Source organism: Bos indicus x Bos taurus, chromosome 5, assembly GCF_003369695.1.
Source record: "Bos indicus x Bos taurus breed Angus x Brahman F1 hybrid chromosome 5, Bos_hybrid_MaternalHap_v2.0, whole genome shotgun sequence".
NCBI classification, from domain to species: Eukaryota; Metazoa; Chordata; class Mammalia; order Artiodactyla; family Bovidae; genus Bos; species Bos indicus x Bos taurus.
Genome location: NC_040080.1, coordinates 33,109,689 through 33,253,867, shown reverse-complemented (window position 1 = coordinate 33,253,867; position 144,179 = coordinate 33,109,689).

Below are 144,179 nucleotides of genomic sequence, written 5' to 3'. Positions count from 1 at the left end.
ATTTCCAGTCTTTTAAGGAGTCTCCACACTGTTCTCCATAGTGGCTGTACTAGTTTGCATTCCCACCAACAGTGTAAGAGGGTTCCCTTTTCTCCACACCCTCTCCAGCATTTATTGCTTGTAGACTTTTGGATCGCAGCCATTCTGACTGGCGTGAAATGGTACCTCATAGTGGTTTTGATTTGCATTTCTCTGATAATGAGTGATGTTGAGCATCTTTTCATGTGTTTGTTAGCCCTCTGTATGTCTTCTTTGGAGAAATGTCTATTTAGTTCTTTGGCCCATTTTTTGATTGGGTCATTTATTTTTCTGGAGTTGAGCTGTAGGAGTTGCTTGTGTATTTTTGAGATTAGTTGTTTGTCAGTTGCTTCATTTGCTATTATTCTCTCCCATTCTGAAGGCTATAGTGAAAATGAGTATACTACCCAAAGCAATTTATAGATTCAGTGCAATCCCTATCAAGCTACCAACAGTATTCTTCATAGAGCTAGAACAAATAATTTCACAATTTGTATGGAAATACAAAAAACCTCGAATAGCCAAAGCGATCTTGAGAAAGAAGAATGGAACTGGAGGAATCAACCTACCTGACTTCAGGCTGTACTACAAAGCCACAGTTATCAAGACAGTATGGCACTGGCACAAAAACAGAAATATAGATCAATGGAATAAAATAGAAAGCCCAGAGATAAATCCATGCACATATGGACACCTTATCTTTGACAAAGGAGGCAAGAATATACAATGGATTAAAGACGATCTCTTTAACAAGTGGTGCTGGGAAATCTGGTCAACCACTTGTAAAAGAATGAAATTAGAACACTTTCTAACACCATACACAAAAATAAACTCAAAATGGATTAAAGATCTAAATGTAAGACCAGAAACTATAAAACTCCTAGAGGAGAACATAGGCAAAACACTCTCTGACATACATCACAGCAGGATCCTCTATGACCCACCTCCCAGAATATTGGAAATAAAAGCAAAACTAAACAAATGGGACCTAATTAAACTTAAAAGCTTCTGCATATCAAAGGAAACTTTATTGTGGATTAACATGGTTTTGATCTATATGTTGTTACATATCCTATCCTTTTACTTATAAGACTGTAAGTTTCCTGAGACCAAATACCTTTTTATATCATTATTTTGTCTAATGAGCATTGGTATAGTACTTGCCATGTGTTCCAGGTGCTCAGCAAATATTAGCTCATTTATTTCTAGTAAGAGCCCTAAGCGGAGAAGGCAATGGCACCCCACTCCAGTACTCTTGCCTGGGAAATCCCATGGGCGGAGGAGCCTGGTAGGCTGCAGTCCATGGGGTTGCTAAGAGTTGGACACGACTGAGCGACTTCACTTTCACTTTTCACTTTCATACATTGGAGAAAGAAATGGCAACCCACTCCAGTGTTCTTGCCTGGAGGTTCCCAGGGACGGGGGAGCCTGGTGGGCTGCCGTCTATGGGGTTGCACAGAGTCGGACACGACTGAAGCGACTTAGCAGAAGAGCCGTAAGAGGTAAGTACTACTATTAGCTCCACATTATTTTTGAGAAAGCTGAGGTATGAAGACGTTAAATCACTCACTCAAGGCCACACAGTTAGAAAGCAGAGTGATTAGGATTTGATTAAAAGCAATTTGTCTCGAGTCCATCTTATCCTTGGTGTTTTATTCCCTACAGCGAATAATAGAAGAGACCAAAGAGAATTGAATGACTGTGTGTTAGTCTTGGACCTAAGAGCAGGCCATTCTACAGAGACAGCATAACAAATACTTTGATGAAATCAATGGATGAATGACAAAATTTGCAGATTATTTATGCACCAGTCAATTTCAGAGAGCATCTGACTTTGATTTTTTAAATTTAAAAATATTTTAAATAACGAAAGTAATATATTCTAAATTGAGAAAATATTCAAAAGATATAGAAATTTATAGTTTGAGGATTTTCCCCACCATAGCCCACACCCCAGAAGTAATTAGTTTGCCTAGCCAGTCTCTAGCTTTCAGACCTTTTCATGGAATTATGCCACACACACATTACTTTTCCCTTACAATGGAATGGAATCATATTATACATATGATATTGAAAACTGGCTTTTCCACTTGATTACATATGACTTCTGTCTATTTTAACATATGTTCTTTCTAAGGGCAATATAGTATTCCATTCTATGTGATACTTTACATGTGATTTCTCACTTTGTATCATTACTTATAATTTGCAAAGCATCTTGATGTTTATCACCTCAAGTCCAAAAAAGATTTGGTTAAACATATTTGTACTCATTTTAATAAAAAAGAAATCAAGAATCATTTTTCACATTAGCACTCTCCATTAGTATGACCTAAGAACACATAAGGAGGTTACTAGTATGGTCTGAATTTGTTGGTATTTTAAAATATATCCATGAGTGACCAAATGGAAAGAAGGATTTGGTGTGTTTCTACATCTGCTGTGATCTCAGTGAGTTCCTGAGCATTGGTAAGAAGTAGATTGCGTTAGCCAACGTTTGACCAGGGGTCTAAACCTTCCCCGGTAATTTCATCTGAGCTATGACACTTTGCCAGTTTCATAGGAAACTCCTTGAGGGCTGAGAGGGAGCTGAAAAGCCAAATCAGTGTTGGTTGGAAGTAAGTCTACTTTGTAGGGCAGCCATATGGGGAAGGGGGAATGTTATTTTAACACCTCTCCTACTCAGTGCTCCAGTAGAATGCCCAAGATCCCTGCCTCTTTTTGGGCTATTTAACCAGTAATTGTATTCTGCACTAAGAAGACACATCTCCTGTAGAAAAGAGCAGTCCTTGAGTTGCTGCAAAGTACAGGGGTGTCAGCTGAGTACCATTGGACTCTCTTTAAACACCTTGGTGTTCAATTTCAAACCATCCAACATGGCTTGAAGTTTACACTGTTACACCATCAGAACGGGCTGTTAGGCCGTGCTGTGCTCAGTTGTGTCCGACTCTGTGATCCCATGGACTATAGCCTGCCAGGCTCCTCTGTTCATGGAATTTTCCAGCCAAGAATACTGGAGAAGTTTGCCTTTGCCTTCTCTAGGGGATCTTCCCCACCCAGAGATCGAACCCATATCTCTTGCGTCTTCTGAATTGGCGGGCAGGTTCTTTACCACTGTGCCACCTAGGAAGCCCATCTGAATGGGAAAAGGCCCTAAAATGTTTCTGTCATAATTTTAAAACATTGGTCCAATAGAAAGCATTCGTGATATACCACTCTGGCCAAATTATGGGTCAGCCAAGATGTAATTTATTTTATTTTTATTTTTGGCTGTGCTGGGTCTATCTCTAGTTGGGCAAGCATGGGCTACTCTTCCTTGCTGTGTGGGATCTCTCCTTGGGGTGGCTTCTCTAGTTGCAGAGCATGGGCTCTCTAGCTATGCCACTGAGGCAGAGTTGCTCTGAGGCATGTGGAATCTTCCCGGACCAGGAATCTAACCCATGTCCCCTGCATTGGCAGGCAGATTCTTAACCATTGGACCACCAGGGAAGTCCCCAGACATGCTTTTATACCAGTTTTTCGGGATATTTAATTTCCATTAAGAAAAACAGAGAGTTTGAACTAATAGCATAAAATTCAGCATAGATATTTACCGAAGAATTTAAAGGGAAACAGAAAAGTCAATATAGCCAAGGATAGTCACAAGATATTCTAGACTTCACAGCAGGAGGAAGGGCAAGGTCACAGAAGCCGAGGGTCATCAAAAGGCTGGGAGGAAAAGGAGACGAACTATGACAGCAGCTGTGACTATGACCTTACAATCCCCAAGATTGTGTGTGTGTGTGTGCGCACACGTGCGTGCAGATGCATGTCTGTGTTTTATATCTCTGTTGGAAAGAGGAAAATCGTGAGTGAAATTTCGACTTTCACTCTTTCTAGTAACATTGCACATCTCAGGTTGCTAGGACTTGAATTGTTTCACTTTGACTAAATGGGTAGAAGGGAAAGCTGCCTGAAGAATATTGTATTACACACAGCGGTGGGGATGGCCAGGGCAGAAAGGTAAGGAGGGTGATAGATGGTAAAGCGTGGGTGGCACTCTGCCAGCTCACAATAAGCATCAGGCAACCTCTATAGCATCACGGAGTGGTCTCTGATTTAGCAAAAGCAACATAAAGATATTCAGTGTTGTAAAAGTAGCACTTTATTTAACCTTCCTGTACAAACTTTAGAAGCATTAATCTATCACAGTAGGCTCTATCTTGTACATGTAAATGGATGAGATTCTGTAATCAAATCCTAAATGTGTATTTGTAGCAAGATGGCTTTTCAGCACAATGTATCAAGGGATGCAACAGAGGGAGTGGGGAGACAATTAACGGGAGATCACCGTGCCTGGCCAGCCCTTTCGCTCCCTAATGGCATTTCCCAGGACTGCACTGATTTCTGAATTTACAGGTTTATTTACCAGACGGCACAACTTTATTGGGACCCCACAAGGCCTCTCCTATTCTATAACCTGCAATGGAGACTCATTTAAGAGAGAGAACCCTCGCATGGATGTGATTCCAGGAACATTCTAATTTCTTTTCAATACCAGATCCAATTACCTGTTGCAGGTCTGTGTTCAAAATATCTGAAGTCTGAGAACAGTCCGAAAGAGCAGATGCTTTGTGAATCTTAGACTGAAAAGGGCAGACAGCAGCCTCAAGTCTTGGGATTTGGGCTCAGTGCAGGTCCCACACAGATTGTTCTGGAGAAAAAGGAGGCATGTGGACATGCTGCCAGGCCCACCAGATATTCGCCAGCAAGTCTGGAGTTTGGGATTTTTGGAGCCTGAAATTGTAGCCACCAGAAACAAATTCTTCTTGACCCAAAACAAAAATCTGAGATTGTTTTTGAATAAAGTGTTCATTTTCAGGGGTTTCCTTGGTGGCTCAGTAGTAAAAGAATCTGCCTGCCAATGCAGGAGACTTGGGTTTGATCCCTGGAAGATCCCCTGGAGAAGGGAATGACATCCCATTCCAGTGTCTCGCCTGGTAAATTCCATGGACAGAGAAGCCTGGCAGGCTACAGTCCATGGGGTCACAAAAGACTTGGACATGACTTAGCCACTAGACAACAACAGTGTAGTCACGGGTGGAGGCAGAGGAGGACATGATTTGGATTTGACTTCAGATCAGCACAAGGAGGCATTCAATGATATTAAAATGAATAATATCAGCACATTTTTCTCCTTCAAAAATCTTTGCAAGATTTGCATACGTGTTTATTGTGCAAAACATATGCATCTTGCCTGGAATATATTTCATTGTGTAGCATATGGTTCCTTTCAACGAAGGATCTGAAACGACTTTAACAGAAAGAACTCCTCCTATCATTCACTCCCAGAGAGTAAGGTGCTGTTTAAGAGGCAATAACTCTATCCCAAGGGCTCCACTTAGGCCCTTGTAACTGCCTTGTAAGTTGCACGCCCATCAGTTTTTCTCCCGGCACTCTCTCTCGGCAGGCTGGGCTGGGCTTAACTGCCCTGGGCAACCCAGGCCCTGCAATTCCATAATAGAAAGCAGGAGTGTCTCCTCCTCACCGTCTAGATGTGAGATTCCTGGAGGGAAATACAGAGAAATTATAACGTAGGGCAGTGCTGTCCAAAATAACTATCATATGAGCCAAAAATGCAAGCCACATATATAATCTTGAATTTATTCTAGTCACTACATTTAAAAAGTACAAACAGGAGAAATTAATTTTCTATATTTGCTGCAATCTTCTATGTTAAATATATTGTCATTTCCACATGTCATTGATATGAATGTTTTTAATGAGATATTTCACATACTTCTGGGGGTGCTGTATCTTCTAAATCCAGCTTGTATTTTATTCTCATGGCACATCTCCATTGGAATTAACTACATTTCAAGTACTTAGTAGCCATATGTGACTAGTGGCTACCACTCTGCGTAGGACAGTTCTAGAGAGGATGCTAGGGTGAGCCAGAGAACTCTATCCAAGTGAATTTTATTCTCTAGGAGAACAGGCTAGATAACGATGGTGGTTGTGGTGCAGGCATGCCAAGTCAACCCCATGGACTATAGCCCACAAGGCTCCCCTGTCCATGGCATTCTTTAGCTGAGATACTGGAGTCGGGTACCATTTCCTTTTCCAGGGGAGCTTCCTGACCCAGGGATCGAACCCTAATCTCTTATGTCTCCTGCATTGGTGGGCGGGTTCTTTACCACTGGTGCTACCTGTGAAGCCTGATGGTGGTGATAACGCTAATGGCTTGTACTTACTATCACTGTGTTACCTTTTTACTACTACTATTATACTTGTTTATTTAATTTTAAATTTTTATCGGAATATAGTTGCTTTACAATGTTGTATTAGTTTCTACTATACAGCAAAGTGAATCGGCTCTGTGTATACATATATCTCCCCTCTTTTGGGTTTTTTTCCTGTATATGTCACACAGAGCAATGAGTAGTGTTCTCTGTGCTATATAGTAGGTTCTCATTAGTTATGTATATTATATTCAAAAGCAGAGACATTACTTTGTCAACAAAGGTCCGTCTAGTCAAGGCTATGGTTTTTCCTGTGGTCATGTATGGATGTGAAAGTTGGACTGTGAAGAAGGCTGAGCGCTGAAGAATTGATGCTTTTGAACTGTGGTGTTGGAGAATACTCTTGAGAGTCCCTTGGACTGCAAGGAGATCCAACCCATCCATTCTGAAGGAGATCAGCCCTGGGATTTCTTTGGAAGGACTGATGCTAAAGCTGAAACTCCAGTACTTTGGCCACCTCATGCGAAGAGTTGACTCATTGGAAAAGACTCTGATGCTGGGAGGGATTGGGGCAGGAGGAGAAGGGGACGACAGAGGATGAGATGGCTGGATGGCATCACTGACTCAATGGACGTGAGTCTGAGTGAATTCTGGGAGTTGGTGATGGGGTTGCAACTCCATGATGCGGTTCATGGGGTGATGCGGTTCATGGAGTCGCAAAGAGTTGGACACGACTGAGTGACTGAACTGAACTGATGAATCCCAATCTCCCAATTCATCCCATCCCTTCTTTCCTCCTTGGGCATCCATACATTTGTTCTCTACATCTGTGTCTCTATTTCTGCTTTGTAAATAAGATTGTCTATACCAATTTTTTCAGATTCCACATATATGCATTAATATATGATATTTGCTTTTCTCTTTCTGACTTCCTTCACTCTGTATAATAATCTCAAGGTCCATCCACATATCTATTATTTTGTAATTTACTTATTAACTATTATTACTATTAAGGGCTGTTTTCATTGTTTTACCTGTACTTATCAATTCTCAGAAGATCCCTATAAAGTACATAATATTATGATTACCTTTTAGAGATGAAGAGACTGAAAGAGTACAGAAGAACCTAGCGGATGAAGGCCAGGAGCATGGGATGGTGACAGGTTAATGGGGGACCGTCCAAACTAGGTAGATAGCTGTGCATTTTCATGCATGCTTTGTGTTGAATCAAGGAGAAGGTTTGGTCTGTCACATCAGCTCTGCCCTGCTAAATGACCTCTGAGCCACCACAAAAATAATGCAATTCTCTGGGCACCTAATTTACTGTCAGAAAAGGTAAGTTGAGAGAGAAACTGAAGGTGACAAGGGTGGAGAACAAGTTTACACAAATGAAAAGAAAAGTACATTTGGAGAGATTCTTCCAACCTTCATCTCGAATGTAAATATTCTGGGCCAATCTGTGTGTGGGTCACAGGAAGGCAATTTTCTTGCATAGTTCTGGATGTGTTATGTTCCAGGAGTTATGACCCTAGAGACCTTGGCCTGTGTTCACTTCCAGGCTATTCATGTCTAAGAAAATAAAGATTCCCCCAAACAAATAATGCATAAACTCAAAATGGCCCCATGTATTGAAGAAGGTGGAATCATTGCCACCTAACAATTCTAAGACAGTGTAGCAGAACATATTTAAGACCCAGCTGGCACTAGTGGTAAAGAACCTGCCTGCCAATAAAGGAGGCATAAGAGAAATCAGGAAGATCCCCTGGAAGAGGGCATGGCAACGCACTCTGATATTCTTGCCTGGAGAATCCCATGGACAGAGAAGCCTGGCAGGCTATAGTCCATAGCGTCGCAAAGAGTCGGACACAACTGAAGTGACTGAGCATGCAGCACACAAGACCCATAAGGTGGAGAGAAGAGGAAATTGGGGGAAATTTGGGGGGACAGGAGCTATGTCGGGGACCAGGCAAGGCAAGAGTTAACACAGAAAAAATTCAAAGAGGGTTGAGGAGAGGTCCCAGAGGGAAAGTGGGAGAGGCATCTCAGAGATGTAAGTCCTACTTATTCATCTTATAAACTGTGCTGACAGCACACCAGCCCATTTTAACTGAGCCACGGGAACACACATCCAGGCAAAAAACTGAGTCATTTGGCATTAACAACGTGTTCACATGCCAAAACATGCCCTGACCCACATCACTCTTTTGTACACCAAATGTAATATATACTCACTCTAAGAAATGATGAGAAGCAGTAAAAGTTTTTCCTCCTTCTTTCCATGGCAGCACTCTCACTCCACACCCAGCATTCTGTGCAATTTACACTGGGAAAGACTGGAAAGGTCATGTGACATCAGCTCAGCCCACACACTGGAATGGAAATCTGTTGGCAACCACAGCCCCTCAGACCTGAAAAATTAGTTGAGATGGGAACACTGACCTGTGAGAATGTGGGGGTTGGGGGGGCGGTTGCCATGCCATTTAGGAACATGAGATGAGTATCCCAAAGCACACATTTTTGAACGTATATTTGAAATTCAGTAGAGAAGAAGGGAAACAGGTAGAATGGAGGAAAGGGAAAGACCGTCTACCAATTTTCAAGATGTGACTCTTAGCGCCTCTTTTTTCTCCCCAGGAAGCGCGGTATGTTGATAACAATCATGACGACTCGGAGGCCTTCCGGTATTTTGGAGAACATTTCACAGAGCAAACTTTAGTCATGTAAAATGGGTAAACATGATGTGAAATGTATTAACACATTTGGTGAATTCTGCAAATATATTTTTACACAATTAGCTTAATTATTTAGCTACATATTAAACCTTGCTTGCCTCAAGCAATTTAACATGAAATGTAATTTCATATATTATCACAAGAAAAACACATTTATAGAAAATCTGTGTCTCTCCTTTCATAATAACACTTCAACCCATCATTGTTTGGGATATAAATAGATAGTTTATATTTCAAGGATGATGAGCACTGTCCTTCCAGAAAGAGAATCTCGTGATCCAGTGGCCCCCAAATCCTGCTCTGTTCAGTCGTTGTACTGAAATAGATCCTCATAGGACACCATCAGTGATACTGCAACAATATACAAAGCAAGGTGCCCCCACTACATTCTGAACAGGAAAGATTTGTTGCAATTTATTCAGAGGGACTTTAAAAGTAAAGAGCGTGACTAATTCCGAAAGAGTCACAGAGTCAGGACTTCCCTGATGGTCCAGTGGCTAAGATTTCACACTCGCAATGCCGGGGACCAGGGTTCGGTCCCTGGTGAGGGCACTAGATTCCTCCTGCTGCAACCAAGACCCAGTGCAACCAAATGATTTTTTTTTAAGTCACAAAGGATGATGGTAGTTGTGCATATTCTCATGCTTGCAAGGTAAAAGTACTTATGTCAACTTTGAAAATTCTACTTAATAGTCAACAGCTTTGTTGTCCCATTAACATTTTCAATTGCATTACTTCCTGAGAGGGCTAATAATTTTGGAAAATCCCTTATATCAGTCAACTGTGCAACAGGAAAAAGGGAGCATTAATGATCTGAGTACTTTGTATTTATATGGTGATTGAAGTGAAGTGAAGTGAAAGTCGCTCAGTCGTGTCCAACTCTTTGCGACTCCATGGACTGAGTCCATGGAATTCTCCAGGCCAGAATACTGGAGTGGGTATTTCCCTTCCCTTCCTTTTCCCTTCTCCAGGGGATCTTCCCAACCCAGGGGTTGAACCCAAGGCTTCCGAATTGCAGGCAGATTCTTTACCAGCTGAGCCACAAGATTTTTAAAGAGCTTCCACATACATTATTTTCTTATGAAGTTAACTTGGCAATCTACATAATGTTTAGTATTGGCCATTTTACTTTTGAAGAAACTGCATTATATGAAGGGAGAAAGTAAATCTCAGAGAGAAGTTACATGCTAGAGTCACTGGAACTGTGACCACACAGACAGAAGTATTTTTATCAAATATACGTCTTTGGCATTTTACTATGAGCAAGGAATAGCATTTTGAAGTGATAGGGAAAATATGATACATACATATATATGTGTGTGTGTGTGTGTGTGTATATATATATATATATAGGCTTCCCGATGGCTTAGCAGGTAAAGAATCCACCTGCAATGCAGGAGACACAGGAATCACGGGTTCAGTCCCTGGGTCAGGAAGATCCCCTGGAGTAGGGCGTGGGAACCCACTCCAGTCTTCTTGCCTGGAGAGTCCCATGGACTTAGGAGCCTGGCTGGCTACAGTCCATAGGGTTGCTAAGAATCAGACACAACTGAGCAACTATGCAAACACACGTGTGTGTCTATACACACGCATACACACACACACACGTCTTCCAAAAATTGTCTTTTTAATTTCCAGGTATGTAGACTTGATCTCAAGAACAATTGTTTTTACTCTGTTCTGTAAAACAGAGGTAGCAATAGGAGGAAGGAGGTCCTTTGTGGCCTAGTGGTTAGGACTCCAGGCTTTTACTGCTGTGGCTTGAATTCAATCCCCGTTCAGGGAACTGAGATCCTGCAAGCCACGTGGTATGGCAAAAATAAGGAAAGAAAAGGAATGTTTGGAAATTCCCTGCACAAGGGGAGGGATGGGCAGAGAAGAACAGAACAGTAGCATTCCAGGCTGAGAACACTGGGTACCTCAATGGTACCCAGCTCACCTTGAAAGATTTTCTTTAGAGGCAGAAACCAGTCACACAGGAAGAAAGACTTCATTTTGTGTTGGCAAGAATACTGGAGTGGGTTGCCATAGGGGATCTTCCTGATCCAGGAATTGAAACCATATCTCCTGTGTCTACTGCATTACTTTACCTGCTGAACCATCCATCAGGAAAGCCAATATATATGTGTGTGTGTGTGTGTGTGTGTGTGTGTGTGTGTGTGTGTGTGTGTGTGTGTATCATATATTCCTTGTCACTTCCAAATGCTTGGCTCCTTTTGTGTTGCTTTTCACATAGAGCTAAACCAAGGCAGATGAGAAATGCTTCTAGAGCTAGTCTGGGAACATAGCAGGCGACCACTCAAGAAGTCAAAGGCAGGACTCTATTGGGGAGACGCGGAAAGAGACTCTGGTCTGCCAAGACACAGAGATGCACCTCATGGCCTGCTGTGTGCACGGCTCAGGTTGGCGTTAATGTCAGTTTAAATACTTTTCTACTCGACAGCCACGCCTTGAGCAAGGGCTCCAGCTACCAGTCTGACAGATAGCTGACATCTCAGTTAGAAAAGCTTCTGTTCAGGGAGGATACAGAGGTAGAAGAAGGAGGAAGCCATCGACCTCATACACCCAGAAAAGGCCAGCCTGGTGCTCTTGGGAGGACATGAGACAAAGCTGAGCTTTGACCTTTCCCTTTTTAACATGCTCCTTCTCTGCACACCTAAGGGCACCTGACTGAGTTCTCTGTAACAGTGAAGCCCAAGTTTATTTTTTTGTAACTTTCCTCATAACATATTATTTTAAGTATTTTATTATTGGTTGTTTTTTGATTGCTTGCTTTGGTTTCTTTTGTTTTTTTTTTTGTTGTTGTTGTTGCTGTTTAAATTTTTTTTTTATTTTGTATAGCCAATTAATAATGCTGTGATAGTTTCAGGTGGACAGCAAAAGGACTCAGCCACACATATTCATGTATCCATTCTCCCCCCAACTCTGCTCCCATCCAGGCTGCCACATAACATTCAGCGGAATTCCCTGTGCTCTACAGTAGGTCCTTGTTCGTTATCCATTTTAAATATAGTGTATGTGCATGTTGATCCCAAACTCCTTAACTATTCCTTCCCTCCATTCTTCCATCTTGGCGACCATAAGCCAATTTTAAATCATGTTTATCTGAAGGAGAACATTGATAATATTCTCAAGTAGTTAAATTCTCAAGTGAAGATTCATATCAGCCGCCTATAAAAAATGTCTGTGTTTGCCTATTTAAGGTTTTGTCTTTTTCTGTCACAGCTCCTCATGTAAAAAATTTAGTGATAGAGGGACAAGTTGAAATGATATGTTAGGTAGCAGGGCCTTTTGTAAGATTCACAACATCTAAATGATTGCCAAGTTTGCTATTTTACCTACTCAGTCTATCACGCAGTTGCCCATTCTCTCCAATTCTACAGGCATTAAGCTGAGGTCCGTGTTGCCCCTCAGCTAGGCTGTAGCATTCACCCTCCATATGCTGTAAACCACGGGCCTCATTTCAGCTCAAAAGTCCTCTTACTTCCAAGGTGGGAACTTTTCAATAGGTTCTCACTGATTTTAAAATAAATTCTAAAATATTGAATATGGCTCAAAAGGCCCTACATGAGGGATGAAAAGGATGACAGGCATGGAAGGTCATCCTACTTATGTTACCCTGAGGTTTGAAAAGGCTCAAGGCTTCCCTGGTGGCTCAGAGGTTAAAGCATGTGCCAGCAATGCAGGAGGCCTGAGTTCGATCCCTGGGTTGAGAAGATCCCCTGGAGAAGGAAATGGCAACCCATTCCAGTATTCTTGCCTGGAGAATCACATGGACAGAGAAGCCTGGTGGGCTACAGTCCACGGGGTCGCAAGGAGTCGTACACGACTAAGTGACTTAACTTTCATTTTCACTTTTTCTGGACAACTTGTCTGTGGCCTAATCAACCAGTGGAGATTTATCTCTGGTTCAAAACAAAGTGTTTGACAAACAGCTATTTAGTGTTAGCAACACTCATTTCCAAAACTGATGACCTGGAGGGATGGGATGGGGGGGAATAGGAAGAAGCCTCATGTGGGAGGGGATATATGTATACATATAGTTGATTCACTTTGTTGTACAGCAGAAACTAACACAACATTGTAAAGCAAGTATACTCCAATTAAAAAAACATTAAAAATAAAACTGAAGATGGGGAAAGTGGGAGGAGCTAAAGATATGGTTAAAATGAACTGGATTAGCATTTGTCGATGTCACATGCCTCCAAAAAATTTAGCTTTTTGATGAAAGACGTTTTCTAAAAACTCATTTGGATCTGGTGACCTCCTTCTGAAGACCCTCTATTAGTCCTTATGTAACATTCAAGGCCCTACATATTCTGCATGTTCAGACATTTCATTTTGTCCTCAAAATGCACCCTGCCCTTTCACAGCTTTATATCTTTATATGCGCATTTAGGGGACTATGGAAAACCATGTTCCCCATTTCGTTTTCTACCCCCTTCATCACTTTAAGACCGGATTCCAATGTTACCTTCTTGTGAACACTTCTCTGAAGCTCTTTCACAGAGTTGAACTCTCCCAGCAATGAGTTAATAGCTCTGCCCCAGGATCAACGATGCAGTATCATCATTATCATTATTTTATATCATATAATTATCATTATATATCATGTCATTGTGTATATATATCATATCATTATATGTTTCTCCCTAGATTGTAAGCTGCATGAAGACAGGATCATCATATCAGCTAGCTCAGCATCTCTCCCTCAAATCTGTAGGCCAGTTCTAACATCTAATGTGTGTCACAAACTCTCAGGAAATGCTCTTTTATCTGCTTTTCTTTTGGATATTGTTAGAGGAGAAAGTATAAACTACTAGGAGATATACATATATATTTCTTACATTTTAATTGTTATCTTGAATGATTAAAGTATAAAGTCTTAATAATAGATATTACTTATAAATGACTTATTGTTTTTCAAGAAGATGCTATTACTTCACTCAATGTGCTGTTTCTGAGGGTGTCCCAAATCCTTGAATGGCAAGAGGAGGCAAAGGGCAAAGTGCTTCTGGGAACCACTCACAGCTATAAAAATGGTGCATCTGCCATCTAGTGGTGATGATGTGTAAATGCACCTTGGCTTGATTAAAGAAATCTGGAGGGCCAGTCTAGGGTGGAGGCTCAGATGGTAAAGAATCTGCCTGCAACGCAGGAGACCCGGGTTCAGTCCTTGGGTCATGAAGATCCCTTGGAGGAAGATATGTCTACCCACTCCAGTATTCTTGCCTGGAGAATTCCATGGACAGAGGGACCTCGTGGGCTACAGTCCATGAAAGTCATGAAAGTGTTCTTTGCTCAGTCGTGTCTGACTGCGATCCCACCTACTGAAGCCTGCCAGGTTCCTCTGTCCATGGGGATTCTCCAGGCAAGAATACTGGAGTGGATTGCCATTTCCTTCTCCAGGGGATCTTCCCAAACCACGGATCAGGGGTCTTTTTTGAATTATGGTGTTTTAAGGGTAGCTGGGTTCGATCCCTGGGTTGGAAAAATCCCCTGGAGAAGGGAAAGGCTACCCACTCCAGTATTCTGGCCTGGAGAATTCTATGGACTATACAGTCCATGGGGTTGCAAAGAGTTGGACACTACTGAGTGATTTTCACTTTCACTTTTTAATGGATATATGCCCACTACTGGGATTGCTGGGTCACATGCTAGTTCTATTTTTTAGCCTTATAAGGAACCTCCATACTGTTCTCCATAGTGGCTACACCAGTTTACATTCCAACCAAGAGTGCAGGAGAGTTCCCTAGATGGATCGGATAAGGGATAGGTGGGAGGGAGGTCCAAGAGAGGGGATATATGTATACAGATAGCTGTTTCACTTTATTGTGCAGCAGCAACTGACACAACATTCACAAGTGAAGCAACTATACCCCACTTAAAAAAAAAAATATGTGTGAAGATCCTATTCTGTAGTCCCTAACCTCAAGGACCTTGCAAAATGATATGTACAAATTCAATTAATTATACAAATTAAATTAATACAGGAGATAATTTCACTTTGTGCTAAGTGGCAGGGAAGGGAATAAAGAGCTGATGGGTGGAGAGAAACAGTGCTAGGTAGCACCAGTATTGCTGGGCAGTTAAGCTGAAACCCTAATGAGTAAAGGGGCAGAGAAGGGGGAAATTTACCATTAGTAGAAACTTTGGTTGAGCTCCTTTCAGACTTATGTCCATGGACTACTGTCACTGCAATCCTGCCTCTAATCTCCTTCCTACCTTCACATTTTCCCATCTATCCTCATATCTCTTGAAATTTACTACAGTCTATCAGTACTTATCCTTGTCTAGACTTATGCATCCCTGAGCCTGATGTTTGAGCATCATGTAAACAGTTTCCATTTAAACTCTTTAAAGTTATATGTTCAAAATTCTCCCTATTTCTACTGCCTTAGTGTAGTAGAGTGAATAAAAGAGAAGTAGTGGGCAGATTTTTGTAGTGAGAGAAACAAAGTGGAAAAGGGGTAAACATATCTGAAAGAAATGACTGTGGACAGACAATGGGTTTGATTGTAGAAGGTGCAAGGCAGATAAGAGGTTTATGATCACAATGTTGGCAAGTAAAATGCTTCTCAAGAGAAAGAATTTCAAGTGATAACTCGTTGTTCTCTTACCACATGGATGATTTTGAATTACTTACATTTTGTGACATCAGATGAGAATTAAACTCTTAAATATTTTGCTGCCCACAGAAATCATTTCTTTATCACAGAAGTGACAAGTGTGTGGGTTGTTCTTTGGTGAGGTACAGAGAGCGTCAATTACCATCCGTTCATTGAGGATATGTTATGTGAAGGAGAATTCAAAGGGGCTCCATAAAAGCAGAATTTTCTTATTCAATCATTTTGTGTTCTGTATTTTCACATCCTGTCTCCTCACTTTCTTAATCCCTTCCGTGTTACACAAACACACTTAAGAAGAATGACCAAAAAAAAAAAAAAAACCTCATTTTTCTTTATTCCTCTTCTGCTAGCGGAGCCAGAAAATCCTTCACAGAAGAGACAAGCTAGATTGTATTCAACCTCACCCACCACCAACACAGTCGTCAGGCATGGAGCGTGTTCATTACAGAGACGAAGAGGAAGCGAAGTGAACACAGCTGGATTTTGAGATCCCAGGTTGAGTCTGCAAGGCTGTTAGAAATAGCATCGTTTCATTTATACACTGAGAAAATTTGACCTGGAAGTCATCGAGGGGGAAGATGGAAGCCCCATGATGTCACTCTTATTGAGTGACTCTTCTATTTCTGAGTTTTGGTTGAACACAAGCAACGGGCAGTATAAGCAGAGTGAGGATTGATATTTATAGATACACAATTACCTAATGTTTGGAGTTTTGTAACAGATATGTTTCTTTCAGATAATTCATAACCCTGATGTATTTTTCAACATAATTAACTCCATACTTTAAAAATTGAATATTCTTTCCTTGTCATTACCATCACCCAAAGCCACTCTTTTTTTTTTTTTTTCCTAGAAAACCAACATAGCTAAACAAAGCTCGCTAAGAAAGAAATGCAATTCATAGTTATAGTAAGAGCAGTAAAAGAATTCTTTTGTTTGTCTTTTATGGATCTTTGGTAGAGGTCTGAATTTTTATTGTGCTTGTTTTTAAATGTCATATTTAGAATTATTTTGTTTGAGCTCTTCAACACGTGGACCTTTCTGTTCCAGACATTATCGAAATGCAAGCCAAAGTGTTCCATATGCTCCCTTTGTACTTAATCGCTTAATCACACCATTCTCCTGAAGGAAAGAAGATCACTTCCTTCATTCTTTATTGTCCTTTTAATTAATCAGTTTTCTTTTTGGAGGACATGAAATTGATGTTTGAGATTAGTTTCCTGAAGAAAGAATGACTATAATATCTGCATGTCTTTCCATCATGCACACATCCTTTCTCCCTCCCATCACATAATGTCTTACACAGCCAGCATCTATCCATCTGGCAATGTCACAAAACACACATGTTCCCTCCTGGACACTTAGATCAAAGCAGAGTGTCTCTGGATTGTTTCTTAAATGTTTCAAGAATCCATTTGATGATGCAGACTTTTCATCTCATTTAACTTTCAATTTTCTGCAATGGAAACATTCTGGGAGAAATACTCTAAAATATTCATGCTTGGACTTCCCTCTTGTTCTACTGGTTAAGACTGTGCTCCCAATTCAGGAGGCTTGGGTTCAATCTGTGGTAGGGGAACTAAGATCCTACATGCCGCAGGGCACGGTCAAGAACAAACAAACAAATAAAACATCTGTGCTTATTTCTCATACAACAAGCCCATGAGCTGAATCTTGAGCTACTGTATCTAATTCAGTCATTTTTTTTAATCAAAAGTAAAAGTTTATAAATTTTAAAATTTTATTAAAAGCTGTACTCAACATTTTCAATAAGCTATTAGGGAAAAGAATCTGAAAAAGTATATATATATATATGTTTAGTTGCTAAGTTGTGTCCGACTCTTTTGCAGCTTCATGGACCTAGCCCACTGGGCTCCTCTGTCCGTGGGATTTTCCAGGCATGAACACCTGAGTGGGTTGCCATTTCCTTCTTGAAGGCATCTTTCCAACTCAGGGATCGAATCCATGTCTCGCATTGGCAGGTGGATTCTTTACAATTAAGCCACCAGGGAAATATATATATATATATATATCTGAATCACTGCACTTGTATACCTGAAACTAACACAATATTGTAAATTAACTATACATCAATTTTTACAAGAATATTTAACATGTTACCAATCTTCTGACACATTCTATTACTTTTTTTCTCACTGAGCTCTTGTTTTTGTGTGAATTGTTATGAACCTTAATTAAGACATTCAAATTCTCCACAATCATCCTCTTTTGTCCCTGGAATAGAAGAGCGATCTCTTGGCACTTCCCCCACACTGTCCTTTAAAATATTTAAAGGCAAAAAACTCACATGCTCAGCTTATGCAATGCTCTGTATCTTTGCTGAGTCACAAGATAAAGGACCAAATCTTTATATACTGTAAACTAACACAACATCTGGCAGGTCCACATGTGTCAATGGTCTGTTTTAGAAGTTTGAAATGAAGATGCCTTTGTCATTTTAAAATACTCAGCCACACATTGCCAAAATATTAAGGAAATTTAAAAAAGACTCAGAGAAGAAATATACTGTATATATCTGTTCCTTCTGGTTGCAATCAGACCTAGCCAGCTTGTTCTGTCCATGTGGTTTTATTGTCTGGGGCCAATTGGTTTCTTGCCCTGGGAGTGCCTGGCTGGTTTGCTCTTTGTTTCTCTCTCTCTCTCTTTCTCCTGTGTCTCTCAGTCAAGCCCACCAGGGTCCTGCCCCCAAGTATCTGGTTAGCTCACCAGTTCTGAATGAATGGAGTCTGTGTCCCAAGCCACCACCAAATGATGCTGCAACCCAAAAGTTCAGGGGAATGCACTCCTCATGTGAGAACTCTGGGGCTGCCCAGGGGGCGTTAGTGGTAAAAGTGCCTTCCAATGCAGGAGATAAGAGATGCAGGTTCGATCTCTGGGTGGGGAAGATCCCCTGGAGAAGGGCATGGCAACCCACTCCAGTGTTCTTGCCTGAAGAATACCATGGACAGAAGAGCCTGGAGGGCTATAGTTCATAGAGTCACAAAGAGTCAGGCATGACTGAAGTAACTTGGCACGCACACACGTGTGAACTCTGAGCCGTGGGTCGGGAGATGGAGAGCTAGGTAAGTACGGTGTGTCCTTTACTCAGTGCATGAGCTGCTCTGAAGTTTTTTCATAGTCTGTCCAGAGAGGTAGCATGTGTCCTACTGAGCAGAGTTTCTAGGTCTTAGCAGCTCTTCACAAAGCCCACGTTGAGCAGTAAAGTACCACATTGCATTGCTTCCTGTCTTTTTCTGCCTCCTGTCCTCTTTATCACTCTTTTCCTTGGGTTTGCACCTCTAAATAAAGCATCAGCACTTAATTTTTGCTTCGAGTTCTGCTTTCTCAAGAGCTCAGGCAAAGGCAAACACAATAAAAACAAAAGGCTTATTTCTCTTTTTCAGTGTGAGACTCTATGAAAATTACTGCTGAACATTAGCCTCACTGTTAGACTCTCCAATGGCACATTTATCATATATCCATGAATTTCAGAGTCTGACTTAAGACTCTAGCTGATATGAGATAACATCATTTATTTAATTCCTGACTTCATTGAATACTCATATTTGGAATGTTAAAACATCTATGCTTTTGTTCATGGTTTTAACAAATTATTTGTTTGAAATATTTATTTTTAAGCCAATATCACCAGGGAAATGTTAGCTTGATAGTGGAGAATGTTGGCAGACTCACGTGATCAAGCTGAACATCATCAACATTGAATAATCGAAGATCCTGTGCCTCCTAATATAGAGAAGAACAGCTCGAGAAGAACAGCTCATCACTAGTGTATCATGATAGACTACAATATTGGTAGTATTCCTGACCAAAATACGGTATATAAATCTAACCGTGAAAACAACAAACAAGCCCAAATGGAAGCATATGTTCTAAAAACTAACCGAACTCACTTCTTCAAAAATACAAGGTCAGGAAAGGTTAGATGGGCTTCCCTCTAATCTTTCCTGGTCATCTAGTGGTTAAGATTCCATGCTCCCAATGCAGGGGGCCTGGGTTCGATCCCTGGGCAGGGAACTACAATTCGCATACTGTAAACTAAAAGCCTGCGTGCCACAACCAAAGATCTTCCAAGGTGCAACAAAGACCCAGCACAGCCAAATGAAAACAAAACAAAAAATTAAAACTGACAGCTTGAAGCCACGGTAAAATATCATGAGAGGGTGGGATGAGTTGAGAGAGTAGCACTGAAACTTGTATATTACCATATGTAAAGTAGCTAGTGGGAAGTTGCTGCATAACAGGGAGCTCAGCCAGGTGCTCCCTGACAACCTAGAGGGAGGACCGGGGGGTGGGGGAGGGAGGTTCAACAGGGAGGAGATATGCTTATGACTGACTCACATTGTCGTATGGCAGAAGCCAACACAACATTGTAAAGCAATTATCACCCGCCTAAAAATAAATTTTAAGAAAGGATAAGAAAGGCTGAGGAGCTTAACGAAGCTGAAATGACATAACAAATGAATGCAGTTCATCCTCCATGATCGGACTCTGGAGAAGAGGAAATAACTCTAAAGGATGATATTGGAACAACGGATGAAATTTCAGTGTCATCTGTGGGTTCTGTAATATAATTGTATCAACGTTAAATGATACCTAGATAATACCTGAAATGGCAACCCACTCCAGTGTTCTTGCCTGGAGAATCCCAGGGATGGGGGAGCCTGGTGGGCTGCCGTCTATGGGGTCGCACAGAGTCAGACACAACTGAAGTGACTTGGCAGCAGCAGATAATACCTGAGGGGAGAAATTTTTGGTAGAGCAGTTCTCAGCAGAGGCAAAGGGTTGAAAAAGATTATTAGGGTGTATGTGTGCATGCGTGCACATCTTCTTTTTACTTAGTGTAATACCAACTATTCAATAAACAAACCTAAAATTTCTAGCTGATGGGCAGCTTCCCTCCACATGATGATTCAGGCAGCCCCTCCTTTCCATCTTATGGCTGCACTATACTTTAGCATTCCACAGCCCTCTATATTCAGCAGAGGGGAAAAGAGAGGATAAAGCATAATTACTCATCAAGTCTTCAGCCTGCTACCCATCACTCCCATTCACATTGCATCGGGAATAATTAGCATGCGGCCACACCTCGAAACAAGTGGGGCTGAGAAATATGGTGACTGGATGGGCAGCTGCCTCCTCCCATGACCAAACTCTATGGGAAGTGGAGCACAGCTGTGTTTGTCAATGGGGTAGCAGAGGGGAAAGGTTTTCCAGGGCTATGTAATTTGCAATAAACTAATGGCTATTTATTGAACACTTACTAAGTGTCAAACATAACGCTATGGGTTTTACATGTCATTCGCTCAAAATTCATATGAAGTAAGAATTCTTGTCCCCATTCTAAAGATAAAAAGCCAGAAGCTTCCTGAAGTAAAAAGCAACTTGTCCAAGAGCACATAACTGGTTGATAGTATTTTGAGGTTGGCACTGTACTCAATCTCCTGTGGTGATTACACGCATAAAATATTGGATGGAGAGTCTGATTCTAATCTTGGCTCTGACTTTTTTGTTCCATGACCTTTGGCAAGTTACTTCATCCTTTTAAGCTGCAGTTTTCCCATCTATAAATGGGAATAATGCTGATGTCAGAGTTATTTTTTTAGAGTAAGAAATAATGCTTATAAAATTCAGATCTTGTTATTTCATTAAGGACAGAGATTTCTCTGGGCCGACCCTCCCTGAATCCCAGTTTCACTACCTATTAGAGTTGGTCCATCTTTCCCACTGTCAGCTTCCTTACCTGTCAAAATCAAAGGATGGCTCTTAATTGGCTTAATGTATAAAGTGATTTAGCTCAGTTTATGCTACATACTAAGCATTTCATAAATATTTGCTTCCTATTTCTGCAATAACCAAGAATTTAGTAGCTTAAAAGAATACATATATATGTTGTCTTACAATTTAGTGATCAGGGCTCCAAAATCAGTGTCATTTGGCTTAGGCTGAGATGTCATCATTCCTTCTGGAGGTCTCCAGTTTCTGGGGTATGCATGCTCAGTTGTGTTTGACTCTTTGTAACCCCATGGACTGTAGCCCGGCAGTCTCCTCTGTTCATGGGATTCTCCAGGCAAGAATACTGCAGTGAGTTGCCATTCCCTTCTCCAGCAGATCTTCCTGACCCAGGGATCAAACCCAGGTCTCCTGCGTCGCATGCAGATTCTTCACCGTCTGAACCACCTTAGCCTGTGCTCTTTCATTCCATCCTCAAAGCCAGCAGTGTACTTCTTGTTTCTCTGACTACTTCCTCTGTCCTTACATCTACTGTCTCTGTCTCTGCCCCTCCTTCCTCCTTCTTATAAGGACCACTGTGATTCCATTAGGTCCTCCTAGATTATCCAGCCAAGTCTTCTCATCTCAAATTCCTTAACTGAATCACATCTGTGAAGTTCCTTTTGCCATATAAGGTAACATATTCACAGGCTCTGAGGTTTAGGATGTGAATATCTTTGGGGACCATTATTCAACCTGCCACATTGTTGGCAGTAATATTTGTATAGTCAGAAGTTATTCCAAATTAAATGAGATGATGCATATATGTGACCAGTATGATGCCTGGTATTCAGTAAGAACTTGATAAGTCTTAGATCCTCCATCTTTCAAAAGATCCTTCAAACTTCTGGTACTTAAAAGAGAGCATCTTGGTTTCCCAAATAAAATAAGAATCAGTGAAATTACCCAGCCAGTTCAATTCAAGGGAATAAAAGCTAATAAAAAGCATGCAAATAAGCAATTGACATGTCTGAGTTGGTGTAAAAATTCTGGAGAAATTTGCGACTGTTGTTTTGACTTGATTTTTTTTTGGGGGGGGGGGGTCAGAAATCTGAATATTTTAGGCTTCATCTGTTTTGTGATGAAGACCTGAATCAAGTCTCCTTTCTGTCCACGTGGTAAAGAATCCACTTGTCAAGCAGAAGATATGGGTTTGATCCCTGGGTTGGGAAGATGTCTTGGAGAAGGAAATGGCAACCCACTCCAATATTCTTGCCTGGAGAATTCCATGGACAGAGGAGCCTGGTGGGCTACAGTCTATGGGGTTGCAAAGAGTTGGACACAACTTAGAGAATAAGCAACAACAGTGGTCTCCATAAATTTTCTTCTTGTGACACAAGCCTGATGTAAGTTATTGGGAGCCCATGGGCCTTGACAGGCCTTAGGAAGGGCTCATCTTTTGGCTTCCAATGGGAGAAGTCATTAAAGACATAGTGGGACTAGACATTTTTAGAAATTTCCATGTACATGTGAAAATCCTAGCTTAAAAATTTTTTTCTTCCTTTTTTTTAAAAAAAGTCAAATTGCCTGAACCTATAGATGATGTGACTTTCAGTTAGTTTAAGGTTTATCTTATGACATTAGAAACATGAGAACATGTGCTATCTGGCCTGGGGAGGAAAGCGGCACCCCTACATTCTAATCACTTATTTCACCAATCCGAAGGAAATCTCTTAAGGCTTTAAAAGGTTGGGTTAACAACACTGAAAATATTTTTATTTTTCACACTCCTCTGCTTTTCTTGGTTCCATCTGGGACCAGAAGCCAGCACACTGAAATACCAGGAGTAAGGCGGTCCTCAAACATTTCCAGACTGACAAGAGGCAGGAAATAGCAGAAAGCTCAGAAGGGCAGACTTTCTTTTTTGCTTACAAGATTTCCAGGCTAATTTAATATGTTAACAAGTTTGTATGGGTATTACTCGATGTGACTTGGGAATACCCAATACTAGTTAGGGTTTTTGTGTTCCTCCAAATGAATATTCATCTTCACTGTCATTGTGTTATTAATTGTTAATATAAATGATATCATTTTTATTTATGTAACAACTTTCTTGTCAGAATTCCAACATCTTTAAATAACAAGACTCGGGTAATTATTTACTCTCAAAAAGTCTTAGCTGATCAGAGTTGAGATGGAAAGTCATGATTTTTTAAAAGACAAGCATGATGTGGGTTTCAGTTCACTGACAAATGCAGCTACATCTTTCTTTAGTTACATGCATAAATGCAAGAAAAAGTGGGAGGAATACCAATTGTTTAAGAAAACCAAAATGATTTAGCAAAGAATGTATGAAAAATTCTCAATATTTTCTGCACATGAGTAAACTCACCAACTCAAAATTCTCCAAATATGGCTTCAGAGTGTTTTGGAGGAGACAGGGCCAACTCTCATGAGTCAACAAAATAAAAATACCTTGAGGGAATGATTTAATAATTACTTCCCATTCCTGGTTGTAATAGAATAGGATTAATTTGTTGTTCTTTTTTTGTTTAATCTACAAGACATTGTGAAATTGGGCTTTGTTTGATGCTTGAACCTTTTCATATACTTGTATGGAAAAACACAACAGACTCTAGGGAAAGGAATAATTTGCTGCAGCAGATCTTTGTCATAAGGGACTTATTTACAGATTATGCAGATCAATGAGACCAAGCTTTCACATTTTCCCCAAAGCAGTTCAGAAACACAGCACAGATAATTCATACCAAGCATGCATTCATGAGAGATTTGTTCGACCTGGGTCCTTCTAGATCATTAACATGCTGAAGACAGGACTCCTGTCTGTAATGCATCTCATATAACATCTCCAGTAAGTTCTAGTCACCGTTTAACACGTATGGAGCAGTCAGGCCTGGATACCAGAAGCTGGGCTCCATTAAACTAGAATAGAACCATGTCTTCCTCACCGTTTTTGCTGAAATGATTAATGTATTGATATATTGTCATCAAACATTTTTTTTAGCTTTCTACTGGGTACCGTAGATGAGACTAAGCTTTATTCGGGAATCTCTGTCTTTAGGGAGCTTACAAGTGTCACGAGAAAATGCTGACAATGAGTGAGTTAACATACAGGAAATTAGAAATATGGAAAAGTATTGGAAAAAAAAAAAAAGAATATGGGGTGGGAGAGGAGGATTCAGGAAAAACCTATTTCTTTGCATAGCAATTAATATGGAATCAGGATTCATTAAAAGACCAAAGAAGAGCTTTCCAAGGGAACCTATGTTTCTACCCATGTTATAGGATGGTCTGTGATCTGGCTAGATCAGCCATTGGCTTATCCTTTAGAAAAACAGCCAAAGTGTGTCATAGATTTTCTAACCTGAAGCCATTTGGCTTCTCCAAGAACATTTTTGAGCTCAGTCTGTAGCTAACTCTCTTTCCTACCTACCTACCCCTCCCCTGCTAATAACCACAATTCGAGGAAAAGTCCAGGCAAGTGTTCTACCCAGCGTTAAGTGTCTTCCCCATTGTCACAACAGTATGGCCTCCCAAGTCTACACTTCTGTGGTACCATCTTTTCCATCTTTGTCTCCTCACAATTTCAGAAGGTATAGGTGGCTTTTTCCTAAAAATGAAAATCAATCAAAAATGAACAAGTCTGAAAAGTTGAAGGGTCATAAAGTCCTCAAACCCTGTTCCCATCAGTTTACCCTATGCACCATGTTCTCAGTTCTTGGATGGTTTGATTTTCTTTTCCTTGACCTGTCTGGGTAAGCAGGGTCGAAACAGTAGGATAGTGGAAAAGGGGGGCCTCTAGGAAAAATGGGACTGCTCCTCAAAGTCATAAGTAGATGGGGGCCACATGTGGGACAAAGAAAAGCTAAGGATGAACTTGTATTTATATCACGTGAAAGATATACTTTCATTTATATTAGATGAAATTAGATGTTGAACTTCTAGCTATCTTCCTAAGGCATATTTGTTTATAAACTTGTTTCAGCTACTTAGGCTAGGATTTCAACATTGGGAATCACTTCATATAATTCTAGAATTTAATTTTTAATAATGTTAAACCAAGAATTAAACATTAGCAATCCACTTTGAATTTTTTACCTGCCGTTTTACTTATAATACAATCAATTGAATTAGGATTGACATACAATATTAGGGAACCACCTGCCCTGTTTAGACAGGGGAAATACGCAATTTTAACTTAATTATAGTACATCCCTAAAAAGTTGGCATCAAAGAAGGAGAGAGAAACATCTTTAAGAAACTGTGCTTGTCCGGTTTTCTGATTGCAGTCAAGTTCTCTTTTTACTGACCACACCCCAGAACCATGAAAATGTGACTCAAAAGAGAGTAGCCAAGCTAGTTAGTGACCTCACCCTTTCACAAGTGCTGGCTGAATTCTTTCCCTTGTATATAGTTCCTTTGTGAAAAAACATTTATAAGGGTGTCTGTTAAAGGCTTAGAATTAAGCAGCTGTTTCTGCCTTTTTGCAGAACTCATAAATATCTATGCACTTTTGATATATCAGTTTTAGGTCCTGAATTTTTGGTACCAGGACTTTATCAATATGAAAGGTATACATTTGGGGGGTGGTTCTATCATTCTATAAGCTTAGGAAAATGATGCAGAATCTTACCCTTCACAGTCATCATTGCCTGAAAGACAACAGATGTACGTTCTGACCTTAAGTTCCATTCCTCTTCTTGCTATGGAGGTTTGTTATCTTTAGCTTTGTTTTGGGTACAGATAGTTATTAAGTCTGTGTCAATAAAGGTAAAACATTCTTTTTTTATTTGATAAACCTGTGAGCTCAGTATTAGGGATACTGAGATAAATAATGAGTGGGCCTTGCTCATAAGATACCCTTGACTAGTGGGAAGGGGGACAAGGAAACTCAGATGCTATGAGTCAAATGGGGAAATGGAGGATGCCAGACTACATAGTCCTTGGCCAGTGTCCCAGTGGATGACTAGGGGTTCAAAGGGAAGAACATTCCAAGCGGAAGAAACAGTGTTGCAAATGGAGGCATGAAAGAACATGGCGTATTAAAGGAAATGAAAGATGAGGTCTTTATGGGGAAATAGTTAGAGATGAGCAGACAGGTCACAGGATCTGCACTTCAGGGATAAGGAGCTTGGATGTTTCTTGAAGCCACTAGAGAATCATAGAAGGACTTTAGGCAAGAGGGCAGCATATTGTAGTTACATTTCTAATTTAGAAAGCTGTCCCCATTGGCAAGGTTGGGGCAGATCAAGTGGAAACAAAGATTCTTTGGGCACATATTGTCCTAGGGTTGAAGAGAAGTGAACATTTAAGTCAATGTGGGCTGAGGCAAAGGGGATGGAAGGGGGCTGTGGCACTGGAAGGAGCGGGTGGCCGGCTGAAAGCAGAGTGGAAGGAGTCGGAGAATCTAGGGTACCTCCCAGAAGCTTTTGAGTTGCCTTGGATGCAGACAAGCATGGAGCAATTTGTCAGTGGGTACAGTCTGCATTAGGGCCAAAGTGGATAATTAGAGCAATGCCTGAACTGCTCTTTGCCAGCTTACAGTAATAGCTACCAGGCGGTGTGGGCTGGCTATGTGCCAGGCATTGGTCTTAGTATGTTCCCGGTGTACAGCATAAGGATGGAGAGCACTGAATCAGGATCCAGACTGCCTGAATTTGAATCTTACCATTGCCTCTAACTGATTGTGTGACCTTAGGCAAGTGACTTAATTTATACCTGTTTCCTCATCCATAAAGTGGGGATGATAATAATAAAACCGACCTCATAATGTGGTTGTAAGGATTAAATAATTCAAGTAATTCCCTCAGATGAGTGATGGACATGTGGAAAAAAATGTCACTGGATGTTATTGTTATCACATGCATTAATTCAAACCAACTTATAAAATCTATAGAGATATATAATATTATCTCCAATCCCCAGGGGGAAATTGAGACACAGAGATATGGTAAAGCTAGGAATCCAACCAAGCAGTAAGACTCAGAAGTCTTTACGCTCTAACTCCTTCACCATAGGCCTGTGTACCATGTCTTGGGAGCAAAATACAAGGTTATTAATCGTAAGGGACTGTTCAAGTAGCAGAAGGTAGAGGGCACAGTGGTGCAAAGAACACGGCCCCATCCCATCATTCACCATTGTATTCAAAGCAAATTTGAATTTGATACTCTCCTAGAAGCCAAAATAGTGGAATCACCACACTGACTTCATGACAAGCCTTCAATACCCCTTCAGAGGTGGCTTACCTCAACCTGCTTTTAAACTATTCAGTGAGTCCTGCTTTGCCACATGTTGTGCTAAGACTGCTCAGAAAAAGAAATGTCTGTCCCACCACTGGTGAAAATTACCTTGTCTTATGGGTAAACAATAGGATGAGAAAGACTAGAGATCTCTCCAAGAAAATTAGAGATACCAAGGGAACATTTCATGCAAAGATGGGCACAATAAAGGACAGAACTGGTATGGATGAAACAGAAGCAAAAGATATTAAGAAGAGGTGGCAAGAATACACAGAAGAACTATACAAAAAATATCTTCATGACCCAGATAAACACAATGATGTGATCACTAACCTAGAGCCAGACATCCTGGAGTGTGAAGTCAAGTGGACCTTAAGAAGCATCACTACAAACAAACTAGTGGAGGTGATGGAATTCCAGTTGAGCTATTTCAAATCCTAAAAGATGATGCTGTGAAAGTGCTGCACTCAATATGCCAGCAAATTTGGAAAACTCAGCAGTGGCCACAGGCCACTGGAAAAGGTCAGTTTTCATTCCAGTCCCTAAGAAAGGCAATGCCAAAGAATGTTCAAACTGCCGCACGATTGCACTCATCTCACATGCCAGTAAAGTAATGCTCAAAATTCTCCAAGACAGGTTTCAACAGTACCTGAACTATGAACTTTCAGATGTTCAAGCTGGTTTTAGAAAAGGCAGAGGAACCAGAGACCAAATTGCCAACATCTGCTGGATCATCGAAAAAGCAAGAGAGTTCCAGAAAAACATCTGCTTCTGCTTTATTGAGTATGCCAAAGCCTTTGACAGTGTGGATCACAAAAAACTGTGGAAAATTCTGAAATAGATGGGAATACCAGACCAACTGACCTGCCTTCTGAGAAATATGTATGCTGATCAAGAAGAGACAGTTAGATCTAGACATGGAACAACAGACTGGTTCCAAATAGGAAAAGGAGTATGTCAAGGCTGTATACTGTCACCCTGCTTATTTAACTTATATGCAAAGTACATCATGTGAATGCTGGGCTGGGTGAAGCACAAGCTGGACTCAAGAGTGCTGGGAGAAGTATCAATAACGTCAGATATGAGGATGACCCCACCCTTATGGCAGAAAGTGAAGAAGAACTAAAGAGCCTCTAGACCAAAGTGAAAAAGGAGAGTGAAAAAGCTGGCTTAACGCGCAACATTCAGAAAACTAAGATCATGGCATCTGGTCCCATCACTTCATGGCAAATAGATGGGGAAACAATGGAAACAGTGAGAGACTTTATTTTGGGGGGCTCCAAAATCACTGTAGACGGTGACTGCAGCCATGAAATTAAAAGATGCTTGCTTCTTGGAAGAAAAGCTATAATCAACCTAGACAGCACATTAAAAAGCAGAGACATTACTTTTCCCACAAAGGTGCATCTAGTCAAAGCTAGGGTTTTTCCAGTAGTCATGTGTGGATGTGAGAGTTATACTATAAAGAAAGCTGAGCACTGAAGAATTGATGCTTTTGAACTGAGGTATTGGAGAAGACTCTTGAGGGTCCCTTGGACTGCAAGTAGATCCAACCAGTCCATCATAAAGGAAATCAGTCCTGAATATTCACTGGAAAGACTGATGCTGAAGCTGAAACTCCAATACTTTGGCCACCTGAAGTGAAGAACTCACTCATTGGAAAAGACCCTGATGCTGGGAAAGATGAAAGGCAGGAGGAGAAGGGGACGACAGATGGTTGGATAGCAACATCGACTCGATGGACATGAGTTTGGGCAAGCTCTGGGAGTTGGTGATGGTCAGGGAACCCTGGCATGCTGCAGTCCATGTGGTTGCAAAGAGTCGGACATGACTGAGTAACTGAACTGAACTGATTCCACTTTTAGGGCTTCCCAGGTGGCGCTATTGGTAAAGAACCTGCCTGACAATGCAGGAGACAGAAGAGATGCAGGTTCCATCTCTGGGTTGGGGAGATCCCCTGGAGGAGGGCATGGCAACCCACTCTAGTATTCTTGTCTGGAGAATCCCAGGGACAGAGGAACCTGGTGGGCTACAGTCTATGAGGTCACAAAGAGTTGGACACGGCTGAAGTGACATGGCACCCACCCATTCCACTTTCAGTGCTATCCTTTCTGTCTAAATAAGCTATAAACTTTGTAAATTGGAGATTTTAAACTTTATTTTTATGGAAAGAGTCAGTTTAGTTTAGTGGTAAAGAGTTTTAGCTTGGGAATCAGAAAGCTTTGTTTGGGTCTGCCAATGAATTTAGTAAATAAAAATGCTGGATGCTCTGTTAAATGTGAATTTCAGATAAGTAATACATATATATTTTTAGTATATTAGTATGTTTGATCTATTTTCTGGGCTACACTTAGGCTAACGAAATGTATCCATTGTTTATCTGAAGTTCAAATTTAACTGGCCATATTGTAGTTTATCTGGCAACTCTGTGTAGGGCTTACCTTCTCAGTGTCTCCATTCTCTCACCTACAACAAAGGGACATTAATAGATAGTGACCAAGATTGATATTTGCTATAAAAATTAAATGAGATAGTATGTGTTAAGCACAAAGGAAATGCTCCATGTGCATTGACTGTTGTTATTGTTTTCCTGGGTGATGGTAGGCTTGCAATGTATCCGGGAATTTCTCAGTACTCATTCAATAACAGGACTTCCCTGGTCGTCCAGTGATTGAGACTCCACACTTCCACTTCAGGGGGCATGGAGTTGATCCCTGGTCAGTAAACAAAGATCCCACATGCTGTGTTGGGCAGCCAGAAAAATAATAAATACATTAAAATAAAAAGCTTTAGAATTGAGTATGGATGATGGCCCAGACAAGTTACCTTTGTACATCTCAAAAATGTAAATACAAATCCAACTTCATTTTTCTGTGTTTTTTTCCAGAAGAACTGGGTAAGTAGCTCTTATATCCAAATGTAATTTTCATATTTTCTCATAACTCTTCTGACCATAAACTACCTGCTAAGGTAACTTTATAAGGAAGGAGAAGTTCCAGCACTTCTTTATCATTAAAAATAAAGTGGAAGTAAGATGAGGTAGTGCTCATTAATCTTCCCCTATTTCCTTGGGGAAATTTGGTAAAAACAGGTTCTATAAAGTCAGCCAGCCATCTTTGAAGACTATTTGCCCTGGGCCAATTATATAATACACAAGACATATCCCCAATAATTAACTAATGAATTGGCTTCTTTGGAAATTATCAGAAGTGTCAAGAATTGAGGAATATTTAGATTTCCTCCATAAGTCCTGCTGAAGAAACATCTGGTTCTTTTTTCTTCAATCAACGTGCACCCTGAAGGGTCCCCAAATCAAAAATGATTATATTTCATGTCATTTATGTGCCTTACGGTCTGACAAATTTAACTTGTAAGAATAAGTGATTCCGTGTTCAATTTACGTTGATCCCATTTTCATCCAAGCATCCAAAGAGAGAGAACCATCATAGATTGATAAAAGCTGCTGATTGATCTATTGATTTCCAGACCTTAAATCTCCTAGGGAAGTCTTTGTAAAGTTCGTGTTCATAAAATTCTTGTTCTGCCACAAAAGCTCCCAGTGGATTGTGTTTCTCAACTACAAGGAAAATCATCAGGGACAAACCCAGAAAATGTTTCTTTAGTATACACTAGGCAGGAGGGCCTTCCAAATTCTGTCTCAATCTGGTTTCTTCAAAGGTTTATTTTTATTTCATTTTTGAAAACTTTTAATTTGAAGAGGGGGGAAAAAGCCCTTTAAAGCATAACAACCCGCAGTGATGCAAGTGCCTTTCTGTCTCATATATAATCATGTCTGTTTGGACGTGCTGGGTGTCATGTCCAGGGCTATGGTGCCACATTGAGAACAATATTGAACTAAATAGTTTTGACAGAACAGCCAGACCTTTTCTTGGTGTTCCTGCTATATTGCATATCTGCTTCTTTGTACACAACGGGGTGAGCGAGTGATGGAAAGCCGAAAGTTCAATTGTGGTTAGAGTCCGAAAAGAGCCATCAATGGAAACTCTTTACTGATTTGTGCTAACGCCTGGGGGACAGAGTACAGATGACTGTATTTTCCAGGTTACCAGGTATAAGAAAAAGCAAAATCATTTTTCTAAAATGCGTACTCTAGTGCAATAAATGCCGTGGGTTTTATGCATGCAGATTAATGTCAGCCTGTGTGGGCTGGGCTGAAAGGATTTTGTTATTTGTTAATCTCAGTTCCTCCCTCCATTGCTTTATGGAGCTGGTTTATGGGTGTTGGATCGGATGGATGAACTCGAGGTGCATCTCTTTCTAGGCAGAGTATGGTGTGTGTTTATTGACTACGAACTCATCTTTCCAATCATATAATTTACTGAGATGCTTCACTGAGATTTTAAATCAGTAATATTAAGTGTTTATGCTACCCTCCTAGACTCTCACTCCTATCCCTGGGGCGAGCTCAGCTCAGTTCTATGTATACCAGAGAGACATAAGAGACTTTGTTTTCAAAAAGACCTGAATTGACCCAAAGAAAGGAGAGACTCAGAGTGGAGAGACAGAATCTACTGAATCAGTAGATATTTTCCCAGGAGACTCAAAAGGAGAATGAGTTCTGTGGTCTTCATTAGTGATAGGAGACCTGTATTAGACTTCCAAGCAGCACTGAGATAGATGACAAACCTCTCCTGGGACAACGGTGGTGGCTAATGGGACCTCACCTCAGGACAATGTTCTTTCGAGTCTCACTAAAGGATCATCGTGGCCATACTTGCACAAAGGAAAGGACCTGCTTACTTCGTCTTGGCCATGTAGGCTTGTTCAATGACCACATGGCATTACTCAATTACTACAATGCACTGAAAACTGAACCTCATTTAACCAAAAGTAACGATTATTTTCCCTCAAGTGTCATTTTGACCATCATTTTTTTCAGAAGTTTTACCATCCCTACGACATCTGGAAAAACTCTTCATCTTGGATTTGAGGTCTTTGAAGCAAGTAGACTGACTTAAAACTTGTAAATTAAGCATTGCAATTTGGCAACTCATGGCTAAATTCAACTAGTAGATCTATTTTGTTTAATTAGCATGGTGGTGGTGGTTTTGTCATTAAGTCGTGTCCAACTCGTTGCAACCCCCTTGGATTGTTACCCTCCAGACTCCTCTGTCCAGGGGTTTTTCAGGCAAGAATACTGGAGAAGGTTGCCACTTCCTTCTCCAGGGGATCTTCCCGACCCAGGGATCCAATCCATGTCTCCTGCACTGCAGGTGATTCTTTACCAACTGAGCCACCAGGGAAGCCCTTAATTAGCATGGTGTTATTCAAATTTGAGAAGCATTTAAATTTTAATCAGAGTATTTCTTACAAAAATCTGGATCTCTGATTTCTTAAAAAAAAAAAACAAAAAACAGATAACCTGATGTCATTAGGCCCATATCCCCACTGTATCTAACTCTCAGAGTTGGATGCTGAATGAGCTTGAAGTAGTTAGTTCCAACTAACTACAATTTTGTCTGCTCTCTTGTCTCCCTTCCTGGGTTTACTTCCTTTGTTTGCATTTGTTACATGGTCTTTGGAGGCATACTTGTTTTTAATTTCTTTGAACTGAATAAAAATGAATGGGTTAACTGGAATCAAGGGTGAAGTTCAAGGACCCAAGCATGAAAAATCCAACTCAAGCAAGAATCATGATAAGTTCAATTTCATTTACTAATTGGAGCTAGAACCATGGTGATCAGGATCTTAAGTGGAGGAGGTACAGTCTATGAATATTGTATTAATATATTGGTCTATTGCTAGGTAATGAATTACCCCGACATTGAGTGACTTGAATCCACAGCAATCCATTTCCATCTCTCATGGTTTCTATGAGTTGAGAACATAATTGTGGCTTGACTGGTCAGTTCCGGCTTTGGTTTCTCATGAGGTGGTAGTCATATGGCAGCAGTGGGAGGGGTCCTCACAAAGGCTTCTTCACCTATGGGACTGAAGCCTGAGGGCATCCTCACAGCTGGAAAAGCTGGGGCTCCTCAGACGTGGGTTTCTACTATTATGTGATCTCTCTACCCTGTCTCCCCAACATAGCCGTCAGGGGTCCAAGGTCAAGCGTCTCAACCGAGAGAACCAGGTGGTGGTCATGTCCCTTCTATGACAGCCTCAGATATTCCATAATCTCATGTCTGCCTCACTATCAGGGTTGGAGTAGTCACAAGCCCCCAGCCATATGTGAGGGAAGGGAACCACATTGGTGAGGGGCATCATTCACATTTAAATAGAGCAGGTGGGATGGGGGGATGGGTGATATCCACCTTTTGAAAATGCTATTTGCCACAAACTAAAACATAAAATAAGATCAGGAACTCAGAAAATCTGAATGATTAAAGCAAATAAGGTTAGGGTTGACATATATACACTACCATGTGTAAAACAGATAGCCAGTGGGTACCTGCTGTATACCACAGGGAGCTCAGCTCGGTGCTCTGTGATGAGCCAGAGGCGTGGGATGGGAAGTGGGTGGGAGGGAGGGGGTTCAAGAGGGATATATATTTACATATAGCTGATTAACCTCACTGTATAGCAGAAACTAACACAACATTGTAAATCAATTATATTCCATTTTTTTAAGCAAAAAACAAATAAAAAGAAATAGGAAAGGCCTATAAATACTTGCTAGCCTATGCCAGTTTGTTTTTTTTTCCACCAGTGTATATTGCACGCATGCCAAGTCAATTCAGTTGTATCCAACTCTGTGACCCTATGGACCACAGCCCACCAGGCTCCTCTGTCCCTGGGATTCTCCAGGCAAGAATACTTGGATGGGTTGCCATGCCGTCCTCCAGGGGATCTTCCCAATCCAGGGATAGAACCTGGGTCTCCCACATTGCAGGAAGATTCTTTACCATCTGAGCCACCAGGGCCTATAGCCCAAAGATGAATTCAGGCATGCCCAGGCTGCTTGACACCACTGGGCTCTGAAACTGCCTTGCAGCCCCACCCTGGACAGTATCATTTGCTGTGATCCAGTTCTTCACTACAACTAAACACACTATCTCACTGTCTTCTGCACACAACTAGACCCTCAGTCGCTTCCTGGCTCCTCTGATCTAAACTGCTCATTCCTCCTTCATTCATTCTGGGCCCCTTTCTGTCTTTAGAGTTCAGGATCAGACAAGATTGGGATGTTCAGGCTAGTATGGAGGTTGACATCCATAATTCAAAAAGACATATGCAATGTTCATCGCAGCACTATTTGTGATAGCTAGGACATGGAAGTAACCTAAATGTCCATTGACAGAGGAATGGATAAACAAAATGTGGTACAAATACACAGAGGGATATTACTCAGCCATAAAATAGAACAAAATAATGCCATTTGCAGCCAAACGGATGGACTTGGAGTTTGTCATCCTGAGTAAAGTAAGTCAGACAGGGAAAGACAAATACCATAGGATATCTCTGTATGTGGAACCTTAAAAAAGGGTACAAACGAACTTATTTACAAAGCAGAGTTACAAATGTAGGAAACAAACTTTTGCTTACCAGGAAGAAGGGTGGGGGTATAAATTGGGAGACTGGGATTGGCATCTACACATTACTATATACAAAATGTGATAACTAATAAAATCCTATTGTGTAGCATAGGGAACTCTGCTCAGTACTCTAGAATGAGTTATAGGGGAAAAGAATCTAAAAAAGAGTGGATATATGGATATGCATAGCTGATTTTATTTGCTGTACGGAGAAACTAATGCAAGATTGTAAATCAACTTAATTCCAATAAACATTATTCTAAAAAATAAAAAAATCTCATGTTTCATAGGTAATAAGTCCATCTATTAAAAGAAAGCACACAAAACAGACCAATAAAAAGAGAATTCAGGGCCAAATTCTCCTCCAGGTGAGCTTTAAGCTTGTATGCAGTGGTGCACTAGGACACTCCCTTTAAGAACCACAGCCGCCCAGTGTCCAGATTACTCGACATGGTAACCAATCCTTTACCATTTATATATCTTTTTGAAAATATGAGTGGGTTTAAAAATATTATTCCCCTTTGTCTCCATTTGAATAGAATATCTGACATGTAAGAAACCTCCCTTATTTTCATTTTGCAGATGGGGAGATAGATGCTGAGATAGAGGGGAGGATGGCTGAGGAGCCTGCCCAGGCTTACAGAGCTGCAACTTGACAGAAAAAGGCCACAGCCTACACCTTCTGCCTTGTGGTTTGGAGCTCAAAATTTTTGATACTCAGGGGTCAAAATCAATGGACAGTCCATAGGCCTAAACAAGCCTGGCCCATAGACATGTCTTGGTTGGTCAGCTCACACGCCTGGGTTTTATTTTTAGGACTTTAGGTGGGGCACATACTTTACAGTTCTCTGCAGACTCCAATAATCTCTCCCACCAAGTCACTCACATAGCTCATTACCTGCTTGGCTTCGGAAGGTGTTTGATTTTCTACCCCCCTTCTCCACTAAGACTTTGTATGCTTCCTAAAGGGAAGACTTTTAGTCAATAATAATGGGTGACACTCGGGGACCTTTTGTGTGCTTTCAACTATTTGATACTCACAGCCCCCCAGTTGTTATCCCCATTTTATAGATGGGAAAACTGAGACACAGAGAGTTGAAGTAATTTGTCCACCTTCTCAGTTCAGTTCACTTCAGTTCAATCGCTCAGTCATGTCCAACTCTTTGTGACCCCATGAATCGCAGGACACTAGGCCTCCCTGTCCATCACCAACTCCCAGAGTTCACTCAAACTCACATCCATCGAGTCGGTGATGCCATCCAGCCATCTCATCCTCTGGGGTCCCCTTCTCCTCCTGCCCTCAATCCCTCCCAGCATTAGAGTCTTTTTCAATGAGTCAACTCTTCTCATGAGGTGGCCGAAGTATTGGAGTTTCAGCTTCAGCATCAGTCCTTCCAATGAACACCCAGGACTGATTTCCTTTAGAATGGACCAGTTGGATCGCCTTGAAGTCCAAGGGACTCTCAAGAGTCTTCTCCAACACTACAGTTCAAAAGCATCAATTCTTTGGTGCTCAGCCTTCTTCACAGTCCAACTCTCACATACATGCATGACCACTGGAAAAACCATAGCCTTGACTAGATGGACCTTTGTTGGCAAAAACTGTCTCTGCTTTTCAATATGTTATCTAGGTTGGTCATTACTTTCCTTCCAAGGAGTAAGCGTCTTTTAATTTCATGGCTGCAGTCACAATCTGCAGTGATTTTGGAGCCCAAAAAACACACAGTAAAGACTGTCAGCTGAAATTTGAACCCAAGCACCTTGACAGCAGAGCTCATAATCTCAACTATTCTGCTGAAGAGAAGAAAGTCTAAATAGATGATGTGAAAGTAAAAGTGAAAGTCACTTAGTCCTCTCCGACTCTGTGACCCCATGGACTATGTGGTCCATGGAATTCTCCAGGCCAGAATACTGGAGTGGGTAGCCTTTCCCTTCTCCAGGGGATCTTCCCAACCCAGGGATTGAACCCAGGTCTCCCTCATTGCAGGTGGATTCTTTTTCAGCTGAGCCACAAGGGAAGCAAGAATACTGGAGGGGGTAGCCTTTCCCTTCTCCAGCAGATCTTCCCAATCCAGGAATTGAACTGGGGTCTCCTGCATTGCAGGTGGATTCTTTACCAACTGAGCTATCAGGGAAGCCCCAAATAGACAAAGGGCCACCATCATAAATTTAGATGGATCTAATCAACAATAAAAAAAAGTGTTTGCTGTGGACCATTTTTAAAGTCTTTATTGAATTTGTTACAATATTGCTTTGGGTTTCTGGCCCTGAGGCATGTGGGATATTAGCTCCCTGACCAGGGGTCAAACTTATTGGAACACAAAGTCTTAACACTGGACCACCAGGAAAGTCCCAACATTATTTTAAAGTAGTCATTATAGTTTCAGATTTGTAAAATCTATCTGCAGGTAGATATTTGAAAGAATAAGGTGATAGGGCATTAATGTCTTAATGTGGCTTATCTGCTAAGTGAGATAATGTCCACGTCTCATGCAAGGTAAATTTCACTACCTCAAACATGCCTACCATCTGGCTTTGATTTTCCAGGCTAAATATCAAATTCTAAGCATTTTAGCTAAATCACCGGCTAAATCTTTATTTTAGTCTCAAAATACTTTTATGGCTAGTGTAAAGATGAATGGAATTTGAAAGTGGCCATTAAGATTACTACTGCATGATGGAAACTAAAATCTACTATATAAATCTAAATCCCTCCAATAAATTTTAAAAAAAGATTTACTGCTCAAAAATAAAAATATAAATCACTCTCATTTTCTAAATCATTGCTGTTGATGATGATCCCAGCGTGGTGAGAGATCACTATATTATTCTGGATATAGTATGACATCTAAATTTTCCAAGTAGTCTCAACTGCCCAGGGAATTTACTACTTCATGTTCTTGCCAAGATAGAAGGTATTTCTGCATGATTCCTGTAGCTGAATATTATTGATGCTCTAAATGTGTGGGACATTTAATATGTGTGGCTAGTCCAGCAGGATGTTATTGACATGAATTATGATTTTTACACCAAACCATTCAAGAGACCCAATTAGAAAATTGATCACTTTTGAACAACCTGTCTCCTTAATCCCACTGATTGACAGAAAAGTTTTGGCAGCAGGAGCAATTCACAATAGGGTCAGATAGTGATGAGCCTGGAAGACCGAACTAAAGTGCCTAAACCCTTACAGAGAACAGAGGGCCATCCAAAAGTTTTCTTTTTTACTTTGGAAGAAAGCGAATGACCTGATCAAAGAAGTGTTTGGAGAAGGTTAACTCAGCAGCAGTGTGTAGAACATTCTCCATCATGTGATGACAAGAAAATGGGTGTGTGGACAGAAAACAGTGAATTAACTCATGTCAGGCTCTGAGAACAAACCAAGTTCAACAGCTATCAATCCAGACCAACTTCCAGGTCCGTTATCCTGGATGCTTGGATCGCTTTCAAGTCATAGCTTTAAAACTCTGGATCAGAAGGGCTGTACAGACTGTATTTGAAGGTCTGGGGGAAGAGAAAGGAGGAAGGGAACCTGAGAAACCATGATGCAGTGAGAAGAACACCTCGTGTGTCATAGCAATGGACCAGAAGAGGACCAGAGAGCCGCAGTAAGTCTAACTCCATGGAAGACCTTGTCATGGGGCCTGGGATTATTTCTGGCTTCCTGTTATTTCCCTGAGCTGTTTTATTCATTTCCAGATTATTTTTTTCTTGTGCCTTCTATAGCAGATGTTGAGCCATCCAGACAGTTTGGATGCTTTATACACTGATACAGTCTAAGGAGGGCTTCCCTGGTGGCTCAGACGGTAAAGAATCCACCTGCAATGCAGGAGACCCAGTTTAATCCCTGAGTCAGGAAGATCCCCTGGAAAATGGCATGGGAACCCACCAGTATTCTTACCTGGAGAGAGTAGCCTGTCAGACTACACTCCACAGGGTTGCAGAGTCAGATACGACTGAGTGACTAATACACACACACACACACACACAGTCTAAGGAAGTTTCTACTCTACGCAGTGCTGAATGGATAGGCAAGCATTTCTCAAATAATGTGTTATCTGTATCTTAAGATATGAGAGTAGCTATCTACTAATGCCAATGAAAAATAGCTGACAAATCATTCTTATTCAAAATATTTTTCTAGCCAATTTGAATGATATAATGTCTTATTATTGTATTGTTTCAGGAAATCCACCAAAATTGGGAACGGCTCTCACATGACAAGTTCCTGATTTGGGTGCTTATATTCTGGCATGGAGCCAATTTTGTTTTAAATCAGGAATGAAGATAGTCTTGTCATTGAGGCAGCCTAGCTGTAATTTCTACTGTGCCCCAGTTCTGCACAGCCTGTCCAGAGGCATGAATCAATCGGCCAGAAAATAAACAGGATGGGCAGCTGAGAGACTTCTGAGCTAATGCTCATCTTAGAAGGAAATGAGTCTCACTCACTTCATGTTTTTTTTTCTTTGAAATTCCTCTTATTTATTCATTCAGCAAATAGCCATTCAGAATCTATGCTATGCCCACATTGCACTAAATGTTTGGGATGCACAGGCAAAATAAAAATTGCAAGAGAAAAAAAAAGATCGTAAGGTACCTGTCTTGTGGGACTTTCTGTACAGAGAGAAAAGCAGATATTAAACAAATAAACAACCAACTGATATAGAATTAGAAATTATAATCAGTGCTATAAAGGAAAAGAAACAGAATGGATAGGAGAGAGACATCATGGTACACCTACTTGAGATAAATTGATCAGGGGAAAATATCTCTGAAGAAGTGATGCTACACCACAAAGATTAACAGGCACTAGTCATGTAAAGAGGTTTGCAGGAAAGAGCATCTCCAGCCTAGGACACAGGTGGTGCAAAGGCCCTGGGAGGGGAGAGATGCTGGTAAGTGCAAGAAATAAGTGACAGAGCCCTTTTCTTCCTTTCCATTTATCTCTCTCTCTTTCCTCATCTTTCATTATTTCTATTTTTCTTGTATTACCTCACTTTTTTTTGTTGTTGTTACTACTATTTCTCCATACATTATCCCATACACACAAACACAGTTTCAGATAATTAGGGCCAGAATCCCAATGTGTATTTACTACTTACAATTTACTCAACACTTCTGGAAGGTCACCTGTGTGATCTGTGACTTTAAGTATCACTGCAGTAAAGTCCCCTAATTTTACCAGTTCCAGAACCTTAAAGGAAAAGCCATAAACCCATAGACAGGATCTACTGACATATCTGGTGAACAGAAGGCTTTGATAGAAGCCACACTGCAAAGAAAAGTAGAGCTTCTGAAAGAAAACTAGCAAAAGAGAAGAGGGATGAACTGGTCCTCTGAATGTAGAACCTGAATGCTAGGAAGAAATTGTGGTTTAGTGTAAAGTATAAGACGGAATGAGAACTTGCTCTAAACCAGGCATCTTATTCAAAATATTTTTGAACAAAGTGCCTCTTTGTCCTGGGAGGACAGGGCTGGCTTTAGAGACTGCTAGTTATTTTAACAAGTATCAATCGTCTCCTTCTGCCCTAGTGAAACCTCAGTTTTGCTTGGAGTGGTACTGCACCCAGCTAAAAGGCTAAATATCTCAGCCTCTTTAGCAATTAGGTGTGGTCATGTGACTAAATTCTGGCCACGTGATAGTATTGTATGGGCCTACCAGAAAAACTCCTTAAAGAGAGCTGACTCAGCCAGGAGTACTGCCTTTTTGACTCCTTCCCTCATTTTTCTTCCTTCTGGCTAGAAAGTGGCCATGATAACTGGAGCTCCAGCAGCTCTATTAGGTCATGAGGTAACCTTGTAATGAAAACCATGTATTAAGAGAAGAGCAGGAAGAAGCAGCTTTAAGGCCTGATGATAACAGAACTTCTATTACTAACCCTGAACTACTCACCTGGACCTTTATGTTATATGAACAAGAAATACACTTCAATGTTATGAAAGTAGTGTTTTGTCTTGTGATTTCTTCTGTTTTAGGCATAAAGGGTAATTTCTAAAAATGCACAACCAAATCTAATCTTAATTCAGGGTTGCATGTTTGATTCAGTTATCTATTATGGACAACCATAATTTATTATTTCCCATGATTCAGTGGGTCAGGATTTAGGTAGAGCAGGACACACCTGGGCCTTGTCCTGGTTCCATGTGATGCTGGCAAGAGTCACCCATGCAGTTGCATTCATCACTGGGCAAGTCTGGGACATCCAAGATAGCCACTCAGTCTCCAGGGTCTCTTTCCATGTAGCCTCTAGGCATTCAGGAGTTTGGCTTGGACTTCTAGAATGCCAGCACAGTCTTAAGTAGAAGGAAGAGAGAGATAGGGCTCTTATACTTGTTCTTAAAAGTCCCAATATAGGTTCCCTGGTGACTCAGTGGTAAAGAATCCTCCTGCCAAAGCAGGAGATACAGTTTCGATCCCTGGTCTGGGAAGAGGCCACATGCCGTGGAGCAACTAAGCCCCTGTGCCACAACTATTGAGCCTGTGCTCTAGAGCCAGGGAGCTGTAATTATGGGAGCCTGTGTGCCCTAGAGTCCATGCTCTGCAATGAGAAGCCACTGCAATGAAAAGCTTGTGCACCCATGCACCACAACGAGAGAGTAGCCCCGGCTCTCTACAGCAAGAGAAAGACCTGCACAGCAATAAAGACCCAGTACTGTCAAAAATAAATACATACAAATTATTTTTACAAAGTCTCAGAATATCAGTTCTGGCACATTCTATGATCCAAACCATTTGCCCAACCCATACTCAAGAAGAGGGAAACCAAGTCACCAGTTCATGTGAGAAGAAGCATGCATAAATTTGAATGGCAATAGTTGGCCGCCATGTTCAAGGGCCACTTTTCTAGTTAAAATAAAATAACAAGGTTTCTCCAGTCATTTGAGCCCCTCTGCTACAAAACTGCCTACTGAGAATTAGGTGGAGAAACTGAAAACATATCCTGAGGATACTATAAGGCTGGTGATGCAGGATATGGCAGAGCAGTTCTGGGGGAGAGGAAAGGCAGGTCACCACACCAGCAGGGTGGCCCAGGCTGCTGCAAGTGATATCAATATGGATCAAGGTACAGCAGAAGATACTAAGAGCAACAGCTAGAGCAGATCTATTTCAGAGTCACAGGGACTGGTTGAAATTATATATGAGAACTTCTTCTCCCTCTCCCCTAATCTCCTACCTCCCTTTCCTAGCTTGCAGCACAGACCCCTGAAAAATCTTAAGGGTTTATTTCCTCAATTTAGAAGATGGGTCAATGCATTACAGGTACTTTAACTGGTATACTTTTACTGTCACGTTAAAGTGACAGTCCTAGGATACATAAATTGGTGATGTCTGAGGCACATTAAGTTGCTCAAAGGTATGAAAATGAAAGTGTTAGTTGCTCAGTCCTGTCTCACTCTTTGCAACTCCACAGACTGTAGCCTGCCAGGCTTCTGTGTTAGTAGAATTCTCCAAGCAAGAATACTGCAATGGGTTGCCATTCCCTTCTCCAGGAGATCTTTCCAACCCAGGGACTGAACCCATGTCTCCTGCATTGTAGACAGATTCTTTACCATCTGAGCCACCAGGGAAGCCCATGGTATAATATTTGCACATTTTTCTTTTTAATTTAAGTATAAGTTACTTTGCCAACAAAGGTCCATTGAGTCAAGGCTATGGTTTTTCCAGTAGTCATGTATAGATGTGAGAGTTGGACTATAAAGAAAGCTGAGCGCTGAAGATTTGATGTTTTTGAACTATGGTGTTGGAGAAGACTCTTGAGAGTCCCTTAAACTGCAAGGAGATACAACCAGTCAATCTTAAAGGAAATCAGTCCTGAATATTCATTGGAAGGACTGATGTTGAAGTGGAAACTCCAATACTTTGGCCACCTGGTGCGAAGAGCTGACTCATTTGAAAAGACCCTGATGCTGGGAAAGATTGAAGGTGGGAGGAGAAGGGGAAGACAGAGGATGAGATGGTTGGATGGCATCACTGACTCAATGGAGATGAATCTGAGTAAACTCCAGGAGTTGGTAATGGACAGGGAGGCCTGGCATGCTGCAGTTCATGGGGTTGCAAAGAGTCAAACATGACTGAGTGACTGAACTGATAAGTTCATTTATATATTTTTTCCTATATATACATACACATAGGAAAAAGTCTGAAAAGGTATATACAAAATTTTAATACTTACTAGGTTATAAAATTATGAGGAAAGCTATTCTTTTCTTGATCTTATGTATTTTTTTACTTTTCTAAAATAACATGTATTATTTGCCTAACTTTAAGTGTATTTTTAGTAAAGATATGAAATTATTTTGTGTTTCCCTGAGGGAAAAAAATGAGGTGACTTCTCACTTATAAGTGGCCTTTAACTGACCATTTTTACAGCAAGCTGGCCATAATCATTGCTAGGGAAAGTCTCCACACTTGCCTTAGATTGGCTCAGTATAATAGTTACACTCAGCACAAGGATTCACAATCTTGTGGTATACATCTGAGGTGTTTCAATGCCAAAGATTAAAGAAATTTCAAAGTAACCACCAGAAGGTTGAATTATTGAAATGCTAATGAAGACATGCCCTCAGAGAAAATTGCAGGGAGTCTTCACAGTTTTTAAGGCTTCACGTGAAAGACCTTTGCAGAATAAACATGGTATTCAATTTCTGTTTCTCCAAAAGAGTGTTGGAATTTGAAGTGGTGCTCCCAGAGAGCATTTAAAGCACTAGTTAGATCACTAATTAGGATAATCTCCATTTGAAAATCCACCTGATCCAGGTGTCCAAAATGAAAAGCTTTGTTTAATTTCAAAACAATTGAATCTGAACCATTAGTCTATAAATTTATAAAATGCAAAATGTTGACTGAAATGTTGAACGGCCTGAATAGGTGGAGTAACATACTGCTAGGAAGTGTTCCACTGTATTTACATAAAAACTGGCATTTCTACAAATTTCAAATGATAGCACTTTTTAAAGTGGCACCGAAGAATTGATGCTTTTGAACTGTGGTGTTGGAGAAGACTCTTGAGAGTCCCTTGGACTGCCAGGAGTTCCAACCAGTCCATTCTGAAGGAGATCAGCCCTGGGATTTCTTTGGAAGGAATGATGCTAAAGCTGAAACTCCAGTACTTTGGCCACCTCATGCGAAGAGTTGACTCATTGGAAAAGACTCTGATGCTGGGAGGGATTGAGGGCAGGAGGAGAAGGGGACGACAGAGGATGAGATGGCTGGATGGCATCACTGACTCGATGGACGAGTCTGAGTGAACTCTGGGAGTTGGTGATGGACAGGGAGGCCTGGCGTGCTGCGATACATGGGGTCGAAAAGAGTCAGACGTGACTGAGTGACTGATCTGATCTGATCTGATACATCTCTAAAATGTCCTTGTGATACAGAAAATTATATGTTTCCCTCTTTAAAAGAAAAAAAAGCCAGTAGAGAATAACCAGACATTAATGCCTATATGACTGTAAAGCTATCTTTAGAAATATTTTGAATATGATATATATGAATATGAATGTGTGTGAAATAGATGAGAGACTAACATGAATAGATAAATAGGTAAATACCAAGACAGATAAATAGATGATCAGTTCAGTTCAGTCGCTCAGTTGTGTCCGACTCTTTGCGACCCCTTGAATTGCAGCACTCCAGGCCTCCCTGTCCATCACCAACTCCCGGAGTTCACTCAAACTCATGTCCCTCGAGTCAGTGATGCCATCCAGCCATCTCATCCTTTGTCGTCCCCTTTTTGTCTTGCCTCCAATCCCTCTCAGCATCAGAGTCTCTTCCAATGAGTCAACTCTTCGCATTAGGTGGCCAAAGTATTGGAGTTTCAGCTTTAGCATCAGTCCTTCCAATGAACACCCAGGGCTGATCTCCTTCAGAATGGACTGGTTGGATCTCCTTGCAGTCCAAGGAACTCTCAAGAGTCTTCTCCAACATGATAGTTCAAAAGCATCAATTCTTAGGCGCTCAGCTTTCTTCACAGTCCAACACTCACATCCATATATGACCACTGGAAAAGCCGTAGCCTTGACTAAACAGACCTTTGTTGGCAAAGTAATGTCTCTGCTTTTTAATATGCTATCTAGGTTGGTCATAAGTTTCTTTCCAAGGATAAAGCATCTTTTAATTTCATGGCTGCAATCACCATCTGCAGTGATTTTGGAGCCCAAAAAAATAAAGTCTGGCAAGGCTTCCACTGTTTTCCTCTCTATTTCCCATGAAGTGATGGGACCAGATGCCATGATCTTAGCTTTGTGAATGTTGAGCTTTAAGCCAACCTTTTTACTCTCCTCTTTCACTTTCATCAAGAGGCTCTTTAGTTCTTCTTCACTTTCTGCCATAAGGGTGGTGTCATCTGCATATCTGAGGTTATTGATATTTCCCCTGGCAATCTTGATTCCAGCCCAATGTTTCTCATGATGTACTCTGCATATAAGTTAAATAAGCAGGGTGACAGTATATAGCTTTGATATATTCCTTTTCCTATTTGGAATCAGTCTGTTGTTCCATATCCAGTTCTAACTGTTGCTCCCTGACATACATATAGGTTTCTCAACAAGCAGATCAGGTGGTCTTGTTTCCCATCTCTTTCAGAATTTTCCACAGTTTATTGTGATCCACACAGACAAAGGCTTTGACATAGTCAATAAAGCAGAAATAGATGTTTTTCTGGAACTCTCTTGCTTTTTCCATGATCCAGTGGATGTTGGCAATTTGATTTCTGGTTCCTCTGCCTTTTCTAAAACCAGCTTGAACATCTGGAAGTTCACGGCTCACATATTGCTGAAGCCCAGCTTGGAGAATTTTGAGCATTACTTTATTAGCGTGTGAGATGAGTGCAATTGTGCAGTAGTTTGAGAATTCTTTGCATTGCCTTTTTTTTCAATTGGAATGAAAACTGACCTTTTCCAGTCCTGTGGCCACTCTTGAGTTTTCCAAATTGGCTGGCATATTGAGTGCAGCACTTTCACAGCATCATCTTTCAGGATTGAAATAGCTCAACTGGAATTCCATCACCTCCACTAGCTTTGTTCATAGTGATGCTTTCTAAGGCCCACTTAACTTCACATTCCAGGATATCTGGCTCTAGGTGAGTGATCACACCATCGTGATTATCTGGGTCATGAAGCTCTTTTTTGTACAGTTCTTCTGTGTATTCTTGCCACCTCTTCTTAATATCTTCTGCTTCTGTTAGGTCCATACCATTTCTGTCCTTTATCGAACCCATCTTTGCATGAAATGTTCCCTTGGTATCTCTAATTTTCTTGAAGAGATCTTTAGTCTTTCCCATTCTGTTGTTTTCCTCTATTTCTTTTCATTGATCACTGAGGAAGGCTTTCTTATGTCTTCTTGCTATTCTTTGGAACTCTGCATTCAGATACTTATATCTTTCCTTTTCTCCTTTGCTTTTCACTTCTCTTCTTTCACAGATATTTGTAAGGCCTCCCCAGACAGCCATTTTGCTTTTTTACATTTCTTTTCCATGGGGATGGTCTTGATCCCTGTCTCCTGTACAATGTCACGAACCTTAGTCCATAGTTCATCAGGCACTCTATCTATCAGATGGGCGGGTCATGGTGGAGAAGTCTGACAGAATGTGGTCCACTGGAGAAGGGAATGGCAAACCACTTCAGGATTCTTGCCTTGAGAACCCCATGAACAGTATCAAAAGGCAAAATGATAGGATACTGAAAGAGGAACTCCCCAGGTCAGTAGGTGCCCAATATGCTACTGGAGATCAGCGGAGAAATAACTCCAGAAAGAAGGAAGGGATGGAGCCAAAGCAAAAACAATACCCAATTGTGGATGTGACTGGTGATAGAAGCAAGGTCCAATGCTGTGAAGAGCAATATTGCATAGGAACCTGGAATGTTCGGTCCATGAATCAAGGCAAACTGGAAGTGGTCAAACAGAAAATGGCAAGAGTGAACGTCGACATTCTAGGAATCAGCGAACTAAAATGGACTGGAATGGGTGAATTTAACTCAGATGACCATTATATTTACTACTGTGGGCAGGAATCCCTTAAAAGAAATGGAGTAGCCATAATGATCAACAAAAGAGTCCAAAATGCAGTACTTGGATGCAATCTCAAAAATGACAGAATGATCTCTGTTTGTTTCCAAGGCAAACCATTCAATATCACAGTAATCCAAGTCTATGCTCCAACCAGTAATGCTGAAGAAGCTGAAGTTGAACGGTTCTATCAAGACCTACAAGACCTTTTAGAACTAACACCCAAAAAAGATGTCCTTTTCATTATAGGGGACTGGAATGCAAAAATAGGAAGTCAAGAAACACCTGGAATAACAGGAAAAGTTGGCCTTGTGATACGGAATGAAGCAGGGCAAAGACTAATAGAGTTTTGCCAAGAAAATGCACTGGTCATAGCAAACACCCTCTTCCAACAACACAAGAGAAGACTCTACACGTGGACATCACCACATGGTCAACACCGAAATCAGATTGATTATATTCTTTGCAGTCAAAGATGGAGAAGCTATATAGTCAACAAAAACAAGACCAGGAGCTGACTGTGGCTCAGATCATGAACTCCTTATTGCCAAATTCAGACTGAAATTGAAGAAAGTAGGGAAAACCACTAGACCATTCAGGTATGACCTAAATGTCTATAGTCTAATGAAAAACACATTTATCAAGCCAAGAATTCTACCCCTAATCATAAGCAACATGCCTCCTCATAGATGAAGAATTATATAGACTTTTTATGTTCTCTTATTAGCTTGGCCTCTAAAATTATTTGATACATGATATAACAATCAGATAAAATTCAACCTTTTGTGTTGCTCCAGGAACACCGGAAAACAAAGATCAAATACCTTGACCAAAACTGCTGGTGGTTTTTTATGTATGATTAAATTATTTTTAAAAATCTTTGTGTTTAAGAATGTGAACATGACAATCTAATTTCCATGTAGTGTGCTTGGGCTTTTGTATGGCATAAAATACCCAAACACTAGAAGCTATATAGGCTGCAACAAATTCTACATTGGCAAATTCTTAAAACATTTGAAAGGAAAAAGTCAGAAATTATGATTAAATGAGACTTCTATGTATTCCCTGGATGGGTGGGTAGAGGGGGAATGGCAAGTACAGATGCAATGCCAAGGTCTCCTTATAGTTTGCTGTGTGTTTGCTTAGTTTAATGACCATGCCTGTAAAACTGTTGGTGCAGCAGCCTGTCACATGGTGCTGAGCTCATATTTCCTCAAACTTTTAGACCAAGAGCAATTTCAGGTTGAACTTAAGGAACACTGACTTCTTAACAAGATTTGTTACCCAACACTAACATGGAAAATTCATTACAAGTCTTGCCAAATGAACAGTTTCCATGATTTTGCTCCTAGTTCTAGCATGGTTAGATTATTGTGGTAAATAAGCAGCCATTAAAGAGAAACTGACAATGTAATATGTGTTTAAAAAAAGAAAAACTCTGTTGATAAGATTCCTTGATTTAAATATAATAGATCGATATACATTTTCAGGGCAAAGTTTAACGGCAGCATGACTATTGACGTGATAACAGTTGTCCTTCAACAGCTTGATAGTTTGAGTTTGTCTCTTTGTTTGTTTGTTTTTATTTGTCTGTGCCGGGTCTTAGTTGCAGCAGTGGCATCTATTAATAATTTCCCAACCAGGGATTGAAACCAGATCCGCTGCATGGGGAGCGTGGAGTCTTAGCCAGTGGACAACCAGGGAGAGTCATGACAGTTTGAGTGTTAAGACAATTTTGTCATCTCAGCCTACAGAGAACATGAATCACTAAGATTCCAAATCTTATCTAAAGACTCATGCAAACCGAATGCCTGAGGAATTTCTGCAGCTCTGCACTGACTGACTTATTCATCCATTCATTAAGCAAAAAATGTAGAGTTATCAGCTAGCAGAGACTATGGTGAGCCCAGTGAAGGGTACCATGTTACAGAAAACACACCTCTGCTCTAAAGCTGCTCCCAATGAAGGCAGGCAATAATGTACTAAGTATGGTGATAGTTATATTGATGCTGACAGCCAGAGCAGAGAGCAACCTAAACTTGCCTGGAGGAGTTGGGAATGGCTTCAGAGTAGCAACGTTTGAAATGGGTTCTGCTGGATGAGTAGGAGTTCTAGAAAAAAGGTTGTAAGAGGGGCATTCTAGGTGGAGAGAGCAGCAAGAGCTTGGAAATTTAAAAAAGAACTGAATGTGGAAAACTAGTTAACAAAGTGTACCAAAGAATGCTCAAACTACTGCACAATTGCACTCATCTCATACACTAGTAAAGTAATGCTCAAAATTCTCCAAGCCAGGCTTCAGCAATACATTAACCATGAACTTCCAGATGTTCAAGCTGGTCTTAGAAAAGGCAAAGGATCCAGAGATCAAATTGCCAACATCCGCTGGATCATCAAAAAAGCAAGAGAGTGCCAGAAAAACGTCTATTTCTGCTTTATTGACTATGCCAAAGCCTTTGACTGTGTGGGTCACAATAAATTGTGGAAATTCTGAAAGAGATGGGAATACCAAACCACCTGACCTCCCTCCAGGAGGCAACAGTTAGAACTGGACATGGAATAAGACACTGGTTCCAAATAGGAAAAGGAGTATGTCAAGGCTGTATATTGTCATCCTGCTTATTTAATTTATATGCAGAGTACATCATGAGAAACGCTGGGCTGGAAGAAGCACAAGCTGAAATCAAGATTGCCGGGAGAAATATCAATAACCTCAGATATGCAGATGACACCACCCTTATGGCAGAAAGTGAAGAAGAACTAAAGAGCCTCTTGAAGAAAGTAAAATCGGAGAGTGAAAAAGTTGGCTTAAAGCTCAACATTCAGAAAACTAAGATCATGGCATCTGGTCCCATCACTTCATGGCAAATAGATGGGGAAACAGTGTCAGACTTTATTTTTTGGGGCTCCAAAATCACTGCAGATGGTGATTGTAGCCATGAAATTAAAAGACGCTTAGTCCTTGGAAGGAAAGTTATGACCAACCTAAATAGCATATTAAAAAGCAGAGACATTACTTTGCCAACAAAGGTCCATCTAGTCAAGGCTATGATTTTTCCAGTAGTCATGTATGGATGTGAGAGTTGGACTACAAAGAAAGCTGAGCGCCGAAGAATTGATGCTTTTGAACTGTGGTTTTGAAGAAGACTCTTGAGAGTCCCCTGGACTGCAAGGAGATCCAACCAGTCCATCCTAAAGGAGATCAGTCCTGAATGTTCATTGGAAGGACTGATGTTGAAGCTGAAACTCCAATACTTTGGTCACCTGATGTGAAGTGCTGACTCATTTGAAAAGACCCCAGTGCTGGAAAAGATTGAAGGCAGGAAGAGAAGGGGATGACAGGATGAGATGTTTGGATGGCATCACTGAGTCAATGGAGATGAGTTTGAGTAAACTCCGGGAACTGATGATGGACAGGGAGGCCTGGTGTGCTGTAGTCCATGGAGTTGTGAATAGTCAGACATGACTGAGCGACTGAACTAACTGAACCTAAGATGAAAAGGAAAGACATGAAATTAGCAAAATACTACTTCCATTTTTTTTTTTTGGAACCAGTTAGTTTAGGTAATTTAAAAGATGATAGTAAAAGAAAAATTTGAGTCAGTACTATTGAGGTGGATGAACCTAGATTCTATTATACAGAGTGAAGAAAGTGAGAAAGACAAATATCACACATTAAGGCATATATATGGAATCTAGAAAGATGGTATCAGTGACCCTACTGGTAGGGCAGCAAAGGAGACACAGGCATAAAGAACAGACTCTTGGACTCAGTGAGGGAAGGAGAGGGTGGGATGATTTGAGAGAATGGCACTGAAACATACACATTACCAGATGTAAAATCGATAACCAGTGAGAGTTTGATATATGACGCAGGGCACCCAAAGCTGGTACTCTGCGACAACCTGGAGGGATGGGGTGGGGAGGGAGGTTGGAAGGGGATTCAGGATGGAGGGGACACATGTATGCCTATTGCTGATTCATACAGATGTATGGCAAAAGCCATCACAAATACTATAAAGTAATTATCCTTCCATTAAAATAAATAAATAGAGCTTTAAAAAGTGGTTTGTGTTTCATTGTAAAGGCTGTTGTATACAGCAGTTTTTCACTCCCTGTGTAGTAGGTAGATGAGTTACAGAAGTTTGGAGACACTGGTCTCTTAAGCTCTCTTTGGATCAGCCAGCAAAATACAGGTGGTCAGAGATACCATACCCATCACCTCTGGCCGAGAGCAGACTCTTCCATTTGTCAAAGTGCCCTCTAAAAATACCGCCATCTTCTCTACTGACAGGGGGCAGAAAAGGTTATGAATCACTGGCACACCAAGCTAAAGACTATGCCTTCTAGACAGTAGAGAGCCCCTGAAAATGTTATTCAGGGAAGTGGAGGCAGCAGGAGACATTAGAGATGGGAAGCCAACCTCAGAGGCTGTTACAATAGCCAAGAGAATGGAGGGTAAAGACTTCAGCTATTTCTCAACCGGGTCACTGTTGAGCACCCTGTGTCATTCTACTGAACAGAAGTCACGCTCTGTGTGGCAAGGATTTATCTTAGACTCGCAGGGACCCTGGGATATCAGAGCAAAAAAATATTTTTGTAAAGAGGCTTTCTGTTGGGAATACAAGAGAATATTCAGGTCTAGCAATAAGGCTTTGGGGGTTTCCCAGGTGGCGCTAGTGGTAAAGAACCAGCCTGCCAGTGCAGGAGACATAGGAGACATGGGTTTGATCCCTGGGTTGGGAAGACCCCCTGGAGGAGGGCATGGAAACCCACTCCAGTATTCTTGCCTGGAGAATCCCATGCACAGAGGAGTCTGGCAGGCTGCAATTGATAGGGTTGCAAAGAATTGTACATGACTGAAGCGATTTAGCATGCACACACACACAATCAGCTTTGGCTCACAAAATCACTACCTTGAGCAAAAAGGGTGAGGCCAACGTGCTGCTCAAACTTCTGGGGTGAAGACATGATTCAAAAAGTCATTTCCAATGAACTAAAAACCCAGTGGGCATATTGGCTCAGCCTGTGACCCAACCGATTGTCCATGAGAAGAAACTGTTTTGGTAGAGACCAGAATATAAACTCCAAGACCATAGGAATTTGGTCTATATGGGTCACTGGTCTTCACTGCTTACATTAGCGCCTGAAACTTTTAGGCATTTAATAGATACTTGTTGAATAAAAGTATGATACCATTATGTTGAGTATTGACATGCATGCTAAATCACTTTAGTAATGTCTGATTCTTTGTGACCCCATGGACGGGAACCCACCAGGCTCCTCTGTCCATGGGATTCTCCAGGCAAGAATACTGGAGTGGGTTTCCATGCCCTCCTCCAGGGGATCTTCCTGACCCAGGGATTGGGCCCGTGTCTCTTCTGTCCCCTGCAATGTCAGGCAGATTCTTTACCACTAGTGCCACCCATATAAACAGTAACCACTCATTTTTTCTATAGCAGAGATTTTAGACTTGAAAGATTTATATGTGTGGAGACATAGAGAGACAGAGAGAGACATAAAGAGAGATTGCTTTAATTTGTTTAGGCTAAAACACCTAAGGGATGAGATGAACAATGGAACTTCAATTCCACTTCCACTGCTCAGCACTGATGGTAGTGGCTGCATCTGAAAAAGTGACTGGGAATAAAAACAACAGCTAAGGAGTGACTAAGTGACAGGAATGATGAAGCCCAGGAGGCCCAGCACCAGCAGGGCTTTTGGCAGCGGTCGAGCTCCACAACACATTTTCAGGGTAGATTCTGAGCTGTGGGTGTCCCCACGTTGGGAACGTGCATGGAGATGGGGAGGGAGAAGGTAGAAACCCAGGAATAATGGTGTAATAGTGGGGTGATGGACTAGAGAAAATTGTTAGTATCCTTCATACTCATGGGTATGATCAGAAACTGCTGGCATGGTTCAGGGAAACAAGCATTACACATGCATTCATAAGAATCTGAATCTGCTATACTCCAGCTGTACCAACACAGAGCCAGTGAAACGGACCATAGTATGGAAAATATAGTGTGTGATTTACTTCTGTCAACTTGTAAAGCTGAGACAGATTTCTGCAGCTGCAATGGGCAAGGGATCCAATGAGCTCATTAATATGTCAATTGCCTATCATGTGCATGGGGTTTTTCTAGGTCCACAACTCTCTCCACAGTTCTCAAGTCCAGAATCTTCTGGAAATCCAAAATTTTAATTTTTTATCCATTTGGTGATTGAAGTGATGTAAAGCTACTTTCAAGGTTTGTCTCATTTACTGTGAACATCCACACCTTTGGTTGCTGAAATTTAACTATTGAGTCCTGCTCCAAATGCTGTTTGGAGGTATTGCTTAACGAATGGTGCATGCACCAAATAACCTTTCCGAAATCCTGAGCTTTCTGTATTCTGAAACCTATATTGCCTCAAAGGCTTGCAATAGTGAGACAAAGAAGTAACAACACTGAATACTCCTTTCTAAAAAATAGAAAAAAATAGAAGCACATAGCCTGTAGCAATTGTGAGATCTAAATAGACACACATCCAGGGACAGGGACTATTCCCTGATTAAGGTCTCTTTCTTCTCCTTTGAAGTATGCTCAGTTGCTAAGTTGTATCTGACTTTTGTGACTCCATGGATTGTAGCCCACCAGGCCCCTCTGTCCATGGGATTTCCCAGATAAGAATACTGGAGTGGGTTGCCATTTCCTCCTCCACTCTCTAATCCGTTTTGTTCTTACCCTCTGGACTGCTTGCTTAGTCCTCTGAGAGGTCTTTCTTTTTCCATAAGAAATAGCCCAGTTTTGTATTTGAATAGTTCTCTCAGTCAGCTTTACACCTGTAGGAAGTTGAGGCCTCAGAGGCTTCTGAAATCATCTCTGTCCCTTTAATTCTGAATCAATACAACTCTTAAAAATCTTTGTAAGATTTCTATGCATCAGACTATAATTTCCTCTATTAGACAAAAACCAGGCTCCTTATTATCAAAACTGTGTTGTGTTCAGTTGCTTCAGTCAAGTCTGACTCTTTGCCACCCTATGGACTGTAGCCCACCAGGCTCCTATGTCCACGGGATTCTCCAGGCAATAATACTGGATGGGTTGCCCAGCCCCTGCTCCAGAGATCTTCCTGACCCAGAGATAGAACCTACATCTTTTGTGTTTCCAGCATTGCAGGCAGCTTCTTTACCAATTGAACTAGCTTCTTTCTAATTTCAGAGATGTGTCAAATTTGGGTGACATGTCTGAATTCACAGAAGAACTTTTGTTTAAGTGAGAGGTCTACCAGACACCACATTAAATCATTCTGAGGTTTTATGAAAGGGTCTTCCAGCCACACCCTTCATTTGATTTTGCCCCCATAGCCTCATTTTGTTGAAAATAACCTGATATTAATTTTTAAACACATTCTAATTTTGACAGTGTTTTCCAACCCAGCGCATCTTGGGACTTCTATATTTTCTCTAAGTTCTATTACAAACTGAAAGGTTCTTTCTTTAGTTAATCTCTCTCTTCCTGCATTTTATTATACACAGCTATAAAAAGCCAACTCATACTTGTAACATTCTGCCTGGAAATCTCCTAGCCGGATCCACCAGTTTATGGGAAAAAATTTCTGTCTTCCAAGTGTAGCAGGCAACATTTGCCAGTTGTTTGGCTACTATATAACAAGGATGTTTCATTTTCCTCCATTCTCCAATAACAATTTCCCTTAATCTCCCAGCCTCTTTAGACACCAATCATTTTCTCTCAGCCTCTGTGGACACCAGTCTCCCCATTACCAAAGCCAATGCCACCTGTCTTAGATTTTTCTTATGATAACACTCCATTTCTATGTACTAACTTCTGTTTTAGTTAACTATTTTGTATTTAGCCATCCTAAAACCTAGTGACTTCAACAACAATGACTTCTTGCTTTCTGTATAGTTCTGCGGGTTGACTGGGATGTTCGTCTAATGGTTTCATGTGTTTATTCATGCTGGAGAGTTGTCTGAGCTGAGAGGTTCAAAACAGTCCCCCTCTTGGGTCTAATGATCGGTATTGACTATTGCTGGGGAGTCTTCACTCTCTTTTATGTGGTCTCTCATCTTCTAGTAGACTACACCAGCTTTCCTAAATACTGATATCAAGGCATCATTCCTGGAGGGCAAGGGAAGAATCTTTAAGACACAGTGAAGCCCAAGCTTTGGAATTTGTATGATGTCATTACTTCCATATTCTGTTGGTCAAGGGGCCAGTACCTGTTGAAGGAGGCTGAGAAACAGATCTGTCTCTGGATGAGAAGAAGGCAAAGTCACAGTGCAGGGGGATATGCACACTGAAATGGGGGATGTTTGTGGCCATTGAGCAGTGTATTAGACTAGAATCTGTTTGAATGAATGAATGACCATGGCCTTAGTCCCAGATCTCTACTTCTTGACTCCAACTCCAAATGCAAAGCAGTGTGTTAAGGCTGGGCTCTGAAATAAGACTTGTAATATGAGATTTTTTTGAGTGCCTATTCTCTGATTGTTTGACTTTCTTAATCCTTGTCAACAACGGCGTCTCTTTTTCTTTTTTTTTTACCATTGGTGACTATTTTGTTTATTAATATGTGTTCAGTCACTCAGTTGTGTCCAAATCTTTGAGACCCTGTGGACAGCAGCACACAAGACTTCGCTGTCCATAACCAACTCCTAGAGCTTGCTCAAACTCATGTCCATCCAATCGGTGATGCCATCCAACATCTCAACCTCTGTTGTCCCCTTCTCCTCCTGCCTTCAACCTTTCTCAGCATCAGAATCTTTTCCAATGAGTCAGTTCTTCACATCAGGTGACCAAAGTATGGTGTATGTGTATAGAATGGAGCATGGGACTGTTTATTCAGAATCCACTTTTATCTATTTCATTATTACACTATTTTAAAGATTTGATTCAAGAGACACATAAGACACTTCTTACTGTGGCAGAGAAAGCAAACATTCTGTGGAATGGCAACACATCCAACCTGGCACAGAGCAGGTTTTTGTAATTCTCTAAAACCTGAGTAAAACACTCATTCAGCTTGGACAAGAAGAGGGGGGAAAGGATTAAGCAAGAACAGAACCATTTCTGATTATTTACTGATCAAAACCATGGGGTCTTGAATATTCTATCTCTGCTGTTCCCTATGTCACATTCTAGATTAATGTAGAGGAACAGATAAATCTGGTTTAGAATCTAGGCTTTACCATTTATTCATTATGTGACCTTGAGCAGTATTTAAATAATTTGACATATCTGCTTCATCAGATTTGTAAGATAAAATTGCACGTTGAATTATAGGAACATAGTAGTACATTAGTGAATGTCTGTTTTCTTTCTTTCCTTATTGCACTAGATTCCAAAGGACATCTAATACAAGATTAGGGCTATAGATTTATAAGCAAAAGTGAGCTGTTGATAATCTGTAAGCTAGGAAATTACAAAAATAAAAAGGTCTGGGAAATAAAATTCTCAGCTACACATGGTTTCTGTATTATTTTCTTCTATGTTGTTCTGCATTGTATATATTATTTAGAGATTGTGAAGAAGTATATCAGTATAATCTCCATCTGGTAATAGATTATCCAATTAAACCCTAAAGATACGTTTAAGATACTAGAACATTAGGACACTGAACATAATTAGAAAGTTGTGATACTTGATATTCGTTGATTTTATAAAAGTTAAGAAATAGTTACCAAGGGAAAACCCAAAACTGTGTAAGGCCTTCCTGCTGCTGCTGCTGCTAAGTCGCTTCAGTCGTGTCCGACTCTGTGTGACCCCATAGACGGCAGCCCACCAGGCTCCCCCGTCCCTGGGATTCTCCAGGCAAGAACACTGGAGTGGGTTGCCATTTCCTTCTCCAAGGCATGAAAGTGAAAAGTGAAAGTGAAGTCGCTCAATCGTGTCCGACTCTTAGCGACCCCATGGACTGCAGCCTACCAGGCTCCTCCTTCCATGGGATTTTCCAGGCAAGAGACTTTCCTACACATAAGTATTTTAAAATTTTTGCTTTGTTTTTATTTTGAAATGCACAGTATAGAAGGAACTGTTAGTCTTATCTGTATTTTATGTCTCTGATCCAGCTTTCCCTTCACATACCATGTAAAATTTGAGGCTTAGAATAGCATTACTAGAAATAAAACAGAGACTAAATAGGACACCCATTCATAATAAGAATAAAATAATAAATCTTGGTTGCTGATGGATTGTAAAGATTGATGGCAAGGGAAAGGTCAATTATCTCACTACAATCTTACAGTGACATACTTGAGAAAATTCTATAAAATGAAAAGTGATGAATTATGACCCTGGCACATCTAGAATTCTATAGATAAGATATTCAATTTTACTTTCTGCAAGGGATTTCATCCATGCAAAGTTTTTCAGTTTGGTCCCCAGTTTGAGCTGAATATGTTCAGTCAAATATTAGTGCCCTCACTTGAGTTAATATTACCGAAATATTTTTCTTCTTTTACACATTTTTTGAGTCCAGGAAACGTTTCCACTGTGTTTTTAATGCCCCAGAACTTCTAGCCCTGTGAGACCTGAAGGTAATGAAGTAGATACAAATGAAACATGTCTGTGGTGATCATACTTTTCTTCCAAAACCCCATAGAGATTCAAATAGTTTAAAAACCAGTAGACTAAGACAGTAAACTAAGCAGAAACACATCTTTTCTCCTGTGATGTAGGTTTAACTCCAGTATAGGAATTCAAGGAAGACACTGTCAACTGGTCTTCAAACTTTTACTACAAGTTTTCTTTTATTAAAAGAGCAGATGAGTTTCTTAAAAAGTCATGGAGTCATAGTGTCTAAACTCTACAGAGGTGCTTTCCGAACTTTTAAGTTTTAAAGCATTATGATATTTCACAGAAGGAGAAATAGTGGTATGACTTAACTGTATGAAGACGAGACCAGAACTAAAAATAGGTGGTTTTGTGTAAGTCCAATGTTCAGAAAATATCACCTAACTTTCATATATTCATATATTTACTTATTTCTTGAATTAAAAATAATATTGAGCTATGTTCTCAGTAAAGTCACACTCAGTTTAAAGACAAATGTGAAGAAGAAGGCTTCTTGCTCTCTTACAATTTACAGACTAATAAGAACAACAGATGTAATGAGGTTTGTACTAAGACTATGAAGTGATGCTCCCATAACACAGTGGACACATCTGGACCTGTATGGAAACTGGGAAGCTGTATGGAACTGAAATAAAAGTACATGTGAACTGAAGCCATATACCATACACACACACACATTTATCTGGGAGATGACAAACTCCTATGCTGTCTATCTTCAAAAAAACAAAAAAAACCTGATCATTATTCCATTCTTCAGATAGTACATCTCAAAATGTATGTTTGGGGATGCAGGTGGTATCCTGAGGCATATCAGAAATAATTCAAGTAGCACAGACAAATTTCTTCTCTGGCAGGAAGCTTTGCTTGGATTCCAACAGTAACTCAGCAATAAGAATCCAGTATAAGAGTTATTAACTGGGCCACAAAAAAACCTCCTCCAGTAATTGCTACCTCTTCTTCCTCTGTGCCTTGAATAGAAGAGTATGAGAAGGCCCTGTTCTTTGTGATTTGAGGCAATCAATATGCATATTACCTTTTTAACTGTGAATTTAAAACACTATTAAACATCATCTTCCTAAAGCTTTATTTCCAGTAATGTTAGCACTTTTTAATTGATCTTATAAAACTCAACAAAAGCTATTACATGCTTGTTTAAAAAAAAAAGGAGAAGAAAATCCTCTAGTGAGCATGTAATAGTGAGTTCTAGAAAGCCAGATAATTTCTTTGCTTAATAATAGTTTTCTTTCCTCTTGGCTGCAGATTCTCATAACTAGCACCATGCCAAACATTCGAAGATTGGATTATGGCCTGTCGTACTTGATTATTTTTGTCAGCATGCTGACCCGGGGTGCCCTTTTCTTGTGTTGTTCCTTCTGTTTCCATTTTTCATGTCATCCAGCTTTTCATCTTGTCAATCAGCTTTTGACTTCCTGATTAAAGTGTCTGTCACAGGAGCAGCCTGGTCTCCAGTCAGTTGTTTAATTTGTTCCTCATGGCATCCAATTGAGTTATTCATCTGGCCCAGCTGTTCCCAAGTGCTTCCAGCATCACTTTTTCATGTGTTTGGGTTTAACCTCTATATCTATGTACAACAGTGTGAATTGTTCCATTCATACTGTTGACTGTGGATTGCTTTGCCTTCCTAATGCCTTGACGCTATGAGGCTGGCTGCTATGCTGTGGCCAAACCAATGGAGAAAGGCAGTATTTCAACCTGATGTTATGGTAACGACTACAACTAAACAGACTAGTTTTCAAGAATTACAGCAGGCCCCCCTTTTTAACAATTAGGACGATGTAATGGAAACTCTGGGCTATTCGGATTCAGACCCACCCAAAAATAACGTTGATGGTGCTTGGCAGAGGAAAGGAAATCTCAGTCTGCCAATATTGTGGATATTGCTGTGAATGCTCCAGGACCTATTTGTTGCGTTAGATGACACGAGATACTCTCTTGGCCTGAATTGGTGAAGATACCCAACTGGAAAAATGAAATTAAGTAAATCTGCTGAGTCTGCAAATGAAAGCTTGTCTTCTAGTGGTAAGATGATTTATATCATGCAACATTCAAGAAGCCACATAATGCAACAGGAAACTGGAGGGAAAGAAAACTAGGGTACATTTCCCCCACTCTCCCTTTTAGCAACTCAAACCTAATCAATTCAAAATTTCAGGAGATTGTTCATGAGTGAGCCATTCCTTCCTGCTATTCCTATCATGTTTCTCCTGCACCCCCTACAAACTTGAAATGGTAATTCCATTATAACCATCATGAAAATAACCAGAGACTGTGTGCCTAGGACTTAAAAGAATGTAGAACGACTTTAATAAGAATCAGGCAGAAGGTTAACACAGCTTCACAACCTACCTCCCAGTTTGGTTTGATTTCATGGAAATATTTAAAAGGAATTCAGTTGCTGCTCCTATAAGAATATGCATTCCTTTCCTTAGGCTAGTAATAGAGGCTATAGTGAAATGATGCAGAAATCCTGAACAGAATAAAACGTTAGTAGCATGATATATGGGCAAGGATATTGCCAATTAAGCTTAGGAAACAAAATCATTTTTCTGACTATGGGTTTCTACAGAGTATTTTGAATTTTATCTGAGAGGTATTATACTTACATTAACTCATATTATTAATAATATTGCAACTTATTTAAAAAGTTTTTATATACTTCATTTTTAATTAGAAAAACTATTATCAAGCAAATATGACTTCAAAGGGTAAAAATAAAATGTTCAGGGGTCATACATCATGGAGAAAATATACTTTGAAAGGTATATTTCTGGTTTTATTCCAGACAAATAAACTCCAGAGGTTTTCCAGTGGAGGTTACCATAATGTATTGCTCAGGAAAATAGTTTTTTTTCAATCTCTACCATGAAAGGTTTTCCTTGTTGTCTTAGGCAGATTCATTTTTCCAGTTTTTCCAAACAAGTGTCTGAAGGAATATTCCCCCCGTGAGTCTTTCTTACTATTATGCCCAGGAAAGTGAATCTAGTGAATCGGTACTCAATTTTCATTGCATCCGTCTTCTAGTCTGTCTTACTGTGCTGTAGAGGCTACGAAGTTAAACATCACGTTTGCTAGACTCCCTTGCAGCTAGGGCTCTAGATATGCTTTAGATCTGTCCAATCAGATATACTTGTGAAATATACAGAAAGGGGAAGTGAAGCAAAGACCACTACTTTACCACTACTATTGACCGCGTTGGGAAGCAGAGCCCAGGAAGCACTGAGTTTTGCTGTAGAAATGCTAGCAGATGTCACTGGGGTAAAGTGGCAAGGTAAGGAATGATCACTGTTTCTTGAGGAGAGACTGAATAAGCACAGCACAACTATGAAGCCAATAGTTGTAAATGTAGCATATTAACCTGAATCCCACATGGAAAGTGTGCCCTTGGAGCTTATAGTACAGGTGGCTTCCTGCTTCTCCATCTTTCTGATTGTGAATTTCCTGGTGGGTTTTGTTCTTGTTGTTATTTACTCACTCAGTCATGTCCAACTCTTTTGTTACCCCATGGACTGCAGCCCATCAGGCGCCTCTGTCCATGGGATTTCTCAGGTAAGAATACCAGAGTGGGCTGCCATTTCCTGTTCCATGGAATCTTCCTGACCCTGGGATTAAACCAGCATCTTCAGCATTGGCAAGTGGATTTGTTACCACTGTGCCACCTGGAAAGGTCCCTATGTTTTTCTAGGAGATATTTCTGGAGTTCTAACTCTTAGACTGCTCTTCTTCTTCCAATGGATTGCAAGCTCATTATTCCCAATAGCAAATCCATTTCTAATTTAATGAGCCATTTTTAACTGCAAATTCATCCTTATTGGTATAGTTTATCTTTTCACTTTTTCAAAAACCCCTTGCTTTACACATGGTATCACAGTACAAACAGCAGATGCTTTGAAGTCCTATGCATGATTATTGGTTACTCTACTTCAGATAAATTTATGAACTTATTTAACATCTGCTGGATCATGGAAAAAACAAGAGAGTTCTAGAAAAACGTCTATTTCTGCCTTATTGACTATGCCAAAACCTTTGACTGTGTGGATCACAATAAACTGTGGAAAGTTCTGAAAGAGATGGGAATACCAGACCACCTGACCTGCCTCTTGAGAAATCTGTATGCAGGTCAGGAAGCAACAGTTAGAACTGGACATGGAAAAACAGACTGGTTCCAAATAGGAAAAGGAGGACGTCAAGGCTGTATATTGTCACCCTGCTTATTTAACTTCTATGCAGAGTACATCAGGAGAAATGCTGGGCTGGAAGAAGCACAAGCTGGAATCAAGATGGCCGGGGGAAATATCAGTAACCTCAGATATGCAGATGACATCACCATTATGGCAGAAAGTGAAGAGGAAATAAAGAGCCTCTTGATGGAAGTGAAAGAGGAGAGTGAAAAAGTTGGCTTAAAGCCCAACAATAAGAAAACAAAGATCATGGCATCTGGTCCCATCATTTCATGGGAAATAGATGGGGAAACAGTGGAAACAGTGTCAGACTTTATTTTTCTGGGCTCCAAAATCACTGCAGATGGTGACTGCAGCCATGAAATTAAAAGACACTTACTCCTTGGAAGGAAAGTTATGACCAACCTAGACAGTATATTAAAAAGCAGAGACATTACTTTGCCAACAAAGGTCTGTCTGGTCAAGGCTATGGTTTTCCAGTGGTCATATATGGATGTGAGAGTTGGACTGTGAAGAAAGCTGAATGCCGAAGAATTGATGTTTTTGAACTGTGGTGTTGGAGAAGACTCTTGAGAGTCCCTTGGACTGCAAGGAGATCCAACCAGTCCATTCTAAAGGAGATCAGTCCTGGGTGTTCTTTGGAAGGACTGATGCTAAAGCTGAAACTTGAATACTTTGGCCACCTCATGCGAAGAGTTGACTCATTGGAAAAGACCCTGATGCTGGGAGGGATTGGGGGCAGGAGGAGAAGGGGACGACAGAGGATGAGATGGCTGGATGGCATCACTGACTCGATGCACGTGAGTTTGAGTGAACTCTTGGTGTTGGTGATGGACAGGGAGGCCTGGCATGCTGCAATCCATGGGGTCACAAAGAGTCGGACACAACTGAGCGACTGAACTGAACTGAACTGAAACTTCAATTCCCTCATCTCACCAGAATAATACCTAAATGCATAGTGGATGTAAAGATAAATGAGATAATAAATCTTAAGAGTCTCAAACATGGATGCAAACATTCAATAAATGTCAGTACTCTTCTTCAGTGTTTAAACTGGAACAGTCCATTTCCAACACAGTATTTTTTCCATTAAGGTAATCAAAGATCACATTTAGTGAGGAAAACAAAAGCTATAGGACAATATTGTTATATTTCTGTAAAAGCACATCCCTATGTCAATCTGGATTGAGTGAGTCAACTACTTTTCAATACCAATACTGAGGCTTACACAGGGAACTAGATCCACTGAGACTTCCAGGTTGCTATATTTAACTCTTTGGAAAATAAAATAAATTTTATATATATTCCATGGAAGCAAAGAGCGCCAGGTGCTACATATGTACATGCTTGCTTATTGCCATGAAAAATGAAGCAACCAACCCTCAATCCAAGAAGACTGTTTAAAGGATGATAGCATAATTTTAACCCTACTTGCTTACCTAAGCCTAGGAACGTGTCTCATTTGTTATTGTTGCTCAGTCGCTAAGTTGTCTCTGACTCTTTGTGACCCCACAGACTGCAGCACACCTGGCTTCCCTGTCTTTCACTATCTCCCAGAGTTTGCACAAACTCATGTGCACTGAGTTGGTGATGTCATTCAACCATCTCATCCTCTGCTGCCCCCTTTTCCTCTTGCCCTCAGTTAGTAACACAATAACACAGCACTCTCATTCTTTTAGACAAAATAACTTTGGGTTATCACCAGACAGTTTCTTTGAAAAAAAGAGTCCATCCAGCTACATGAAGCATGAAGGCATTTCAGAATCCTTCTTGATCTTCCTATAAGATTTAGGCATTTTACTATATCACACATTATTAACCTAAAAAGTGCATATCCTTTTAGGAACAATGAAACAAAATAGAAAGATTCACTCAGACAAAAGAAAGACATGTACCCAGATGCTGAAGTAAAAATGGACCTGAAATTCAGTGGCTGCATGTTAGAAGATACTGTGGTGGTCTGGAAATAGCCTCTACTATCTAGAGGCTTGAGTTTAAAACTCAGTAAATGTCACAAGAAGAAAGGAATCTTTGAGCATATTTGACTAAGAAGGTAGAAATGAGAACCCTCTGAGGCAGAACCATCAATGGCTCCATCCTCTGGAACGAGCTGCTAGAAACACACACATTGAGCCAGGGAAATGGCAGGAAATTCTGCCATTGCCTGGGAATCTGAGTCAAAAAGAAAAAAAAAAAAATCAGCATGGAAAGTGAGAGGCTTGATTTTACATGTTTTATGGGATACAAGAATGATCAAACCAATAAATTTGTAGAAAAAATTGCTATCAGTCAACTTGCATCAGTACGTGCTAAGTTGCTTCAGTCGTGTCTGATTCTTTGTCACCCTATGGACTGTAGCCGGACAGGCTCTTCTGTCCATGGGATTTTCCAGGCAAGAATACTGGAGTGGGTTGCCATTTCCTTCTCTAGGGGATCTTCCCTACCCAGGGATCAAACCTGCATCTCTTAAGTCTCCTGCCCTGGGAGGCAGGTTCTTTACCACTAGCACCACCTAGGAAGCCTAATCAGCACATTCAAACTCAAAACCCTTTTGGGGAAAAACAACTAAAGCTTATTTAGTACTCTCTCTATCATACACACACGCACACACACACACACACACAAACAGCCTGGTTCTAATGACTTCACAATGAAACATTTTTAAAAGCACAGAAGGAAACAATACTTCATTAGCAAGATTAAATACACATAATCCCCAAATTTGAAACTGCAGAATCTGAAAAATCTATATATGTTTAAAATTATAGCAAAAGAAATAGAAACCACATGGCAAGAATAAGACACTATCAAGACATGTTTTAAAAGAACCAATGGCATAAAATATAATATCAAAGTGAAAATGTTAGTTGCTCAGTCCTGTCCAACTCTTCATGACCCCATGGACTATATAGCCTGCCAGGCTCCCCTGTCCTTGGGATTTCCCAGGCAGGAATACTGGAGTGGGTCGTCATTTCCTTCTCCAGGAGATCTTCCTGACCCAGGCATCAAACCCACGTCTCCTGTATCTCATGCATTGGCAGGCAGATTCTTTACTACTGTGCCACCTAGGAAGCCTGAAATTATGTTCTAATTATCCACAGTGAAAACTTGCTTATTGTTTGCTTTCTCTTCTCTGTTTCCCAATTCCTCTACTGTCTTTCTGGGAACACCTCCAAATAAACTAATAGTACTTGAAACCCTATCTCAGGGTCTTCTGAAGAATCCCAAACTCAGCAATAAGTTGGATTTAGCATCATGTTATCAACATGATGGACCAGCTTGATAGCCTATGTAATATTAAAATAATCAAAGTTCCTTAGAACTATATTGTGAATGAGCATTTTAGTTTATACAGTACTTAGTCAAGACTATGAAAATGTATTGATGTCTCTCCCAGGAGAATGAAAACTACTTTAATCCTTTTTTTTTTTTTTGACGTGTAATTGACATAAAACATATTAGTTTCAAGCATACATAACTATTTAACATTTGTATATTTTGCAAAATGATCACCATAGTAAGTCTAGTTAGCAGACTTTATGTCATTACAGAGACTCACAAAAAATTAATTTTTCTGTTGTTGATCCTTCTTCTTGATGAGCATTAAAAACGACCCATTCACCAGATCCATAGCCTCATATAACATTTTGGAGGCAGGGTAATAAATTCTAGTAAAAATAAAGCTACCCTTCACTAAATATATGGTAGTATATTTCAACCAATTCATTTTTTTTTTTGGCAGGAGCTATTCTGATAAATAACAAAATCATGGACATTACCCTCTCAGTCTTCTAGAAGTCATCAAACTCTACCATTCCACCCAGAATGGGACATTGCTTCCAATTTATAATCTTGACTAGGAGTAGTGAGGACAGACTTGAGAGCTTCCACTTGGTCTTTCCCACCATGATGACTGTTAACCCACGAGCCATGGAATACTGGGAGGATTTGGATATATATATATATATATATATATATATGCATGATACTATATATACCCAGTACATTATATACAGGTGTTATTGGGACACATGATATATGTAACAATAGAGCTGACAGAGAGCTTAGGTAATAAGAGAAATCCTGGCCCCTTGCTAGTCCAGTGGGTCCATGGACACATGCTATGCTCGTTTCTCTAGTGTCCCTAGAAAACTACCGGATGTGTCCATGGACCCACTGGACTAGCATAGTGCCAGGATTCCATTTACTACCTAACCTCCGTATCAACACTATTCTGTCATCAACATCATGATGACATTTTGGGTTGTCAGGTCAGACATGTAATTTTCCATTACAATGGCCGCTGTCAGCTGCTCGCTAATCAGCTTTTTAGATTTTTGATTTTTGGCTTATATAAATGAAGCCATCCCCTCATTTTGCTATCTAGCTTATCCCCAGGAACAACAAGATACACTAGCCATTGCCAACACATCCCAGAGGATCTAAAGATGTCGGTTGCCTCTTTAGCTTTGCTGCCTGGTACAGTAATTATACCCACTTGCCTCTAACAATTAAGTGTCAGCACCTGGCTTTTCAGTTACAGACTGCTGTCAGCCCCTCTGAAATTGGGAGTGGCATTCTAGAGCAGCAGCATCTGCTAGTACGAACTCTGGCTTACAGAAGACAGTCACCGCAAAGCTCGTCAACAAGGCTTGTGTCATTGTAACAGCAGAGCAGGAATCCTGGGTGCTCATGGGGAACTTTCTGCTCTGTGGGAGTCCTCTGAAAGAATAGGTAGAAAACATCTTAGTAATGTCCTGCTGCTGCTGTTGCTAAGTCGCTTCAGTCGTGTCCGACTCTGTGCAACCCCATAGACGGTAGCCCAGCAGGCTCCTCCATCCTTGGGATTCTCCAGGCAAGAATACTTGAGTGCGTTTCCATTTCCTTCTCCAATGCATGCATGCATGCTAAGTCGCTTCAGTCGTGGCCAAGTCTATGCGACCCTAGGGACAGCAGCCCACCAGGCTCCTCTGTCCACAGGATTCTCCAGGCAAGAATACTGGAGTGGGTTGCCACTTTCTTTTCCATAGTAATGTCCTATAAAGCAGCAAAGAAGCTTAATTATTTTCTACCAGTTTTCATTGGTGGAAATTTACTCCTGGGGATGTCAATTCGTCAGCACCCTTAGCCTGTTCAGCACACTTTTTCTTTAGGACCAGAAAAAGCCCCCAGACAGATAAATGCTGAAGCTTGAAGGAGGAAGCCTCTAGTGTGTGCAAAGCTACAGGACTGTGCTGAGGGGTGAGAGGATAAAGGTCCCAAAGTTTCTGCTACTTTTGTCACAGAGAAATTCAACTACATGAGCCAACCATAACTGCACAGAACGGCGTCTATGTTATCAATGTTTGCAATATTGAAAAAATGGAAATAGGCTAATTATTCATCTCTGGGGAAATACTGGAGAATAGATAAATGAATGGTTTACTTATTAATAAAACGCAGCCATTAACATAAATGAACTAGCTTTACTTGTACCAGTAGAGACAAATCAAACAACATAATATTGAGCAAGAATAACTTGAAAAATTCACACAGAGTAAATTTATAATAGTAAATCAGTATCAAATGATGATGTATTATTTATAGGTATCTGCATATGTAATACAATTACAAAAAATGTGCATGGAATGAAACATATAAATTTCAGGATACTGGGTATTTCTGAAAAGAACTGAATAGAACCAGACTGAAAGTTAAGCTATTTTGTAACACATATCTTAAAATAACTTAAAATAATAGTCTAAGCAAATGTATACAAATGTTGACAATTATTAAATTTCATGGTAATGGGTATGTTATATTTGTCTGAAAAGTTTCATTAAAAATTATATTTAATTTTAAATTAAATTCATTTTAAAATAAAAATGTAAATTTTAATTAAAAAGGTAATAATTACTTAAAACAAATGGTGGATCAGAGGTAACCTTAAGATGGTAACTCCCAGTTCTTGCTGCTCATCAGACTCATCTGAAGAGGTTTTTTTTTTTAAATATATACCTGGATCCCATCTTCCAAAAATCATTCTTAGTAGATCTGGAGAATTGTCCCAGAATCTTAATAAAAGTTTCTTGAGTACTTTTGATCTTTATTCAGCTTTGGGAGCTACTGACTTCAGATACTTTCTTTCTCTAGGAAATCTAATTTATATCCTACTTTTCTCTTCTATGATTAGAAGTTAAGCAATTCACTTGTAAACATTTTCACTAAGTTATAGCACGGTCGTATGCCCTTTATTTTCATTAAAATAGTAAAGAAAGCTTTGATATTTGCTTTAAAATCATTGATGAGTATGTTGTCAATTGCATTAATATTGTTGTTGCAATCTCGTTTATAAACCATGTCTTATGAGAGATGACGTTTATACTTTAGTCCAAGAAAAAGAATCTGTCTTTTTGAATGAGTAATTGGTATTTTTCCTTTTATTAGTTAACAATTATTATGTAAGTAACCATGAAGAAAATTCTGGTCTGCTTTAAAAAAACTCTGAAGGAAATTTAATACTTTAAAAAATGCATTATCTCTGTTTTAATAGGTTTAATGTAGGTAGTTTTTACTGAAGTCCAGTTGATTTACAATACTGTATTAGTTTCAAGCACACTGTATAGTAACACACTGTATAGTTGTGTCTTTTAATGAAAGTCACTTCAAATGCTTTGTAAAACTAGGTTTGGTATAAATAGTTGATAATGATGATGATAATGATAATGAAAGCTACCATTTTGGGGCTTTTACTATGTGACTTCACAAACTTAATTTTTTATATTAATCCTCAGTTCAACCCATTAAGGAAGAAATTATTGCCATTTATAAAAAGCAAGTTAAATAATAGCTTTCCTTCACTGATGAGTAAAATCAAAATTACAGAGAAAAAGGAGAACCTGAGAATGTACATAATAATTTCCCTATGAATCTACCCAGCAACTAGCCACTAGTCTATAGCCACTATTGCTTGTGTGCTTAGTCATGTCTGACTATCTGTGACCCCATAGACTATAGCTCACCGGGCTCCTCTGTTCATGGAATTTTCCAGGCAAGAATCCTAGAGCTGGTTGCCATTTCCTTCTCCAGGGGATCTACTTGACCCAGGGACTGAACCCATGTCTCTTATGTCTCCTGCATTGGTAGGTGAATTCTTTACCATGTGAGCCACCAGGGAAGCCATGTAGCCACTCCAGTGTATAGTTTTTAATGGTTTCAACTCTCAGTTTAAGCTCTTTAAATATAAGAGATAGGTAACGGTATCAAAGATTCCTTCTGGTTTAATATGGCTTTAAGTCATGACATTTGTAATGTTGGCTCTGACTGTATGATATAGTGGCTGAGATGGAAGGCAACTAATTTCCCATTTATTCTTTTTCCCAGAAGGAATCAAGGGTGTGTGCAGAATAGATTTCTAGGTACTTTGCCATCAGAGAGAGAATAAACATAAAGATAATCTTTAGCCTTCAAACAAATGAACATTTCCATTCAGTGTACTTCCTTCACTTCTGCTCTACCCTGTCTTAGTCTTCAAATAATGTAGAAATGGGTTGTGATTAATAATAATAATATTATATTATTATATTTGTAGGCAAAAAGCATTGCATGCTGCTGTTGCTGCTGCTAAGTCACTTCAGTCGTGTCCGACTCTGTGCGACCCCATAGACGGCAGCCCACCAGGCTCCCCCGTGCCTGGGATTCTCCAGGCAAGAACACTGGAGTGGGTTGTCATTTCCCTCTCCAATGCATGAAAGTGAAAGTGAAAGTGAAGTCATTCAGTCAGGTCCGACTCTTAGCGACCCCATGGACTGCAGCCTACCAGGCTTCTTCATCCATAGGATTTTCCAGGCAAGAGTACAGGAGTGGGGTGCCACTGCCTTCTCCGAGGCAAAAAGCATTGCATAATAAAACATAATTAACACAGTGGGTGTCAAGCTGGACATAAACCCAAAAGGTCAGAATCTAGTCCAAAATATTATTATTCCCTATGGCCCAAATATTTGTTAATTGAAATAATTACAATAACCGTCACTTCTTGGATGTTTTTGTCTGACTGTGTCATAAAGGTTTCTCACCCCTTTTAGTTTGCCTTGTTTATACTAATGGACAGAAAAACAGCAGGTTGCATTAGAGGATATTTAGGATACCCTCTTGTTCTACTTGTTGATGAATTCATGTCATAAAACCATTATGTCTTGAAGAGCAAATTTATTTCAGGGTGTGCCAGAGTAGAATTGAAGCAGGCCTGAAGGCTTAGATCTGCAAATGCTGAGTGGTGGTGCCATTCTGATTTACCCAGATTTGTAGAAAGTACTCAAAAAGTTGCTGAGACTATCTTTATTTATGTCTTGTTGTGATTAGACAGGAGTATAACCAGAGTCTCCAGAATATCTGAAAGAGCAAGGAAGTTATCGATATTCCTGGGAGATCAGAAAATAGGAGTTTCCCAAAGAGTCTGCCAGTGTCTTCTCTAAATTGGGGGCATATGAGCCACCAGGGAAGTCTAAGCAAAGGTGGCAGAGGCTTGTCCATCTGCTCTGGGGCGCTTCTGCATCCCTTGTACCATACAGCCCTCTGTGTGAGAAAGTTGTGTCACCTACCTTAAAGCAACTTTGCCCTCTGCTTTGTCTGTTAGTGGCTTTGTATCAACCATCTTACCACCATTCTTAAACAACCTTTCATGAGGTTACCAAGAAACCAGACATAAGCTCCAGTATGATCAAACTCACTCATCTAAATGCATTTAGGAAAAGTCCTACCAGCAAACGAATGATTGTAAAACACATTTAGATCATGGTATGTTGTGACAGGGAAGACATAGAAACCATTCCTTGTTCCTCTTTTTATTTTCTTTCAGATGGATCAAAACAGTACAACCAAACCTTAGAGAAGTCCCTTGGCTTTCTTATTTATCACTGCCCTGAAAAGGGTCCTGTTCCCCCCTTTCATTCACATACCACACAATTACCAAATATTATGGAGTGCTTACTATGTGTCAAACTCCATGGTCTATCAGATTCATACTGTACCCTCTGCATAAAATATCCTTCAACGTTCTTCTTTCTTGGGTTAATTCTTCCTCAGCCTTTAATTACCATCTGAAACTCCCTCCCTGTGCCATGCGCTTAGTTGCTCAGTTATGTCTGACTCTTTGCGACCCATGGACTGTAGTCCACCAGGCTCCTCTGTTTATGGGGATTCTCCAGGCAATAATACTGGAGTGGGTTGCTATGCCTTGCTCCAGGTGATTTTCCCAACCCAGGGATTGAACCAGGTCTCCTGCATTGCAGGCAGAATCTTTACCATCTGAGCCACCAGGGAAGCCCTAGAACACTGGAGTGGGTTGTTCACTTAGTCATGTCTGACTCTGTGCGACCCCATGGACTGCAGCAGGCCAGACTCCCCTGTGCTTCACCATCTCCTGGAGTTTGCTCAAACTCATGTCCTTGAGTCAGTGATACCACCCAACCATCTTGTCCTCCATCGTCCCCTTCTCTTACCTTCAAACTTTCCCAGCATTAGGGTCTTTTCCAGTGACTCAGATCTTTGCATCAGGTGGCCAAAATATTGGAGCTTCAACTTCAGCATCAGTCCTTTTAATGAATATTCAGGATTAATTTCTGCTAGGATTGACTGATTTGATCTCCTTGCAGTCCAAGGGACTCTCAAGAGTCTTCTCCAGTCTACTAAGTTCAAAAACATTAGTTCTTCGGCACTTAGCTTTCTTTTTGGTCCAACTCTCACATCCATACATGACTACTAGAAAAACCACGTAGACTGAACTTTATCAGAAAAGTAATGGCTCTCATTTTTAATATGCTGTCTAGGTTGGTCATAGCTTTTCTTCCAAGGAGCAAGCGTTTTTTAATTTCATGGCAGTGCTCACCATCTGCAGTGATTTTGGAGCCCAGGAAAGTCTGTCACTGTTTCCATTGTTTCCTAATCTATTTGAGATGAAATGATGGGACTGGGTGCCATGATCTTTGTTTGTGAACACTGAGTTTTAAGCCAGCCTTTTCACTCTCCTCTTTCACATTTATCAAGAGGCTCTTCAGTTCCTCTTCACTTTCTGCCTCAAGAGTGGTGTCATCTGCATATTTGAGATTGTTGATATTTCTCCCAGCAATCTTGATTCCAGCTTGTGCTTCATTCAGCCTGGCATTTCACATGATGTACTCTGCATATAAGTTAAATAGGGTGACAATATATAACGTTGACAAACTCCTTTCCCAATTTGGAACCAGTCCATTGGTCCCTATTTGGTTCTAATTGTTGCTTCTTGACCTTTACAGGTTTTGCAGGAAGCAGGTGAGGTGGTCTAGTATTCCCAGCTCTTGAAGAATTTTCCAGAGTTTGTTGTGATACACACCGTCAAAGGCTTCAGCGTGGCTAATCTTGCTTTTTTGATGATCCAACAGATCTTGGCAATTTGAACCCTTGTTCCTCTGCCTTTTCTAAATCCAGCTTGAACATCTGGAAGTTCTTGATTCACATACTGTTGAAGCCTGGCTTGGAGTTTGCTAGCGTGTGAGATGAGTGCAATTGTGTGGTAGTTTGAACATTCTTTGGCATTGCCTTTCTTTGGGATTGGAATGAAAACTGACCTTTTCCAGTCCTGTGGCCACTGTTGAGTTTTCCAAATTTGCTGGCATATTGAGTGCAGCACTTTCACAGCATCATCTTTTAGGATGTGAAATAGCTCAACTGGAATTCCATCACCTCCACTAGCTTCGTTCATAGTGATACTTCCTAAGGCCCACTTGACTTCACACTCCAGGATGTCTGGCTCTAGTTGTGTGATCATACCGTCGTGGTTTTCTGGGTCATTAAGATCTTTTTTGTATATTTCTGTGTATTCTTACCACTTCTTTATATCTTCTACTTCTGTTAGGTCCATATTATTTCTGTCCTTTATTGTGCCCATCTTTGCATGAAACATTCCCTTGGAATCTCTAATTTTCTTGAAGACATCTCTAGTCTTTCCCATTCTATTGTCTACCTCTATTTCTTTGCATTGTTCACTTAGGAAGGCTTTCTTATTTCTCCTCGCTATTTTTTGAAACTGCATGCAAACAGGTATATCGTTCCTTTTCTCCTTTGCCTTTCACTTCTCTTCTTTTCTCAGCTATTTGTAAGGCCTCCTCAGACAGCCATTTTGCCATTTTGCCTTTTTGCATTTCTTTTTCTTCAGGATGGTTTTGATCACTGCCTCCTGTATAATGTCGTGAGCCTCTGTTCACAGTTCTTCAGGCACCCTATCAAATCTAATCCCTTGAATCTATTTGTCACTTCCACTGTATAGTTGTAAGGGATTTGATTTAGGTCATACATAAATAGCCAGTGTTTTTCCTTACTTTCTTCAATTTAAGTCTTAAATTTGCAATAAGGAATTAACAATCTGAGCCACTGTCAACTCCTGGTCTTTTTCTGACTTATAGAGCTTTTCCATCTTTGACTGCAAAGAATGTAATCAATCTTATTTCAGTATTGGCCACCAGGTGATGTCCATGTGTAGAGTTTTCTCTTGTGTTGTTGGAAGAGGGTATTTGCTATGACCAATGCATTCTCTTGGCAAAACTCTATTAGCCTTTGCTCTGTTTCATTCTGTACTCCAAGGCCAAACTTACCTGTTACTCCAGATATCTCTTGACTTCCTACTTTTGCATTCCAGTCCTCTATGATGAAAGGACATCATTTTGGGGTGTTGTAGATCTTCATAGAACCATTCAGCTTCAGCTTCTTCTGCATTAGTGGTTGGGACATAGACTTTGATTACTGTGATATTGAATGGTTTGCCTTGGAAACGAACAGAGATCATTCTGTCATTTTTGAGATTGCACCCAAATACTGCATTTTGGATTGTTTTGTTGATTATGAGGGCTATTCCATTTCTTTTAAGGTATTTTGCTCACAGTAGTAAAAATAATGGTCATCTGAATTAAATTCACCCATTTCTGTCCATTTTAGTTCACTGATTCCTAAAATGTTGATGTTCACTCTTGCCATCTCCTGTTTGACCACTTCCAATTTACCTTGATTCAGGGGCCTAACATTCCAGGTTCCTATGCAATATTGTTCTTTACAGCATCAGACTTCACTTTCACCACGAGACACATTCACAACTGGGCCTTGTTTCCACTTTGGCTCAACCTCTTCATTCCTTCTGGAGCTATATCTTCACTCTCCTCCAGTAGCATATTGGGCACCTACCGACCTGGGGAGTTCATCTTTCAGTGTCCTATCTTTTTGCCTTTTCATACTGTTCATGGGGTTCTCAAGGCAAGAATGTTGAAGTGGTATGCCATTCCCTTCTCCAGTGGACCACATTTTGTCAGAACTCTCCACTATGACCTGCCTATTTTGGTTGGCCCTATGCAGCATGGCTCATAATTTCACTTAGAAAAATTGTGATCCATATGATCAGTTTGGTTAGTTTTTCTGTGATTGTGGTTTTCTTCCTAACCTACAGATCGAACCCAGGTCTCCCTCAATGTAGACAGATTCTTGACCGATTGAGCCACCAGGGAAGTCCAAGAATACTGGAGTGGATAGCCTATCCCTTCTCCAGGGGATCTTCCCGACCCAGAAGTCAACCTGGGGTCTCCTGTACTGCAGGCAGATTCTTTACCAGCTTAGCTACCAGGGATGCCCCCTACACTGTGAGGGCTTCCTAGACTCCTTTAGGAAGTCAGGCTTCACCTCCACTGTGTTATGGGAGCATCACTTCATAGTCTTAGTACAAACCTCATTACATCTGTTGTTCTTATTAGTCTGTAAATTGTAAGAGAGCAAGAAGCCTTCTTCTTCACATTTGTCTTTAAACTGAGTGTGACTTTACTGAGAACATAGCTCAATATTATTTTTAATTCAAGAAATAAGTAAATATATGAATATATGAAAGTTAGGTGATATTTTCTGAACATTGGACTTACACAAAACCACCTATTTTTAGTTCTGGTCTCGTCTTCATACAGTTAAGTCATACCACTATTTCTCCTTCTGTGAAATATCATAATGCTTTAAAACTTAAAAGTTTGGAATTTCTCGAAGTGTCCTTTTGTTGCTATTAGATCCATTGCCACCTTGCCATTGACTCTGTAGCCTTGGTACAAGTGAATGTTGGAGCCAGTGATTTAGGACAGCAGATGATAACTACAGAGTTTACATGCGGCCATAAAACTTATTGGGCTTCCCTTGTGGCTCAGCTGGTAAAGAATCTGACTGCAATGCAGAAGACCTGGGTTCAATCCCTGGGTTGGGAAGATCCCCTGGAGAAGGGATAGGCTACCCACTCCAGTATTCTTGGGCTTCCCTTGTGGCTCAGCTGGTAAAGAATCCGCCTGCAATGAAGGAGACCTGGTTCGATTCCTGGGTCAGGAAAATCCACTGGAGAAGGGAAACTCTATCCACTCCAGTATTCTGGCCTGGAGAATTCTATGGACTGTATAGTCCATGGGGTTGCAAAGAGTTGTAAATGATGTTTATGAAAAGTTTGTAAACTCAAAAAGTAGTGCTATCTATTGTTTACATATATATCTATTGTAAACATATAAAGACTGGAGAGGAAGGATATTCATTAAATTAATGAAGATGACTACTTTTGCATAAAAATAGAAAAGGGGAACTGAGATTGAAAAAGAGAACAAAGTGTGTTTTGTAATTTCCATATAAAATATAAGTTGCTCCATAAAGTATAAATCTAAGACATAAATTGGAAAACATCATTTATTATTCTGGGGGAATGGAGTATGTTTTTATTATAATTTCTATATAAACTATAAATTGTTCTATAAAGTATAAATCTGAGGCATAATTTGAAAACATTAACTGCTTATTAACACAAATGAACATCTGTAATGTTATTCTCTTAAATGCTCTACTTTTTTAAAACAGACAATCAAAGAAAACCAAAAGTCAATGGGAAGGACCCAGTTGAGAGTGAGACATTAAATCAACAGAAGTGAGAAAGACTAAATGAAGAGTTTCTTAAAAGCATGTGGAAAATTTCTTAAAATAGATGTGGAAAAAGTAGATGAGGGAGAATTTTTAACCTTAGAAGAAAGGATATCAGGAGCTAATGGGGTATGTTTGGGTAGGATATTTGTTTGGCTTTAGAATGATGAGGGAGTTCTTCCATGCTAGGGAGTGGCAAGATACAATTTTGCCACTAATGAGTGACCTGAATTAGTGATTTGGGCCAAAGGAGGGAATAGCCAAATTATGGTAGAAGAGAAGCTCATGGAAATGGGAAAATCAAGGGTTAAAGAGGCTACTGGTTCACAGGAGCCATTCACCCAGCCATCTAAGTCACTGGTTGAAGACAGAGCTTGTTTTCTCTCTGATTATGAAGATTACAGCTCCTTTTTGTCTCTATCTCTAATTAATCTGCCATCCTTGACACATTTTCTGTGTTTCATATTTTTTTTAAGAGAAAGTGTTTGGTTCCATCAGTCATCATTCAGTTTGAGGTCCCTTGTTTGGCTTCTCAGAGTCATCCCTGGTCTAGATCACTGGCCAGGCTTTGTCTCTGAGCTAGTCCTGGCCTCATTTGTACAGTTTAGATTTTAGAGAATATGAAGGACTATGCAAGGTTCTCAGAAGAAATCTGAGCAGGAAGTGAATGCAGTAACCATTGTACATGTGTGTGAGTGAAATTATATCACACGCCATTTCTTCATATATACTTATATGTACACATCTTAATTCAACCAAGGAAAGTCCATGAACTTCTTCCCAAAGCTATTCACCAGTATCTTTTTGCTGGAAAATCCAGGGAAAGGAGAAGGAGCAGGGTACTCTGAGCCTGCAAGGCATAGGAATTACCTGTCAGCAAGCGCACAAAGCAAGCACACCTTCCTTTCAGAGAAGTCCAGGATCCAGGAACTGTGGGAGCATTGAAGAGCAAAGGGGTAGGGCCTGGTAGAACAAGAGAAGCTATGTGTGGTTGGCCAGAGCTGTGGTTAGATGCCCAGTGGCACTTATTCCAGGCATGGAAGCGCCTCCTATATGCATGACTGATTTAACTAATTTAAAAAGTTATTTCTTATTTTTGCACCTTGAAGACCAGGAAAAAGGGTACCAATGAAGTCCAAAATAAATGAATAAAATCAATCTATTTTTTGTTGGAAAATGAGAGTGAACTATACAGTAAACCCTTGCAATATTTCCATCTGCTAGGTAGATGACTCCAGAATGGTTTTACATTTATAATTACAGAGGGAATGTGTGAAAGACCTTTATTCCTTTTTTTCCCTTCTCTTAAAAAAATGGTGAATGGGGCCTTTAATACTCAATCTTAAATGACTGCTGTATATTTTGGCGTGGTGTCAAAGTGTTAACAGAACTGGTACTATGGTCTCCTAAAGAGGAAAAACAAATAGTTTAACACTGAGGTATTTTGAAGCAGGTGCTCAGGACAATTAAAGAACTTTGTGGCTTTTGAAGGCACTCTTCCAAGAACTAGAAATCTGAAAACTGAATACCACACTGTCACTTTGATAAAATATCTGGTTTTCCCTTCTATTGGGGAAAGAAATCAGAACTCAAAAAGCACAGAGTAAAATGGTGTTTATTAAGGTGTAATGTACAGGACACTGCTTGAAAGTTGCCAGTGACCCAAGGAAAAAATATTATATTCATCAGTTATTTAGATCCAACCACAAAACACCAACAGTTCGGTTATTCTTAAACTCTTGATTTAAATAATTGTCACCATGATATGAACAAAAATGTATAAAAATTGCAATTTAAGATAGAGAGGGCTATGACTGAAACTGATATTTTGTAATATAAAGCAAAGGGAAACTATATGTAAGAGAACAAATAACGAATTACCCATAGGATTAAAGGAAAATAGGAGAAGAAAAAGAGAATGAAAGAGAAATGAGAGGGTGGGGGACAAAATCCAAGTGCAAGAAAGTGAAAAAAAAAATCACTTGGACTGTTAAACAAAACTCGAGTTCTAGACCTGGATATTTTAAACAGGAAGGACTATTACTAGCAATAAACAGTGATGTCAAGTAGCACTGAGACATTAGGGAACTAACTCCATGTTTTTGAACATCAATCAGTTTTATCATCCATAAGAGGAAAATATAATCTCTGCTCTGTATAACTTACATGATCTTAGCGAGTCTCAAATGAGGCAATGGTTTTTAAAGCATCATAAAAATTATCTAGTGGATATTTTTGTGAAGGTTCAACCTAAAATCCTATAAAGGGAAGCAAATAGTCTAGAGCAACATATCAGTAAATTCCTGGTAGCCTATGACCTAAGGAAAAGAAAAGAATAACAGCCAAGCAAACAATCCCCAGTTCCCTCTGTGGGAAAGATCAGAGGTGAGATTCATTCTGAGAAAAAGGGATGTGATGACCTCAGGTACTTCCTTATGAATTTAGAAGAAGACACTGTTGTGCTACGTATCCACACCAGCTGAAAAGCCCTACTCTGGCCTAAGCCAGTCTTGGTCCTATGGGTACACACATTGTCCTTAGTTGGATAGATAATTGTGCAAATCTTTTATATCCCCTGCCATATAGATAAAGACTTAAAACAGGTTATTTAACCCCAATGGCCTTTCAGTAACTATGACCATTATAGGATTTTTAAGAAGTTTTAGATTAGAAATTTCCTTATCTATATACTACTGCCTAAACCTGAGGGCAGATACTGAATTCAATACAAAAATTCATCTGGAAATTGGAGTTTAAATGTATTTACCCAGACATACACTTTATTTTTTATTACTCTTCAGTTCCTAAGACGCTTTCTCAAGATCCATTTCATTTTGTATCTTATTCTCAATGTTTCAATGAGTTATTTGCATACTTGTCTTCATTTTTCATATAATTATATTATATAACATTTATAAGTTTAACTTTTCTTTGTGAAACGCAAAGAAGCTAATAGGTTTTGTGTAATTCATCTTCCTCCAACCCCACTGAACTAAAGGATCAGAAAGTACCATGGCTCCCATTTCACCAGTAGTCCATCTATATCTGTTTCATAGGCTGGTTGCTGCTGCTACTGCTAAGTCACTTCAGTCGTGTCCGACTCTGTGTGACCCCATAGACAGCAGCCCACCAGGCTCCCCCATCCCTGGGATTCTCCAGGCAAGAACACTGGAGTGGGTTGCCATTTCCTTCTCCAATGCATGAAAGTGAAAAATGAAAGTGAAGTTGCTCAGTCGTGCCCAACTCATAGCGACCCCATGGACTGCAGCCCACCAGGTTCCTCAGTCCATGGGATTTTCCAGGCAAGAGTACTGGAGTGGGGTGCCATTGCCTTCTCCACATAGGCTAAGTCTTCATTTTCTCAGGGTCTTATTTCCCAGGTCTAGTGGTTCTTAACCCTTGCCTCACTTAAGAATCACCTGGTGAGCATTTGACAAATAGCCATGCCCATGCCCTTGTTGTTGATCAGTTGCTAAATCATGTCTGACTCTTTGCGACCCCATGGACTGCAACATACCAGGCTTCCCTGTCCTTCACTATCACCTAGAGTTTGCTCAGATTCATGTTCACTGAGCCGATGATGCCCACCAACCATCTAATCCCCTGCCTCCCTTTTCTTCTTTTGCCTTCAATCTTTCCCAGCAGATCATGCCTTGCATCAAGCCAATTAAATGGGGGCAGGGGGAGAGCTGAGCATCAATGTTATTTCTAATCTCCTTCAGTGATTCTGAAGCATAGCCAAGGCTCAGAACCACTGCTCTAAATCTATGTCTTTCAAACTTTAATGTGAGCAGAAATCATAAGAGGATATTGCAGAAATACAGATTCTGATCTTGTAGGTATGGATGGCTCCTTATTCTGCATTTCTAATAACCCCCCAGTGATGCAAATGCATCAAAACCCAGAACAGGAACTTCCCTGATGGTCCAGTGGTTAAGATTCCACACTCCCAATTCAGGGAACCTGAGTCTGATCCTTAATCAGGGAGGTAAATGCCCCAACTAAGAGTTCACATGCTGCAACTAAAGATCCTGCCGGCTGCAACTAAAAAAAAAAAAAGAGAGAGAGAGAGATTCCATATTCCCAACTAAGACCTGGTGGAGCCAAATAAATAGATAAATAAATAAATATTTTAAAAAAACAAACAAAAATCCCAGAACCTGAAAAATATTTGAGTGATGATTTTCTCAATTCTTCCAAGGAGAGTAAAACACAGGATCATCCTAAATGCATAAGAGGCAAGTTACTTCATCACATACAATGGACTCCTTAGGATATTGGGCCAGAATTCTTACAAAATTTGAGTTGAAAAAGTCTGCTTCATCTGTGAGTGGAAATTGAAATATAAGATCAGTTCAGTTCAGTTCAGTCGCTCAGACGTGTCCAACTCTTTGCAACCCCATGAACTGCAGCATGCCAGGCCTCCCTGTCCATCACAAATTCCTGGAGTTTACTCAGACTCATGTCCATTGAGTCAGTGATACCATCTAACCATCTCATCCTCTATCGTCCTCTGTTCTCCTCCTGCCTTCAATCTTTCCAGACATCAGGGTCTTTTCAAATGAGTCAGCTGTTTGGATCAGGTGGCCAAAGTGTTGGAGTTTCCGCTTCGACATCAGTCCTTCCAATGAACACCCAGGACTGATCTCCTTTAGGATGGACTGGTTGGATCTCGTTGCAGTCCAAGGGTCTCTCAAGAGTCTTCTCCAACACCACAGTTCAAAAGCATAAATTCTTCAGTGCTCAGCTTTCTTTATAGTACAACTCTCACATTCATACATGACTACCAGAAAAACTATAGCCTTGAAGATCACACAATACTTTTTATACCTTGATGGCACATCTTAGTCATTTCCAGCTTTATGATCACCACTAATTAATTGGTTAGCCTGAACCTTTCTAGATTCACAGGGCATCAATACCTTCTTCATCCGCTTCCACACTGCAAACTACCATTGATTCAAATTCTATTTACATCTCAAGTCCCTAAAGTTTGGCCTCTGTCCTGTGACTTTACTGAAATCATGCCCTCTAAGATCAACAACTCCTTTGATTGAAAACAATGAACTCTCTTTTAACTCCATCTTATTTGACTTCTTTTTCATACTATGGACTCCCTCACCTTTAAAAGAATCTTATTCCCAGCTTTTTGCTACTGAAATTCACTCCTACCTCTCAGCTCACTTTTTCTCCTCTTCCTTTCCTCTATTTCTTAAATACTGACCATCCTTGAGCTATTACCCCTGTCTTCTCCCTCTACTCACTCTTACTGAGGTATCTTGCCTAATCATATTGCTTCCATCAATATGGTTGTTGTTGTTCTTTTGTCACTAAGTCATGTCCGACTCTGTGACCCCATGAACTGTAGCCCACCAAGCTCCTCTGTCCATTGGACTTACCAGGCAAGAATACTGAAGTAGGTTGCCATTTGCTCCTCCAGGGGATCTTCTAGACTCAGGGATCTTCTGTGTAGGCGAGGATTATTTACCACAGAGCCACATGGGAAGCTGGTGACTTCAAAACCTGTTGAGTTCAGTTCAGTCACTCAGTCTTGTCTGACTCTTTACCCCATGGACTGTAGCACTCCAGGCCTCCCTGTCCATCACCAACTCTTGGAGTTTATCTAAACTCATGTCCATTGAGTCAGTGATGCCATCCAATCATCTCATCCTCTGTCATCCCCTTCTCCTCCCACCTTCAATCTTTCCCAGCATCAGGATCTGTTCAAATGAGTCAGCTCTTCGCATAGGTGGCCAAAGTATTGGAGTTTCCACATCAACATCAGTCCTTCCAATGAACATTCAGGACTGATCTCCTTTAGGATGGACTGGTTGGATCTCCTTGCAGGCCAAGGGACTCTCAAGAGTCTTCTCCAACACCACAGTTCAAAACCATCAATTCTTCGGCATTCAGCTTTCTTTATAGTCCAACTTTCACATCCATACATGACTACTGGAAAAACCATAGCCTTGACTAGATGGACTTTTGTTAGCAAAGTAATGTCTCTGCTTCTTCATATGCTGTCTAGGTTGGTCATTGTTTTTCTGCCAAGGAACAAGGGTCTTTTAATTTCATGGCTGCAGTCACCATCTGCAGTGATTTTGGAGACCAAAATATAAAGTCTGTCACTGTTTCCACTGTTTCCCCACCTATTTGCCATGAAGTCATGGGACGAGATGCCATGATGTTAGTTTTCTGAATGTTGAGCTTTAAGCCTACTTTTTCACTCTCCTCTTTCAGTTTCATCAAGAGGCTCTTTAGTTCTTCCTCACTTTCTGCCTTAAGAGTGGTGTCATCTGCATATTTGAGGTTATTGATATTTCTCCCGGCAATCTTGATTCCAGCTTTTGCTTCATCCAGACCAGCATTTCTAATGATGTACTCTGCATATAAGTTAAATAAGCAAGGTAACAATATACAGCCTTGATGTACTCCTTTTCCTATTTGGAACCAGTCTGCTGTTCCATATTCAGTTCTAACTGTTGCTTCCTGACCTGCATACAAATTTCTCAAGAGGCAGATCAGGTGGTCTGATAGTCCCATCTCTTGAAGAATTTTCCATAGTTTATCATGATCCACACAGTCAAAGGCCTTGGCATAGTCAGTAAAGCAGTAGGTGTTTTTCTGGAACTCTCTTGGTTTTTCAATGATCCAACAGATGTTGGCAATTTGATCTCTGGTTCCTCTGCCTTTTCTAAAACCAGCTTGAACATTTGGAATTTCATGGTTCACATATTGCTGAAGGCTGGCTTGGAGAATTTTGAGCATTACTTTACTAGCGTGTGAGATGAGTGCAATTGTGTGGTAGTTTGAGCATTCTTTGGCATTGCCTTTCTTTGGGATTGGAATGAAAGCTGATCTTTTCCAGTCCTGCGGACACTGCTGAGTTTTCCAAATTTGCTGACATATTGATGTAGCACTTTCACAGCACCATCTTTTAGGACATTAAATAGCTCAACTGGAATTCCATCACCTCCACTAGCTTTGTCCATAGTGATGCTTCCTAAGGCCCACTTGACTTCATATTCCAGGATGTCTGGCTCTACATGAGTGATCACACCATCGTGATTATCTGGGTCGTGAAGATCTTTCTTGTACAGTTTTTCTGTGTATTCTTCAAATCTGTGGTGACCCAAATCCACATCTCCAGACCAGAGTAATTTCTAGACTGAAACTTCTATTGCCCATTTTCCCCTTAGGGAAGTAACATCTCATAAATTTTCCTAAATCCAAGTTCTGCCCCTCAGTTTCCCACGTTCAAAAACATTATATCAGGATCTGCCTCCTTATAACAAATGTTATCAAACCAATGTATTAAAACTTTAGGCAAAGTTATTTAATACATTTCAACTCTAGTATTCCCATTGATGTGAACAGGATGTGCTCTCCCTATAGAAAAACCTACATGGAATGTCAAATTATAACCAAATGTTTGCTGAGTAAACGTGGAATCAGTGCAGTGCAGTTGTTAGGTAATTCAAATGTATAATAGAATAAGGCTAAGATCCAATACTTCATTTATTCTACAAATATTGAACACAGAAACTGAAGCTTTGCTCTGGATTGTAGTTCTTAGTTTTTCATTTGATATCCCTAACTTACCCAGAAAGCGGTTTCCTGACTGCTGCTGATGTTCATAACATTTCTTTTTTCTTTTTTTCCAACATTGATCAACACATCTACCTCCACCTCCACTCGTACTGTCTGCTAACTGATGTCTTCATTGTTTTAATAGTGTCATTGATGTCTTCATGTTTTTAATCTGCTCTCCACGTATTCCAGCCTCAATGGTCTGGAAAAGTCATCCCTAATATTTAAAATAACAGCACTTCTTCACTGTATGTACTTATTACTTACTATATATTTTAAATCTCAGAGGGGAATTTTAGTTTAAATTTCCAGGGTTCCTCACCCTCACCACCCAAGTTATCACCAACAGATACCATCATTCACCTATTTCAAAATTCTGGTATCATTGTGACTCCTTTTCCTGTTTCATTTCTCCAAACACTTAAAGATACAACTACAGGAACTTAGTTACCCCTCATCTTTCCTCACTAGGATCACTGCTGTAGCAGGTATCTGAACCCTGACCCTTGGAGTATGAAAATTCTCCTAATGCTCCTCTACAATGCTCCCCAAACCTTAGGAAGTAGAAACTTCTATTGTTGAAAATGTCACCCCAGACCACAGAACAGTTAAGTCTGAAGCCCTGGATCTAACATGGTGGTTTTCAACTGGGGGATATTTCCACCAAGAGGACACTTGGCAATGTCTGGAGATATTTTTGGCTATTGTAGCTTGGGAGATGATGTTACTGGCCTCAAGTGGTTAGATGCCAAGAATGATGTCAAACACCCTAAAATGCACAAGATGGACCCCACATCAAAGACTCTTCTGGCCTAAAGTGTCAGTAGTGCTGAGGTTGGGAAAGTCTGACTAACAGCATCCTAAGCAGAATGAGGCATGGCCACTGTACTCATGCTTTTTGGTGTTTAGTTGAAAGCCATGTTCAACTCTTTGCAACCCTATGGACTATAGCCAGTCAGTCTCCTCTGTCCATGGCGTTTCCCAGGCAAGAATACTGGAGTGGGTACTCATGCTACTTACTGCTATCTTCATAAATACACACTCCCCTCCAAGCCACTCTCTACCACATGCTATCTACTCCTACTGTTCAGAAATTCATTTCTCAGTCCTCTTCTTCCACTCTGCCTCAAACACCTCTCCCTGTGCTTATGAAATGGTGCTCATAGTCTGGATACTTCTTGTATCCTCAGCCTCTTCTCAGAGCATCCTTTCAACTCCTTATCTGAATCCTTAAGTAGTTCCTGAGGAAGCTGTGTCTCCTATTAATCTTTCAGTTTGTTTATTATCTACACTTTATAAAAGTTAAGATTGGGAAGTAAAAATGTTATCCTCCTCTAATCTCACATTTGGTATCCTTTATGCCACCTACCTCCATACCATTTCACCTCCACAATCTGGTTTAGAGTTCTGATCCCCCACCTCCTTTATTCTCACCTTATTTGTCTATATGCTTTCTTCTGGCCTTTGTTTTTGTCATGTATAGTTCTTTTTTTTTTATTTTATTTTATTTAACTTTACAATATTGTATTGGTTTTGCCATATATCAAAATGAATCTGCCACAGGTATACATGTGTTCCCCATCCTGAACCCTCCTCCTTCCTCCCTCCCCATACCATCCCACTGGGTCATCCCAGTGCACCAGCCCCAAGCATCCAGTATCATGCATCGAACCTGGACTGGCGACTCGTTTCATATATGATATTATACATATTTCAATGCCATTCTCCCAAATCATCCCACCCTCTCCCTCTCCCACAGAGTCCAAAAGACTGTTCTATACATCAGTGTCTCTTTTGCTGTCTCGTATACAGGGTTATTGTTACCATCTTTCTAAATTCCATATATATGTGCTAGTATACTATATTGGTGTTTTTCTTTCTGGCTTACTTCACTCTGTATAATAGGCTCCAGTTTCATCCACCTCATTAGAACTGATTCAAATGTGTTCTTTTTAATGGCTGAGTAATACTCCATTGTGTATATGTACCACAGCTTTCTTATCCATTCATCTGCTGATCTATGACCCACCTCCCAGAATACTGGAAATAAAAGCAAAAATAAACAAGTGGGACCTAATTAAACTTAAAAGCTTCTGCACAACAAAGGAAAACTATAAGCAAGGTGAAAAGACAGCCTTCAGAATAGGAGCAAATAATAGCAAATGAAGCAACAGACAAACAACTAATCTCAAAAATATACAAGCAACTCCTACAGCTCAATTCCAGAAAAATAAATGACCCAATCAGAAAATGGGCCAAAGAACTAAATAGACATTTCTCCAAAGAAGACATACAGATGGCTAACAAACACATGAAAAGATGCTCAACATCGCTCATTATCAGAGAAATGCAAATCAAAACCACTATGAGGTACCATTTCACACCAGTCAGAATGGCTGAGATCCAAAAGTCTATAAGCAATAAATGCTAGAGAGGGTGTGGAGAAAAGGGAACCCTCTTACACTGTTGGTGGGAATGAAAACTAGTACAGCCACTATGAAGAACAGTGTGGAGATTCCTTAAAAAACTGGAAATAGAACTGCCTTATGATCCAGCAATCCCACTGCTGGGCATACACACTGAGGAAACCAGAATTGAAAGAGACACGTGTACCCCAATGTTCATCGCAGCACTGTTTATAATAGCCAGGACATGGAAGCAACCTAGATGTCATGTATAGTTCTCCTGGTCATTCCCCTTTATTCATTGAAGATCCTGTCTCCTGGATCACTATTTTTGGTAACTTAAGCACTCTTGTGAACACACCCCAAATTCTGGTCTCTCAGTTCCTGCACTTTTCATGTCCAATCACATTCTCCTCCAGCCCCACAGTCACACCACCTCATGCCTTTTCTGCTCCTCTCCCAATAACCATTCTGGTCACTTTTAAGGACTCAGTTCATTAGTTAGCTTCTCAAGGAAGTCTGGGAAGTATTGTCAGATCCCCTGCTAAGAGTTAGGTGTGTGTCTAGTGCTCTGTCTTAACATCCAGTGCAAATCTTTATCTTTGCATTTAGAAAGCTTTTTACTGATTTCTTATTTATGTGTCTGTCTCTCTCAGTTGATTGCAGCCTCCATCAGAGGACCACGTGTCTAATTTGCCTTTGAACTCGCAGTAACTAACATAGCACATGGCATATAGTTGTTGACATGGCTTTCTCCACTCTCCAGTATGCTCTCAGTTGTCCTTAGAAGTTAAAACAGGAAGAACAGTCAAAATACCAGGATACTCCAGTTTATAAACAGCAGTAAGAATATAAATGCCACTGACCAGTCCTGGAGGATGTCCATGCAGTGACATTAACTGCTTGCACAGCATCCAGGCCAGTCAGAGATTCAACAGACTTGCATCTTCCTTCTTTGTCATAGTCCTAATCCTGGTTGGCTTTCTTCCAAGTTTAGCAAATGATGTTCCTGTGCTCAAAACTCTGTAAGATCTAAATGTTCTCTTCTCATATGTTAATACCAGTTTGTATGAATTTGGACTCTTTTGTCATTGTTCTCCTTGTAGGTTTCATTTTGGTTTTCAGACAAGGTTCGTGTTTCTCTGCATAGGCCTACAGATTTCTTTAAAACTCTTAGGATTCCACTTATATTTTATTATATTCTCTATAAATAGCAGGCACTTAATAAATGTTAACTCCTGAAAGGATTTCAGTTAGGCTGCAGCCCATGGGGTCGCTGAGAGTCAGACACGACTGAGCGACTTCACTTTCACTTTTCACTTTCCTGTATTGGAGAAGGAAATGGCAACCCACTCCAGTGTTCTTACCTGGAGAATCCCAGGGATGGTAGAGCCTGGTGGGCTGCCGTCTATGGGGTCGCACAGAGTCGGACACAACTGAAGCAACTTAGCAGCAGCAGCAGATGAATTCCCAACCTAGACAAAAAGTGCCAATAAGCATGTGCTCTCAAATCAATGACTCAATATTACTAATAAAATTGGGTTTCCTTTTTCTTTCCCTTTCTAGATGTAAAAAAACTCAATGAAGATAGGATTCCATCTTATATTTTTGGTTCTCTCATCTTCTAATATATTCAAAGAGTGGACACTCAGTATTTGTTGGATGCATAAAATAGTGAATGAGCACTACTACATTTAAAACAGATAACCCACAAGGACCTACTGTATAACACAGGGAACTTGACTCAATGTTCTGTGATAACCTAAATGGGAAAAGAATTTGAAAAAAGAATAGATATATGTATAACTGAATCACTTTTCTGTACACCTGAAGCTAACATAATATTATAAATTAACTATAGTCCAAAATAAAATGAAAATTTTAAAAATAGTGAATGCAAGTGAGGAGTGTTCTTCTTCACACAATTATTTTATGCAATACTGAAGGAAGCCATCTACTATACAAACATACAGTAGTTAACAGACATACTTACATGTTTATATTCTGTAATATTATACCAATGGAAATTCTTGTGAAATAAGATCTCTCACTCAATGGGAAAACACTACCACTTAGAAAACCTAAAGAGAATTATTTTCTCTGTGTCTAGGTACAAAAATGTGGAACTATTACAAAACAATCATTAGATACTAATAATTTTTAAAGGAATTGATTATATGTAAACAATTTCAAATAAAAATTTTAAATATCTGGTCAGATGCCTTAAAAAGATGTTTTTATCCATCTTTTTTATTTGTGTTGTCAAGGCACAAACTGGGATTGGCTCACACAGATCAATGCCTTTAGAACAATTTGTGATCTAGATTTCTTAGTTAAAATCTAGGTGTTCCACAACAAGAAAAACCACTGCAAGAAGCCTGCACGCTGTAACTAGACTAGCCTCCTCTTATCACAAGGAGAGAAAGCCCAAGTGCAGCAACGAAGACCCAGTGCAGCCAAAATAAATAACTAAATAAATATTTTAAAACGCATACACACAAGAGTTTTTAAAATGTCCACTTAAAAGTATTTTACATTTCTTTAGACTTGTCTGTTTTTTACCACAGTACTTAAAATTGATTGCACTGACTTGCTACATAGCTGTAAGACAACTGTCACGTATCTTCGTTTCTAACATAACTATTTAAAATGAAGACTGATGCACATATACACACTAAGACAAAGTGTTTACAAATTGATTCTTTGGAATGATGATATATATAACCATTAAATTTCTATGATTAGAAACTCCCTATTGAATTTTCACTTCAGATCATTTTAATAATATTTTATACCATGATAAAATTAAAAGTTCTCTCTTTACTAGGTTTAAATCCTTAATTTACTCATTGCTTCAATGTCAGTACAAGATTTTTTTAAATTATGCAAAATAATTTTTTAAAAACTAAAATATTTTTTTAAATATCTCAATTTTACTTCTACAGTTAGGGCTTGCTCCACCATAGCCAATTTTTTGAACTATCTTCTTCATTACAACCAATTTGTTACTCCACTAATTCCTTCCTATTGCATTTATTGAGGAAAAATACCAATAACATTCATTATTTTATTTAAAAAGTATTTATTTGCCTGGGAGCTTCCCTGGTGGCTCAGATGGTAAAGAATCTGCCTCCTATGTGAGAGACTGGGGTTCAATTCCTGGGTCGAGAAGATCCTCTGGAGAAGGGAATGGCAACCCACTCCAGTATTCCTGCCTGGAAAACCCCGTGGACAGAGGAGCCTGGTGAGCTATAGCCCATGGGGTTGCAAAGAGTCAGACACGGCTGAGCAACTAACACCACTACCATTTATTTTCCTACTAGGTACCCTTGAGTTTTAGACTGTGGAGATGCAATGAATAAGAAAAACAAAACTAAACAAATTGCCCATTTGGAGTGTGTATTTTCATGAAAATGTTCAGGAAAGAAATAAGCCAATGACAAAATATAGCAAAAAGTTATAAAAGTGCCAAGAGAGAAGACAGAGCAGGGCAAAGGATAGAAAATGTTGATGATGGCATATCTGAGGAAGTGCAGTTTGGTCAAATACTGGAGTGATGTGAAAAAATCTTGGGGAAAATGCTTCAGCAGAGGGAATCACAGCACAGAGTCCTGAAGCAAGAGTGTGTTTTATTTCTTCCAGGTGGAGCAAGAAACTTGTGTTTGGAAAAATGTGATGGGGGAGAGTAGGGTGGAGAATGGTAAGCGATAAGATCAAAGGCAACTAGAGAAGAAATTATGAGGGACCTGATGGGTCACTGTGATAAGGACTTTGAATTTCATTCTAAGTGGAAGAAGAAGTCATTGGAAGATAGAATAAAAGAGTGGCATAATATGATGTTTTAAAATATTTATTTATTTGACAGCATTGGGTCTTAGCTGGGGCTTATGAGCTTAGTTGCCTGTGGCACATAGGATCTTAGTTCCCTGACCAAGGATTGAACCCATGTCCTCTGCATTGGAATGTAGATTCTTAACCACTGGACCATCAGGAAGTCCCTGATTTTGGTTTTAAATTATTCATTCTGGCTGCTGTTTAAAGATTGGAATACTTGGGGTGGGGTGGGGAGGTAAGAGGAAAGAAAGCAAGGATACTTTATGGAAGATCACTACATCTGGAGAGAACAATTGCATCTTGGCTTAAGGTGGGAGAGGTGTAAATGGAAACAGGTGATCTAGTTCCAAATACATAAAGTAAACTTTCAACTGGACACATTATGATGTTATTTACTGAGAATGGAAACACTGATGCTGGTGGTGGTTTAGTCACTAAGTTGTGTCTGACTCTTCCGAGTGCACAGACTGCAGCATGCCAGGCTCCTCTGTCCAAGGGATTTCCCAGGCAAGAATATTGGAGTGAGTTGCCATTACCTTCTCCAGGGGATCTTCCCAACCCAGAGATCAAATCCATGTCTCCTGCATTTCAGGCAGATTCTTTACCAACTGGAGCCACCAGGGAAGCCAACACTGATGAAAGAGCAGCTTTTAGGGTTGGAATAGATCAGATGGATAAGACTTAGTGGCTAATAGAAAACTGATGAATAACATCTAACTACAGATTCAAAAAACACTATGAACCTTGAGCAAGGTATATTCCAAGAAAATCAATTTCAGCTCTACCATAGTAAGGAAAAAATATTAAAAATAGATAAAAGAAATAAATGTATTCTTCTCAAATGAATAATATTTAAATGATTTCATTCTTGAAAGAAACAAAGCCAGAAAGGGATGCAATAGTATTTTTATTTTTTTTTATTTTTTATTTTTGATGTTTGCTGTGGGGTTTTCTTTCTTTTTTTTAAATTTTATTTTATTTTTAAACTTTACAATATTGTATTAGTTTTGCCCAACATCGAAATGAATCCGCCACAGGTATACCCGTGCTCCCCATCCTGAACCCTCCTCCCTCCTCCCTCCCCATACCCTCCCTCTGGGCCGTCCCAGTACACCAGCCCCAAGCATCCAGCATCGTGCATCGAACCTGGACTGGCGACTCATCTCATACATGATATTACACATGTTTCAATGTCATTCTCCCAAATCTCCCCACCCTCTCCCTCTAGTGAGAAAAAATACTCCTCTGTCTTTAAATTCTATACTGAGCAAAAATGATCTTTGAGAATAAAGGTAAAATGAATATGTTTTTGAAAAATAAATCTAAGAGAATATGGCATCAGCAGAACCACCCTGAAGTTTTGTTATTGTTCAGTCGTTCAGTCATGTCTGATTCTTTGCAACCCCATGGACTGTAGCATGCCAGGCTTCCCTGTCCTTCACCATCTCCTAGAGTTTGCTCAAACTCATGTCCATTCAGTCCGTGATGCCATCCAACCATCTCATCCTCTGTCAACCCCTTCTTCCTCTGCCTTCAATCTTTTCCAAGCATCAAGGTCTTTTCTAATGAGTCAATTCTCCTCATCACATGTCCAAAGTTTTGGAAAAGCTTTGAAGCTTATCGTCAGACAAAAAGAAGATTATCCCAGAAGAAAGTCTGATACTGTAGTTAGGGCTAAGAGCAGCAAAGAGTGCTTAAAACAAAAAGGTAAAGGAAATGAAAAATGCAAAGAAATAGAGAAAAAATAGAATGGAAAGAGTAGAAATCTCTTCAAGAAAATTAGAAATACCAAGGGAATGTTTCATGCAAAGATGGCACAATAAAGGACAGAAAAGATATGGACGTGACAAAAGCAGAGATATTAAAAAGAGGTGGCAAGAATACACAAAACTATACAAAAAGATCTTCATGACCCAGATAACCATGTGGGTGTGATCACTCACCTAGAGCCAGACATTCTGGAGAGTGAAGTCAAGTGGTCCTTAGGAAGCATCACTATGAACAAACCTAGTGGAAGTGATAGAATTCCAGCTGAGCTATTTCAAATCCTAAAAGATGATGCTGTGAAAGGGCTGCACTTAATATGTCAGCAAATTTGGAAAACTCAGCAGTGGCCACAGGACTGGAAAAGGTCAGTTTTCAATCCAATCCCTAAGAAAGGCAATGCCGAAGAATGTTCAAACTACCACATGATTGTACTTGTCTCACACACTAGCAAAGTAATGTTCAAAATTCTCCAAGCCAGGTTTCAACAATACACGAACTGTGAACTTCCAGATGTTTAAACTGGTTTTAGAAGAGGCAGAGAAACCAGAGATCAAATTGCCAACATCTGTTGCATCATTGAAAAAGCAAGAGAGTTCCAGAAAATCATCTATTTCTGCTTTGTTGAAAATTCTTCAAGAGATGAGAATACCAGACCAACCACCTAATCTGCTTCCTGAGAAATCTGTATGTAGATCAAGCAGCAACAGTTAGAACTGAACATGGAACAACAGACTGGTTCCAAATTGGGAAATGAGTATACCAAGGCTTTATATCATCACCACGCTTATTTAACTATTATTTAGAGTACATCATGAGAAATGCTGGGCTGGATGAGCAAAAGCTGGAATCAAGATTGCCAGGAGAAATATCAATTATCTCAGATATGCAGATGACACCACCCTTACAGCAGAAAGCAAAGAGGAACTAAAGAACCTCTTGATAAAAGTGAAAGAGGAGAGTGAAAAAGTTGGCTTAAAGCTCAACATTCAGAAAATGAAGATCATGGCATCTGGTCCCATCACTTCATGGGAAATAGATGGGAAAACAATGGAAACAGTGTCAGACTTTATTTTTGGTGGCTCCAAAATCACTGCAGATGGTGACTGCAGCCATGAAATTAAAAGACTCTTGTTCCTTGGAAGAAAAACAATGGCCAACCTAGACAGCACATTAAAAAGTAGAGACATTACTTTGCCAATAAAGGTCCTTCTAGTCAAGGCTATGGTTTTTCCAGTAGTCATGTATGGATGTGAGAGTTGGACTATAACAAAAGCTGAGTGCCAAAGAAATGATGATTTTGAACTGTGGTGTTGGAGAAGACTCTTGAGAGTGCCTTGGACTGCAAGGAGATCCAACCAGTCCATCCTAAAGGAAATCAGTCCTGAATGTTCATTGGAAGGACTGATCAGATCAGATCAGTCACACAGTCGTGTCTGACTCTTTGCGACCCCATGAATCGAAGCACACCAGGCCTCCCTGTCTATCACCAACTCCCGGAGTTCACTGAGACTCACGTCCATCGAGTCAGTGATGCCATCCAGCCATCTCATCCTCTGTTGTCCCTTTCTCCTCTTGCCCCCAATCCCTCCTAGCATCAGAGTCTTTTCCAATGAGTCAACTCCTAGCATGAGGTGGCCAAAGAACTGGAGTTTCAGCTTTAGCATCAGTCCTTCCAAAGAAATCCCAGGGCTGATCTCTTTCAGAATGGACTAGTTGGATCTCCTTGCAGTCCAAGGGACTCTCAAGAGTCTTCTCCAACACCACAGTTCAAAAGCATCAATTCTTCAGCACTCAGCTTTCTTCACAGACCAACTCTCATATCCATACATGACCACAGGAAAAACCATAGCCTTGACTAGACGAATCTTTGTTGGCAAAGTAATGTCTCTGCTTTTGAATATGCTGTCTAGGTTGGTCATAACTTTCCTTCCAGGGAGTAAGCGTCTTTTAATTTCATGGCTGCAACCACCATCTGCAGTGATTTTGGAGCCCAGAAAAATAAAGTCTGACACTGTTTCCACTGTTTCCCCATCTATTTCCCATGAAATGATGGGACCAGATGCCATGATCTTCGTTTTCTGAATGTTGAGCTTTAAGCCAACATTTTCACTCTCCACTTTCACTTTCATCAAGAGGCTTTTTAGTTCCTCTTCACTTTCTGCCATAAGGGTGGTGTCATCTGCGTATCTGGGGTTACTGATATTTCTCCCGGCAATCTTGATTCCAGATTGTGTTTCTTCCAATCCAGTGTTTCTCATGATGTACTCTGCATATAAGTTAAATAAACAGGGTGACAATATACAGCCTTGAGGTACTCCTTTTCCTATTTGGAACCAGTCTGTTGTTCCATGTCCAGTTCTAACTGTTGCTTCCTGACCTGCATACAGATTTCTTAAGAGGCAGGTCAGGTGGTCTGGTATTCCCATCTTTTTCAGAATTTTCCACAGTTTCCTGTGATCCACACAGTCAAAGGCTTTGGCATAGTCAATAAAGTACAAATAGATTTTTTTCTGGAACTCTCTTGCTTTTTCCATGATCCAGCGAATGTTGGCAATTTGATCTCTGGTTCCTCTGCCTTTTCTAAAACCAGCTTGAACATCAGGAAGTTCACGGTTCACATATTGCTGAAACCTGGCTTGGAGAATTTTGAGCATTACTTTACTAGCGTGTGAGATGAGTGCAATTGTGCAGTAGTTTGAGCATTCTTTGGCATTGCCTTTCTTTGGGATTGGAATGAAAACTGACCTTTTCCAGTCCTGTGGCCACTGCTGAGTTTTCCAAATTTGCTGGCATATTGAGTGCAGCACTTTCACAGCATCATCTTTCAGGATTTGGACTGATGCTGAAGCTGAAACTCCAATACTTTGGCTATCTGATGTGAAGAACTGACTCATTGGAAAAGACCCTGATGCTGGGAAAGATTGAAGGCAGCAGGAGAAGGAGACTTCAGATGATGAGATGGTTAGATGGCATCACCGACTCAATGGACATGATTTTGAACAAACTCTGGAAGTTGGTGATGGACAGGTAAGCCTGGCATGCTGCAGTCCATGGGGTCACAAAGAGTCAGACAGGACTGAGCAACTGAATTGAACATCCCACTTTTGAAAAAAGTTTGCATCTATTTGCCTTTGCTCCTTCCTTAAACATTTCATAGAATTCACAAGTAAGTAGTCCTACTAGGCATTCCACCAGATGGCCAAAGTATTGGAGTTTCAGCTTCAGCATCAGTCTTTCCAATGAATATTCAGGACTGATCTTCTTTAGGATTGACTGGTTGGATCTCCTTGCAGTCCAAGGGACTCTCAAGACTCTTTTCCAACACCACAGTTCAAAAGCATCAATTCTTTACTCAGGGAATAATCCCTGAGCAACCCACTCCGATATTCTTGTCTGGGAAATCCCATGGAGAGAGGAGCCTGGTGGGCTACAGTCCATGGGATCACAAAGAGTTGGACACAACTGAAACGACTTAGCAGGCACCCGTGCAGTTTAACATTGGTAGAACTAAAATAAATGATAATAGTTTATATAAGTGAGAATAAAAGTAAATTAAAATATTTTTAAGATTTTGCATTATCTGGGATGAAGTACCAAATCACAATAAATTCCAAGAAGAAAATGATGTACTGTGTAACATGGTGGCCATGGAAAACAGTAAGAGAGTATAACTTCCAAACTAGGTTGAGAAGGGAGGGATGGAATAATAAAAGCAGACAATCATTCCAAGATCTAGCGATCAAGGAGAGTGAGAAAAGTAAAAACAGAAAAACTGGGACATGAGAAAGGAAACCATCAGTACTTAAATTAAATGTAAATAAATTGAATGTTTCCATTAAAAGGCAAGGTTTTCACACCAAATTATTAAAATGCAGTTCTAAAGAAACATGTACAAAATATAAATGTATAGGAGGAAACAGAAAACATGTACATTTCTATCACTGTTGGCAAAGTGAATCAGAAGGAAGATTCCAGGCCTAGTAGGATCACTTACTTCTGAATTCTACCAAATGTTTAAGGAAAGAGCAAAGTCAAATACACGCAAACTTTTTTCAATGGACAGGAAAAGTGAGAAGGCTTCCAATTTGTTTTATGAGACCAATCTAAACTTTATATCAAAGTCTAATGGGATAATTGTAAGAAAGGAAAATTGCAGTTCAATTTCTCTAATGAACATAAATGAAGCAATTCTAAACAAAATACTAGCAGAGTAAAGAGAAAAATAAAACTCAACAAAGGATTTTTTCCAGGAAAGAAAACATGGCTTTGTTTTTATTCACTATATTAGCAAAATAAAGGAAGTGCAATACCCATTCATGGAAAAACTCTTGCAAAGAAAGAATAAAAAACAATCTTTCTTAACCATATAAAAATACCTACCAAAAGCTTGAAGTAAATGATGTATTGATATTTGATAAAAGCTTTCCCTTGAGACTGGACAATTCATTACTATCTCTCTCTCTTTAGTCAATAAGTTGTGTTCAACTCTTGTGAACCCATGGATTGTAGCCTGCCAGGCTCCTCTGTCCATGGGATTCTCCAGGCAAGAATACTAGAGTGGGTTGCCATTTCCTTCTCCAGGGGATCTTTCTGACCCAGGAACTGAATCTGGGTCTCCTACATTTCAGGTAGATTCTTTACCAACTGAGCTATGAGGGAAGCCCAATTCATTATGATAGAAAATTAAAATTTCCCACTGAAATTAGAACATGATAAGGACATTTACTTATCACTTTCTATTCATCATTTCTGATGATTATAAACTATATAGTAAAATATAAAAAGCCATATGAAAAGATTACAATGGAGGAAAAATTGTTTTATTATTTTTCACATGAAATTATTTAACACACACAAAATTCAACTGAATCTATAAATAAATATTTTAAAATAACCTATAACCTTAATAAGGTTGCTAGGTTGGATGTAGTTAGAAGAAAATGTTTTAAAAAATACCATTACTTTATTGTAAAATAAAGTTCACAAAATAAAATATGTAGGAATAGACCTAATAAAAGGTGTTCAAAATTCTTATGCAGGAATATATAAAACACTATTGAGAGAAATTAAAGAAATTGTAAATTAATATTTATGAACTTGAAGACTTGATGGGTCTGTATCTTTGATACAATTATAATAAAAAACTCAAAATGTATGTGTATATATGTAATTTGACAAGTTGATTCTTACATGTATGTCAATTGAAAGAACCAAGATTAATTAAACATGACTATAACTGTGTGGATCACAATAAACTGTGGAAAATTCTGAAAAAGATGGGAATACCAGACCACCTGACCTGCCTCTTGAGCAACCTGTATGCAAGTCAGGAAGCAACAGTTAGAACTGGACATGGAATAACAGACTGGTTCCAAATAGTAAAAGGAGTACTTCAAGGCTGTATATTGCTACCCTGCTTATGTAACTTATATGCAGAGTACATCATGAGAAATGCTGGGCTGGAGGAAGCACAAACTGGAATCAAGAATGCGGGAGAAATACCAATAACCTCAGTTACGCAGATGGCACCACCCTTATGGCAGAACGTGAAGAGGAACTAAAAAGCTTCTTGATGAAAGTGAAAGAGGAGAGTGAAAAAGTTGGCTTAAAGCTCAACATTAAGAAAACGAAGATCATGGCATCTGGTCCCATCACTTCATGGCAAATAGATGGGGAAACAGTGGAAACAGTGTCAGTCTTTATTTTTCTGGGCTCCAAAATCACTGCAGATGGTAGTTGCAGCCATGAAATTAAAAGACGCTTAGTCCTTGGAAGGAAAGTTATGACTAACCTAGATAGCATATTCAAAAGCAGAGACATTACTTTGCCAACAAAGGTTTGTCTAGTTAAGGCTATGGTTTTTCCTGTGGTCATGTAAGGATGTGAGAGTTGGACTGTGAAGAAAGCTGAGTGCCGAAGAATTGCTGCTTTTGAACTGTGGTGTTGGAGAAGACTCTTGAGAGTCCCTTGGACTGCAAGGAGATCCAACCAGTCCATCCTAAAGGAGATCAGTCCTGGGTGTTCATTGGAAGGACTGATGCTGAAGCTGAAACTCCAATACTTTGGCCACCTCACGTGAAGAGTTGACTCATTGGAAAAGACCCTGATGCTGGGAGGGATTGTGGATAGGAGAAGAGGATGACAGAGGACGAGATGGCTGGATGGCATCACCAACTTGATGGACATGAGTTTATATGTCAATTTAAAGTTACAGTAATTCAGACAATGGGATATTAGGGCAAGAATGGATAGATCCATGGTATGGATTACAGACCTGGCATGTATGAATGATTGATTTATGGAAATGATAAAACAGAGCTGAGCAATGGAAGAAATATAGAGAATGTGCCTGAAACAATAGGCTAGCCAATAGACAACAAATACCGACCATCAACTCCTCAAGTTATGTGCAAAAATGAAACCCAGAAGCACTATAGATGAAATATGAAATATGAAAGGACATCAAGAATGTGTTTTGATAATAATACAGAGAACCATCATTATCCTTTACTGCAGTAAAATATTCCTAAAAAAATACTAACTATAAAAAAAGATTGTTAAATTAGATAACAGTATGAGTACAACTTTTAGTCACAAAAAGACACAAATAAAAAGTGAAAAGGCAAATCACAGAATGAAAGGTATTTACAACACGTATAACTTACAACAGGTTTGGGTCTAGAATATGTGAAGAATTTCAACAAATCAATAAGCAGATATCAAAGGAAAGTGGGCAAAAAGCTTGAGCAGTGGTTCACAGAAAAGGGATATCAAAATGGTTATAAAAGTGTGAAAGGAGGGTCATTAGTAGTCAGGAAAATAAAAATTAAAACCAAAATAAAGCATACAACAAGCCAAAGTGGTTCATATTAAACATACTGACAATGCTATCAAGAATTTAGAGCAATAAGAACACTCATTCATTGCTGGTGGGAGTGTAAATTGGTGTGAAAACTTTGGAAAGAGTTTAGTATTATATCAGTTGTCAGGCCTAGCAATATTATGTATCAAACAACCAAAAAAATCTCAATGAGACATACCAAAAACACATTTCCATGGTAACTGGGTTCAGCTGATCTAGACTGGTCTCTCCACTGGGTTGTGATAGGCAAAGATTAGGTCTCTTCAGCAAATTAGGAATCAGTTGGCCTGGGCTGGGTTTGGTGGAACTATTCATCTGGGTGGGCTCTGGTTCTATTGAATCTCCTCTTTCTGGAGTGTTATCTTTCCTACTGGACTTTATCCTTGTTCAGTGAGATATGTAGGGAAGATTTAAGTCTGACTACACTGTAAATGAATATAAATTTGAGTTGGCTGATTACAGTTGTGTGAAGAAATTGATGTCTCTGTTCTTTATAGCTATTAAAAATATTTGAGAGATTTTCAGAAAAGTCACAAAAAGGAGTGAAAATTAATCATTCTCATTTCTGTGAAAGAATGTTTAGCAAGCTTGGCCCTCTCCCCTCTCCTCTGAAAGAGGAATAAATAAATACTACATCCTCTTTCCTTCCCAATTCCTTCCCTCCTCCCTACCCTTTATGAACCTCCAAGACTGCTTCCTGGTTTTCTAAAAGTGTTTTTCACACATTTTATCCCCTGCCCTAAGCTATTGCTCTTATCCATTTCATTGCAATTACCAAAATTTATAACTACAGCAACAGTTTTTCAGAGCTCATTTTCTTTGAGATCCTTTTCTCAAGTCTTCCTAGGAAAGATGAAAAAAAGTGGGAGGAAGGTGAGAGCTTGTTGATAAGCCTTATTCTTATTCTGTCCATGAAGTCTGAGGTGTTAATCTTGTCTTTTCTTTTAATCTAGGTAATGATAATGGGTTGTTTTTCAATATTGTTGCAGCTTCATTAATATGTATGTTTTCTGCTGTAATTTCTTTTCGTTCAAGCAGTACTTTGAAGCTAACTTTACAAGCTTCTCTCCTGCTTCAGGCTTAACTTTGACTTTCTTTTTCTACTTTAGTATGTTTTTCACTGGACCCCCGTGCTATGTGTTTTATATCTCAGTGCAGCTCCTGGTTTTTCTGTTTACTGATCTAGCAGTATTCTACCACTTATTTTGTGTTTTATGGTTGGTCACTATCTCATCAATTTCATGTTATGAAAACTATGTACTGGAGTTTCACAATAGTAATTCTCCATTATGTATTTACTTTATTCAACTAAGATGAGTGCTTATCCTATGGCAGGCACTGTCCTAAAACTATTCTACATACCACTTTCATGACCTGGTGCTCCCACCTCACACGAATTAAAAATTTGGCGATATGGACACTAAAATACTGATATGCACCTTTACTGGGTGGCCAGCACCCAAGCTCAGCCTGCACCCTCATAGGCCCTATAAGGCTCCCCTCAAAGGTTCATATAAGTCGAAGCTATGTTTTTTCTAGTAGTCATGTACAGATGTGAGAGTTGGACCATAAAGAAGGCTGAGAGCCAAAGGATTCATACTTTGAAATTGTGGGGTGCTGGAGAAGACTTTTGAGAGTTCCTTGGACAGCAAGAAGATCAAACCAGTCAATCCTAAAGGAATTCAACCCTGAATATTCATTGGAAGGACTGATGTTGAGGCTCTAATACTTTGGCCACCTGATGTGAAGAGCCGACTCATTGGAAAAGACCCTGATGCTGGGAAATATTGCGGGCAAAAAGAGAAGGATGCCACAGAGGATGAGATGGTTAGATAGCATCACTGATTCAGTGACATGAATCTGAGCAAACTCTGGGAGATTGTGAAGGACAGTGAAGCCTGGTATGTTGCAGCCCATGGGGTCACAAAGAATCAGACATGACTTAGCAAGTCAACAACAACAACATAGTCAAAAAAGTGCCCACTGTCAGACCTTTAGTAGTAGCATGGCAAGGTTCTCTCTCTTTGAACACTGTCTACAGTTCACTCAGCTGGGATCTCGGCCCTATATTCCCTTTAGTGTAATGCTGAGAACATTCATGTATCATTCAGTCAAGCATCCACCTTTAAGTTTTCTTGATAAAGCTTACATTGAGCTTGCATCACACATGAGAGATGTTTGCATTCACCTACAACTCTACAACATGGAACAGAACAAAAAAGTCCCTGCCTTCACAGAACTTCAGTGGGTTAGAGATATGTAAATAGAGATCACATTTATTTTAGGCCCTCAGATAGCATTTTGGTTATGAATTTTTGCCTGGTAGACTCCATTAGTTTGGATACTTTTGGCTATTTCAGTCCTGGTCCCTTGAACAACTGGATCTGTTTCATAGTCAGAGATGACACCTTCTGACAGGTCATCCACCTCGTGCATTCATAGGCACTGGAAGAAGGAAGTTAAGAAAGTAAATAGGTTAGCCTCAACTCACAAAACCTGTGAAGAGCAAAATACCCTCAGACAGTAATAGTCAGTACCTGGACTTCTCCAGTGGTCCAGTTAAGATACCCTCTTCCAAAGCAAGGGGTGTGAACTTGATCACTGATCTGGGAATGACTTCCCACATGTTGCAGGATGCAGTCAAAGATTTTTAAATATAAATAAAACTTATCTTAAAAAAGTAGTACCATCATTTCCCTATTTGAGAAGCAGCAGCTAGTATCTGACTCATTGTTTCAGTGCAATTTCCTTTTCTTTCCTATTTAATTTATAGGAGTGATAAATGAAAGGCGGCAAAAGGGCTTGTAAAACTTCATTACATATAAACTGATAACAATTTTTATTATAAGACTATAATTTTCCAATATAATTTCCTAACTAAATAATAAGCACAGGATGGATGAGATTAATCATAAGTAAAAATTTTATTAAGAAGAACTAAGGTATTCATTCATTCATTCACTCATTAAATACACATTTTGAGACGGATCAAGTGTATAAGCCAAAATTTTAAGCATTGGGATAGTGTAGAGTGAAGAAGTGGTCGTGAGGTGGGGGAGAATTAAAAAATCAATAAGACATAGTTCCTAAATAGGGAGTTCATAGCTCAGTTTGAGGTGCAGAGAAGTGTGATGAGTCCTGTAATAGGATATGCATTCCAGGTCTAGGACACCCTCCATTGATTTTGGTCCTCTCTGGTTAATAGGATAAATACAGTAACAACAAAGATCAATATAGCTTATAAATTTTTAAGGTAAACTGACTGCCAGATATTCATTGAAGCATGAACATCTGCAGCTCTAAGTGGTAACCTTTGAAGACATTTACAACAGAGCCCATTCTAGACTATGATGGCTCTGCCAGTCTACTCCCTGTTGATTGGTTCAGCTCTCATCATAATAACAACCTGTAATCCATGAAACAGTCCCTTGGCATCTTGTGTTCTCAGTACCAAATGATCAGTAAGGACAAACTGTATTGTCCTGCCACCAGCCATAAGACATGTGATGTTAAACAACTTCATGACCTTCTAATATCCTTTCTCCACCATGAAGGGTAAGGCCACCCAAAGAATACATCTATAAACTTGCAGAGCAAGCAGGGAGAATATGAAGAATCCCAGCTTCAATTATCTATCTACCTACACATCAATCATTAAAATAATTTGTTAGGCATTCTAAGGTAAAAACAGAACACATGATGTTTGAGTATAGATCTAAGCACAGGTAAATAAATAAATAATGCTTAAAATTATTACTCATTTTAGAAAATACATAAGGGAACATAAGAAAGGAATATGAGAGAGAGAGAAAAGTCCACCTAACAAGAAATTGGATGCAGAATTACTATGAAGCTAATTAAGTTTCAGCTTTAAGACCTCTTGTTTGCATTGAATACTCCAGGGCCTTGAGAGGGACCTAGAAATGGGTCACTTCATCCTATGTAGAATTTGCAAAGTTATGATCTTGTTTTTTTAGCTGCAATTGGTTAAGATTGCTCTCTTTTTAATTTCAACCAGATCCTTCACACACACACACACACACACACACACACATGGTTGGAATAAACCATATGTTGTATATATGGTTGAAATAAACCATATGTATATATATGGTTGGAATTTCCTTTCCTTGTGGCTTTCCTTGTGGCTCAGATGGTAAAGAATCTGCTTGAAATGTGGAAGACCTGGGTTTGATCCCTGGGTTGGGAAGATCCCCTGGAGAAGGGAAAGGCTACCCACTCCAGCATTCTGGCCTGGAGAATTCCATGGACTGTATAGTCCCTGGGGTCACAAAAATGTTGGACACGACTGAGCGACTTGAGTGACTGGAGTGGTTTCAGAAATTTGGGAGCTCCGACTAAGAGAAAGTTGAGTTGGTGATAGTAGATTATATTTGTATGATTCCCAAGCACTTCCATGTATAAACAAGTCCCTGCTAACCATCCTGTTGCAGAATGGTCAAGGAATACTCTCGATCACACAGACAGCATTATTCATCCAATACTGTGGATGAAGATGTTGCAGAATTTGCAAGCAAATTAATCTCATTGGAGAAAATGATGCCTCAATAATGCTTGAAGACATTGATCGCTGTGGTACTTTGTAGCCATTATATTTTCTTTTGGGTTCTCTCATAGTGTAATAATTTTAAACATACATGCCAAATTTGAACTTTTCTTACATTCTTAACCAAAAATAGAGTCTGCCCATGATAAGGTCATTCAAGCTTTGCCACAACAGGTAAAATGACATTTTAGGAGCTCTAAAATATACAGAAGATCTGAAAGAGAATTCCAAATACTAAGTAATTTGTGAAGTGTTTAATAGTTTCTAAAGCTTGAATACAATGTTTTAACTGCTGTTTAATTTAAAAAGGTATCTTGCAACATTTCAGTAAGATACATGAGAAGTATAGACTCCTGACTTGATTGTATATATAATGTGTTTCTGAGTTGAGAGAAAGTTCAGAAAAAATCAATGGCCTATGACATAAAATGGATAGAGATGGGTATTAAAATCAAAAGAAATTTCTCTTGAAGTTAATTAAAAATGAAGGGTTAATTAAAAAATGAAGGGTCAAATTTTAACACAAAAGTTTCAAAACATTTCCAGGGTACTAACTCCATAAGAAAAAGATAAATATTAAACAGAAGTAATAACTAGATCCTTGGATGTATGCTAGTCTAGTTAATGGAGTGGTGTGAATCATCTGAACACATTAGAAAAAGACTGAAATTTTTTGCTGCTTTGCTAGGAAATTCTGGAATAAAGTTATCATACATTTTATAATGCATCCAATAAACAAAAATACCAAAAACAAGCTGGTAAATAAACACTTTCAGTTCCGAGTGCTTGAGATCAATTGCTGTTCAAGAATGGGATGAGTTTGAGCAGACTCCAGGAGATAGTGAAGGACAGGGAAGCCTCACATGCTGCAGTTCATGGGGTCATGAAGAGTTGGATACAACTTAGTGAATGGACAACAACAACTGATCAAGAAACCCTGAAACTTTATTGCTAACACGGGGGAGAAAGCTGATAAGAGATTTTGAAATATTACCTCAAACTTTAAAATGTATAAGAGAATTCCAAGGGACTTCCCTGATGGTACAGTGGTTAGGATTTTGCCTTACAGTACAGGAAATGTAGGTTCAATCCCTGGTCAGGGAACTAGGATCCCACATGCCTTGTGGCCAAAAAAACAAAAAACAAACAAAAATAAATAAATAAACAATGTTATAACAAATTCAATAAAGACTTTTAAAAAATGGTATGTATCAAAAAATCTTTAAAAAAAGAGATAATACCAAATACTGGTTCTGAAGCTGAAATAGCTTTCCTAGATTTTCAATAAAACAAATAACATTTTAAAAATTTAAGGAAATGGCAACCCACTCCGGTGTTCTTGCCTGGAGAATCCCAGGGATGGCGGAGCCTTGCGGGCTGCTGTCTATGGGGTCGCACAGAGTTGGACACGACTGAAGCGACTTAGCAGCAGCACAGCAGCACACTAATAGAGAGATGTGAGACAGACCTATTATCCAAGGAAGTTAGGGCACTAACCCACAACCTAAGGCTGGCCTGTTCAGCAGGTTTCCTACAGTGGCTACCGTGGATCAGGCACCATCTAGATACTCAGCCCCATTATACTCCTGTTCTGTGTTCACCAGGGAAGCCATTTTATTATCCGAATTTGGTATTCCAAATTTTCATGTGAGGAAGACATTGTGCTGACCCACTTACAAGGGAACTTCAAATTCACAGTTCACATTTAATAAATTACCATCCTGATTTATCATTCTTTTTTGAATTTACTTTACATGAGAAAGTGAAAGAAATTCAGTTTCTTCTTTGTCTGGTTGTTCATGATGTGGATTTCACACCCAGATTGCCTGGATTAGAATCCTAGCTTCCACATTCATTAGCTGTGTGACCTTAGGTAAATTTCTTATCTGTCTTTTCCTTAATTTACTCATATATGTAACAGAAGATAGTAGTACTTACAATCTTGAAATATTTGGAGAAAATGAGTTAACATATATAAAGTGCTTAGGAATACCTAGTTTAGTGGATTGGAAAAGCTTTAGCTGTTCTAATTATTACCCTTGATTCATCCATAAAGACACAGGATCTAGAATCAGACTGCTTAGGTTTGTTTTACAGCACAAGCTGGAATCAAGATTGCCGGGAGAAATATCAATAACCTCAGAAATGCAGATGATACCATCCTTATGGCAGAAAGTGAAGAGGAACTAAAAAGCCTCTTGATGAAAGTGAAAGAGGAGAGTGAAAAAGTTGGCTTAAAGCTCAACATTCAGAAAACTAAGATCATGGTATCTGGTCCCACCACTTCATGGCAAATAGATGGAGAAACAGTAGAAACAGTGGCTGACTTTATTTTCTTGGGCCTCAAAATCACTGCAGATGGTGACTGCAGCCATGAAATAAAAAGACACTCCTAGGTTGGTCAACCTAGACAGCATGTTAAAAAGCAGAGACATTACTTTGCCAACAAAGGTCCTTCTAGTCAAGGCTATGGTTTTTCCAGTGTTCATGTATGGATGTGAGAGTTGGTCTGTGAATAAAGCTGAGTGCCGAAGAATTGATGCTTTTGAACTGTAGTGTTGGAGAAGACTCTTGAGAGTCCCTTGGACTGCAAGGAGATCCAACCAGTCCATCCTAAAGGAGATCAGTCCTGGGTGTTCATTGGAAGGACTGATGCTGAAGCTGAAACTCCAATGTTTTGGCCACCTCATGCGAAAAGTTGACTCATTGGAAAATACCCTGATTCTGGGAGGGATTGGGCGCAGAAGGAGAAGGGGACAGCAGAGGATGAGATGGCTGGATGGCATTACCGACTCGATGGACATGAGTTTGGGTAAACTCTAGGAGTTGGTGATAGACAGGGAGGCCTGACGTACTGCAATTCATGGGGTTGCAAAAAGTCGGACACAACTGAGCAACAGAAATGAACTGAACTGAACTTTGAGCAAGGATTATATAGTCTTTCCATGTCTTGGTTCCCTTAGTTATAAATGGATTTAACCATTGTTTGGTGATAAGGTAATATAGAAGTCTAAGAAGTGCCTGGCCCATAGTAATCACCAGGTTCAGTTCAGTTCAGTCCAGTTGGTCAGTTGTGTCTGACTCTTTGTGATCCCATGGACTGCAGCATGCCAGACTTACCTGTCCATCACCAATTCCTGGACCTTGCTCAAACTCATGTCAATCCAGTTGGTATTGATACACAACCATCTCATCATCTGTCGTCCCCTTCTCCTCCTGTCTTCAAACTTTCCCAGCATCAGGGTCTTTTCAAATAAGTCAGTTTTTTGCATCAGATGAAGTCTCAGCATCAGCATCAGTCCTTCCAATGAATATTCAGGACTGATTTCCTTTAGGCTTGACTGGTTTGATCTCCTTGAAGTCCAAGGGACTCTCAAGAGTCTTCTCCAACACCAAAAGCATCAGTTCAAAAGCATCAGTTCTTCTGCACTCAGCTTTCTTTATAGTCCAACTCTCACATCCATATGTGAGTACTGGAAAAACTATAGCTTTGACTAGACAGGCCTTTATTGGTCAAGTAATGTCTCTGCTTTTTAATATGCTGTCTATGTTGGTCATAGCTTTTCTTCAAAGGAGCACGTGTATTTTAATTCCATGGCTGCAGTCACCATCTGCAGTGATTTTGGAGCCCCCAAAAATAAAGTCTCTCACTGTTTCCATTATTTTCTCATCCATTTGACATGAAGTGATGGATATGCAGATGACACCACACTTATGGCAGAAAGTGAAGAAGAACTAAAGAGCTTCTTGATGAAAGTGAAAGAGGAGAGTGAAAAAGTTGGCTTAAAGCTCAACATTCAGAAAACGAAGATCATGGCATCTGGTCCCATCACTTCATGGCAAATAGATGGGGAAACAGTGGAAACAGTGTCAGACTTTATTTTTGGGGGCTCCAAAATCACTGCAGATGGTGATTGAAGCCATGAAATTAAAAGATGCTTACTCCTTGGAAGGAAAGTTATGACCAACCTAGATAGCATATTCAAAAGCAGAGGCTATGGTTTTTCCATTGGTCATGTATGGATGTGAGAGTTGGACTGTGAATAAAGCTGAGTGCCGAAGAATTGATGCTTTTGAACTGTGGTGTTAGAGAAAACTCTTGAGAGTCCCTTGGACTGCAAGAAGATCCAACCAGTCCATCCTAAAGGAGATCAGTCCTGGGTGTTCATTGGAAGGACTGATGCTAAAGCTGAAACTCCAATACTTTGGCCACCTCATGCGAAGAGTTGACTCACTGGAAAAGACCTTGATCCTGGGAGGGATTGTGGGCAGGAGAAGGGGACGACAGAGGATGAGATGGCTGGATGGCATCACTGACTGGATGGATGTGAGTTTGAGTGAACTCCGGGAGATGGTGATGGACAGGGAGGCCTGGCGTGCTGCGATTCATGGGATCTTAAAGAGTCGGACACGACTGAGCGACTGAACTGAACTGAACTGAACTGATGGGACCAGATGCCATGATCTTCGTTTTCTGAATGTTGAGTTTTAAGCCAACTTTTTCACTCTCCTCTTTCACTTTCATCAAGAGGCTCTTTAGTTCCTCTTCACTTTCTGCCATAAGGGTGGTGGATCTGAGTATCTGAGGTTATTGATATTTCTCCCGGCAATCTTGATTCCAGCTTGTGCCTCATCCAGCCTGGCATTTCGCATCATGTACTCAGCACTAGGTACTGTCATATTATTAAACATACATTTGTTTAATATGCACAAATTGCACCTACAATGAGGCTTAACTATAACCCCTGCCCTGAAGGAAGAGATCATGTCCACAGAGAGATACATGTGTTAACAATAGCTTGAAATAAATGTTCTAACTACAAAAGAAAGAATTGGGTCATTTGATGACTGAGGAGTAAATACAGTGAAAAATAAAATGAAGCAAAGTGTTTAATTTTGAAATTGTACCTTAATAGCCCCTCAAAGTATTTATTCAGTGTATTATCTAAGACAAATCAGAAGCCAAAGGAATAAATTGCAAATCTTATTTTTTTAGTCATTTATTAAACTGAATCACACCAAATTTACAGGAGTGGAATCTACATCTAAGGCAACTAAGAATGCTGAGATTAAAGCAAGTTTGGCAACTGTCTGTATATAAAATTTGGAGTTGCCCAGAAGCGGAATCAGCTCTAAAATTCTGTGTCTCTTATGCTCAGCACTTCTCTCCACCTGTGAACACAGAGTTTCCCCACCTGCTAGTGAGGACCTGATGATACTTATGCTCCTTACACACCTGACAGGGCTGTTGCAAGGGCTAAGTAAGATAATGGACATACCTATACTCTAAACGTTTTTTGGCATGTTATATGTGAAAAGGCATATTATCATTTATATGAGAGTATATCATCACTCAGAAAATTATGTAAAAAGTTGAAATTCCTCAAACAGTGCATTGCCAGGGTTGGGGGTGGCTGCTCATTACATTTGAGTTAGTTAATACCTAAAACCAGTTTGTGAGAGTAATTTCTTCTGCCTTAAAGGTCACATTAAACCAACTTTTAAGAGATTTTATTCACTGCCAGCACTGAGTTGTGACGATACTTGAAAGAAAGGAATTTCCCCACACAGGCTAAATTATTTTCTGTAAATTGTACTGAGGTAAATTTAAAATTTCTTTCAACCACACATTATTATTTTAATATTGTATATAATTAAAATTAGAATTTCATGCAATATATAATTATATATAATCATGTAATATAATGTATACAATATATTATATATAATGTATATATACTATATATAGTATATATACACAATAATTCTAATTATTCCCATTGTATATGGCTAGTCTAATTGTAGCATACAGAACCCCCCACACGCACACACATAGTACTACTCATCAACCACTAGGATAAAATACTATTTATACAAGAACAGTTTTTACAAAAGCACCTCTTCATTCTGTTCATTTTCATTGCATCCATTGAGATCATTTGAATCCTATACATATCTGTATATGTCCCTCTATTTTTATGAAATTTGAATATTAAAAGGTGGCATAACTGAAAATAGTGTTTCCAGAACATCTTTTCTTTATTTGTACATTATTACTATTGTCCTTATTTCTGCCTTTTATTAATGAATTATTTCATATCATGTTTGTTTCACATTTTCCCAGTAATATCAAACTTGCTGTTGAGCAGTTTACATAGTAACTAATCTGGTAACAGTAGAATAGATTTGCCTATCTTTTTATTATAATTTCCACAGTATGGATAATAAATTGTTTAGCACTGAATGTATGTTTATTAGGATTAATAAGGATACACTGTTAAATGAATATTCTGTTATTATTAAATAGTTTCTATGTTATTATTAAATAGTTAAACAGTTTCTACCTGTTCCACAATTATTTTTTTGCTTTGTAAAAGTTGAGTTTAAGTTTAATTCTACTAATTTATTAGGAAGACAATAATTCTCTCTGACATCTTATTTTCCTTATTTATCATTTATCCCATGATAAAATTTGCAGACAGCAATTTGAAAAACTGTAGTGATCTTGCCAAATACAGGAAATATATATTACAACTGTGGTGTTAACAATTTAAGTACTTTTAAACTATCTGTAGGAACTTTAATAAAATTACAATTTATTAAATGTCTAATACTTTCCTACACTATATTAGACACTGTTTATCAATTCTTTCAACAACCCTATGAAGTAAATCCTCTTATCCCAGTTTCACATGTAAGTCATGGAGACTGAAAATTTGAGCTAGGTAATTATGAGTATTATTAATGTCACTCTTTACAGTTGAGGAAATGAAGGATTCAGAAAGTTTAGTGATTTTACCCAGTACAGTGTCGATAGTCCGCACCAGCTCTAATTTCACAGGACTCCTGGTCAACTATGCTCTGGTAGGGGTACTAAGATTTTATCCCTCAGTTAGCAACCGTTCATGAACTTCTGTACCTAGAATTCCTAGTACTCTGATTTTGTTTTCAGAAGAATTGCATTTATTGAATTCATGGCAAAAATACTTATGTTGCAACAGAAGTATACTCAGACAGGAAAAAGAAAATACACACATACTGTATGTGCATGTGTGTGAGTATATATATAGATATAGATAAATCTGATCTCAAATCCACATCACATAAAAAAAAATTCAACTCTTATCCATTCCTCTGCCTCACTTTATTCTGCTATTGATTCCTTCTAGGGTATTGTTCATCTCTGTTTGTTTGTTCTTTAGTTCTTCTAGGTCTTTGGTAAACGTTTCTTGCATCTCATAGCACTGGATCTGTCAAGTTTCAAGTATTTCTGGGAGATGCCTATGGAGATGTCCCTTTGGAAATCTACACATTTAGGCCAGTCATGAAGGGATCCTATCCATTCCTTTGCTTTGCTGTTCCCTTTTGTTTCCCAGGGTTCATTGTTTGGTTCCATGAAGGGTCATCAGAAGCAACAAACAAGTGGCATATTCAGAGCCGAATTCAGTTATGAAAATTACTGTTGTTCCCTGGATCCCACAACTTTATCCTTTCTTCCTTGGAAAAGTAGGATTAACTATACTAACTTATGATTATAAAGATTAATTTTTAAAAATTAATAAATTCTTTTTAAAATGCCACAAAAGTTTAAAAAAAATCTTCAACTCCTTAAACTTTGTGTCATTATTGACATATAGCCTGACATATAGCAGTGCTAATCTGTCTTTTTAAAGATGAATAAACAAATCAACGGGGGGAAAAAAATCAACTTTGCTTGTAACCAAAGCAAAGGTTGAAGGATCTTCCTGGATTTTTGAGATTTTTGAGATTCCCACATCATTGTATCACTAGAAAAACTCAGTTAAAAATATAGATACAAGAAAGATGAGGTCATGATATTAATTAGACTACAGATGTTCAGTGGATAGAAGTCTGTTTTTATGGAATGGATACTGATGTAAAGTCTAGTTGTGTTGCCGTCTATCTACTAATTAGCTCTCCCAAGACCATTGGAGGTAGCATAAAGAAATCTACTCTGTTACTGCCTACGTTGACTAACATGAAGCTTACTCAAAAGGTTAATAAAAAGGTTAATAGAGTGGTTAATAAAGTCTTTCATCTTCAAGTCAGGATAAAACATATAGTATTAATTTTTTCTAAACTTTTTGAAGCATTACTATCATAGGTACACTTACATATGGGTGGAAAAATATAATTTAACAGTAAAAATAGTTTTTTAAGAAACACTAAATTCATACATTATATGTGGCTATTCTAATTGTAGTTTAATTAAATATTTAAATGCCATTGAAATAATAAATTGCCTTCTTTTTAAAATATGGCTTTTTAATTGAAAGAAAAATGTACAAAGACATTGAAATATTTTATTAATGGCCATCCAATTTCATTGGAAGTTTAGAGCCTTAGTTCTTATTTCTAACTTTCCTCAGCTCAGGAAGATGTAGATTTTCTTGGCAACAGTTGCTGTGTAAAATATTCTGAGATAGAATTTTTTATCATAATTAATAATAGATGAAAATTTCTAAGTTTTTGATGTTCTAAACTCTATGCTGTTTGATTTACGGTGTCTTTATAGTTGTTTTTCTGGTAATGCTCAGCCTCTTCCTGTTGGAATAAGGGTTAGTCATTTTTTTTTTTCCCTAGATGGGTCTGATTTATTTTTCCTTTTCTCCATATCTTCATGTTTTACTTTATGTAACTTACTGAAAAACCAATTCTGTTGTAATGAGATTAGACTACAAGTTTTCTAAGTTTCAGGTGGAATTTTTAGCACATCCCTCTAAAGTTTCCAAAGTACTCCTACTGTCTGCATCCTTGTAATGGAAACACTTCATGGGGGCATCACAACTTTTAAAACTTAGTTCCAAAACAGACAGCAGCTCTTGTGGCAATTATCAGAGCTAATATATAAGTCTTATTCATTATGAAAAGTTCAGTACAAGCGCTTGCACGGTATTATCACTATATCATTCTCATTAATTTTTTTTTTTTTTTAGTTCTTTGGGGTCATTTAAAATGAAAAGCTGTCACATAGTTTCAATTCATGAAATGCAGACAGGAATTTTTCAAAAAATGCTTTCCATAGAGAGCAATCAGAGAGAATGTAATCCCTAGAATGTCTTCTGTTTTTTCCTGTGGTATTTCTCTCTTTTTTGAAATATAGGTTCTTGAGTAGGTTGCAACAATATAAGTTTCTATCATGGACTCCAGCTCTATTGTCTTCTCCCTCGCTAGTATCTGCCTCCTGACTACTAATTTGCACCTCAGCAAATGAAATGGCTTTACTGTTTTGAGGTTCAATCATCAATTTGCATCTACAAAGGCATGCAATGTTTGTCAGATTTATTGCTGAGCTTCACTGCATTTCTGTGTACAGGGCTAACACTCTCTGCCTATACCATATAGGGCTATAGTTAAAGCAGAGCTAGCTTGTTTTCAGCCATCTACATTTTTTTTTCCCACTGAGCCATCTACATCTTAATTTACAGCACTGAAAATTTTGTTAAATATTTTGGTAAAATGATTATGAGTCATAACTAAGTGTAGTTATTCTAATGAAATCCTGCATGACTGACCACTTCTATTTTTCATCATTATAGCTCAGTAAATGGTCACTTATTTTTCTTTTGATAACCTCAGGCAATAGCATGCTTTTGCAAATTTGGCCTTGTAAAAACAATGTGTGGGTGGCCTATGATTACTACTATATAGTCAGGCAATTCTCAGTAATTCTTTTTCAAGAATTAGAAAAATGTTTAGTGAAAAAAAATAGATTCTTTGCAAAACAGCTGCATTTCTAAATATTTGCCAGGAAATAAAAAATTATGCCCACTGTAAAGTGAGGCATTTCCATTCTCAAGATAATCCTCCTCCAAGACCGAACTGGCAAAGCACATACTACAGTTCCTGATACAAACTGTACTTTTTTGTTGCCTGCCTAAGAATAGCTACTTCATATTAGTATTTTCAAACTAAACCCTTTCAGGGAAAGCTGCATCAGTCTTGAAAATCAGAGTTACACAGTTAAAGGCCATAAAGAGAGAAAATGCCCTGAAACATCCTAGTTTAAAAAAAAATAGGACTTTCAGTAGTAGTATAGTGCAGAAAAATCAGATTTAAAAAACTAAAATTAATTTTAAGGAAAGAATGGACCCAGGCACTTCCCTGGCAGCTCAGTGGTAAAGAATCTGCCTGCCAATGCAGGATACATGGGTTTGATCCCCGGTCCGGGATGATTCCACATTTGGCAGAGCAACTAAGCCTAAGAACCACAACTGCTTGAGCCTGTTCTCTGGAGCCCAGGAGCCACAACCACTGAGTCCATGCTGCAGCTACTGAAGCCTGTGAGCCCTAGAGTCCGTAGTCCACAAGAGAGGTCACCACACTGAGAAGCCCGCACATCGCAGCTAGAGACTAGTTCCTACCCTAGAGAAAGTCCGCTCAGCAACAAATACCCAGCACAGCGCCCCTCCTCCCACAACCAAAAAAAAAAAAAAAAAGAACGGGCCCAACCCTAGTTAAAATTCTATCCATCCAGTAAAATCTCTCTTCACCTCTTTTTTAGTACAACTTTGAATGCAATCAAACAACTAGAAGTGGTAGGGAAGAAATTTCAAAAAAGGGAAGGAAAGAAACCCACCATGTCTCCGACTGCAGTTTTCCTTGCCTGGAACAAGAAGAGTGGGAAGAAAAACATTTAAGCTGGATAAAAGATGGAAGTGTTCACTGGAAGAACTATTTTAATTATTGAAATGGACTTTTATGACTAAATGGGGACAGAAAAGCTACTGGAGCTGCCCAAAAATTTGAACAAAAGTTGAGGGGGGAAAAGCCTAGAGGATGTAGTCTGAAAGCAGTGTAGGATTGAAAAAAAAATTTTTTTTCCTGTTTGCCTCCTGTACATGCAAAGTTTATCAATAATGGGTTTAGATCACACTGCCCCATTCTAGTCTTGTTCTGCCCCTGCAGATGGGCCTTCACATGTTATTCATCCTCTTTTATTTTGAATCTTCTCTGTGACTTTGCATTTCCTCCCCACTTTACCTTGAAACTAGATCATGAGCCTCTTGCAAGCTTTTGTACCTCACTCTGCACAGCATCTTCCCTAAGTTTTCATCAAGGACTAGGCTAAGAAGGAATGGTGGCTGCACAGTCACTGCTGCATATGTCTTACCATCTATTATTTTTAATACTTTTTATTTTATATTGGAGTATAATTGAAGATGGTGACTGCAGCCATGAAATTAAAAGACATTTGCTCCTTGGAAGAAAAGTTATGAACAACCTAGACAGTAGATCTGTCTAGTCAAGCTATGGTTTTTCCAGTAGTCATGTATGGATGTGAGAGTTGGACTGTAAAGAAAGCTGAGTGCCAAAGAATTGATGCTTTTGAACTGTGGTGTTGGAGAAGATTCTTGAGAGTCCCTTGGACTGCAAGGAGATCCAACCAGTCCTTCCTAAAGGAAATCAGTCTCTAATATTCATTGGAAGGACTGAGGCCGAAGCTGAAGCTCCAATACTTTGGCCACCTGATGCGAAGAACTGACTCATTGGAAAATACCCTGATGCTGGAAAAGATTGAAGGCAAGAGGAGAAGGGGATGACAGAGGATGAGGTGGTTGGATGGCATCACCAACTCAATAGACATGAGTTTGAGCAAGCTCTGGGAGTTGGTGATAGACAGGTAAGCCTGGTGTGCTGCAGTCCATGGGGTCACAAAGAGTCAAACACAACTGAATGACTGAATTGAACTGAACTGAACAATTGATGAACAATGTGAGAGTTTTTTTGGTGGTCCAGTGGTTAAGAATACACCTGCCAAAGCAGGGAACATGGGTTCCATCCCTGATCCCAGAAGATCCCACATGTCTTGAGGCTACTAAGTCTGTGTGCCACAACTACAGAAAGCCTGTGTGCTCTAGAGCCCATGCTCCACAATGAGAGAAGCCACTGCAATGAGAAGCACATGTACTGCAACTAGAGAGTAGCCCCTTTTTGCCACAAATAGAGAAACCCCTTGTGCAACAACGAAGACCCAGTGGAGTCAATAATTAATTAATTACAAAAAAATTTTGTGCTAGTTTCAGGTGTATAGCAAAGTGATTCAGTTATAAATATACATATATCTATTCTTTTTCAAATTCTTTCCTCATTTAGGTTATTACAGAATATTGAGTAGATTTCCCTGTGCTATATAGTAGGTCCTTGATGATCTGTTTTATATATGCTGCTGCTAAGTCGCTTCAGTCGTGTCTGACTCTGTGTGACCCCATAGATAGCAGCCCACCAGGCTCCCCCATCCCTGGGATTCTCCAGGCAAGAGTACTGGAGTGGGTTGCCATTTCCTTCTCCAATGCATGAAAGTGAAAAGTGAAAGTGAAATTGCTCAGTCGTGTCCGACTCTTAGTGACCCCATGGACTGCAGCCTACCAGGCTCCTCCATCCATGGGATTTTCTAGGCAAGAGTACTGGAGTGGGTTGTGTGTATATGTTAATCTCAAACTCCTAATTTATCCATCCCTTCAACCTTTTCCTTTGGTAAGCATAAATTTATTTTCTAAGTCTGTGAATTTGTTTCTGTTTTGTAAATAAGTTTATTTGTATCATTTTTTTAGATTCCAGATATAAATGATATCGTATGTCCCATCATTTATTTTCCTTCTTATAGAAAGCAACCCTCTTCCTGTCCTTAAAACCATGGCCCAGAGATTCTCCGTGGTAAACCTTATTAAAAGTTTCTGAGAACCAGGTAGTAACAAAGGAACCTACCTGGTTGCTTTTCTCCTTAACTTTGGTGGCTGAAATTGCTCAAGAGAATATTTTATATTATCAAGTAAATACACAATAATGTCAACAAGGGACTTCCCTGGTGGTCCAGTAGCTAAGTGTCCATGCTCCCAATGCTGGGGGCCCAGGTTCTACCTCTGGTCAGGGAATTAGATCCTACATGCAGCAACTAAGAGTTTGCACGCCACAGCTAAAAGATCCTGCATGCTGCAATGAAGATCAAAGGCCCAGCATGCCACAACTAAGAGCCAGCACAGCCAAATAAATAAATAATCATATTTTAAAAAATAATGCCAACAGCTATTAGTTACTCAGTATATTCACCCGCCAGCAATCACACTAAGTGCTTTCCATAGATTATCTCATTTAGTCCTGAGACCAAGGCTTTGTAGTGGATGTAAGTTTCCACTCATTTCAAGGATGAGGCTCAAAGAGGTCTGATCAAATCAGATCAGATCAGATCAGTTGCTCAGTCGTGTCCAACTCTTTGCGACCCCATGAATCGCAGCACGCCAGGCCTCCCTGTCCATCACCAACTCCTGGAGTTCACTCAGACTCACATCCATCCAGTCAGTGATGCCATCCAACCATCTCATCCTCTGTCGTCCCCTTCTCCTCCTGCTCCCAATCCCTCCCAGCATCAGAGTCTTTTCCAATGAGTCAACTCTTCACATGGGGTGGCCAAAGTACTGGAGTTTCAGCTTTAGCATCATTCCTTCCAAAGAAATCCCAGGGCTGATCTCCTTCAGAATGGACTGGTTGGATCTCCTTGCAGTCCAAGGGACTCTCAAGAGTCTTCTCCAACACCACAGTTCAAAAGCATCAATTCTTCGGTGCTCAGCCTTCTTCACAGTCCAACTCTCACATCCATACATGACCACAGGGAAAACCATAGCCTTAACTAGATGAACCTTTGCTGGCAAAGTAATGGCTCTGCTTTTGAATATGCTGTCTAGGTTGGTCATAACTTTCCTTCCAAGGAGTAAGCGTCTTTTAATTTCATGGCTGCAGTCACCATCTGCAGTGATTTTGGATCCAAGAAAAATTAAGTCTGACACTGTTTCCACTGTTTCCCCATCTATTTCCCATGAAGTGATGGGACCAGATGCCGTTTTCTGAATGTTGAGCTTTAAGCCAACTTTTTCACTCTCCACTTTCACTTTCATCAAGAGGCTTTTTAGTTCCTCTTCACTTTCTGCCATAAGGGTGGTGTCATCTGCATATCTGAGGTTATTGATATTTCTCCCAGAAATCTTGATTCCAGCTTGTGTTTCTTCCAGTCCAGCGTTTCTCATGATGTACTCTGCATATAAGTTAAATAAGCAGGGTGACAATATACAGCCTTGACGAACCCCTTTTCCTATTTGGAACCAGTCTGTTGTTCCATGTCCAGTTCTAACTGTTGCTTCCTGACCTGCATACAAATTTCTCAAGAGGCAGATCAGGTGGTCTGATATTCCCATCTCTTTCAGATTTTCCACAGTTTATTGTGATCCACACAGTCAAAGGCTTTGGCATAGTCAATAAAGCAGAAATAGATGTTTTTCTGGAACTCTCTTGCTTTTTCCATGATCCAGCGAATGTTGGCAATTTGATCTCTGGTTCCTCTGCCTTTTCTAAATCCAGCTTGAACATCAGGAAGTTCACGGTTCACATATTGCTGAAGCCTGGCTTGGAGAATTTTGAGCATTACTTCACTAGCGTGTGAGATGAGTGCAATTGTGTAGTAGTTTGAGCATTCTTTGGCATTGCCTTTCTTTGGGATTGGAATGCAAACTGCCCTTTTCCAGTCCTGTGGCCACTGCTGAGTTTTCCAAATTTGCTGGCATATTGACTGCAGCACTTTCACTGCATTGTCTTTCAGGATTTGAAATAGCTCAACTGGAATTCCATCACCTCCACTGGCTTTGTTCATAGTGATGCTTTCTAAGGCCCACTTGACTTCACATTCCAGGATGTCTGGCTCTAGGTCAGTGATCACACCATCATGATTATCTTGGTCGTGAAGATCTTTTTTGTACAGTTCTTCTGTGTATTCTTGCCATCTCTTCTTAATATCTTCTGCTTCTGTTAGGTCCATACCATTTCTGTCCTTTATCGAGCCCATCTTTGCATGAAATGTTCTGATCTCTGATTAGTTACTGAGTATATTCACCTGCCAGTAATCACACTAAGTGCTTTCCATAGATTATTTCATTTAGTCCTGAGACCAAGGCTTTGTAGTGGATGTAAGTTTCCACTCATTTCAAGGATGAGGCTCAAAGAGGTCTGGAGACATACCAAAGGCCAAACATCCAGAAAAATGACAAAGATGTGAGTTGGGGTTCAAAGGCTGAGTGCTTAACCACTGCTGCTACTGTTGCTGCTAAGTTGCTTCAGTCGTGTCCAACTCTGTGCGACCCCATAGATGGCCGCCCACCAGGCTCCCCCGTCCTTGGGATTCTCCAGGCAAGAACACTGGAGTGGGTTGCCATTTCCTTCTCCAATGGATGAAAGTGAAAAGTGAAAGTGAAGTCACTCGGTCGTGTCCGACTCTTCGCGACCCCATGGACTGCAGCCTTCCAGGTTCCTCCATCCATGGATTTTCCAGGAAAGAGTACTGGAGTGGGGTGTCATTGCCTTCTCTATTAAAGAGAGCAGAGCTTGGTAAAAACAGAAATAAAGTTCATGTTTTCTACCATGAATCAGAGGTTTGTGCTGAAACCCAGGAAAACAAGTTTTCTGACACTGTGGGCCTGGTGTCCTCAGCCCATGAGAAGAATGTAGTCTAAAGTTCAGAAAAATCTTCCAGGTGTAAAGGACAGTTTGAGGCCACTTGTATGAACAAAAACAGAATCAATAGAATAGACCCTATATTTCCCTGTTTTACTGGGGATTTCATTCACTTTGTAGCATCTATATGGAAAGAATTCTTACCTTTATTTAATCAATGAGGAAACAGAAACAGAAGTATTAATAGACCCAGCAAAATACAACCTCAGGATCTCAGCTACTGAGTTCCTAATGTCTGGCATTTTAGAGCACTGGGCAAGAAATCATCACCTCTTGGTGTGACCTAATTTATTAAAACACATGCAAAATTAAATGGTTAGCCAATTTAAATAAGCAAGAGAGATACCCTGTGACCTATAGAATACTGCAAAGGCTTACTTAAACACATTCTCTATTCAGGTATTCAAGATTTATTTGCTCACCTCTACAGTGAGCAAGGCACTGCAACTCTGATGTTCAGGGGAGATAAACAGAGGATACAGAAAAAGCCTTGTAGCAAAACTTTATAGAGGATGCTCTGACCTGCTTCATTTTGATTCAGTCTACTACTCACACAGCATCACTATACTTTTGAATTTATTAAGAGTTTATATAGACACACTGTTCAGTCAGGGAATGTATATATAGTATGATGTAGACAGAAACTGACTCTGCCCTCAAGGAGCTTTCAATGTAGGATAATTTAGGTTATATACCTGTTCCCTCTCTAGTTTATTATTAAAAACAAAATTATTAATTTGGGTAAATTAGTTTTCTTACTCATAACTCATGTTTTGCCACCAGATACCTGCAAAACAGCTTTAACATAATCTACCATTATTGAGTATGTTGTTGTTTAGCCACTAAGTCATGCCCAACTGTTTCACGACCCTATGGACTGTAGCCTGCCAGCCTCCTCTGTCTATGGGATTTCCCAGGCAAGAATACTGGAGTGGGTTGCCATTTCCTTCTCCAGGGGATCTTCCCAATGCAGGGATTGAACCCATGTCTCCTACATTGGCAGGTGGATTCTTTACCTCTGAGCCACCAGGGAAGCCCCATTATTGAATACTGTATTGAACATAAAGAATAAAAATATTTAAAGCCAACATAGCATATTTATACTTAGAACATAAATTTGGAACAACATTCTATTATTGAGTGTAGAACGCTATCCCAAATTTATGTTCTAAGCATAAATGTGCATTTCTGGTTTTAAATATTTTTATTGTCTCCTATACAGTATTTCCAAGTAAACTTTTAAAATATGTCTGACTTTGAGTGAAACTGTGTATGCATTTGAATTACTTAAAAATATTGAAATAAAACTACAGTCCCTTGATTCTTATAATATGATGTTTCTAAATCTGAAGATTTCTTTAGTGTAACATTTAAACCTATGAACTTCCTTGCTCTTAGTTTCTTTTTATGAGAAATTGGCAGAAGTTGAAAATGAATGTGTAAAGAATATTTAAATCTGAATTTCTGATAACTGGCTGTATTTTAAATTTAATGGATGCAGCAGTTAGAAGCACAAATTGGTCAATTAAAAAAGTGAATATTCTTTGAAGTTCCTTTGTAAAAGAAAAGAGCCACTATTTCTGGAGAGTTTAACCTGAAGTTATCTTTATCAAAGGCCAAAGACTTACTTCATAACACCTAGTATTTATTGTTCCCTCTAATGTCTTAAAAATACATCCTGAAGAAAGGAAGTATGTCAGGAGTGCGGGAAGGGACAGAAAACTTGGCACAAAAAGACTGCACAGCTCACTGGAACAGCTTTGAGGAACATGTGGGCTGCAGAGAGGGAGGTGACTTATGGTCGTTGTTTTGTATATAAAGACAGCATGAGAGAAAGGTGACAGGGATTGAGGTGATACCAAGCAAGTGTCAAAAAGACTCAATGTCTTTTCTGTCTGGAATAGGGCCCCCCAAAGTCAAGAATTCTTTACTTTCAGCTGCATGCTCTGAATAGAGAGAGCACCAGTATTTGGGAATTCATTCAGTTAATGTCAGCATCTGAAACAGAGGCAAGTAAGAATCAACATCAAATGAATAAATTTGACCATCTGCAGAAGTAACTCATCTTGAATACATTGCTGATGAGAATAAAGAAACCCCCATTTCCAGTTGTTAATGTTCTGGGGTATCAGTCATAACTTATCCAGGTGACCATGTCAGAAAGACATGACTAAAATATTATGAAAGACAACTCAGCATAACAATTATATGACACTTTTGGCATGAATGAACACTGCTTTGGAGGACAAATTGATCGGTTGATACTGAGAGTTTTTCTCTGGGTTTGTAAGGGAAAGGGAGTTCTGGACATACACTTGCTCAATTCTGGTTCTTCAAACAGAAATATTCTAGAAATGGGAAAAATAATTCCAAGTAGATTTCTCTCCTCACCATACCAATGCCAGTTCTCTTGTTCTTGTTACCAATGAACTCCATCTTGCCGAATCAACTGTAAGTCTTAACCTCACTTGGTGTTCTCATCCATATTCAGCTTCCTCCCTCTGAGGCCTTCTCTGTTCTAATACTATGACGCAGTCCTCTCCAGGTTTCTTTCCAACTCACTGTCTAATTTTCTCTTCCTTTGCTGATTCTTTTATTTCTTACTCTCTAAATATCAGGATTCCCTGAGGCTTGATACTTGGCACTCTCTCTTTTTTTTTTTAAATATCAGTTCAGTTCAGTTCAGTTCAGTCGCTCAGTTGTGTCCGACTCTTTGTGATCCCATGAACCGCAGCACACCAAGCCTCCCTGTCCATCACCAACTCCTGGATTTTACTCAAACTCATGTCCATTGAGTTGGTGATTCCATCCAATCATCTCATCCTCTGGTGTCCCCTTCCCCTCCTGCCTTCAATCTTTCCCGGCATCAGGGTCTTTCCAGGTGATCTCATTCAGACCCATGGTATTAAATATCATTTATACTCTGATGATACTTTAGCCCTGAGTTAAAGCTTTATATATCCATTTGCCTATTTATCATTCCTGCTGAGATGGGTAATACATATCTCAAAGTAAATGTGACTGATAAACTTTTCATGCTTCAGTCTGCTCCTTCTCAGCAAATGGAGTCCTTATTTGTTGAGGTGATCAAGTCATAAACTATGGAGTATCTTTGATTTTTTTTTTTCCTTCCTGTCTGATACAGGTACTGTCTGTTAATCTAATTCTAAAGCATACTTTTAATCTGTTATTTCCCTCAACTCAAAAAATTGCCTAGTTTTGAACTTGAACTATGTCCAAGTTCTCTATAATATCTAGATCTCTAGATATGTCATATCTTCTAAGTTGTCTTTTCTGACCTTCCAGTTTGAAGTAGTGTTTTCCCCATCTGATTTTCTCTTATCGCATTACAATGTTTTATTGTCTGTGCAATACTTAGCACAACCTGAAATCATCTTGTTCATTGATTTAACCATTTATTTTCCATCTCCCTCTATCATTTGCTCCAGAAAAGTAAGCAAGGTCCTTTTCTGCCTTGTATACTGCTGTATCTCTACCTCCTGGAATAGAACCTGAGATATAGCAGAAAACCATAGTAAATCTTAAGTTACTTAACCATCGGGAATTATATTTGTTTATATTAAAATATATAATATATGTATTAAATGTATGATATACAAATATATATTTACTTTGTGTATTTGTTACTCTTTTTAAAACACATATTTATATATTTAAACTTAATATCTCTGATGTAGAGTGAGGATAGTATACTTTATAAATTCTGTATATACAAAGAGCATACATTTGTGTATCATATATTTAATACATAATAGTACATAACGTCGGAGAAGGCAATGGCAACCCACTCCAGTACTCTTGCCTGGAAAATCCCATGGATGGAGGAGCCTGGTAGGCTGCAGTCCATGGGGTCGCTAAGAGTCAGACACGACTGAGTGACTTCACTTTCACTTTTCACTTTCCTGCACTGGAGAAGGAAATGGCAACCCACTCCAGTGTTCTTGCCTGGAGAATCCCAGGGACGGCGGAGCCTGGTAGGCTGCCGTCCATGGGGTCGCATAGAGTCGGACACAACTGAAGAGACTTAGCAGCAGCAGCAGCAGCAGTACATAACATAAATATAGTAATATATATCTACATTGTGACTCAGCTGGTAAAGAATCTGCCTGCAATGCGGGAGACCTGGGTTTGATCCCTGAGTTGGGAAGATCCCGTGGAGAAGGGAAAGGCTATCCACTCCAGTATTCTGGCCTGGAGAATTTCATGGATTGTATAGTTCATGGGGTCGCAAAGAGTCGGACACGACTGAGTGACTTTCACTTCACATATATACATACATATATATCTATGAAAGTGTTAGTTGCTCAGTCATGTTTGACTCTTTGTGATCCCATGGACTATAGCCCACTAGGCTTTTCTGTCCCTGAAATTCTCCAGGCAAGAATACTGGAGTGGGGTACCATTCCCTCCTCCAACGGTTCTCCTGTTCCAGGGGATCAAACCCGCATCTCCTGCATTGCAAGCAGATTCTTTAGCATCTGAGCCAAGGAAGCCCATATATGTGTATGTATGTGTGTGTGTGTGTGTGTATGTGTGTGTGTATACTATCCTTGTACAACCCTAGAGGGGTTTATATGTATATAGGTTTATATGTATTATTGTATTATTATGTATTACATGTTATATATATTATATATATATAATTATTATTATATTGTATTATATATGTATTATATGTATTATTAAGTTTATATGTATAATCCATTTTTAAAAGAATACCAAAATCAGAGTAGTTAGGAATTTTTAAGTTTGTGAATTCAGTTGAGATTTAAACTCATGATTTAAAAAAAGAATTATTATTCTACTATGTTCTCCAAGAAGATTAAACAAATCTAGACATTTTATTTTTGGTTTAATAGCTTTGTGAAAGTTGATCTGTGCAGCTCAGTTCTCAGAGTCTCATAATCTCTTGAGTGTTTAAATAATTGTGCATTTCTGAACCTGCAAAGTTGAGTCTAAATTCTAGAGGCTTTCTGACACCTAGAAACCAGCTTTCCAGGAGGCCTGATCTCAACAGTCAGCCAGGCTTTCACAAGTAAGTTCACAAAATCTCATTGACTTTATCTCTAATTCCTTTGTTATAGCCCAGAAATCACAATAAATTTAGTCTGGACAACACAGATCCATATGAAGAGGTGAGAGATCCTCTAAAACCTCAATAAAAAAGTTTAACATTTTTTCAGCAAAGAACATCAATCTGCCCTATTAGTGGTCCTGCAAGAGATGGTAAAGACACAGAGATAGATATATCTTCATTCTTGAGTTGCTTTATTTTTTAGTAAGTGTCTGAATCAGCTCACAGGGGAGGGGAAATAATTTTCAAAGGCCCTACCTTGTTGCAATGCCAGATTATTTGAGAGCTGCAGGTTCTCAGCAATTTTTGAGAAGAAAAAGTAATACTAACATGTTGAACTCCTTGCAACCAATAAGCCCTTTATTGAAATATATATTTTATAATACCTAATAGAGTGGCATGCATGGAATGCCTAATTAGTGCTTAGGAAGATAGTAAAGGAATGAGTTGGTATATTTAACTTATAACCTCATATTTTATTTGAAGAACTGGGCCAGATAACATTACTGATGGCTTGAATAAAGGGGAGAAAGAGGAAATAGAATGGAAAACCCCATAGCCAAAAATGTGGGATATGAGGCAAAGAGTGATGAAAGTCATTGGTAGCTATTAAAAGAGAATATTGAATGACAGAAGCTCAAGCACTTTCAAAATGAATTCATAAGCTTCGATCTGGGATTCTCACACCCAAACCATACACACACTTTAAAATTAAAATGGCTGTTGTGTGAAAATGATGTTTACAATGTTTCAGTTCAGTTCAGTTGCTCATTCGTGTCCTACTCTTTGCAACCCCATGAATCGCAGCACGCCAGGCCTCCCTGTCCATCACCAACTCCCAGAGTTCACCCAAACTTATGTCCATTGAGTCAGTGATGCCATCCAGCCATCTCATCCTCTGTCGTCCGCTTCTCCTCCGGCCCACAATCCTTCCCAGCATTAGGGTCTTTTCCAATGAGTCAACTTTTCGCATGAGGTGGCCAAAGTATTGGAGTTTCAGCTTCAGCATCAGTCCTTACAATGAATATTCAGGACTGATTTGCTTTAGGATGGACTGGTTGGATCTCCTTGCAGTCCAAGGGACTCTCAAGAGTCTTCTCCAACACCACAGTTCAAAACCATCAATTCCTCAGCACTCAGCTTTCTTCACAGTCCAACTCTAACATCCATACATGACCACTGGAAAAACCACAGCCTTGACTAGATGGACCTTAGTTGGCAAAGTAGTGTCTCTGCTTTTGAATACGATATCAAGGTTGGTTATAACTTTCCTGCCAGGAGTAAGCATCTTTTAATTTCATGGCTGCAATTACCATCTGCAGTGATTTTCGAGCCCCCCAAAATAAAGTCTGACACTGTTTCCACTGTTTCCCCATCTATTTCCCATGAAGTGATGGGATCAGATGGCATGATCTTAGTTTTCTAATGTTGAGCTTTAAGCCAACATTTTCACTCTCTTCTTTCACTTTCATCAAGAGGCTCTTTAGTTCTTCTTTACTTTCTGCCATAAGGGTGGTATCATCTGCATATCTGAGGTTATTGATATTTCACCCAGCAATCTTGATTCTACCTTGTGCTTCTTCCAGCCCAGCGTTTCTCATGATGTACTCTGCATATAAGTTAAATAAGCAGGGTGACAGTATACAGACTTGACGTACTCCTTTTACTATTTGGAAACAGTCTGTTGTTCCATGTCCAGTTCTAACTGTTGCTTCCTGATCTGCATACAGATTTCTCAAGAGGCAGGTCAGGTGGTCTGGTATTCCCATCTCTTTAGAATTTTCCACAGTTTCTTGTGATCCACACAGTCAAAGGCTTTGGCATAGTCAATAAAGCACAAATAGATATTTTTCTGGAACTCTCTTGCTTTGTCGATGATCCAGTGGATGTTGCCAATTTATCTCTGGTTCCTCTGCCTTTTCTAAAACCAGCTTGAACATCAGGAAGTTCACGGTTCACATATTGCTGAAGCCTGGCTTGGAGAATTTTGAACATTACTTTACTAGCATGTGAGATGAGTGCAATTGTGCAGTAGTTTTAGAATTCTTTGGCATTGCCTTTCTTTGGGATTGGAATGAAAACTGACCTTTTCCAGTCCTGTGGCCACTGCTGAGTTTTCCAAATTTGCTGGCATATTGAGTGCAGCACTTTCACAGCATCATCTTCTAGGACTTGAAATAGCTCAACTGGAATTCCATCACCTCCACTAGCTTTGTTCATAGTGATGCTTTCTAAGGCCCACTTGACTTCACATTCCAGGATGTCTGGCTCTAGGTGAGTGATCATACCATCGTGATTGTCTGGGTCGTGAAGCTCTTTTTTGTACAGTTCTTCTGTGTATTCTTGCCACCTCTTCTTAATATCTTCGGCTTCTGTTAGGCCCATACCATTTCTGTCCTTTATTGAGCCCATCTTTGCATGAAATGTTCCCTTAGTATCTCTAATTTTCTTGAAGAGATCTCTAGACTTTCCCATTCTGTTGTTTTCCTCTATTTCTTTGCATTGATCGCTGAAGAAGGCTTTCTTATCTGTCCTTGCTATTCTTTGGAACTCTGCATTCAGATCCTTACATCTTTCCTTTTCTCCTCTGCTTTTCACTTCTCTTCTTTTCCTAGCTATTTGTAAGGCATCCTCAGACAGCCATTTCACTTTTCTGCACTTCTTTTACATGGGGATGGTCTTGATCCCTGTCTCCTGTACAATGTCATGAACCTCCATCCATAGTTCATCAGGCATTCTATCAGATCTAGTCCCTTAAATCTATTTTTCACTTCCACTGTATAATCATAAGTGATTTGATTTAGGTCATACCTGAATGGTCTAGTGGTTTTCCCCTACTTTCTTCAATTTAAGACTGAATTTGGCAATACGGAGTTAATGATCTGAGCCACAGTCAGCTCCCGGTCTTGTTTTTGCTGACTGTATAGAGTGTCACCATCTTTGGCTGCAAAGAATATAATCAATCTGATTTCGGTGTTGACCATCTGGTGATGTCCATGTGTAGAGTCTTCTCTTGTGTTGTTGAAAGAGAGTGTTTGCTATGAGCAGTGCGTTCTCTTGGCAGAACTCTATTAGCCTTTGCCCTGCTTCATTCCGTACTCCAAGGCCAAATTTGCCTGTTATTCCAGGTGCTTCTTGACTTCCTACTTTTGCATTCCAGTCCCCTATAATGAAAAGGACATCTTTTTTGGGTGTTAGTTCTAAAAGGTCTTGTAGGTCTTCATAGAACTGTTCAACTTCAGCTTCTTCAGCATTACTGGTTGGGGCATAGGCTTGGATTACCGTGATATTGAATGGTTTGCCTTGGAAATGAACAGAGATCATTCTGTCGTTTTTGAGATTGCATCCAAGTACTGCATTTCGGACTCTTTTGTTGACCATGATGGCTACTCCATTTCTTCTATGGGATTCCTGCCCACAGTAGTAGATAAAATGGTCATCTGAGTTAAATTCACCCATTCCAGTCCATTTTAGTTCACTGATTCCTAGAATGTAGACATTCACTCTTGCCATCTCCTATTTGACCACTTCCAATTTGTCTTGATTCATGGACCTAACATTCCAGGTTCCTATGCAATATTGCTCTTTACAGCATCAGACCTTACTTCTATCACCAGTCACATCCACAACTGGGTATTTTTTATGCTTGGCTCCATCTCTTCATTCTTTCTGGAGTTATTTCTCCACTGATCTCCAGTAGCATATTGGGCACTTACGGACCTGGGGAATTCCTCTTTCAGTATCCTAACATTTTGCCTTTTCATACTGTTCAATGTTTAGTTATGGATTTTAAAGGACACTGTTATTAAGCTATTGTGTGCATGTGTACTAAATCACTTCAGTCGTGTCCAACTCTTAGCAACCTGTGTCCTGTAGCCCGCCAGGCTCCTCTGTCCATGGGATTCTCCAGAGAAGAATACCGTAGCGGGTTGCCATGTCTCCTCCAGGAGGTCTTCCTGCCCCAGGGATCGAACTCGAGTCCCTTATGTCTCCTGCGTTGGTAGGCGGGTGCTTTACCACTAGCACCACCTGGGAAGCTCTTACTAAGCTATTATAATAAGGCATATTTCTTCATAAAAATCATAACAAAAGTATGTGCAGGTGGAAAAAACTTGCTATTACTTAGAGGAAACTGAATTTTAGTAATATAATAACCAATTCCAATAATAATAAATGTTACATGCTATTACAAATTTTAACTTAAATGATCTGACATATTATTAAATCTGTTATAAATATGTAAAGTGATAAATTATAAGTGCTTTAAAAGTAAAATTTTAATATGTATACAATGGTATTCTCATGTTGTAATCCATTTGTATATTGAATTTTTTTTGCCAAGCCCAATTCATTGAGCTCAACATTAAGAGAAATGTAGGCATGTCTAGTACTATTTTAATTGCACTGTTAATCTATTTTCATGATTAAATCGTGACTTTTCCTTATGCTAGTCACTAAATTAGCTTTTACAAGGCACTAAATGATGACACAGAGAACTGTGGCAGAGTTTCTAGATAACACTTCATGAGTGGGGAGATTATTAAATGCTATTGACTCCTGTTAACAAAATGCAACTGCAATTTACATTGTATTTTTAAAAAGCACAATCTAGTCATGTCTAAAATTTCAAGGCAATTGGTGTCGTAGCCCCTTCTTTCTTTAGCGCTGATGTAAGGATCTTGAGGTACGGGTTAATCTGGGGTTTCCCTGGTGCCTCAGTTGGTAAAGAATCTCCCTGCAGTGTAGAAGACCTGGGTTTGATTCCTGAGTTGTGGAGATCCCTTGGAGAAGGGAATGGCTACCCACTCTAGTATTCTTGCCTGGAGAATTCGATGGACAGAGGAGCCTAGAAAATTATGGTGTATGGGGTCACAAAGAGTCAGACATGACTGAGTGAGGAATTAATTTAAACAGATTCTTAATGTTTGGTTATGTGACAATGCTATGCAAAATATACAATGTACCACCTTGACAAGACCCCCTTGATGAATGAACTACTTCCTCTTTGGTTGTAAATATTTTTTGAAGAATATAAGATCTATGATTTTAATGAACTGATGAGGATAAAGACACAATCAAAATATCTTGTGTATGTCCAATTGAACTTCATTCTTCTTTAAATTTCATTGGCTAGGAGAACAGATGAGAGAGGAGAGTATCTCATCAGTCAGAAGACAGGACTTATATAGTGCCCTTCATGCAGGATGATCACAGGGCCCTTAAGTTTAAGGCATCTCACTTTCTTGACTACAACAGAAGGGAGGTAGAATAAAACAAATTAGTCTAAGACTCAAAAATGCCAAGGGCCCTATTGAAGATAAAAAACTAATAGGGTATGAGCTTAAACCCCCAAGTGTGTGCATGTGTCTCAGAGAGTGGTAGTGTAAAAAGAAATTAGCAGCACATGCTGCTCTAGCAAGACCATACAGAGTTTTCTTAATTCATAAAACCTGACTTTCAAGGAAATTTCATACAAAACTAAGCAGCTTTAAAAGTGGAGCTCAGATGGAAAGACAACAGGATTACTTTGACACAAACATTACTCACCAAAGTAGTTCATGTTATGTTTTGATGCTATATTGGTGGGGTACGGATAAAAGGAGAAAAACATACTTTCTATATATAAGAATTTTATGAATGCATGCTGCTGCTAAGTCACATCAGTTGTGTCCGACTCTGTGCCACCCCATAGATGGCAGCCCACCAGGCTCCCATCCTGGGATTCTCCAGGCAAGAACACTGGAGTGGGTTGCCATTTCCTTCTCCAGCACATGAAAGTGAAAAGTGGAAGTGAAGTTGCTCAGTCGTGTCCGACTCTTCGCTACCCCATGGACTGTAGCCCACCAGGCTCCTCCTTCCATGGGATTTTCCAGGCAAGAGTACTGGAGTGGGTTGCCATTGCCTTCTTGCTTATGAATGCATGTGGAGGGGTAATTAGAGAGGAAGTTTATTTTTAGTAGTAATATCAAGTGAAAACTTAATGATTATATGCATTTTTGCATCCTCCATTATGTTCTCTATTACAATTTCATTAAGTATAAGTCACTTTTTTTCTCTTTAAAAAAATGCACTGTATTAAAGGTATCTGGATGACTTCATAGATACACAATTGAAATGACTAACAGTGGTAGTTCCCGAAACTATATTCACAAGCAGTGTGAAAGAATTTCAGTCTAAAATAGAACTTGGTGTTCAGTCCCTAAGTCGTGTCCAACTCTTTGTGACCCCATCGACTGCAGCATGCCAGGCTTCCCTGTCCTTCACCATCTCCCAGAGTTTGCTCAAACTTTTGTCCATCGTGTTGATGATGTCATCCAACCATGTTCTGTCGCCTCCTTCTTGTCCTGCCCTCAGTCTTTCCCAGCATCAGGGTCTTTTCCGATGAGTAAGCTCTTCGCATCAGGTGGCCAAATTATTGGAGCTTCAGCTTCAGCCCCAGTCCTTCGAAAAGATATTCAGGGTTGATTTCCTTTAGGATTTACTGGTTTGATCCCCCTGCTGTCCAAGGGACTCTCAGGAGTCTTCTCCAGCACCACAATTTGAAAGCATGAATTCTTTCCTGCTTAGCCTTCTTTATGGTTCAACCCTCACATTCGTACATGACTACTACAAAAACCATAGCTTTGACTGTGCAGACCTTATCAGCTAAGTGATGTCTTTGTTTTTTAATATGCTGTCCAGGTTTGTCATAGATTTTCTTCCAAGAACAAAATGGCTTTTAATTTCATGGTGGCAGTCACTGTCCTTGGTGATTTAGGAGCCCACGAAAACAAAATCAGTCACTGTTTCCAATTTTCCCCATCTAGTTGCATGAAATGATGGGACTGGATGCCATGATCTTAGAATTTGAATGTTAAGCCAGCTTTTTCACTCTCCTGTTTCACTCTCATCAAGAGGCTCTTTAGTTCTTCTTCACTTTCTGTCATAAGGGTGATGTCATCTGTATTTCTGAGGTTATTGATATTTTCCCCAATATCATCCAGCCTGTGATTCATCCAGCCTGGCATTTTGCATGATGTACTCTGCATGTAAGTTAAATAAGCAGGGTGACAATATACAGTCTGGATGTACTCCTTCCCCAATTTGGAACCAGTCTGTTGTTCCATGTCCCATTCTCACTGTTGTTTCTTGTCCTGCATACAGGTTTTCCAAGAGGCAGATCAGGTGGTCTGATATTCCCATCTCCTGAAGAATTTTCCACAGTTTGTTGTGATCCACACAGTCAAAGGCTTTAGCATAGTCAATAAAGCAGAAGTAGATGTTTTTCTGGAATTTCCTTGCTTTTTCTATGATCCAATGGATGTTGGCAACTTGATCTGTTGTTCCTCTGCCTTTTCTAAATCCAGCTTTTACATCTGGAAGTTCTAAGTTCACATACTTTGAAACTTAGCTTGAAGGATTTTGAACATTACCTTGCTAGCATGTGAAATGAGCACAATTGCACAGTAGTTTGAACATTCTTTAGCACTGCCTTTCTTTGGGATTGGAATGAAAACTGACCTTTTCCAGTCGTGTGGCCACTGCTGAGTTTTCCAAATTTGCTGACATACTGAGTGCAACATTTTAACAGCATCATCTTTTAGGATTTAAAATAGCTCAGCTGGAATTTCATCACCTCCACTAGCTTTGCTCATAGTAATGCTTCCTAAGGCCCACTTGACTTCCTATGTCAACTTGACTTCCTATTCCAGGATGTCTGGCTCTCACTGAGTGACTACATCATTCTAGTTATTTGGGTCATTAAGACCTTTTTTGTATAGTTCTTTTGTGTATTTTTGCCACCTCTTCTTAATCTCTTTTGCTTCCGTTAGGTGCTTGCCATTTCTTGTGTTTATTGTGCCCATCTTTGCATGAAATGTTCCCTTGGTATTCCCAGTTTTCTTAAAGAGATCTTTAGTCTTTCCCATTCCATTGTTTTCCTCTGTTTCTTCGCATTATTTACTTAAGAGAGATTTGTTATCTCTCCTTGCTAGAAGTTACAAAATGGAGACTTTCCAATGAGTGTGTCTTCAGGAAGACAAACTTTAAATACTGAGAGACTGACATATTAAAAAAAAAAACAAAACCTGATTAACAGAAAACTGTCAGGATTTTCTCAGGTGATAGGAGGTTGATCAGAGGTTGTCTCATATCAACCTTGGGAAGTTTAGCCAGAAGGATGAGTGGAAGATGACTGAGTCAGACTCAGGTGGTCTGAAAGTGGGCTGAACTGAACTTTGTGTTACTAGATTGATGTTGTCTGCTCAGAAAGTTTTCAAGGCTGGTCTTGCTTTCTCTTCATTTTAACTGGCTCTAACTGGACTCTTGTCCCTTCACATTCCCTACCCATAAATACAAACTACTCCAAACTCTCAATGGACTCTCCTGTACCTTGCTACAGTTTTCTCTGGTCCCACATTGCAATTCCCATGCTTTGCCCCCACCAAAAAAACAACAACAACAACAAAAAACTCATCTTTTTGAGCTTGCCTCAGTTTACCTCTTTATTTAGGTCAACATTTATGGTGTCAGAAGTGGGATTCAAAGACCTTCAACAACTCCCAAGCCAGTGAACAAACAGGTGCTTGTATTTACAGAGCCCACTGAGCTCACTGTTTTCCTATCAACCCTGAAGTTCTGAGGTAAGTCTCAGATTTTGAGCTCCCTCCCTTTTGGTTGAACTCTCCGACTTTATTTGGGACCATTTAAAGGCTCCATCCTTTTTGGTCCATATTTGGTTGTTTTCTTTTTGATAACACACTAGAATTTCAATATAATTCCTTTGGAATTCTTGACAGCAAAAAAATAATGATGATGAGGATGCAGATGATATTGGAGGCACAGTTGAGTACTTAAACACCACTAGGCTATCTAGAGATTTTTCTTTTGCTCTCAAGAAAACCTCTGAGAAATGGGATTGCAGTCATCTACATGTTCTAAGGGTAGCCCTCCTTCAGGGACCCAAGCCAATTTTATGTCACAGTCTCTCCAAATTCATTTTTCTCTAGATTAAATTAAAAGACTGTAGCAAGAGAACTATTTTAACTGGTACCTAGAGGCTTCCAAACATATTCAGCTTTCTAAAATTGACGACTTTGCAAATAGTATCTCTAAGTTAACTGAAGCAAATAAACAACTAAAAGGAGACGTAAAACAAAAATCATCTGAAGCTTCTTTGTTGGCAGCACCAACTGAGGTTTCCCCTAAGTTCCTTTTCTATCTGAACTCCCCTAATTCTCTAGTGCTAAACTCCCACCAAAGTTGCCTTGAACACACAGACACATACACAAAAGGAAATAAAAGAAAAAATTCTTGATTTGAACTTCAAAATCCACTCAGACCCTTTCCAATTTTCCTTCAGACATTTGCAGTTACTGTAAAATATTGGCATTGGAAATAAAATTGTCTTGCACTTAAGAAAGAGAAGGAAAAAATGTAAATGATAATTACTCTAGACTTCTGATCATATGGGCTTCCCTGGTTGCTCAGAGGGTAAAGAATCTGCCTGCAATGCAGGAGACCTGGGTTCAGTCCCTGGGTTGGGAAGATCCCTTGGAGAAGGGAATGGCTACCTACTCCAGTACTCTTGCCTGGAAAATTCTATGAACAGAAGAGCTTGGTGGGCTACAGTCCATAGGGGTCACAAAGAGTTGGACATGACTGAGTGACTACCACTTCCACTTTTTCTCATAATAGACAAATATACCCACAAATTCCCCACCCTCCAAAAAAGAATACCCTTTCATTCTTTCTCTGTCCTTCAGAGTTGAATCTTACTATGTCTTGGAAATGTAAACACCTGCTGCTGCTGCTGCTAGATTGCATGAACTTGAAAAATGTTTGGGTTAGTTTCTATGTTTATAAGAGTATCATATTCATACAAACGCTTACTTTTCTTTAAGTCAATTAAATAGAGCACACTATAATTTTGGCCAGGAAACTTCTCTAGAGGTCTGTATTTTGGTAAACACCTGGGAGATAACCAAAATATTGTGCACAGAGACTAAAAGGAAAGAAAAGCAAAAAAGAATCTTTTAACATACAGACCTCTAGAGAAGTTTCCTTGCCAAAATTATAGTGTGCTCTATTTAATTGACTTAAAGAAAATTAAGCATTTGTATAAATATGATACTCTTATAAACATAGAAACTAACCCAAACATTTTTCAAGTTCACACAATCTAGGATAATCTTTGATAAATAAATCTAGTTTAAGTTTGTTGGTTTAATTAATTCAGATATATCTTTAGAGGTATCAACATTTAGTATAATACTTTTATTCTATCTAAGCTTACTGAAAATCAAATAAACTCAACCAATTTCTACAAAATTTCTCAGCAAGAAAAATAACTTAAGATGATGGTTAGCTGTTTAATGTCTACTTCCAAGCATAATTATTAAAAACTAAGTATTTTAAATACATGATCACAGTTTCTACTAAGTTAAAGTAAATAATGGATGTTTATTGAATATCTAGCTCATTTCCAAATAAGATAATGTACATTAATGAGACATTGATTGCTAAACATAAGTTTATCTCCTCTGGATTTTTAATTTTTTACAGTGACAAAAGGTATTTGGATAAATTAATAAATATGTGTTGTGGAACATTTTAAAAAATTTTACTATGAGGAAGAAGAGCTGAGATTAGAGAAGGACATGTGTTGTCTGCTACCACTCTGCTAGCTTCAGGGCAGGCAGAGAAGGTGGGAAAGAAGGATAATAAATTGGAGACCTTGGCATGCTGTTTTGCAAAGGTATGAGGGCACAAAATGCCACAGATTAAGATCCATGCACTTGTGATAAAGTTTAATTAGGATGCTAGGAGATGAAATCTCTGGGAAAATAATGAGAATGAAAAGGAGCATGTTATGGTAATTGAAAATGACTTTATATGATAAGTATCATATATGGTGCCAGTAAGAGGAATGGAGCTGCATTTTTATTGAGAGAAAAGAAAGTAGCTTTCTCCTAAAGTAAAATGATTCTTCCAAAATAAAAGAAAAAAAAATGGACAAAATTTGATTAGCTATCAGTTCAGTTCAATCGCTCAGTCGTGTCCAACTCTTTGCAACCCCACGAATCACAGCACGCCAGGCCTCCCTGTCCATCACCAACTCCCGGAGTTTACCCAGACTCACATTCATCAAGTCAGTGATGCCATCCAGCCACCTCATCCTCTGTCGTCCTCTTCTCCTCCTGCTCCCAATCCTTCCCAGCATCAGAGTCTTTTCCAGTGAGTCAACTCTTCACATGAGGTGGCCAAAGTACTGGAGTTTCAGCTTTAGCATCATTCCTTCCAAAGAAATCCCAGGGCTGATCTCCTTCAGAATGGACTGGTTGGATCTTGCAGAAAAAGGGACTCTCAAAAGTCTTCTCCAACACCACAGTTCAAAAGCATCAATTCTTCAGTGCTCAGCTTTCTTCACAGTCCAACTCTCACATCCATACACAACCACAGGAAAAACCATAGCCTTGACTAGACAAACCTTTGTTGGCAAAGTAATGTCTCTGCTTTTGAATATGCTATCTAGGTTGGTCATAACTTTCCTTCCAAGGAGTAAGCATCTTTTAATTTCATGGCTGCAATCACCCTCTGCAGTGATTTTGGAGCACAAAAAAATAAAGTCTGACACTGTTTCCACTGTTTCCCCATCTGTTTCCCATGAAGTGATGGGACCGGATGCCATGATTTCCGAATCATTCGTTTTCTAAATGTTGAGCTTTAAGCCAACTCTTTCACTCTCCACTTTCACTTTCATCAAGAGGCTTTTTAGCTCCTCTTCACTTTCTGCCATAAGGGTGGTGTCATCTGCCTATCTCAGGTTATTGATATTTCTCCCGGCAATCTTGATTCCAGCTTGTGTTTCTTCCAGCCCAGCGTTTCTCATGATGTGCTCTGCATATAAGTTAAATAAGCAGGGTGACAGTATACAGCCTTGACGAACTCCTTTTCCTATTTGGAACCAGTCTGTTGTTCCATGTCCAGTTCTAACTATTGCTTCTTGACTGCATACAAATTTCTCAAGAGGCAGGTCAGGTGGTCTGGTATTCCCATCTCTTTAGAATTTTCCACAGTTTATTGTGGTCCACAAGTCAAAGACTTTGGCATAGTCAGTAAAGCAGAAATATATGTTTTTCTGCAACTCTCTTGCTTTTCCTATGATCCAGCGGATGTTGGCAATTTATCTCTGGTTCCTCTGCCTTTTCTAAAACCAGCTTGAACATCAGGAAGTTCACAGTTCACATACTGCTGAAGCCTGGCTTGGAGAATTTTGAGCATTACTTTACTAGCATGTGAGATGAGTGAAATTGTGTAGTAGTTTGAGCATTCTTTGGCATTGCATTTCTTTTGGATTGGAATGAAAACTGACCTTTTCCAATCCTGTGGCCACTGCTGAGTTTTCCAAATTTGCTGGCATATTAAGTGCAGCACTTTCACAGCATCATCTCTAAGGATTTGAAATAGCTCAACTGGAATTCCATCACCTCCACTAGCTTTGTTCATAGTGATGTTTTCTAAGGCCCACTTGACTTCACATTCCAGGATGTCTGGCTCTAGGTGAGTGATCACACCATCGTGATTGTCTGGGTCGTGAAGATCTTTTTTGTACAGTTCTTCTGTGTATTCTTGCCACCTCTTCTTAATATCTTCTGCTTCTGTTAGGTCCATACCATTTCTGTCGTTTATCGAGCCCATCTTTGCATGAAATGTTCCCTTGGTATCTCTAATTTTCTTGAAGAGATCTCTATTTGCATTGATTGCTGAAGAAGGCTTTCCTATCTCTCCTTGCTATTCTTTGGAACTCTGCATTCAGATCCTTACATCTTTCCTTTTCTCCTTCGCGTTTTGCTTCTCTTCTTTTCCTAGCTATTTGTAAGGCCTCCTCAGACAGCGATTTTCTTATTTGCATTTCTTTTCCATGGGGATGGTCTTGATCCCTGTCTCCTGTACAATGTCACGAACCTCATTCCATAGTTCATCAGGCACTCTATCTATCAGATCTAGACCCTTAAATCTATTTCTCACTTCCACTGTATAATCATAAGGGATTTGATTTAGGTCATACCTGAATGGTCTAGTGGTTTTCCCTACTTTCTTCAATTTCAGTCTGAATTTGGCAATAAGGAGTTCATGGTCTGAGCCACAGTCAGCTCCTGGTCTTGTTTTTGCTGACTGTATAGAGCTTCTCCATCTTTGGCTGTGAAGAATATAATCAATCTGATTTCGGTGTTGACCATCTGGTGATGCCCATGTGTAGAGTCTTCTCTTGTGTTGTTGGAAGAGGGTGTTTGTTATGACCAGTGCATTTTCTTGGCAAAACTCTATTAGTCTTTTCCCTGCTTCATTCCTTATTCCAAGGCCAAATTTTCCTGTTACTCCAGGTGTTTCTTGACTTCCTACTTTTGCATTCCAGTCCCCTATAATGAAAAGGACATCTTCTTGGGGTGTTAGTTCTAAAAGGTCTTGTAGGTCTTCATAGAACCGTTCAACTTCAGCTTCTTCAGCATTACTGGTTGGGGCATAGACTTGGATTACTGTGATATTGAATCATTTGCCTTGGAAATGAACAGAGATCATTCTGTCCTTTTTGAGATTGCATCCAAGTACTGCATTTCAGACTCTTTTGTTGATCATGATGGGTACTCCATTTCTTCTGAGGAATTCCTGCCCGCAATAGTAGATATAATGGTCATCTGCGTTAAATTCACCCATTCCAGTCCGTTTCAGTTCGCTGATTCCTAGAATGTCGACATTCATTCTTGCCCTCTCTTGTTTGACCACTTCCAATTTGCCTTGATTCATGGACCTGACATTCCAGGTTCCTATGCAATATTGCTCTTCACAGCATCGGACCTTGCTTCTATCACCAGTCACATCCACAGCTAGGTATTGTTTTTGCTTTGGCTCCATCCCTTCCTTCTTTCTGGAGTTATTTCTCCACTGATCTCCAGTAGCATATTGGCACCTACTGACCTGGGGAGTTCCTCTTTCAGTATCTTATCATTTTGCCTTTTCATAATGTTCATGGGGTTCTCAAGGCAAGAATCCTGAAGTGTTTGCCATTCCCTTCTCCAGTGGACCACATTCTGTCAGATCTCTCCACCATGACCCACCTGTCTTGGGTTGCCCCACAGGCATGGCTTAGTTTCATTGAGTTAGACAAGGTTGTGGTCCTAGTGTGATTAGATTGACTAGTTTTCTGTGATTATGCTTTCTGTGTGTCTGCTCTCTGATGCCCTCTTGCAACACCTACCGTCTTACTTGGGTTTCTCTTACCCTGGGCGTGGGGTATCTCTTCACGGCTGCTCCAGCAAAGCGCAGCTGCTGTTCCTTACCTTGGACGAGGGGTATCTCCTCACGGCCACCCTTCCTGACCTTCAACGTGGGTTGAGGGCCTCCTGCGCCCGTGCAGCCACGGCTCCTTGGACATGGGGTTGGTCCTCCCGGCTATAGCTATAGCTATAAATAGCTATAGCAAAATTTAAATAGATATAGTAAGTGAAAAAGGAATCTTGAGAAAGGAGTTGTATATATGGTTAAACTGATTAAGATTGGAATGGATTTTTAATTTTTTAAAAAAGGAATAATTTTAACATCAAAAGTACATTGCTGCAAAAATTAGAATTGGTTTTCTCTTCTTAAAAGGGTAAATTTTTTAGCTTATTGACCTTCTCTTAATAAGTAGCTGTAAACAGAACTTTTTCTTTACCTTTATTGTAAACTGCCTAGGAAAAAAAAAAAACTTCTGTGCTTTGTATTTATCACATCTTAATTATTTAAGTAAATCAAGTTTTCTCAATATTAAGAGCTAAATTTTGCTCAGATCTTTGTAACCTTCTATATTTGCCTTTGAACTCTTATATTGTCACTTGAGTTAATTGTTAATTCTCTCTCCACATAGAAAGGGGAATAATACACTAATTAGGTGTATTTGGTATGAACAAGGTAAGAATTTCTAAAACTCTGATGTTAAAACTGATTAATTCATAAAACTCCTAACAAAAGATGAAGCAAAACAAAAATAATATAAAACTGAAAAAATTGACAAAGATGGCTATAATTTTTAGGACTTCATTTAAAACACTGCTGGTTCTTTGATGTTTTCCAGATATTAAAGAAAAAAAAAAAAACTTTTCTCCTCTCTTTTTAACTATCTACAACTTATAGCAATTTTGTGAAGTGTATCTTTTAAACAAAGGTAAAAGCATTTATTCTTTTTATCCCAACTTGATCCTCCAGAATTCAGAAACTCTTATTAGTCTTATTTTTCATGGCAATATATGTATTTGCATAAGTTCAATAGGAACCAGTTCACCCTGTAAAAGGTCGCAATTGGACAAGTCTTTGGCTTGGCTTCTTAGGCTGAAAAACATTAAAAGTCTAAGATTCCTCAGGAAAGTTTCAGCAAAGCAAATTTAAAAGAGCTTATATTTTTGTTGCACTTATGTAAATGATCAGGCTGTTTATTAAAACTAGATTTGATATATAATTAACTTAGTCTTATGGTGGATATATTTGATAAAACTGGGGATAATTATAGAAAAAAATTGTTTCAATAATGCACATTTATGGATATCAGATTCTAGTATTTTTATTTGTCTTTGAACTTCATTTTCTGCCTATAATTAGACAGAGTCCTGAACTCTAATTTCCTCCAAAATGTGACTAGAATGCTCCAAACTAACATTTACAATTTTTCCATCTTTTTGACTTTAGCTCACTATGAAACTGAAACTGCTCTTGTCCAAGGCCATACAAGCTAAAGCTAGACAACTTGATACAGTTGGCTTTTGTATCTGTGGATTCCATGTCTACAGATTCAACCAACTATATGTTCAAAATGTTAAAAAAAAAAAAATTCCCAAAAGTTTAAAAACACATAACTTGAATTTGCTGTGTGCCAAGAAGTATTTATATAGCATTTACATTTTATTTACAACTATTTACATTACACTTAGGTATTATAAGTAATCCAGATATGATTTAAAGTATGCAGGATGATGTGCATAGGTGATCGGTTCAGTTCAGTTCAGTGGCTCAGTCATGTCCAACTCTTTGCGACCCTGTGGACCACAGCACACCAGGCCTCCATGTCCATCACCAACTCCCAGAGCTTACTCAAATTCATGTCCATTGAATCAGTGATGCCATCCAACCATCTCATCCTCTGTCATCCCCTTCTCCTCCCGCCTTCAGTCTTTCCCAACATCAGGGTCTTTTCAAATGAATCAGTTCGTCACATGAGGTGGCCAAAGTATTGGAGTTTCAGCTTCAGCATCAGTCCTACCAGTGAATATTCAGGACTGATTTCCTTTAGGATGGACTGGTTGGATCTCCTTGCAGTCCAAGGGACTCTCAAGAATCTTCTCCAACACCACAGTTCAACAGCAAGAATTCTTTGGCGCTCAGCTTTCTTTATAGTCCAACTCTCACATTCATACATGACTATTGGAAAAATCATAGCCTTGACTGGACAGACCTTTGTTGGCAAGGTAATGTCTCTGCTTTTTCGTATGCTGTCTAGGTTGGTCCATTCTGAAGGAGATCAGCCCTGGGATTTCTTTGGAAGGAATGATGCTAAAGCTGAAATTCCAGTACTTTGGCCACCTCATGTGAAGAGTTGACTCATTGGAAAAGACTCTGATGCTGGGAGGGATTGCGGGCAGGAGGAGAAGGGGACGACAGAGGATGAGATGGCTGGATGGCATCACTGACTCGATGGATGTGAGTCTGGGTGAACTCTGGGAGTTGGTGATGGACAGGGAGGCCTGGCGTGCTGCAATTCATGGGGTTGAAAGAGTCGGACACGACTGAGCGACTGATCTGATCTAGGTTGGTCATAACTTTTATTCCAAGGAGTAAGCATCTTTTAATTTCATGGCTGCAATCACCATCTGCAGTGATTTTGAAGCCCCCCAAAATAAAGTCAGCCACTGTTTCCCCATCTGTTCACCATGAAGTGATGGGACCAGATGCCATGATCTTAGTTTTCTGAATGTTGAGCTTTAAGCCAACTCTTTCACTCTCCTCTTTCACTTTCATCAAGAGCCTCTTTAATTATTCTTCGTTTTCTGCCATAAGGGTGGTGTCATTTGCCTATTTGAGGTTATTGATATTTCTCCCAGCAATCTTGATTCCAGCTTGTGCTTCTTCCAGCCCAGCATTTCTCATGATGTACTCTCCATATAAGTTAAATAAACAGGGTGACAGTATACAGCCTTGACGTACTCCTTTCCCTATTTGGAACCAGTCTGTTGTTCCATATCCAGTTCTAACTGTTGCTTCTTGACCTGCATACAAATTTCTCAGGAGGCAGGTCAGGTGATCTGGTATGCCCATCTCTTTCAGAATTTTCCACAGTTTATTGTGATCCACACAGTCAAAGGCTTTGGCATAGTCAATAAAGCAGAAATAGATGTTTTTCTGGAACTCTCTTTTTCCATGATCCAGCGGATGTTGGCAATTTGATCTCTGGTTCCTTTGCCTTTTCTAAAACCAGCTTGAACATCTGGAAGTTCACAGTTCACGTACTGTTGAAGCCTGGCTTGAAAAATTTTGAGCATTACTTTATTAGTGTGTGAGATGAGTGCAATTGTGTGGCAGTTTGAGCATTCTTTGGCATTGCCTTTCTTTGGGATTGGAATGAAAACTGACCTTTTCCAGCATAGGTTATATCTGCACAGGTTTTATGCAAATACTAATCCATTTTACGTAAGGGACTAAGCATGGATGGAATTTTGTATTTGAGGGTGTGCTGGAACCAATCCCTCATGGATACTGAGGAATAACTGTATATTCTTCAGAGAAATCACCATAACAGCTAATGTGTGGACAATCTTGGTGCTTGTTGATATGTGACCATTGAGAAAGATCGTCAGAGACATTCACACTGCAATCCAGGAAACTCTTGTTAGATTGCTATTGCTTGTCCTCATTCCATCTGAGGATGCTTAGAACCGAATATCTAAAAATTTTCTCAGTTGGCTGCTCTCCAAAACTCAGAAACTAAATTTATAATTTACTGGACCTGTTCACCTTTGTTTTTCTTTTGTTTCTATAGAAATGCCTCCTTCTTAAATGTATATATACTAAACTATCTACCTGAGCAGGACATAACTGAGATTCTTCATTTTTCAATCTGCTTGTTTTTCTAGTAAACTAGGGCTTCCTGCATAGCTAAGTCAGTAAAGCATCTGCCTGCAGTGTGGGAGATCTGAGTTCAATTCCTGGGTCAGGAAGTTATCCTGGAGAGGGAAATTGCAATCCATTCCAGTCTCCTTGCCTGGAGAATCTCATGGATAGAAGAGCCTGGTGGACTACAGGTCATGGGGTCGCAAGAGTCAGTGAAATTTCATATAATTTCCCTTTTCCATGGGATAAGATACCTGAAGATTGTCTTCCTCAGCTTCCTGGGAAAAAAATACCTGAGGATGATACCTCTCAACTTTATGAGAAAAAAAAAAAAGACACCTGAGGACAACCCTCTTCAGTTTTGTAGGGCATACAACTCATCTATAGAGAACTATACCTACTCCCCCAAATAATAAGGAATAAGACCTATGTGACATGATCAACTATGCTTTCTGCAAAAGATCTTAATCAGAAGAGGGAAATGTGAAAAAATCAAACTGAAATAGAACTAGAGGGTACAAAATGGAGAATCCCACACATGTGTCTACAAGAAGATGAAAATTAGAGATTTAAGAAACTGATTTCCTGAAAATGTGTGACTTATAGAACACTGATAGTGTCAGAATTTTCTCTAGTGATAGGGAGTTGATCAGAGCTGTCTCATAACAACATTGGGAAGTTTTGCTAGAATCATGAATGAAAGATAAGCCAGGTTAAGCTGGCATCCCAGAGTGGCCTGAACTGAGCTTTGCTTGTGTTACTGGACTGCCTGCTTGGGAAGTTTTCAAGGTTGGGCTCTGTTTGTTGTTTAACTAATTGTGACTGGACTCTTCCCTCTATACATTCCCAGCCCACAAATACAACCTACCCCAAACTTTCAACAGATTCACATATAGCTTGCTTGTCTTAAATTGGAATTCCTCACTTATCCCAAAATATACTTATTTTTGTGAGTTTGTCTCAGTTTCTCTCTTGGGTCAACAACAGCAAACCATATTATGATGAACATATCACAGTGTAGCCCTCTCAGTTCAGTTCAGTTCAGTCACCCAGTTGTGTCTGACTCTTTGCAACCCCATGAATCGCAGCACCCCAGGCCTCCCTGTCCATCACCATCTCCTGGAGTTCACTCAAACTCATGTCCATCGAGTCAGTGAGGCCATCTAGCCATCTCATCCTCTGTCGTCCCCTTCTCCTCCTGCCCCCAATCCCTCCCAACATCAGAGTCTTTTCCAATGAGTCAACTCTTTGCATGAGGTGGCCAAAGTACTGGAGTTTCAGCTTTAGCATCAGTCCTTCCAATGAACACCCAGGACTGATCTCCTTTAGAATGGATTGGTTGGATCTCCTTGCAATCCAAGGGACTCTCAAGAGTCTTCTTCAACACCACAGTTCAAAAGCATCAATTCCTCAGCGCTCAGCTTTCTTCACAGTCCAACTCTCTCATCCATACATGACCACGGGAAAAACCATAGCCTTGACTAGACAGACCTTTGTTGGCAAAGTAATGTCTCTGCTTTTGAATATGCTTATCTAGGTTGGTCATAACTTTCCTTCCAAGGAGTAAGCGTCTTTTAATTTCATGGCTGCAATCACCATCTGCAGTGATTTTGGAGCTGCAAAAACTAAAGTCTGACACTGTTTCCACTGTTTCCACTGTTTCCTCATTTAGTGGTCAAGAAGAGCTACTCCACATCCAAGGTCAGGAGCAGCGGCCAAAAGGAGCTACCCCACATCCAAGGAGCAGCAGCTGCACAGGTGCAGGAGGGCTGAGAGGAGCTACTCCACATTCAAGGTCAGGAGAGGTGGCCATGAGGAGATGTAGCCCTCTAAAGGCCCTCAAATGAAAGAAAAGAGGCTAGGTCCTTATTATTTATATGTTTCATTTTTTATTCGCGGAATAAAATATGAAAAAATTAAATAAATATACAGTGCAGATTTTCCTACAACTAATGTTTCAAAATTTCATATTTTACAGAGTAAGAAATCAAAAGAGGCATTTGGGGGTCTGTTTAGTTAGTAAGAGAACCAGATGGATGTAACCTAAAAGCCTTACGATGTAGATCATTTCAACAAAGAAACGGTCAGTATAAATTTATCCGTCTTTTCCACGCATCTACTGTTATAAAATTGCTACTCTCACCATTCTACACCCAAGCCCCTGGCCAAGACTGACCCAGTGGAAACATCATGATAGAATGATGTAGTCTGGGTGGCTCCCCCAGAACTCCTAGACAATTTTCCTACTGAGAAAATATTCCCCTAAATTGTAGGTTTGAGATTCTCACAATGATCATTGGTGACCAAAAAGTGTTCCATTTCACCATTTATGGGAGTAGTTCATCTCTTAATTGTGTCGGCAGGTTATGTAGACTCCCAGCAATTGCAGTAGATTTACCAGTGTACTATTGTAAGTTGGTGAAATCCAAACCTATAAAAATTGTTCTTAATAGCAATAGTAATGGCTAAGATTTATCAGACATTTAAAATTACGTTCAGTTCAGTCACTCAGTCGTGTCTGACTCTGCAACCCCATGGACTTACAGCATGCCAGGCTTCCCTGTCCATCACCAACTCCTGGAGCTTACTCAAACTCATGTCCATTGAGTTGTTGATGCCATCCAA